At 48.0% G+C, this 113,164-nt stretch overlaps 2 protein-coding genes across 3 annotated transcripts; one reads left to right on the top strand and one right to left on the bottom strand.

Annotated features, from left to right (window-relative positions):
* The first annotated feature begins 6,563 nt into the window (after positions 1–6,563).
* LOC139235172 (basic phospholipase A2-like) lies at positions 6,564–7,121 on the top strand. The gene has a single exon (XM_070866392.1). The coding sequence runs from the start codon at positions 6,564–6,566 to the stop codon at positions 7,119–7,121; it is 558 nt and encodes a 185-aa protein (XP_070722493.1).
* A 14,858-nt stretch (positions 7,122–21,979) lies between these two features.
* On the bottom strand, positions 21,980–95,127 carry csgalnact2 (chondroitin sulfate N-acetylgalactosaminyltransferase 2). Of its 2 annotated transcripts, none has more exons than XM_070865600.1 (9): positions 95,062–95,127; positions 73,673–73,781; positions 61,863–63,367; positions 41,712–41,928; positions 39,716–39,817; positions 38,121–38,299; positions 35,502–35,596; positions 33,197–33,278; positions 21,980–27,803 (listed from the first exon to the last, which is right to left on the bottom strand). In XM_070865600.1, exons 3-9 carry the CDS (start codon positions 62,527–62,529, stop codon positions 27,511–27,513), a joined length of 1,635 nt encoding a protein of 544 aa, XP_070721701.1. In that variant the 5' UTR covers positions 62,530–63,367; positions 73,673–73,781; positions 95,062–95,127; the 3' UTR covers positions 21,980–27,510. The 2 variants fall into 2 exon arrangements, with proteins under 2 accessions (XP_070721701.1, XP_070721700.1); XM_070865599.1 differs by lacking the exon at positions 95,062–95,127 and adding an exon at positions 82,643–83,679.
* Positions 95,128–113,164: the final 18,037 nt, after the last annotated feature.

The raw sequence follows: 113,164 nt of genomic DNA, 5'->3' as shown, positions 1-113,164 counted from the left end.
AAGGTGGTGGTGAGCCGCCTTCTTGAACCGCTGCAGTCCGTGTGGTGAAGGTGCTCCCACAGCGCTGACTTTGTCGCAGCGGTCTCGTACAACCGAGTGCCTCGCTGAGCCACCTCAGAGGGCAGTTAAGAGTCAACCACATTGCTGTGGGTCTGGAGTCACATATAGGCCCAGAGTGGGTAAGGACGGCAGATTTCCTGGGTTTTTACGACAATCCAGTAGTTTCACAGTCACTATTACTGACACAGATTTATTTATCAACAGAATTTAAATTCCCCAGCTGCCATGGTGGGATTTGAACTCGGGCCTCTGGATTATTAGTCCAGGCTATTCCAGTATTAAAATCACCAGCCCACACCTACAGCTAGTTGCTGTAATCCCATTCCCCTGCACATCTGCTAAAACCTAGTGCCAGGACACTGACCAGAATTTTCTGCTTTCAGTAAAAGTCCCCCCTCCCCAAATATAGCAATAACGACCCCCTCCCCCCCCCGCCTCCCACCCTACTGAAAACATCCTGAGGGAGACATTTGCACTGTGCAGTATATGAATGGAGTTGTTTATAAAGAACGGGTTTATGATTTAGTTGCACATATGACACCAGGAAATCTCCCCCCCCTCCCCGCTCACCCCTCCCAGGAAACGTTCCCTCCTCTTACCCCCTCCCCCCCCCCCCACCGCTAGGAAACTTCACCCCCTCTATTCCCCCCCAGGAAACTTCACCCCCTCTATTCCCACCCCCAGGAAACTACACCCCCTCTCTCCCCCTCCCCAGGAAACGTTCCCTCCTCTTTCCCCCCCCCCCCCAGGAAACTACACCCCCTCTCTCCCCCTCCCCAGGAAACGTTCCCTCCTCTTACCGCCCCCCCCCCCCACCGCCAGGAAACTTCACCCCCTCTATTCCCCCCCCCCAGGAAACTTCACCCCCTCTATTCCCTCCCCCAGGAAACTTCACCCCCTCTAACCCTCCCAGGAAACTACACCCCCTCTCTCCCCCTCCCCTGGAAATGTTCCCCCTCTTACCCACCCCCCCCACCGCCAGTAAACTTCACCCCATCTATTCCCCCCCCAGGAAACTACACCCCCCTCTCTCCCCCGCCAGGTAACTTCGCCCCCTCTCCCCCTCCCCTGGAAACTTTCTCCCCTCTTACCTCTTACCCCCCCACTCCTTATAAGATCTAAGACCATTTTGCCATTGTCCATGACATTATAAGCCATCCGGTGACTCCTGTTTTTAGTTGGATCAGCACTACCAGTGCACACCTCAGTATGGCAGCCTCAGGAACTCCAAATATTGGCCTGGAAAATATATATTTTTGCATTTTTTTTTTTTGCAAGGCCGCTGCTGTTTGCCTGGATTTATTGCCTCACGGCGCCCAGTGAGATCACTTCCGGCAGAGGAGGACAAGAAATATTTCCACAATCATCAAGTCATTTTCAAAAAAACTCCTCCTGGCCGAGTTCCTTTTGTAACACGAGCCACTGAAGTACATCGCCAGCTGAAGGCGTGGTGCAAACGAGCAGCCTTCCTGTGGGGGAATTGACTGTCGTTGGGCGCGTATGGGTGACACAAATCGTGATCGGGGGGGGGGAGACCGATCCAGCAACTCATCGGCCTGGCCCTTGGGGAGAATGGCCCTCTCGCCTCTGCTCTGTGATCTCACGCAACACGAAAAGGGAGGCGGTCGAGATATTTGGCCCTCCCCTTAAAAAAAAAATAAAACCCCACCTCGTTTGGTTTTCTTACACGGAGGCATTTCTCGCTTCCAGCTTCCCCCCTCCACCCCCACCAGCTAAAGGCTTAGCAGCACTCCTAATAACCGAGGGCGAGAAATTGTCTCAGTCGCTTCTGCTAAATGGCCGGTACCGGATTGGCCGCCCGTTATCTTCACTGCCGGATATCCAATTCCGCTGACTGAATCTCGGGCGCTTCATATAGCGCCGGCCCATCCGATATCGCCCGTTTTATCCCACTGCCCGAGACTCATTTCCAGGCTTAAATCTTTTATTTTGGTTTTCTCTGAAGGGTTTACTGGTTTAGAGGCACTGAATGCATCGTATGCCACACTCTCAATGTTTTAAATGTTTTTTTTATAAAGATACAACTGCAGAAAATAAATTATGTGAAAATAGTACTTGTGTTTCTGCTCTTTTTTTTTTTAATTTTATTTTTCTTCCGAACACTCTATCCCAATTGCTCGATTTAGGTTTGTTCCAAATGTAAACTTGCCTGGATGAGTGCAACTCCAACAACACTCAAGAAGCTCGACACCATCCAGGACAAAGCAGCCCTCTTGATCGGCATCTCATCCATCACCTTCAACACTCACTCCCTCCACCACCGGCGCACCGTGGCTGCAGTGTGTACCATCTACAAGATGCACTGCAGCAACTCGCCAAGGCTTAGAAACATAGAAACATAGAAAATAGGTGCAGGAGCAGGCCAGTCGGCCCTTCGAGCCTGCACCGCCATTCAATACGATCATGGCTGATCATTCCCTCAGTACCCCTTTCTTCGGCAGCACCTCCCGAACCGGCGACCTCTACCGCCTAGAAGGACGAGGGCAGCAGGCGCATGGGAACACCACCACCTCCACGTTCCCCTCCCAGTCACACACCGTCCTGACTGGGAAATATCTCGGCCGTTCCTTCATCGTCGCTGGGTCACAATCCTGGAACTCCCTCCCTAACAGCACTGTGGGAGCACTCTTCACCGCACGGGACTGCAGCGGTTCAAGAAGGCGGCTCACCACCACCACCGTCTCGAGGGCAATTAGGGATGGGCACTAAATGACTTGTCGGTGACGCCCACATCCCAGGAACGAATAAAAAATAAATGAAAAGGCCTGGACTCTGGCAGTCGGAGGTGTTTCCGTCTTGAGAAGGGAAGGATGGACCTGGAAACTTGACAGTGTGAAGAGCCTTCCCCTGGTAAAGGATGTGATTAAAAAATTAATTTCCATCCATGAGCACAGACATGGTGTGAAAAGGCAAATCACACTGAGCGGCACGAATAAAATTAACACCTACATTGTAGAGATGACATTTTACAATGATTATCAGAAAGAATAACACGTGCCCTGTGGTGTCAACTTACATCTATATAAGTAAGTGGGTCATGAAACAAAACTTGACACTGAGCCACAAGAGGAGATATTAGGACAGGAGACCAAGGTAGGTTTTAAGGAGCGTCTTAAAAGAGGAAAGCAAGGCGGAGAGGTTTAGGGAGGGCATTTCCGAGATTGGGGCCTCGGTAGCTGAAGGCACGGCCGCTAATGGTGGAGCGATTACAATCGGAGATGCTCAAGAGGGCAGAAATGGAGGAGCGCAGATATCTCAACAACAACAACTTGTATTTATATAGCGCCTTTGACGTAGTGACACGTCCCAAGGCGCTTCACGGGAGTCCATGATCAGATCAGCCATGACCTTATTGAATGGCGGAGCAGGCTCGAGGGGCCGTGTGGCCGACTCCTGCTCCTATTTCTTATGTTCTGAGTCAAAAACCCCTTGGTTGTGGGGCTGGAGGAGGTTCCAGAGATAGGGAGGGGCGAGGGCCATGGAGAGATTTGACAACAAGGATGAGAATTTTGAAACTGGGATCCAGTGTGGGTCAGCGAGCACAGGGGGCACAGCCTCAAAATACGGGGGAGCCAATTTAAAACCGAGTTGAGAAGGAATTTCTTCTCCCAGAGGGTTGTGAATCTGTGGAATTCTCTGCCCAAAGAAGCAGTTGAGGCTAGCTCATTGAATGTATTCAAGTCACAGATAGATAGATTTTTAACCAATAAGGGAATTAAGGGTTACGGGGAGCGGGCGGGTAAGTGGAGCTGAGTCCACGGCCAGATCAGCCATGATCTTGTTGAATGGCGGAGCAGGCTCGAGGGGCTAGATGGCCTACTCCTGTTCCTAATTTTTATGTTCTTATGACGGGTGTTGGAGGATACGCAGCTTTATAACGGCAGGAGTGTGTGGCACTGTAACTTGCAATGTATTATTGTGTAATTTGGCTACTCGAAGTTTGTGGGCCTGGTAGTGTTAACAGGGCAGCAGGATTAACTCAAAGGCTGTCACAAGGACATCAGACAATCAGGGGCGAGAATAGGCCATTCAGCCCCTTCCAGCCTGACGATTTTTCTGACAGAGTTTCTGCAACTGCCCATCCTCCAAAAGAATCTCAACATGGAATCAACCTTTGACTCTTTATTCTCTCTCTATTCGCTCAGTCGTTCTTCTCCTGATTGTCTGACACACACACTGTTCCCGGAACTTTCTCTTTCTTTCACTTTTGCTCGCTCGACTTTTCTCTGTTCCTTTCTCGGTCTCCCACGCTCACTTTGTCACCTGTTGTCTTTCCGTCTCCCTCCTTCTCCCGAATTATCCGCAGACAGTTCTCTCACTCTCTCTCTCTCTCCTCCAACAACTCTTTCTGTCTCTCATTGTCTACTCTGACAATTCTTGCTCTCGATATTCTCAGACCATTCTTTTTCTATATCTCTCGCATGCGCTCAGCTTTCTTTCTCTCTGTCTCCTCTAGTTCTCTCTGTTTCTCTCCCTCATACTCTCTCTGACTGTGCCCTCTAATTCTCTGTCTCTCTCCCTCATACTCTGTCCCCTCTAACAGTTCTTTCTATCTGTCTCTCTCTCCCTGCCCTCTATAACACTTCCCGTTCTGTCTGTCTCTCTCTCCCTGCCCTCTATAACACTTCCCGTTCTGTCTGTCTCTCTCTCCCTGCCCTCTATAACACTTCCCGTTCAGTCTGTCTCTCTCCCTGCCCTCTATAACACTTCCCGTTCTATCTGTCTCTCTCTCCCTGCCCTCTATAACACTTCCCATTCTGTCTGTCTCTCTCTTCCTGCCCTCTATAACACTTCCCATTCTGTCTGTCTCTCTCTCTGCCCTCTATAACACTTCCAGTTCTGTCTGTCTCTCCCTGCCCTCTATAACACTTCCCGTTCTGTCTGTCTCTCTCCCTGCCCTCCATAACACTTCCCATTCTGTCTGTCTCTCTCCCTGCCCTCTATAACACTTCCAGTTCTGTCTGTCTCTCCCTGCCCTCTATAACACTTCCAGTTCTGTCTGTCTCTCTCCCTGCCCTCCATAACACTTCCCATTCTGTCTGTCTCTCTCCCTGCCCTCTATAACACTTCCCGTTCTGTCTGTCTCTCTCCCTGCCCTCTATAATACTTCCCGTTCTATCTGTCTCTCTCTCCCTGCCCTCTATAACACTTCCCGTTCTGTCTGTCTCTCTCCCTGCCCTCTATAACACTTCCCGTTCTATCTGTCTCTCTCTCCCTGCCCTCTATAACACTTCCCGTTCTGTCTGTCTCTCTCTCCCTGCCCTCTATAACACTTCCCGTTCAGTCTGTCTCTCTCCCTGCCCTCTATAACACTTCCCGTTCTATCTGTCTCTCTCTCCCTGCCCTCTATAACACTTCCCATTCTGTCTGTCTCTCTCTTCCTGCCCTCTATAACACTTCCCATTCTGTCTGTCTCTCTCTCTGCCCTCTATAACACTTCCAGTTCTGTCTGTCTCTCCCTGCCCTCTATAACACTTCCCGTTCTGTCTGTCTCTCTCCCTGCCCTCCATAACACTTCCCATTCTGTCTGTCTCTCTCCCTGCCCTCTATAACACTTCCAGTTCTGTCTGTCTCTCCCTGCCCTCTATAACACTTCCAGTTCTGTCTGTCTCTCTCCCTGCCCTCCATAACACTTCCCATTCTGTCTGTCTCTCTCCCTGCCCTCTATAACACTTCCCGTTCTGTCTGTCTCTCTCCCTGCCCTCTATAACACTTCCCGTTCTATCTGTCTCTCTCTCCCTGCCCTCTATAACACTTCCCGTTCTGTCTGTCTCTCTCCCTGCCCTCTATAACACTTCCCGTTCTATCTGTCTCTCTCTCCCTGCCCTCTATAACACTTCCCATTCTGTCTCTCTCTCTCCCTGCCCTCTATAACACTTCCCGTTCTGTCTGTCTCTCTCCCTGCCCTCTATAACACTTCCCGTTCTATCTGTCTCTCTCTCCCTGCCCTCTATAACACTTCCCTTTCTGTCTGTCTCTCTCTCCCTGCCCTCTATAACACTTCCCGTTCTATCTGTCTCTCTCTCCCTGCCCTCTATAACACTTCCCTTTCTGTCTGTCTCTCTCTCCCTGCCCTCTATAACACTTCCCATTCTGACTGTCTCTCTCCCTGCCCTCTATAACATTTCCCTCTCTGCCTGTCTGTCTGTCTGTGGTCTCTCACCGCCCTCTCTGACAATTATCTCCCTCTCTCCATTCTGTTCTAGAATCCCTTCTATTTTGTACGTACACCGGCTCAACTGCCCCTTCGTCCTTCCTCGTTCTGAAAGACCACCGAGAAAGAGGAAGGTGAGGGGAATGTTCCGCTGTGCACTGAGGTTTGGTGTTCCATTATAAATGGACCAGACAGCCCCGGCAGAATGTTTCTGAGCTGCGGGATTCCCCTGGGCAGTAGGGAGAATTAGACGGTGGGTGAAAGAGGCCAGAGCGAGAGAGAGAGAGAGAGAGAGCGGGCCCATTGGAAGAACGTTAGCGGGCGGTAAATGGATCGTGGGCGGCAGCCACTGCTCTTCCACCTCTTCTTGCTTTACCAACTGGTGCCCCCTCTGCCCGCCGGCCAGCCCGTGACGGCAGAGCGCGGCAGCCCCCAGCCCCGCCACGTGTACCGCAGGAGCGTGCTGGACATCGCCTTTGTGCTGTGGTGCTACCGTGGCCGCTACCAGTTCTCCATCTACAACGTGAACGGCTACGGCTGCTACTGCGGCAAGGGCGGGGACGGTGTGCCGCTCGATGACTTCGACGGCTGCTGCTTCAGCCACGACTGCTGCTACGAGGGCGCGCTGCAGGCTTCCTGCGCCAAGGGCACCAACGTCTACATCAGGCCCAACTACTCGCTGTGCAAGCTGGGCCGGGCTGAGTGCCCCGAGGGCTCGGATCCCTGCTCCAGCGATCTCTGCCTCTGCGACAAGCAGTTCGGCGAGTGTCTGGCCATCGCCACGTACCGCGAGCAGTACGCCAGCTTCCAGCAGAAGTTCTGCACCGAGCCCAAGCGCAAGTGCCCCCACGAGGAGAAGATCGACATGGAGGTGGACACCAGATAGCCAGAGCGGGGAGCCTCGAGGGGCAGCACAGACTTATAATCCGTTTTTAAAAAAATTACATTTCTGTTAAACGTGCAAACTTTATCAATAGGGGTCTTTGCCTCAAATTTACTGCAGTATTAATGGAATGGACTTTTCTATGGGGGGGGGCGTCTGCGAAGTGAGAACATAAGAGCGTAAGAAATAGGAGCAGGAGTAGGCCACTCGGCCCCTCGAGCCTGCTCCGCCATTCAATAAGATCATGGCCGATCTTCTACCTCAACTCCACTTCCCCGCCCGATCCCCATATTCCTTGATTTCCCCCAATCTAGCGATCTCTGTCTTGAATATACTCAAAGAGAAGCGTGAGAATGAACCCCTATTCTGCCAGGGGTGACCGCCCTTCAGCGCAGGCTAGGCTGTTCGCTGGGATGTCCTCGTGTCTGGGTAGCGACCAATGCTCCTGCGGCTCACGGTTTTGTTGGGCGCAAGGCCCATTCTGCGCAAACGTTATGTTGGAAAAAGCGGCTGTCCCCAGGGGGCTGCACGGGATTGCCAGAGGGGTGCGGCAACGTTGCATCTTTAGTCAGGGGTCAACGCCTTTAGGATGAGACGTCGTCTGCCCTCGCTGGGAGCAGAGTTCCAGATTCCCACTGCCCTTTGTATGAAGAAGTGCTTCCTGATGTTAGCCCCCACCCACCCCGAACGGTCCAAGTTGTAAAGGAAGATGCTGGAGTCTGGGAAATTAATCGGTTGGGGAGGGGCGGAATATCAGGAATGATCAAGCTGTCACAAGCCTCATTTGTGCACGCACACTGCTTGCTGGCATTTATTCCTATTCACCGGGCCTGTCTCACATCGGGGCAAGATGAGGCCTATTCGCCTAAAGCAGTGCCCGTGGGTTCCACCAACTGGCCACGTTTTGTTGCTGTTGCTATGAGGAGCCCTAGCAACACATAGCAACACAGCAACGCAGTCACGGAGAGCCGCATAGCAACGGCAAGAGGAGCGAGGCAGCATAGCAACCGAGAGAGAGGAGCACGGCAACACCAGCCAAGACCCGGAGACAGTCCTGTGGCCTAGAATGCAAGCGCAGAGCCCAAGGGGTGCAGGCGGGGAGATGAAGTAAACCCGGCTCACTGCTGGCAGAAGCCAACTCGGTAAATCCGCGGGCAAAATGGAGGCCGGGCTTTAACCCATTCACTGCTCCCACGGAGAGAGGGCACTAGGGTACAGGACTGGGCACGATGCACGTGGCCGTCTGATATAATTGGCGTTCCTCAGCTTTGACGATGTTATCATCTTACAATCATTTCATATCAGTTTCCTTAGTATAGCAGGTCCTTTTCCCCTTGGAGGGGAGCGGGGTGACGGGAGAGGGTGCGGGTAACGGTTTATAATATTTGATGTTATTTGAGTTACCAGTGTTCAGCACCTCCCAAACCCGCGACCTCTACCACCTAGAAGGACAAGGGCAGCAGGCGCATGGGAACACCACCACCTCCACGTTCCCCTCCCAGTCACACACCACCCTGACTTGGAAATATATCGGCCGTTTCTTCATCGTCGCTGGGTCACAATCCTGGAACTCCCTCCCTAACAGCACTGTGGGGACACCTTCCCCACACGGACCGCAGCGGTTCAAGAAGGTGGCTCACCACCACCTTCTTGAGGGCAATTAGGGATGGGCAATAAATGCCAACCTTGCCAGCGATGCCCACATCCTGTGAATGAATAGGAAAAAAAAGTCTCTCCTCACAATCCCGCCCCCACAAATAGCGAAGGTTTGGCTCTGTCTTCAATTGGTTGCAAGTTCCGCAGGCAGTCACAAAGACGTTCGCACGTTGATTAGATTCTTCCTCGGCTGTGAAGCGCTTTGGGACGTCCGTAGGCGCTATATAAATGCAAGTCTTTTTAAAAAATCCTCGGCCCACCGGTGTGACGGGGCCTCTCGCCTTTTATCAAACTCCGCTCCGCACAAACATATCAAGGTGTTCACTGCCGACAGCCCACAGTACCTTCCAACCCAGCAGCTGTGACAGTCTGTCAGTCAGATATAGCGTGTGTACACAAGCTCAGGTTCCCACAGTGAGCTTCCGAATCAAAATTAAAATATGTAAATACAGCTCACTGATTTCACTGCACAAATCATTCACAGTCGGCGGGGGGGGGGGAGCGGGGGGAGGCGTCAGTCTGTTGGGTAGCGGGGGGAGAGGGTACGGAGGGAGGATCAAATGGTGGGGGAGGGGTCAGATGGTGGGGGAGGGGGTTTAAATGGTGGGGAGGGGGTTTGGATGGTGGGGGAGGGGGTTTGGATGGTGGGGGAGGGGGTCTGATGGTGGGGGAGGGGGTCGGATGGTGGGGGAGGGGGTTTGGATGGTGGGGGAGGGGGTCTGATGGTGGGGGAGGGGTCTGGATGGTGGGGGAGGGGGTTTGGATGGTGGGGGAGGGGGTCTGATGGTGGGGAGGGGGTCGGATGGTGGGGGAGGGGTCTGGATGGTGGGGGAGGGGGTTTGGATGGTAGAGGAGGATGTTCCGATGGTGGGGAGGGGGTTTGGATGGTGGGGAGTTCGAATGGTGGGGAGGGGGTTTGGATGGTGGGAGGGGTCTGGATGGTGGGGGAGGGGGTCTGGATGGTGAGGGAGGGGGTTTGGATGGTGGGGGAGGGGGTCAGATGGTGATAGGCAGGTGATTTGGATAGTCTTTATTCACCAGTAAACCAAGGAGTGACCTAACGTATAATGTGATCAGAATTCTGCTGCCTGATCATGGGGGGTTACGGTAATGTCGTGATTATGTTGCTGGACTAATAATCCAGAGAACACAAATTCAAATCCCAACGTGGCTGGCTGAGAATTTAATTCAGTTTTATAAATCTAGGCTGACACTCCCAGTGCAGTGCTGAGGGAGTGCTGCATTGTCGGAGGGGCCGTCTTTCAGTTGAGACGTTAAACCGAGGCCCCGTCTGCTCTCTCAGGTGGACGTAAAAGATCCCACGAAACTATTTCGAAAAAAGCAGGGGAGTTATCCCCGGTGTCCTGGACAATATTTATCCATCAATCCACATAACAAAAAAAACGATTATCTGGTCATTATCACATTGCTGTGTGCGGGAGCTTTCTGTGCGCAAATTGGCTGCCGCGTTTCCCACATTACAACAGTGACTACACTCCAAAAGTACTTCATTGGCTGTAAAGCGCTTTGAGACGTCCGGTGGTCATGAAAGGCGCTATACAAATACAAGTCTTTCTAAAAATTCTGGAATTAGAAAGCTGGTACTAGTAAAAGCTCTCGGATTGTGGCTAAAACACACAACTGGTTTATTGATGTCGTCAAGCGAAGGAACCCTACCACCCTTACCCGATCTGGCCTATATGTGAGTCCAATCCTACTGCCCTCTGGAGAGGCCTTGCAAGGTACTCAGTTGCATTAAATCAGGACATCTACAGATGGGCAACAATTGCCGGTCTTGTCAGCAACGCCCACAACCCGAGAATGAATGAAATAAATGTTCCACTATTATACACAGCCAGATTTATAATAATTACCAATTTCATTGCATGCATAATGATCGACAGCCCACCAACTGTGCAACAGTGAATGACTGTAAAATTCAATTATTTTTACATTATTTTTAAATTGTTCCTCCTAAGCTGCTCCATCCTCCACATTATTTCTCCTCCCCGTAACTTCACTGTGCTGAAATCAAGGTTCATCCTGCAACAAAGGTGCGATATTAGTGTAAGCTGTTGTTATTGCTGTTTGTGGGAGCTTGCCATGTTTCCCACATTACAACAGTGACTACACTCCAAAGCACTTCATGGATTGTAAAGCGCCTTGGGCTGTCCTGAGGTCATGAAAGGCGCTCTATAAGGAAACAACGACTTGCATTTATATAGCGCCTTTCACAACCACCTGACGTCCAAAAGCACTTTACAGCCAATGAAGTGATTTCTGAAGTGCAGTCACTGTTGTAATGTGGGAAACGCAGCAACCAATTTGCACACAGCAAGCTCCCACAAACAGCAATGTGATAATGACCCAGATAATCGTTTTTTGTTGTGTTGGTTGAAGGATAAATATTGGCCCCAGGACACCGGGGAAAACTCCCCTGCTCTTCTTCAAAATAGTGCCAGCCAGGAGATGGTATCCATCCACCTGACAGAGCAGACGGGGCCTCGGTTTAACATCTCATCCAAAAGTTGGTACCTCCGACAGTGCGGCGCTCCCTCAGCACTGCACTGGGAATGTCAGCCTAGATTTATGTGCTCAAGTTCCGAGAATGAGACTTAAACCCATGACCTTCTGACTCAGAGGCGAGTGTGCTGCCCACTGAGCCACAGCTGACACCGTGTGCAATGTTGTTCTATCTTGAAGTTGAACCATTGTATGCAGAGGGCGGTGAACATGTGGGACGGACCCTCCTGTCCAGCGCTCGCTCCGACTCTGGGTGTGTCTGGAATGGTAATGGTCCTGTGAAACGGAGTGACTGCTGCCAACGAACCGGAAGCTGCGCATAAATGTTAATTCCGATAACTTTCATAATTCCACAGGGGCACCAAATCAACTTTTAGTTTTAATTTCCTTCTCCTCAGTTCGACGGCAGCAGCAATCTCATTCCCCACCCCCTCCCCTCCCCTCCCCTCGCCCCTCTCTCTCATCGGTCTGTGGGATGTCCACCAAGAACAATTCACAAATAAACCCACCGGACCTGCGCATGTGGGACTGCACTCTATCTCTGTTATGTCTGTAACACTCTTATGAATGACTCCGCGAGGTCTAGTATTGTACTTGAGCTGTTGTGACCTTAGTCCCATTTATTGTAACTCCAGAGTGAGGCACAAGCATAGTGGGCAGCCTTTTATACTGGGCCCTGCACACCAATGCAGGTGACCCTCAGGTCTCCCACCGCAGTGCCCTCTGGTGGCACACCTTATGTGACTATACAGTGAGTATACATGGTCTACATACAGGACGATCTCGTTGGTAGCAGCCACGTCCTTTATTAAAAGTTGTCTTTGAGATTTGCAACAATTGTACTAATTGCAAATATAAACAACTGCGTGCAGTTCTGGTCTCCATATTACAAAAATGATTCAGAGGCACTGGAGAGGGGGCAGAGAAGGTTTACAAGGGTGATACCAGAAATGCGAAGGTAGACATATCAGGAAAGGATGAACAGGTTGGGTCTCTTTTCTCTTGAAAAAAGAAGGCTGAGGGGGTGACTTAATAGAGGTCTTTAAAATTATGAAAGGTTTTGATAGAGTGGATACAGAGAGAATGGGGCCGACTTTGGTCAAGGTCTCCGGCCGGCCAAGTGCCGCCAAGGTACCGGACGGTACTTTGGGCGAGATATTCATCGGTGAGGTCCCTCGAAGATCGGCAGGCGGCAAATGAGAGACTTACGTCGCCAACCTGGGCGGCAGCCGGCCGGAGCTCTCATTCCCGGCGGCAGAGGCCTTGACGCCCAAGCGTCACCGGGGATGGAGTCAGGCCCACGGAGGGTCGAAGACCTGCAAAGAAAAATCATGCGCAAAAAATTTTTAAAACAGGCGGAAGAGCTTCAGTAGACCCCATGCAGGTAAGTCGCTGTGGGAAAAAAACAAATTAAAAAAAAGTTCACTAACTTTTTTTTTCTCCAGGATCTTCCGACTTCCTGTCGGGGACAGACCAGCCTCCAGCCACCGGTCCACACCCCCCCCCCCCCCCCCCCCCGTTCTGCCGCCGCGTCCCGCCCGTGTCGATATCGCAGCTCGGCGGGAGTCTACTTACGCGCATCGGCCGTCCGCTGATGTCAGCGGGCGCTCCCCGGCGGCTCTCCCCTCCCGCCTGCTCCAGGCCACCCCGAAAATGGCACTGGGCGGCGGCGGATGTTGCAAAGGAATGTCGGCGGCAGTGGCCGGCAAGTTCATCAGTTTCAGGCCCAGTGTTTCCACTTGTGGGGAAGAGCATAACTAGAGGCCATCAATATAAGGTAGTCACCAAGAAATCTAATAGAGAGCTGAGAAGAAACTTCTTTACCCAGAGAGCGGTGAGAATGTGGAACTCGCTGCCACAGGGAGTGGTTGAGGCGAATAGTATCGATACATTTAAGGGGAGGCTGGATACGTACATGAGGAAGAAAAGAAAAGGATATGCTGATTGGGCGAGATGATGGGTGGGAGGAAGCTTGTGCAGAGCATCGACAGGGCAGGTCAAGGTCATGGCCTTGGCACACAGGGGACCTTCCAGCAGTGTAGTGCCCAGCAGATCAACGCGTGTCACTCGTGGCTCAGTGGGCAGCACCCTCGCCTCGGAGTCAGAAGGTTGTGGGTTCAAGTCCCACTCCAGGGACATGAACCCAAAAATCTAGGCTGACCCTCCCAGTGCAGTGCGGAGGTGCCGTTTATTGGATGAGACGTTAAACCGAGGCCCCGTCTGCTCTCTCGGGTGGATGTAAAAGATCCCGTGGCACTATTTCGAAGAAGAGCAGGGGAGTTATTCCTGGGGCCAATATTTATCCCTCAATCAACATAACAAAAACAGATTATCTGGTCATTTATCACATTGCTGTTTGTGGGAGCTTGCTGTGCACAAATTGGCGTTTCCCACATTACAAGAGACTTTTTTTAGGAAAAGTACTTCATTGACTGTAAAGCACTTTGGGATGTTCTGAGCTCGAGAAAGGCGCTATATAAATGCAAGTCTTTCTTCTAGAAGTCCTCAGAATGAGTTCCAGAGCTCTTAACCCACCCGAATTAGTGGTAGGAAAACGTGATTATTTTCTCCAAACTGCAGTCTCTATGTTTGATTGAATGCGGTAATGGCAGCAGCCTATGTTCATTCTCAAACACTGAGAATGTCAACTTATACTTTTGCTAAAGGATGACTCTTGAGGCTTCAGAACTTAATTGAGTTTATGTGAAGGAACTGAGAGCGGGCCAGCTCATCAAACAGCTCAATGGCTGAGCGTCAGTCCCAGGAGCGAGAAGGCAATGAGCGCACGCCTGGCGAAAGATGAAAAGGCATTAAATCCCGCGAGCAGCAGCCTGATCTGAAGCTGCTCGCGGAGAAATTACTGAAGGAAATCTCAGGAGCTGGGGGCCCTACATCAGGGCTAGAGCCAAAGACAATCACATCAACACTCCAACAGATCGGCACCTGGAGTGTGTGTGTGTGTGTGTCAGAGGGAGTGGGAGAGAGTGAGTGTCAGAGAGAGAGTGAGTGTGGGTGTGTGTGTCAGAGTGAGAAAGTGAGAGAGTGAGTGTCAGAGGGAGTGGGAGAGAGTGAGTGTCAGAGAGAGTGGGAGAGAGTGAGTGTGAGAGAGACTGTGAGATGTGAGAGTGAGTATCAGAGTGAGAGAGAGAGAGTGAATGTCAAAAAGAGTGGGAGAGTGTGAGTGAGTGTGAGTGAGTGTCAGAGAGTGTGAGAGAGCGAGTGTGAGAGAGTTGGAGAGAGTAAGTGAGTGTGAGCGAGTGTCAAGAGATTGGAGAATGAGAAAGTGAGTGTGTGAGCGAGTGAGTGTCAGAGAGAGTGGGAGAGAATGTGAGACAGTGAGTGAGTGTGAGAGAGAGTGGGAGAGTGTAAGTGAGTGTGAGAGAGAGAGTGAGTGTCAGGGAGTGGGAGAGAGTGTGAGCGAGTGAGTGTCAGAGCGTGAGTGCGGGCAATTGAGAGTGGGAGAGAGTAGGTGTGTGCGTGCAAGCGAGTGAGTGAGTGAGAGAGAGTGAGTGAATGAGTGTGAGAGAGTGTAGGAGAGAGAGTGAGTGTGAGTGTGTGAGAGAGTGAATGTGAGTGTGAGAGTGAGAGAGAGTAAGTGAGTGTGAGAGAGAGTGAGTGTGAGAGAGTAAGTGTCAGAGGGAGTGAGAGAGTGTGAGCGAGTGTCAAAGAGTGTGAGTGCGAGCAATTGTGAGAGAGTGGGTGTGTGCGTGCAAGTGAGTGGGTGTGAGAGTGTGAGAGTGAGTGAATGAGTGTGAGAGAGTGAGAGTGTGTGAGAGAGTGAATGTGAGAGTGTGAGTGAGTGTGAGAGTGAATGTGAGAGTGCGAGCAAGTTAGTGAGCGTATGGACGAGTGTGAGAGAGCGAGTGTGAGAGAGCGAGTGAATGAGAGTGTGAATGTGAGTGCGAGCGAGTGTCCGAGTGAGTGTGAGTGTGGGAGAAAGTTGGAGAGAGGAAGTGAGTGCGAGTGAGTGTCCGAGTGAGTGAGAGTGCGTAAGTGTGTGAGAGAGAGTGTGAGAGAGTAAGTGAGTGTTTGATTGATTACACATATTACATAGTATGTACGGCACAGAAACAGGCCATTCGGCCCAACTGGTCCGTGCCGGTCCCCAATGGATTTATTATTGACTATTTTATTTTTATGGATCCCCCACAAGTGGGAACTTCTCTATGTCTACCCTATCAAACCCCTTTAGCATGTTAAAGACCTCGATCAGATCACCGCTGGCTTCTCTTTTCTAAGACAGGCCCTGAACGCCCTGCTGCTTCAGAGCAATGCCATGTTGTGTCAGCCTGTCAAAATATTTTATTAAGTCAGATTGTCGTACTGCGGTGTGGATTTGATGGCAAGAGTTTAGTCCTGCAGCCTGTCCTGATACCCAGGCCCTTCAACGTATCCACAGCACTGGGAGGATAGGTTTTCCAGTGAGATAGTCTGGCTGCAAGTGTGTAGAGATAAGGAAGGTCATACTGATGGGGAACTTTAACTGATCTGATAGTAATTTCTCTCAAGCGATTTAGAAGCTGTAATTTTGGACCCAGTGTGCTATGGATGTCAGCGGGACAGTGGGGTGCCTGACAATGGGGAGAAACCCAGATATCATACTGGGAAATTATGATCTGAAGATCATGAAGGGTTTAGATTGAGTTGATAACCAGAGGGCACAGATTGAAGCCGATTGACAAAAGAACCAGAGGGAACACGAGAAAAATCCTTTTCACGCAGCGAGCGGTTAGGATTTGGAAAGCACTGCCTGATAGGTCGGTGGATACAGATTCAATAGCAGTCTTCAAAAGGGGAATTCGATAAATACCTGAAGGAGAAAGAATTGCAGGGATTATGGGGAAAGAGCGTGGGGAGTGGGACTAACTGGATCGCTCTTCGAAAGAGCCAGCGCTGACTCGATGGGCCGAATGGCCTCCTTCCGTGCTGTACAGTTCTATGAAGCTGTGACACCCCTGGGTAACAGGAACCTTAACCCTCCAATCTGACATGATCTGGGACAGACCAAGATTCGGGTAAACCACTTTAAAAAGGCACTAAGGGGAAGAGGTTGAATAGATTAACGATGGGAGGGATGTGCTGACAATAACCGCAGTCCAGGACAAGCACAATACCTTTAAGGACCACCGAGTATGCAAGATAAATACCAAGGAAGAGCAAACACACATCTGCAATTCACAGCATAAGTAAGACCACCTATTTCCACCTCCGTAACATCACCCGTCTCCGCCCCTGCCTCAGCTCATCCACTGCTGAAGCCCTCATCCATGCCATTGTTACCTCTAGACTTGACTATTGCAACGCACTCCTGGCTGGCCTCCCACGGTTCTCCACTACGTAAACGAGAGGTGATCCAAAACTCGACTGCCCGCCTCCTAACTCACCCCAAGTCCTGCTCACCCATCACCCCTGTGCTCGCTGACCTACATTGGCTTCCGGTTAAGCAACGCTTCGATGTCAAAATTCTCATCCTTGTTTTCAAATCCCTCCATGGCCTCGCCCCTCCCTATCTCTGTAATCTCTTCCAGCCCCACAACTCCCCCCCCCCCCCAGATGTCTGCGCTCCTCTAATTCTGCCCTCTTGAGCATCCCTGATTCTAATCGCTCAGTCATCGGTGGCCGTGCCTTTTGCTGCCGAGGCCCCAAGCTCTGGAATTCCCTCCCAAACCTCGCTGCCTCTCTACTGCTCCTTCCTTCTTTAAGATGTTCCTTAAAACCTACTTCTTTGACCAAGCTTTTGGTCGCCTGCGCTAATTTCTACTTATACGGCTCAATGTCAAATTTTTATCTCATAATATTCCTGTGAAGCACCTTGGAACGTTCCACTATGTTAAAGGCGCTATATAAATACAAGTTGTTGTTGTCTTGCAGTTCCCGATTTCCCCACCCACACGTGCTGCCTCACCCACTCAGTCTTTGCAGTATTTTCGCTGTGACACTTTAGCAAAGCACACCAGTCCCCTCTCCTGGCAACATACTCATACTGCAGCTGTCCAAATTGGACATCGAGCCAGCTGCATGCAAAGATGTTCTCTGTGGCTGGTTAATAGTTTCATTGAACTCTGGCAGCTGATATTTCATACCTACAAATGTCCATTGACGATTCCACTGATAAAATTAAAACCTCTTTTTTTAAACATGTATAGACAAGATATATTTTCCTTATCGGTAGTATTTTTTTTCCATGTATCATAACCCTGGAAATTTGAAAGTGAAGACTTGCATTTATATAGCACCTTTCATGACCACTGAACATCTCAATTCGCTTTACAGCCAATGAAGTACTTTTGGAGTGTAATGTGGGAAACGCGGCAATCAATTTGCGCACAGCAAGCTCCCACAAACAGCAATGTGATAATGACCAGATAATCTGTTTTTTTGTTCTGTAGATTGAGGGATAAATATTGGCCAGGACACCGGGAATAGCTCCCCTGCTCTTCTTCGAAATAGTGCTGTGGGATCTTTTACGTCTACTTGAGAAAACAGATGGGACCTCGGTTTAATGTCTCATCTGAAAGACGGCACCTCCAACAATGCAGTGCACTGGAGTGACAGCCTAGATATTTTTATGCTCAAGTCCTTGGAGTGGAACTTGAACTCACAACCTTCGTGACTGAAAGGTGAGAGCGCTGCCCACTGAGCCACAGCGGACATGGTGATATCATTATGAATGCTTAACAGGGTCACGTGTAATTTGTATGTCTGGATTATGTCGGGGGTCAATTTCGAACGGCTCCTCTTTCATTGGGCATTGATGGGCGCAGTCAGACCATCACCTGTCCCGTGATCTTCGCTAGAGGTCTCAGCCATTTTCGGGGTTGGGATGGGGGGGGGGGGGGGGGAGAGGGAATTCCTCCGCTGAGCCCAGCCGGCAAAATAGTGTTTAAGAGTCAGCAATAACCAGAGGGGGCGCAGCGGCAGGAAGATTTTACAAAAAATTATGCAGAGGTTTACCTGGAGCAGTTTCAGAGCGGCCTCCAGCAGCCCCTCCAAAGGCCGCTGGTTTGGCTGCTTTTACATTCAGTCCCAATGGCTTCTCTCCGGCAACCCCTCTCTCCATTTTACCGTTAACACCGTGGGCCCCATTCTTCTGTGGAAATGTATTTTTATCTAAGCTGATACCACACGGTATTTTTGTGCCCTTTGCAATATATAACAAAATGGAGTCCTGGTCCTTCCAGAAATTTCTGCATAAAGCAGTCGGTTTGCATAAACAGCTAAACCTGGCTTGAAATGGCTGATAGCCACCAGACAGCTAGGAGACAAGTCTTGCTGAAGACAAGTACCACCCATGGTGCTCTCCTATTGTCTATACGACACCAGTTCCACTCCACCCCACCCTTTTCAAAGTACTCAAACCACCAGCCATTATCTCTTGTAGAGACCTCATCCATTTGATGCAAAAAGATAACTGACCAGGAAACTGGACCATCCTGACACAATGCAAAGCAGGTAATAGTTCATTACCACACTCTCAATCGAGTAATGGCCGGCTGGCCAACTAATAACCCTGACAAAAGGAAAAACGATGTCAGGACAAGGATGTAGTAATTAACTCTTTATCTGTATTCACTGACTGCGAGACAGAGCCAATACACAGGGAGAGGTCATAACTTGGGTTTTACTGTATAAATATCTCGTGAAACTGTACCATTGCGGAGGTGTTCACTTAGCCATTGACTGAGTATGACCTTTCCCTTGCTAGCAAGTAAATTAAACAAACTTCTGCCGGAGCTGGAGGTGTCGGAGTCGTTTATCGGGGGTCGAGATTTCGACACTTCACAACTGGTCTTTTAAGCTGGACTTCATCTGGAACGGTAACGTAGTGGCTATGCTACTGGACTCCTGGGAATCCTTGGTCCAAGACCGCCCTAAGTGGAGGAAGAGCATCCAAGGAGGGCGCTGAGCACCTCGAGTCTCATGGCCGAGAGCATGCAGAAACCGAGCGCAGGCAGCGGAAGGAGCGTGCGGCAAACCAGACTCCCTCACCCACTCTTTCCCCCAACCACTGTCTGTCCCACCTGTGACAGAGCCAGCAATTCCTGTATCAGGCTGTACAGTCACCCGAGAACTCATTTTTAGAGTAGAAGCAAGTCTTCCTTGATTTTGAGGGACTGCCTATGATGATGATGATGATGATAGACTAGTCATCGAGAGGCCTGGACTAATGATCCGGAGACATGAGTTCAAATCGCACCACGGCAGCTGGGGAATTTAAATTCAGTTCATTAAATAAATCTGGAATAAAAAGCTCGTGTCAGTAATGGTGACCGTGAAACCTACCGGATTGTCATAAAAACCAAACTGGTTCACTAATGTCCTTGAGGGAAGGAAATTTGCTGCCCTTACCCGGTCTGGCCTATATGTGACTCCAGACCCACAGCAATGTGGTTGACTCTTAAATGGCCCAGCGAGACACTCAGTTGCAAAAAGAACAGCGGTTCAAGGCGGCGGCTCACCACCACCTTCTCAAGGGCAGTTAGGGATGGGCAATAAATGCCGGCCTTGCCAGCGACGCCCACATCCCATGAACTAATAAATTTTTTAAAACTTTGGCCGGGAAATTCCTCACCGGATACCTGTGCGTAAAAGAGCTTCCGCCAAAGTAAAACAGCCAGCACGGGAGCGGCTCCAAGGACTTTCCTTTCCTTTATCAAACTCTTTTTGAAAGTCCAAATCCGCAACACCCACTGCATTTCCTTTGCCGGAACCATGACCATTTCCACAAAGAATTTAATTAGGCAAAATAAAAAAAAATTGCATTTCTATAGCGCCTTTCAGGACGTCCCAAAGCACTTTACAGCCAATGAAACACTTTTTGAAATGTAGTCACTGTTGTAATGTAGGAAACACGACAGCCAATTTGTGCACAGCAAGCTCCCACAAACAGCAATGTGATAATGACCAAGATAATGTTTTTTTTAAAAAGTGATGTTGGTTGAGGGATAAATATTGGCCCCCAGGACATCGAAGATAACTCCCCTGCTCTTCTTCGAAAATAGTGCCGTGGGATCTTATACGTCCACCCGAGGGCAGGCGGGGTCTTGGCTTAACGTCTTAGCCGAAAGAGACAGTGAGCAGGGAGAGAATGGGGACCAACACGAGAGGAAGAGACAGGCACTGGGTGGAAACCCCATTCACTGCACTTGGTGGCATCTGTCCCACAATAACGAAATGTGCACCTTCAATGGTTACTTCTTCAACTTGCATTGTGTGTTCAGCCCAAGTTCAGGAATTTAATTGTGGGACATGTGTGGACACCTCACTCAGTCACATTACTTTTCTATAACGGAGTTACCCTTGAATCGTTCCATTCTGTACTTCTTTTCCATTAGCTGATATTTTTAACGGTTCGCGCTCTCCGAGTACTGTCCCCCTCTCCCTCAAATCTACTGTCATCACCCCTCTCCTCTGAAAAAACCCTCGCCCCTTCTGTCCTTGCAAACTACCGCCCCTTCTCCAACCTCCCTTTCCTCTCCAAAATCCTTGAACTTGTTGTCACCTCCCAAATCCGTGCCCATCTTTCCTGCAATTCCACGTTTGAGTCACTCCAATCTGGTTTCTGCGCCTGCCACAGTACCGAAACAGCTCTCCTCAAAGTCACAAATGACATCCTTTGTGACTGTGACAAAGGCACACTACCCCTCCTTGATTTGTCTGCAGCCTTTGACATGGTTGACCAATCTATCCTTCAACGTCTCTCCCCCACCATCCAGCTGGGTGGGACTGCACTCGCTTGTTTCCATTCCGGTCTAGCTAATCGCAGGCAAAGAATCACCTGAAACAGCTTCTCTTCCCGCCCCCGCATCGAAACCTCTGGTGTCCCCCCAAGGATCTATCCTTGGCCCCCTCCTATTTCTCATCTACATGTTGCCCCTTGGCGACATCATCCAGAAACAGTGTCAGTTTCCATATGTACGGTCAATGGCACCCAGCTCTACCTCACTACCACTTCTGGTTGAGGCTGAACCAGACTGTTCGCAGCCTAGGTGTCATATTTGACCCTGAAATGAGCTTTCGACCACATATCCGCAGCACAACTAGGACCGCCTACTTCCACCTCCATAACACCGCCCATCTTGTCCTTGCCTCAGCTCATCCGCTGCTGAAGCTCTCATCCATGCCTTTGTTACCTCTAGACTTCACTATTCTAATGCACTCCTGGCTGGCCTCCCACATTCTACCTTACGTAAACTAAAGGTGATCAAAACACGGCTGCCCATGTTCTAACCTGCACCAAGTCCCATTTACCCATCACCCCTGGCTCCCGGTTAAGCATCATCTCGATTTCAAAATTCTCATCCTGGTTCTCAAATTCCTCCATAACCTCACCCCTCCCTATCTCTAATCTCCTCCAGCCCCATAACCCCCCCTCCCCACAAGATATCTGCACTCCTCCAATTCTGCCCTCTTGAGCATCCCCGATTATAATCGCTCAACTATTGGTGGCCGTGCCTTCTGTCATCTTGGCCCTAAGCTCTGGAATTCCCTGCCGAAACCTCTCTTTCCTGCTAAGGACACTCCTTAAAATCTACCTCTGACAAGCTTTTGGTCACCTGCGCCTTTGCGGCTCGGTGTCAATTTTTAAAATCTACTAATACTCCTGTGAAGCGCCTTGAGCCGTTAAAGGCGCTATATAAATACAATTTGTTGTCCTGTAAGATCAAGTAAAGACGACAGTGAACAGTGCTTCAGCTTTTATTGAGACAGCAGCCTTACCCACTCCCAAACGTAAACATTAAGCTGCCCTATTTAACATAGGCGTGACCGAAAGGGACACATGGAAGAATTCAACACAATCCTTAGGAGCATAACTGGTCTGAGGAGACAGTGCACACAAACAGGACACTGTTGCTGGGTAAAGCTTTGAAGAGGGCCCCAAGGTATTAAGGAAAAGCACCAGGGCAGGGGTGTTTAATTTGACATCATTCTCTCTCTCGAACTAGTAGTGCAGAGAGCCACTGGTGATTTTAACTTTACCTTTCTAGAGATCATACGCGTCAACTAACTTTCCTGCCCTTTCTCCGAGCCTTGGCATCAGCTTCCTGCGACTGGAGTCTCTGAAACATACTAACCTCCGTATCTAGTGGGAAATATTTAATACTACTGGTTGGGGGAAGGATTAAATCGGGTTGCTCCTGACATAACACTGCTACCCATCCTCCTCCCTAATTGATAGGAAAATTATGCCTTGTGCAGAGAATCCAACTATTCATTCTCCCAACTGTCCAGTTCACACCGTCTTTGACTCTTCCAGAATGTGAGAGGTCTTCGTTTCAGTCAGAAGTAGTTTGGTCCAAGAATGATGCGGCCACAGTAGCGCATAGCTGGCTGAAGAAGTTTCAGTAACACTTTGATACCAAAGTGCAACTAAGACAGACTAGGGGTGAATTTCGATGATCAACAAGGTCACCAGACAGGGTAGGGGCTGACTGAACACCTCCATATTTTTTAATATACTGTTAAAATATGCAAGGCATGATTTAACAGCTGGTGGGGTTCCACGTGCAATACCAAACGAAGAGGTCAAACTAATTCAGCAGTTCAGGCGAACCTCCATTCAACTGGACCCAGCACGCTGGTTTTTATTAATGGTGTACTGTAAACATATTTGAATTATTGAACTATTTAAATACAAATTAAAATTAGCAACCAAGTTTCTGTGGATGTATTAGTACTGTAAAGGAAGGTCATAAGCCTCAGTGAGGCAGCTGACTGGCATTTGTGACTTGTAGGAACTATAATTGGGCTGTACCTCTGCTTCACATGAAGAGGATAATTGCTGTACATACTCACATGTAAGACTTGGGATTTGGGCCACTGTTGGAGGCTGGGAATTGGCCATCACCTGATATCTGAGAAGTATGAGGTAGAAACATAGAAACATAGAAAATAGATGCAGGAGCAGGCCATTTGGCCCTTCGAGCCTGCACCACCATTCAATGAGTTCATGGCTGAACATGCAACTTCAGTACCCCATTCCTGCTTTCTCGCCATACCCCTTGATCCCCCTAGTAGTAAGGAATACATCTCGCTCCTTTTTGAATATATTTAGTGAATTGGCCTCAACAACTTTCTGTAGTAGAGAATTCCAGAGGTTCACCACTCTCTGGGTGAAGAAGTTTCTCCTCATCTCAGTCCTAAATGGCTTACCCCTTATCCTTCAACTGTGACTCCTGGTTCTGGACTTCCCCAACATTGGGAACATTCTTCCTGCATCTAACCTGTCTGAATCCATCAGAATTTTAAACGTTTCTATGAGGTCCCCTCTCATTCTTCTGAACTCCAGTGAATAGAAGCCCAGTTGATCCAGTCTTTCTTGGTAGGTCAGTCCCGCCATCCCAGGAATCAGTCTGGTGAACCTTCGCTGCACTCCCTCAATAGCAAGAATGTCCTTCCTCAAGTTAGGAGACCAAAACTGTACACAATACTCCAGGTGTGACCTCACCAAGGCCCTGTACAACTGCAGCAACACCTCCCTATCCCTGTACTCAAATCCCCTCGCTATGAAGGCCAACATGCCATTTGCTTTCTTAACTGCCTGCTGTACCTGCATGCCAACCTTCAATGACTGATGTACCATGACACCCAGGTCCCGTTGTACCTCCCCTTTTCTTAATCTGTCACCATTCAGATAATAGTCTGTCTCTCTGTTTTTAACACCAAAGTGGATAACCTCACATTTATCCACATTATACTTCACCTGCCATGCATTTGCCCACTCACCTAACCTATCCAAGTCACTCTGCAGCCTCATAGCATCCTCCTCGCAGCTCACACTGCCACCCAACTTAGTGTCATCCGCAAATTTGGAGATACTACATTTAATCCCCTCGTCTAAATCATTAATGTACAATGTAAACAGCTGGGGCCCCAGCACAGAACCTTGCAGTACCCCACTAGTCACTGCATGCCATTCTGAAAAGTACCCATTTACTCCTACTCTTTGCTTCCTGTCTGCCAACCAGTTCTCAATCCACGTCAGCACACTACCCCCAATCCCATGTGCTTTAACTTTGCACATTAATATCTTGTGTGGGACCTTGTCGAAAGCCTTCTGAAAGTCCAAATACACCACACATCAACTGGTTCTCCCTTGTCCACTCTATTGGAAACATCCTCAAAAAATTCTGTTATACAATTGGGGAGGGCCAACAGAGGAAAGGGAATACAAAATAAATGATAGGTTACTGAGAAGTGTAGAGGAACAAAGGGACCTTGGAGTGCAGGTCCACAGATCCCTGAAGGTAGTAGGACAGGTAGATGAGGTGGTTAAGGAAGGCATGCAGAATGCTTGCCTTTATTAGCCAAGGTTTACAATACAAGAGCAGGGAGGTTATGCTTGAACAGTATTAATACACTAGTTAGGCCACAGCTATAGTACTGCGTGCAGTTCTGGTCACCACGTTACAGGAACTATGTGATTGCACGAGGGAGGGTACAGAGGAGATTTACGAGGATGTTGCCTGGACTGAAAAATTTTAGCTATGAGGAAAGATTGGTTAGGCTAGGGTTGTTTTCTTTGGAACAGAGGAGGCTGAGGGGAGACTTTATTGAGGTGTATAAAATTAAGAGGGGCCTAAAGTGGATAGAAAGGACCTATTTCCCTTAGCAGAGGGGTCAACAACCAGGGGGCAGAGATTTAAAGTAATTGGGGGGCGGTTTAGAGGGGAAATATTTTTACCTCGAGGGTAGTGGGGGTCTGGAACTCACTGGTGGTAGAGGCAGGAATCCTCATCACATTTAAAAAGTACTTGGATGTGCACCTGAAGTGCCGTAACCTACAGGGCTACAGACCAAGAGCTGGAAAGTGGGATTAGGCTGGATAGCTCTCTTTCGGACACGTTGGGCCAAATGACCTCCTGCTGTGTTGTAAATCTCTATGATTCCGTTATAATTTAGTATTCAGTGATTCAGCCATGCTGAAGTCCAGTGATACATTGAGCTTCCTGTACAACTGTGACTAACTCCGATATTAATTATTTATTATTCACATGGCTAGGAAACTGCATCTATAACTATCTATTATGATCTTATAGTCAAATGTCTCCTTTGACTTTTGATGGATAGAAGGCTTGCGATGTGAACCCTTGTCCTGGACGGGTGCCGTGGATGTTATTGGTTATTTATGGTGGATTTATTTTTTGAAGGGGTAGCTTACATGCGAGCATTTACAGTCCCATCAGGTTGGTAGCTTTCCTGACAGTTGGAAATGGAAGATCTATCAAAATAAAATAAAAAAATGATACACAATGGTGTCAGATCTGCTCAGTTGCTCAGTTGCGCTGACCCAGATGCCTCAAATGAAATGGATAGCGGCTGAAAATGTCATTAATACTCCAATACCAGACAGCTCCTGTTCTCCTGCTCAGCTATTCCACAAGACAAACACTAGATTTTGACTTCAGTAATGAATTCACACTGTATGATTGCAGCATTAGCTTGCCACAGCTACACTGGATCAAGACTTCTTGGGGTGTACAAGCCCAGATCTCCAATGGGGTCCAGTGCGGAGGGGGGGGGGGAGGAATGTGCAGGGGAAAGAAACAGGCATATTTATCACAATAGGCCAGCGCCTTATCCTGTCTCAGCAACATCTCAAAGTGCTTTACATACAACAAACTACTTTGAAAATGTCCATACACAAGACTAACATTTTCGTTCTTATTCACATTTTACTTCAATTATTGAAGTTAAAAAATTATATCGGGGCGGATTTTCGGCTCTTCTCCCTTCCTTTTTTCACCCCGGAGCGGCGACGGTGAGGTGTTCTGGGTGGGCGGTCAGCCTTCAGCGCCCCGCGGCGATCCTCGGGTCCGGTTTAGCGGCGCTGCCGCAGAGCAGCACCAGCCGGTGTACAAAGCCCCTGGTTGCGACTATTGCCCAACCCGACCGCCCCGAAGCGCGCTCCACACTGACCACCTGGGAAATCAGGCAGTCCAACGATGCCAACAGCGGAGAGGTAGGTAACAGACTCCTAAGGTAAGTGTGATTGATTTGTCTTTTAATTTGTTTTGCAATGTGAGTTGTGGGGGCGTGGGCGATGGTTTGGGAATGTTTTTGTGGGCTTTTTTTAAGTTTCCCCCCCACCCCTCTGGTGTCTCTCGGAGCGTTCCTGGCCCGGCTCTTTAGCTCGGGAGTTTCCCAGGCTAGTGCTCCGAGAGGTGTACAACGCCTCCCTTAGCGCTGCGCCCCCCTGACTCAGGGCCCAGCTGCCCATTTACTTACTGAGGCAAACTGTTCCCAGCCACTAACTTTAATTGCCCCACCGTCATTATCGCCCCAAAAACATCAAAGCCGAAAATCCATAATGACCCTTGCTAAGATTGTAGCACTTTCTCCTTGCATTACTTCTATTTACAAATGTGGCAGCTATTCTGTGCCAGAAAGGATGAGATGTATTCATCTGTTTTGGTTGAAGGAGGGACATTGGACAGGACACTGGGAGAACACCTCCGCTCGCATTTGCGTAGTACTCAGGAGATCTTTAACGTCCACCCGAACAGGCAGATGGAGCCTCGGCTGAACATCTCACCCAAAGGATGATGCAGCACTTCCTCAGTGTCGGCCTGCACGACTTCGTTGGGCTTCAATGTGGAGCCTTCTGGCCCAGAATCAACTGAATTCTGAACTGAGCCAAGTTGGTCTTGAACTTGCACTCAGCAGGGGCTCCCAGGTGCTGGCTGGCCTTTAGCCTCTGCGTGCCTTTACATATTCTCCCACAGATGGCCGGAAACATAAAGGCAGCTTGGAAAAGTGTGTGGAAATTGTGGCAGTGGCAGTCCGAATATTAATACTGCTCCGTAGCGAGCCGTTATTCTGTTAACTCACACCGAGACCCTGTAATCTCCTGGACCGTGTGCCGCCCATTTTCTCGAACTACAGTGCCAGCGTGCTGTGAGGGGACAGACCAGGGCAAGCTGGGGTGGGGGGGGGGGGTGGGGGGCAGTGTGAAAGCCATCCGTGTGGAGGGGGAATACTTGAAGAGGCACTATTCATTGCGAGGGCTAATGACACGCACACACGGCTGAGCCCCATCTAAATGAATAAACTCATCAGCGCATCTGGTGCCGTTAAACAACCATTGCAACACAGTACGATGCAATACATTATTTAGACATCCGTGGTCCCACTATAAAACACCATCGGCCCTGGTCCAAAGACCCGCAGATTGCAAGCCTTAAAAGGCCGAGCGTGTCCCGAGTTTTCCGGCTCAGTCAGAAATGTCACCGTCAGTCCTGTAGGCCTGCTTGCGGAGGTGGGCCTCAATCTCCTCGCGGAACACCAGCATGCCCAGGTGAGCCTGGGACGCCTCGTTCATGGCCTTGGACTGAATGCACATCCGGTACTGCTCCGGAGTCAGCTCATCGGCACAATGCTTCTCGTGCCACAGGTGGAAGAGGCTGGAGACCGGTGTACGCACCACGATCAGGTCACTGTGTAGGTACTTCCTGTACAGGTGGACGTCCTCCCCACCCCAGCCTTTCACATCCAGGTCAAAGCCGCCTGCAAAGAAACAAAGCATTTTTGCATTCATCGTCAATGTTCCCGCTAACTCTTTTTTGGGGGGGGGGGGGGGGGGGAGAAACCTTTAACGGGCTGTGGCCCGTTCAATTTCTCTCACACACGCAGTTATTTGAATTGTAAAGCCGCTGCTTAACGGGAACTTTGCCAATCACATTCTAGAAATGTCCCGCGCACTGTTACTTTAAAGTGCAGACACTTATGTGGCAGCCATTTTGTGCACAAGAGCCCATAAACAGCATCGGCTGAGGGGAGAGGTTGTTAGCCAAAGCACCATCACCATAAAATGGTGGAGCCAATACATTGGATCTCACTGCTTTTAACAAAGCAAAAGGCATGTTGGCCTTTATTACAAAAGGATTTGAGTGCAAGAGTAAAGACGTCTTACTGCAATTATATAGGGCCCTGGTGAGACCACATCTGGAGTATTGTGTACAGTTTTGGTCTCCTTACCCAAGGAAGGATATACTTGCCATAGAGGGAGCGCAATGAAGGTTCACGAAACTGATTCCTAGGATGGGGGGATTGCCCTATGAGGAGAGATTGAGCAGACTAGGCCTATATTCTCTGGAGTTTAGAAGAATGAGAGGTGATCTCATTGAAACATACAACATTCTTACAAGGTTTGACAGGGTAGATTCAGGGAGGATGTTTCCCCCTGGCTGGGGAGTCTAGAACCAGGGGTCACAGTCTCAGGGGTCGGCCATTTAGGACTGAGATGGGGAGAACATCTTCACTCAGAGGGTGATTAATCTTTGGAATTCTCCATCCCAGAGGGCTGTGGAGGCTCAGTCTTTGAGTGTATGTAAGACCGAGATCAATACATTTTTGAATATTAAGGGAATCAAGGGATTATGGGGACAGTGCAGGAAAGTGGAGTTGAGGTAGAAGATCAGCCATGATCTTATTGAATGGTGGAGTAGGCTCGAGGGGCCGAATGGCCGACTCCCGCTCCTATTTCTTATGTTCTTATGCTCTTCTTGGAGTCGTACAGCGGGACATCGAACAGACATCATTGGGCTGCCAGACTATGTGTTGGAGTTCTGGAGTGAGGTTTAAACTACAACTTTCCTACAAGGCCAGATGATGCAAGCTAACTATTTGGTTAAAAAGTGAAAAGGTCATTGAGAATATCGAATGAGAGTTTTAGTGCTGAATCCTGTCTATAATCCAAGGTGGTAACATCTGAAAGTGTGGTTGAAGCAGATTCAATAACTCTCAACGGGCAACTGGATAAATACTTGAAGAGTAAAGATTTCCAGGGCTGTGGGGAAAGAGCAGGGGGGGGCGACACTAACTTTCAAAGAGCCGGCACAGGCATGATGGTCCCAATGACCACCTCCTGTGCTGCATCGATCTATGATTCTGTGACACGGATCCTAGCGATGGCTATCCAGCCAAATTCCCAAACTCATCGGTATGCGAGCTGAGCAGAGGGCGGGCCAGAGGGAGGAGTCTCCAGGCGTAACCAGAGTGCGAGATGGTGGGTGGGAGTCGATGGCTCCTTGCTCCATGACATGGTGCATTGGTGCTTCAGTGTTGGCACCATTTTACAGTGATGGTGGAGGCAGCCTCTGTGCTCCAATTCCTTGTGGGTTTGGTCTTAGTGGAGAGGTTTCCAGTGAGCTTCCAGGCTCAATGCAGTTCCAAGGTGACACCTGGTTGAGCAGGCTTGAAGAATGCAACAGAGGATGTGTTGGTTGCTTACAATTGCGCAAAGAGCAACAAGGAGACACAATACGGAGTGTATAGGGCAATAAAGAGAAAACAATGACTTGCATTTATATAGCAGCCAATAAAGTATTTTTGAAGTGTTGTAATGTAGGATAATGCAGCAGTCAATTTTCTGCCAGAAACAGCAATGACTAGATCATCTGTTTTTTTTGGAAAAGTGATATTGATTGAGGGATAAATATTGGCAAAGACACCGGGGATAACTCCCTTGCTCTTCTTCTAGTGGCCGTGGGATCTTTTATGCCCACCTGAGAGGGCAGATGGGGCCTCAGTTTAACTTCTCATCTGAAAGACGGCACCTCCGACAGTGCGGCACTCCCGCAGCACTGCACTAGAGTGTCAGCCTAGTTTTTGTGCTCAAGTCTCTGGACTTGAACCCACAACCTTCTGACTCAGAGGCGAGGGTGCTGCCCACTGAGCCACAGCTGACACCCTGTACATGGGCAACGGTGCTCTGGCCAAACACCAACTCAACAGGACCTTGGTTAACATGAACTCATTGAGCCACCAGACACAAGGCCCGGAGGGTGAAGTGAGTGCAGTAGATTGAGCTATACAACACTTTCTTGCCTAAAACAGTTCACTCACAGGCACATGAAGTGATGTTTATTCTGCAGAAGTAATTGTCACCCCTACCAGACTGATTCCAGGGATGGCTGGACTGTCATATGAGGAGAGACTGGATCAACTGCGCTTTTATTCACTGGCGTTTAGAAGGATGTGAGGGGATCTCATAGAAACATACAGGATTCTGACGGGACTGGACAGGTTAGATGCGGAAAGAATGTTCTTGATGTTGGGGAAGTCCAGAACCAGGGGACATAGTCTTAGGATAAGGGGTAGGCCATTTAGGACTGAGATGAGGAGAAACTTCTTCACTCAGAGTTGTTGATCTGTGGAATTCTCTGCCGCAGAGAGTTGTTGATGCCAGTTCATTGGATATATTCAAGAGGGAGTGAGATATGGCCCTTACGGTTAAGGGGATCAAGGGTTATGGAGAGAAAACAGGAAAGGGGTACTGAAGGAATGATCAGCCATGATCTTATTGAATGGCGGTGCAGGCTCGAAGGGCCGAATGGCCTACTCCTGCACCTATTTTCTATGTTTCTATGTTTCTACCTAGCAGTCGCTATGAGAAATGACAGATGGCAGAAACTCTGAACAAATATTTTGTATCAGTCTTTACGGTAGAGGACACTAACAATATTCCAACAGTGGATAGTCAAGGGGCTATAAGGAGGGAGGAACTTAATACAATCTCAAAGGAGGTAGTACTCAGTAAGATAATAGGACTAAAGGCAAATAAATCCCCTGGACCTGATGGCTTGCAGCCTGGGGTCTTGAGAAGTAGCGGCAGGGATTGTGGATGCATTGGTTGTAATTTACCAAAATTCCCTGGATTCTGGGCAGGTCCCAGCAGATTGGAAAACTGCAAATGTAACGCCCCTATTTAAAAAAGGAGGCAGACAAAAAGCAGGAAACTATAGACCAGTTAGCCTAACATCTGTGGTTGGGAAAATGTTGGAGTCCATTATTAAAGAAGAGGTAGCAGGACATTCGGAAAAGCAAAATTCAGTCAGGCAGAGTCAGCATGGATTTATGAAGGGGAAGTCATGTTTGACAAATTTGCTGGAGTTCTTTGAGGATGTAACAAACAGGGTGGATAAAGGGGAACCAGTGGATGTGGTGTATTTGGACTTCCAGAAGGCATTTGACAAGGTGCCACGTTAAAGGTTACTGCATAGGATAAAAGTTCACGGTGTTGGGGGTAATATATTAGCATGAATAGAGGATTGGCTAACTAACAGAAAAGAGAGTCGGGATAAATGGTTCATTCTCTGGTTGGCAACCAGTAACTAGTGGGGTGCCGCAGGGATCAGTGCTGGGACCCCAACTATTTACAATCTATATTAACGATTTGGAAGAAGGGACCGAGTGTAACGTAGCCAAGTTTACTGACGATACAAAAATGGGAGGAAAAGCAATGTGTGAGGAGGACACAAAAAATCTGCAAAAGGACATAGACAGGCTAAATGAGTCAGCAACAATTTGGCAGATGGAGTATAATGTTAGAAAGTGCGAGGTCATGCACTTAAATGGAGAAAGATTGCAAAGTGCTGCAGTACAGCAGGACCTGGGGTACCTGTGCATGAAACACAAAAGGATAGTATGCAGGTACAGCAAGTGATTAGGAAGGCCAATGGAATCTTGGCCTTTATTGCAAAGGGGATGGAGTATAAAAGCAGGCAAGTTTTGCTACAGCTATACAGGGTATTGGTGAAGCCACACCTGGAATACTGCGTGCAGTTTTGGTTTCCATATTTACAAAGGATATACTTGCTTTGGAGGCAGTTCACTAGGTTGATTCCAGGGATGAGGGGGTTGACTTATGAGGTTGGGCCTCTACTCATTGGAATTCAGAAGAATGAGAGGTGATCTTATCGAAACGTATAAGATTATGAGGGGGCTTGACAAGGTGGATGCAGAGAGGATGTTTTCACTGATGGGGGAGACTAGAACTAGAGGGCATGATCTTAGAATAAGAGGCCACCCATTTAAAACTGAGATGAGGAGAAATTTCTTCTCTCAGAGGGTTGTAAATCTGTAGAATTCGCTGCCTCAGAGAGCTGTGGAAGCTGGGACATTAAATAAATTTAAGACAGAAAGAGACAGTTTCTTAACTGATAAGGGGTAAGGGGTAAGGGGTTATGGGGAGCAGGCAGGGAGGTGGAGCTGAGTCCATGATCAGATCAGCCATGATCTTATTGAATGGCGGAGCAGGCTCGAGGGGCTGTATGGCCTATTCCTGTTCTCATGTTCTCATGTGCACTTAAAGGCTACAGACCAAGAGCTGCAAAGTGGGATTAGGCTGGTAGCTCTTTGTCGGTCGGTGTGGACAAGAAATGGCCTCCTTCCGTGCTGTAAATTTCTATGATTCTATGAAGAACTGTCACAAGATGCACTGCAGCAACTCCCAAGGCTTCTTTAGCTGCACCTCCCAAACCCGTGACCTCTACCACCTAGAAGGACAAGGGCAGCAGGAGCATGGGAACACCACCACCTCCAAGTTCCCCTCCACGTCACACATCATCCTGACTGGGAAATATATCGCCGTTCCTTCATCATCGCTGGGTCGAAATCCTGGAATAATACGTAGTGTATAGGGCAGTAAGAAGAAAATGAAGACTTGCATTTATATAGCAGTCGATGTTATACTTTTGAAGTGTTGCAATGCGGGAAATGCAGCAGCCAATTTGCCAACAGCAAGCTCCCAGAAACAGCAATGACCAGTTCATCAGTTTTTTTTTAAAGTGATGTTCATCGGGGGATAAATGTCAGCAAGGACACCGGTGAGAACTCCTCTGCTCTTCTTCGAATAGTGGCCGTGAGATCTTTTACGTCCACCCGAGAGAGCAGACAGGGCCCAACATGCCTAACAGCGCTGTGGGAGCACCTTCATCACACGGACTGCAGCGGTCCAAGGCGGCAGCTCACCACCACCTTCTCGAGGGCAATTAGGGACGGGCAATAAATGCCGGCCTTGCCAGCGACACCCACATCTTGTGAATGGCTAAATAATTTTTTAAAAACAAGCATTACACAACTGGATATGATCTGCGCTTTATTTTATTCTGACTTACCAATAGTGAGGAAATCGGAGCGATATTGACACGTCATTCCAAATCCAAAATCTCGCCAGAACCCGGAATCTTTCTTATGCACCTGTGTGAAGGTTAAAAACAAATGACCCAAGCGTCCAGGGAAAAAAAGCACGTTCAGCTTAACAGAGATTGCGAGAAATATTTCACTGCTCCACACCGTTTCATTTAGTAGTCTGACTAACCATACGTATAAAAACATAAGAATTAGGAGCAGGAGTCGGCCACTTGGCCCCTCGAGCCTGCTCCACCATTTAATAAGATCATGGCTGTTCTTCAACCTCAAATCCACTTCTTCCGCAACATCCTCATATCCCTCGATTCCCTTAGGAGTCCAAAAATCTATTGATCTCAGCCTTGAATATACTCAAAGACTGAGCCTCCACAGCCCTCTGAGGTAGAGAATTCCAAAGATTCACCACGCTCCAAGAAATTCCTCCTCATCTCAGTCTTAGATGGCCAACTCTTTATCCTGAGACTGTGACCCCCTGGTTCTAGACTCTCCAGCCAGGGGGAACAACCTCTCAGCATCTACCCTGTCAATCCCCCTCAGAATCTTGTATGTTTCAATGAGATCACCTGTCATTCTTCTAAACTCGAGAGTATCTGCTGGAACAGACAGGAGATAAGAGTCTGGCAGGAACAAAGCATATAGCCAGAAATAGGAAGGCGTCCCTCAATCCCATGTATTTCCCAACTCTCATTAAATCATTGGATAGAGGGAAATGGCCTTGCAGTACATCCCGTCGGTTCCCTGAAGGCTTCAAGATCAATTTCAATCCAATTGTTATGATAATGAGGCCCAGGGACCGATTCAAAACTTTCAATTCACACTTTTACAGATTGAAGTGCGACTTTTGGATGAGATTTAAACCGAGGCGCCATCTGCCCTCTCAGGTGGCATAAAAGATCCCACTATTCCGAAGAAGAGCAGTTAGAGTTATTCCCGGTGTCCTGGGGCCAATATTTAACTCTCAACCAACATTATCTGGGTCATTATCACATTGCTGTGCGTGGGAGCTTACTGTGTGCAAATTGGCTGCTGCGTTTCCTACATTGCAACAGTGACTACATTTTTTCTTTTTAAAAAGTACTTAATTAGCTGCAAAGTGCTTTGCAACACCAGGTGATTGTGAAAGGCGCTATATACTGCAAGTCTCTCTTTAATTTCTTTCTTATTCTCCTCCCCCAACAAAAGAAGGACCTCTCAGTCGGTCCATTTAGAAAATAAGAAAAAAAAATCACACCAACAAAAAGAAATGGTGTTTTCAGAGGTTCGAAGGCCCATTGACGTTGGAGCTGACATTTACAGCAGAGCATGGCTCTCTCCGGGATTGTTAGGAGCGCACATTGGAGGGAGGGAGGAAGTACAGGGCAGTGTCCATTTGTATTACACTTATCCCACGTCCACGAGAAATATCTCAAAGCACTTCAATGACAATAAATTGATTTCAAATGCAGCTGTTATGTTCGCAAACGCATCAGCCAGATTCTACAAACAACAATGAGATAAACGGCCAATGATGGCTCACCCATCAGCCCCTGTGCTCACTGACCTACATTGGCTTCCAGATAAGCAACACCTCGATTTCAAAATTCTCATCCTTATTTTCAAATCCCTCCATGGCCTCACCCATCCCTATCTCTGTAATCTTCTTCAACTCCACAAACCGTTTCCCCCCCCCCGCCAAATGTATGTGCTCCTCTAATTCTGCCCTCCTGAGCATCCCTGATTATAATCGCTCAACCATTGGCGGCCGTGCCTTCTATTGCCGAGGCCCCAAGCTCTGGAACTCCCTGCCTAAACCTCTCCGCCTCTCTTTCCTCCTTCAACGCGCTCCTTAAAAACTCTCTTTGACCAAGCTTTTGGTCACCTGCGCTAATTTCTACTTATGCGGCTCGGCGTCAAATTTTCATCTCGTACTACGTTAAGGGCGCTATTATAAATGCAAGTTGTTGTTGTTCCTGTTTTTCTGCAGGTGTTGGTTGAGGGAGGAATGTTGACCAGGACACTGCTCTTTTGCAACTGGTACCACGGGATCTTTAACATCCACCTGAGCCACTGGAACAAGTTAACAAGGCCTCGGTTTAAAGTCTTGTTTAAACGATGATACCTCCAGCAGGACACCACGCCCCTTTAGTACCGAACTGATTATGCACGCAAGTCCTGGATTGGCACTTGAACTGATGTACGACTGTGAGAATGCAAAATGTAGTTTTGTAATCAAATCTATACAATTAAAAAAAAAAATTAACAAAAGTGCATCATTTAAAATAAGCCACTCACCAGCTGTTGCTCAATGGATGGGGCTCCATCTAGGTTGGCAAAGACAATAGCAGGATTGTATAAGCTGAACACAACAGGGTAGAAAACTTTTTTACCTGTGGAAAAAGCAAAAGTTTATTAAATGGTGCAAATGAGAGACCACACAAATTAGGGTTGTATTCCCTAGAATTTAAAGGGTCATCCGATCGAAGTTTTCAGGATATTAAGCGGAACAGACAGTGCAGATAGAGAGAAGCTATTCCCGCTGGTTGGGGATTTTAGGACTAAGGGCTTAGTCGAAAAATGGGAGCCAGGCCGTTCAGGAGTGAAGTTAGGAAACACTTCTACACACAAAGGGCAGCAGAGTTTGGAACTCTCTTCCGCAAACGGCAATTGATGCTGGATGAATTATTAATTTTAGATCTGAAATTGACAAGATTTTTGTGAACCAAAGGAATTAAGGGATATGGGGCAAAGGCGGGGATATGGAGTTAGGTCACAGATCAGCCATGATCTCATTGAATGGCGGAACAGGCTCGAGGGGCTGAATGGCCTCCTCCTGTTCCTATGTTCCTAAAGGAGAGATTTATACCAGGAGCTTCTGTACAAAACCCAACTAATAATTACTAAGTTACTTCCAAGTAATCAGCTATGGCTCAGTGGGTAGCACCCTCGCCTCTGGGTCAGAAGGTTGTGGGTTCAAGTCCCACTCCAGGAACTTGAGCACATTAAGAGTTAGTGCAGTGCTGAGGGAGTGCTGCACTGTTGGATGAGACGTTAAACCCAGGACCTGTCTGCTCTCAGGTGGATGTGAAAGATCCCACGAAGAGGAGCAGGGGAGTTATCTCTGGTGTCCTGGGCCACTACTTATCCCTCAATCAACAGAACAAAAAACAGATGATCTGGTCATCATCACATTGCTGTGTGTGGGAGCTTGCTGTGCGCAAATTGACTGCCGCGTTTCCCACATTACAACAGTGACTACACTCCAAAAGTACTTCATTGGCTGTAAAGCGCTTTGAGATGTCCGATGATTGTGAAAGGCGCTATCTAAATGCAAGTCTTTCTTTTAATTCAGAGAAAAATGGCAGGTTATGAGCCAAGTGTCCAGTGATCCTTGGGGCCTTTCTTGGGAGAGTCCAGTCTCCTGTATCTCCAAAGCTGCACTAACAAACGATTGAAGAGGTTTAAGAGGAAGTTGGGGTGAAACGATGCAAACCTACCTGACACAGATCTGGGGTGTTCAAACTACAGCTTACAGACTGCAGACAGAGTCCCGACAACTCAGATTCTGTCCGCATTGATATTTTGCAATCAGTGGTTTTCGCCTGTTTGAATTAATCAGGAGATTTGGGAAGGACTAGTTTGCACTGCTCCCTCATTGTCGGAGAGCTCCTCAATCTGGGCACCGAGCTCTGCTGGCCATTGGCAGCTGGAGGGATATTCAAGTTTCATATAAATCCAAGTTATTGTCATTTTGTGCTCCAGTGAGTTCCATGGGCTGCACATAAAGGTCCAAAAAAACAAACGGCTTGAGCTCTCCAGTATTAGATGTGAATAAAAGACTTGCATTTATATAGCACCTTTCACAACCACCGGACGGCCCAAAACACTTTACAGCCAATGAAATACTTTAAAAAAAAAAAAAAAGTCGAGTCACTTTTGCAACGTTCTCTCTCAGTATCTCCCCCTGTCAAACCCTCTTGGAATCTTACACGTTTCAATGAGATCACCTCTCATTCTTCCGCATGTTTTTGGGAGTGCTGGATTGAGGAGAGGCATGTAAGCCAGGACACAAGGCGAACAAACCAGGCTTGACTTCAAATAGTGCCATAGGATTGTAACATCAGCCAGCACCAGCAGGGCCTGGGTTAACACTCAATCCGAAGGACAGCAATTGCAGAATACTCGGGGGCTGGATTTTCCGATCCTTTGCGGCGTGAGACGGGACGCTGCATCCGGCCGCGATCCTTGGTTTTGCGGTACCGCCGGGAAGAGCTGCGCCGGGTGTGCAACGCCTCTGGTTGCGACACCGTCCGCTGGAGTCGAGCCTGGCAATGATCGCCTGGGAAATCAGTGCGCTCCAGCCATGCCAGCGGGCGGTGAGCACGGTGGAGTGATGCAACGGTAAGTTCGAGTGTTTGTTCTTTAAATTTTTGCAACGATGTGTGTTGTGGTGGCGTGGGCAATGTGTTGGGAATGTTTTTGTGGGGGTTTTTTAAGGTTCCCCCCCCCCTCAACGCCTAGTCCCTCTCGGATCGCACACGGCCCGGCACTTTAGTTTGCGAGTTTCCCAGTTTTGCGCCTCGAAAAGAGTACAACATCGCCCTTCGCGCTGCGCTCCCTGATGCAGGGCCCAGATGGCGGAACTTCCTTACCAAACTATTCCCGGCCGCTAACTTTCTCGCCCCGCCTCCGGTTTAGCCCAAAAATCCAGCCCCAGGTGTTGGCCTAGTTTACGTGAATTTCTGGAATGGTGTCCAAACCCACAACTATCTGACTGGGATATCAACAAGCTGACAATTCCACTGTTTCCTCAGCACTAAATGATCCCAATATGTATTTGGGCATTCTCTAACCTAACCACTTACACCAAAAAATGCAATGGTCCTTATTAAATTCTAACAAAGGTTGACTCACCAGGCTCTGTGTTTATCCGGCAGCTATTAAGAAACTCAGGAGAGATATAAATATCCACGTCACAAAAAAACATCAGCGCCTCGCCCTTCTCCCAGGTCCGGGCTCCCATGTCTAGGCCACGGCCCCGAGAAAACTCATCAACCAATGGAACCAGAGTGTAGTTATGAAAATTAGTTTCACTGCACAGAAAAACAACCTTTTACTCCGGTGATTTAACACTTCCAGTTTTAAACCTCTAAAGGCTGCATTAACAACTTGCATTTATATAGCGCCTTTAACATAGTAAAACTTCCCGAGAGTTATCAAACAAAATTTGACACCGGGTCACATAAGCAGATACAAGGACAAATCTTGGTCAAAGAAGTAGGTTTTAAGAGGTGTCTTAAAAGGAGATGCAGCGAGGTTTAGGGGAGGGAATTCTCGAGCTTGGGGCCCAGACAGCTAAAGGCACAGGTGGAACGATTAAAATCAGGGCTGTACAAGAGGCCAGAATTGGAGGAGCGCAGAGATCTCGGAGGGTTGTGGGGCTGGAGGAGGTTACAGAGATAGGGAGGGGCAAGGCCACAGTGGGGTTTGAAAACAGGGCGGAGGATTTTATCACCAGACCAATGTTCCCTTCAAGCTGCGCAGTCGCCAGCGATTCTGTGCGGCCGGTTTGCCAGCATTTCAATGCAAAACCCGCGCATGCGCAGTATTTTGAAGGGGTTGCGCAGTGCTCCCAAAATTAGAGGGAACACTGAACCTGACATTACTCAACCTGAGGGGTTGCAAGTATAAATCTACATGTGTGGCGCTGTGCATTGCTACCCAACCCTAGCAATGAAAAAATAATTCATTTACAGGATATGGGTATCGCTGGAATGGCCAACAATTATTGCCCAGGCTTAATTGCCATTTCAGAGGGCAGTTAAGAGTCAACCACATTGCTGTGGGTCTGGAGTCACATATAGGCCAGACCGGGTAAGGACAGCAGATTTCCTTCCCTAAAGGACATCAATGAACCAGATGGGTTTTTCCGACAATCCGGTAGTTTCGTGGTCACCATTACTGACACTGGCTTTTTTATTCCAGGTTTTATTTAATTAACTGAATTTAAATTCCCCGGCTGCCGTGATGGGGTTTGAACCCATGTCTCCGGATCATTAGTCCAGTAACATAACTCCCTCCCTAACAGCACTGTGGGAGTACATTCACCACACGGACTGCAGCGGCTCACCACCACCTTCTCGAGGGCAGTTAGGGACTGGTAATAAATGCCGGCCTTGCCAGTGATGCCCACACTCCGGAAAAAAAAAAACAATGCAACCGTACCCCTTACTGTGTTGCTGTACCCCAATGTGCACATTATTGAGAATAAGATGTGTCCTAATTTATTCAAGGGGAGAAGGGCATTGACCGAGATTTTCTCTGGTCACTGTGCATTAGTGAGAGGGTGACCAATTCAGTTGGTTAAAAAATAAAATGACCAGAGGAAACCTGTGTTTTATAATGTCACACAAACGTCAGGTCCACCATTGTGGAGCCAATACTTGACACCATGCCACCTTGTGGCCAGTTCCTGAAGCGTGTAATGAAAACCCCTCTACGTGGCTCACCTGGCAGTCAGCTCCAGGATCCTCCTCACATCGCCTAACCCTTCCCGGCCAAAGTAGACGACGGTGAGATAGACATGCCCGTCCAAGTGAATGCACACGTCCCTGCGTAAAACAACAATTGGAAATGTCGGCGTTCAGACGTGGGTAGAATGGTCAAGCTGAAATCTGTCGACAGAGGTTGTGTTACATAGAAAATAGGTGGAGTCGGCCATTCGGCCCTTCGAGCCTGCACCACCATTCAATATGATCATGGCTGATCATGCAACTTCAGTACCCCATTCATACTTTCTCTCAATACCCCTTGATCCCTTTAGCCGTAAGGGCCACATCTAACTCCCTTTTGAATGCATCTAACGAACTGGCCTCAACAACTTTCTGTGGTAGAGAATTCCACAGGTTCACAATTCTCTGGGTGAAGCAGTTTCTCCTCATCTCAGTCCTAAATGGCTTACCCCTTATCCTTAGACTGTGACCCCTGGTTCTGGACTTCCCCAACATCGGGAACATTCTTCCTGCATCTAACCTCTCCAATCCAGTCAGAAATTTATATGTTTCTATGAGATCCCCTCTCATTCTTCTAAATTCCAGTGAATATAAAGCCTAGCCGATCTAGTCTTTCTTCATAGGTCAGTCCTGTCATCCCGGGAATCAGACTGGTGAACCTTCGCTGCATTCCCTCAATAGCAAGAATGTCTTTCCTCAGATTAGGAGACTAAAACTGCACACAATATTCAAGGTGTGGCCTCACCAAGGCCCTGTACAACTGTTATAGGAAATGCGGATGCACTAACTATACAGGCAGGTGGGCCTTGAGGTTTTGCTGCCGGAATATGATTGTTTGTTTGTCTGAAATTCCTTTGCTATTTTAGCGGAAGAATTAACTCATTTGCTACAAACGAGTTAACGCCCCCTTCGAAAGAGCAGACAAAGGAATGGCAACTGTGCCAATAAACACACAGGGGCCAAAACTGTCCCTTTCTTTAAGGCCTGTTACTATTGGAAATCGGCGGACATGCTGCGGAGTGCAATGGCCGCCGATTTCTCGTGTAATGGCCGCCATTGTCAAAGGTCCGCTCCTGCGGTATCTCGGCGGTGACTCGCTCCCCCCAATACTGCCAAGCCGCCCTAAGCGAGTCATCAGAGTTCACACCGCCAATGTTACCCCCCCCCCCCCTCCCACCCCGGCAAGATTTCGCCGCAAAAATCTTCCTCCCGTCGGGTGGTGCCAAAAGCTGCTTTTCTAAGGCGGCCCCGTGAGGCTGAGGCCTTCTAAAATAGCGTTCGGCTCCCATTAAAGGGGCGGGCACACTGCCGCTATGTCGTCTTGCCCCGGCCAACTGGTATGTCGGGCCGTCAATCATGCCCCCAGGTTCGGCCCGGCCGCCAACAGGCAGCCTGGCGCCCCTTTTCTTGGGTGCCAGGTCGCTGGCCCGGCCGAAACCCCCCCTGATGGTCCAGTGCACCGAACGTTAAAAATTGCGAAAGCTTTACGCGGAGGGGAGAACCGCGGTGAGGCGGCGCTGTGATGGCGCCATCAGCGCTGCGCTGACGACTGACCGCGGCGGACACTACACCCCACCCCTCGTGTGCGCACCGCCACACCACCGTCTCCATTATGAGCAACTTCCAGACATTTGGGGGGAAAAAAAAAAAAAGAGCCAAAGAGCGGAATTTCGCTCAGGAGTCCACCTCATCCTCTGCCACGGTAAAAACAACAGAAACGGGGTTCGTGCGCCCCATTTCCAGCAGTGGGCACTTCTTTTCAGAAAATATCTGTGCATCATTAATTTAACAAGCAGTGTGCTAACTTCATTAGCAATGTGCTAACTTCATTAGCATTACTCCAGCATCATGAAGTTAAACTGGTCACGCAAACGTTCTCTTGATATCTTGGTGTCAATTTCAGGTGTCCAAAACAGATTTTGAAGAGGAGCAACATAAAAGGATCAGGTCCCGATGGTGAGGCTTTGCTCGCTCCCTTACACCGTGTTCTTACCTGAAATTCTGCATGAACTGGGCGAAGGCCTCAGTGCGGCCAGACAAGGGCACGATAATGTTGATGATCTGGTGCGAGACATCGATTGTCTCACTTTTGACTTTCATGAGGGGTCCGAATGGCCGGAACAATGTGACGTGTTGAAATTCATCAAGAAATTCCTTTTTGTAGAACAGTTCATACAAGGTCCCTTTGTCTCTCTCTGTACGATAGTAGCCTGAAATAAGTAAACATGTGGGGAAAATAGAAATTTAACCAAAAAAAAATAGTCGTATCCTTCATACTGAAATACTGCAGTCCAGCACCTGTGAGATGCTGCTGACGGGAGTGTTTGGTGCCAGATTATAGAAAGGAAATTGGAGCCATGGAAATCACAGACTCACTAAGATGTGAAAGCAGAAATGAGAGTTTAAAAAGACCTGCATTTCAATAGCATCTTTCACGACCACTGGATGTCTCAAAGTGCTTTACAGCCAATTAAATACTTTGTGAAGTGTAGTCACTGTTGTAATGTAGGAAACACAGCAGCCAATTTGCGCACAGCAACTCCCACAAACAGCAATGTGATGATGACTAGATAATCTGTTTTAGTGATGTTAATTGAGAGATAAATATTGGCCAGGACACCGGGGATAATTCCCCTGCTCTTCCTCGACATAGTGCCGTGGGATCTTTTACGTCCACCTGAAAGCGCAGACGGGACCTCGGTTTAATGTCTCATCCGAAAGACAGCACCTCCGACAGTGCAGCACTCCCTCAGCACTGGATTGGCGTGTCAGTCTAGATTTATGTGATCAAATCCCTGGAGTGGGACTTGAACCTACAACCTTCTGACTCAGAGGCAAAAGTTTAGCTGTGAAGAGATTCAAGAAAAATGTTCCAGCTTTTGATTTGACGTTTAAAAAAAAGGCTATATCCATTGGAACAGAGAAGGTTATGGAGATTTAATACAAGTGTCAAAATTATGAAAGGGTTTAAGATGGTAAACAGCAAAAGTATTTTCCACCGGGTAATGAATTGTTAATAATTGACAGACTCGAGATTAGTGGATTAGTGGATGTTTTACTCGATCTGCGGCTGCAACCGAGACTCCAGGATGGTATGTTGCCTCCCTGGTGCAAGGGTCAAGGATGTCTCGGAGCGGGTGCAGGACATTCTAAAAAGGGAGGGAGAACAGCCAGTTGTCGTGGTGCACATTGGTACCAACGACATAGGTAAAAAAAGGGATGAGGTCCTACGAAACGAATTTAAGGAGCTAGGAGCTAAATTAAAAAGTAGGACCTCAAAAGTAGTAATCTCGGGATTGCTACCAGTGCCACGTGATAGTCAGAGTAGGAATCGCAGGATAGCGCAGATGAATACGTGGCTTGAGCAGTGGTGCAGCAGGGAGGGATTCAAATTCCTGGGGCATTGGAACCGGTTCTGGGGGAGGTGGGACCAGTACAAACCGGACAGTCTGCACCTGGGCAGGACCGGAACCAATGTCCTAGGGGGAGTGTTTGCTAGTGCTGTTGGGGAGGATTTAAACTAATATGGCAGGGGGATGGGAACCAATGCAGGGAGACAGAGGGAAACAAAAAGGAGGCAAAAGCAAAAGACAGAAAGGAGATGAGGAAAAGTGGAGGGCAGAGAAACCCAAGGCAAAGAACAAAAAGGGCCACTGTACAGCAAAATTCTAAAAGTACAAAGGGTGTTAAAAAAACAAGCCTGAAGGCTTTGTGTCTTAATGCAAGGAGTATCCGCAATAAGGTGGATGAATTAACTGTGCAAATAGATGTTAACAAATATGATGTGATTGGGATTACGGAGACGTGGCTCCAGGATGATCAGGGCTGGGAACTCAACATCCAAGGGTAGTCAACATTCAGGAAAGATAGAATAAAAGGAAAAGGAGGTGGGGTAGCATTGCTGGTTAAGGAGCAAATTAAGGCAATAGTTCGGAAGGACATTAGCTTGGATGATGTGGAATCTATATGGGTAGAGCTGCAGAATACCAAAGGGCAAAAAACGTTAGTGGGAGTTGTGTACAGACCTCCAAACAGTAGTAGTGATGTTGGGGAGGGCATCAAACATGAAATTAGGGGTGCGTGCAATAAAGGTGCAGCAGTTATAATCGGTGACTTTAATATGCACATAGATTGGGTTAACCAAACTGGAAGCAATACGGTGGAGGAGGATTTCCTGGAGTGCATAAGGGATGGTTTTTAGACCAATATGTCGAGGAACGAACTAGGGGGGAGGCCATCTTAGACTGGGTGTTGTGTAATGAGAGAGGATTAATTAGCAATCTCGTTGTGCGAGGCCCCTTGGGGAAGAGTGATCATAATATGGTGGAATTCTGCATTAGGATGGAGAATGAAACAGTTAATTCAGAGACCATGGTCCAGAACTTAAAGAAGGGTAACTTTGAAGGTATGAGGCGTGAATTGGCTAGGATAGATTGGCGAATGATACTGAAGGGGTTGACTGTGGATGGGCAATGGCAGACATTTAGAGACCGCATGGATGAACTACAACAATTGTACATTCCTGTCTGGCGTAAAAATAAAAAAGGGAAGGTGGCTCAACCGTGGCTATCAAAGGAAATCAGGGATAGTATTAAAGCCAAGGAAGTGGCATACAAATTGGCCAGAAATAGCAGCGAACCCAGGGACTGGGAGAAATTTAGAACTCAGCAGAGGAGGACAAAGGGTTTGATTAGGGCAGGGAAAATGGAGTACGAGAAGAAGCTTGCAGGGAACATTAAGACGGATTGCAAAAGTTTCTATAGATATGTAAAGAGAAAAAGGTTGGTAAAGACAAACGTAGGTCCCCTGCAGTCAGAATCAGGGGCAGTCATAACGGGGAACAAAGAAATGGCGGACCAATTGAACAAGTACTTTGGTTCGGTATTCACTGAGGAGGACACAAACAACCTTTCGGATATAAAAGGGGTCGGAGGTTCTAGTAAGGAGGAGGAACTAAGGGAAATCCTTATTAGTCGGGAAACTGTGTTGGGGAAATTGATGGGATTGAAGGCCGATAAATCCCCAGGGCCTGATGGACTGCATCCCAGAGTACTTAAGGAGGTGGCCTTGGAAATAGCGGATGCGTTGACAGTCATTTTCCAACATTCCATAGACTCTGGATCAGTTCCTATCGAGTGGAGGGTAGCCAATGTAACCCCACTTTTTAAAAAAGGAGGGAGAGAGAAAACAGGGAATTATAGACCGGTCAGCCTGACATCGGTAGTGGGTAAAATGATGGAATCAATTATTAAGGATGTCATAGCAGTGCATTTGGAAAGAGGTGACATGATAGGTCCAAGTCAGCATGGATTTGTGAAAGGGAAATCATGCTCGACAAATCTTCTGGAATTTTTTGAGGATGTTTCCAGTAGAGTGGACAAGGGAGAACCAGTTGATGTGGTATATTTGGACTTTCAGAAGGCTTTCGACAAGGTCCCACACAAGAGATTAATGTGCAAAGTTAAAGCACATGGGATTGGGGGTAGTGTGCTGACGTGGATTGAGAACTGGTTGTCAGACAGGAAGCAAAGAGTAGGAGTAAATGGGGACTTTTCAGAATGGCAGGCAGTGACTAGTGGGGTACCGCAAGGTTCTGTGCTGGGGCCCCAGCTGTTTACACTGTACATTAATGATTTAGACGAGGGGATTAAATGTAGTATCTCCAAATTTGCGGATGACACTAAGTTGGGTGGCAGTGTGAGCTGCGAGGAGGATGCTATGAGGCTGCAGAGTGACTTGGATAGGTTAGGTGAGTGGGCAAATGCATGGCAGATGAAGTATAATGTGGATAAATGTGAGGTTATCCACTTTGGTAGTAAAAACAGAGAGACAGACTATTATCTGAATGGTGACAGATTAGGAAAAGGGGAGGTGCAAAGAGACCTGGGTGTCATGGTACATCAGTCACTGAAGGTTGGCATGCAGGTACAGCAGGCGGTTAAGAAAGCAAATGGCATGTTGGCCTTCATAGCGAGGGGATTTGAGTACAGGGGCAGGGAGGTGTTGCTACAATTGTACAGGGCCTTGGTGAGGCCACACCTGGAGTATTGTGTACAGTTTTGGTCTCCTAACCTGAGGAAGGACATTCTTGCTATTGAGGGAGTGCAGCGAAGGTTCACCAGACTGATTCCCGGGATGGCGGGACTGACCTATCAAGAAAGACTGGATCAACTGGGCTTGTATTCACTGGAGTTCAGAAGAATGAGAGGGGACCTCATAGAAACGTTTAAAATTCTGACGGGGTTAGACAGGTTAGATGCAGGAAGAATGTTCCAAATGTTGGGGAAGTCCAGAACCAGGGGACACAGTCTAAGGAGAAGGGGGAAGCCATTTAGGACCGAGATGAGGAGGAATGTCTTCACCCAGAGAGTGGTGAACCTGTGGAATTCTCTACCACAGAAAGTTGTTGAGGCCAATTCACTAAATATATTTAAAAAGGAGTTAGATGAAGTCCTTACTACTAGGGGAATCAAGGGGTATGGTGAGAAAGCAGGAATGGGGTACTGAAGTTGCATGTTCAGCCATGAACTCATTGAATGGCGGTGCAGGCTAGAAGGGCCGAATGGCCTACTCCTGCACCTATTTTCTATGTTTCTATGTTTCTATGATGTGGACGAAGAGTGAGGCGGAGATGATGAGAGGAATTGTTTTCAGGCAAAATGCTTATTAAGATATGGAATGCATGACCACAAATGGTTACTGAAGGCCAGTCAGCCACAATATTGAAGAATGAATTGGATAATGCAATGAATAATATTAAGAGTATATGAAAAAGCAGGGAAATGGCATTGGAGCCCAGAAGCCTGATTGGGGAGATAGCACCAGCACGATGGGCCAAATGGCCTCCTGTGACAGCTGTGGCTCAGTGGGCAGCACTCTCGCCTCGGAGTCAGAAGGTTGTGGGTTCTAGGGATTTGAGCACAAAAAGAAAATCCAGGCTGACACTCCCAGTGCAGTGCTGAGGGAATGCTGCACTGTCAGAAATGCCGTCTTTCGGATGAGACGTTAAATCGAGGCCCCGTCTCCTCTCTCAAGTGGACATAAAGAAACCTCCATGGTACGATTTCAAAGAAGAGCAGGGGAGTTATCTCCGATGTCCTGGGGCCAATATTTATCCCTCAATCAACATCACAAAAACAGATTGTGTGTTCATTATTGCATTGCTGTTTGTGGGAGCTTGTTGTGTGCAAATTGACTGCCTTATTTCCCACATTACAACAGTGGCTACACTCCAAAAGTACTTCATTGGCTGTAAAGCGCTTTGAGACATCCAGCGTTCGTGAAAGGCGCTATATAAATGCAAGACTTTCTTTCTCCTTTCAAAAGCAAAATATTTACAATTTATCGGGAGGATGCTCAGCATAAACAAACAGGATGTTATGAAGCAAAAGGGCTCCTTTTAATAACACCATGCTCGTCACACGGAACATGTTGACCTTTTTAATTAAAAGCGCGCAAACCTTTTTAGACCTGATTTTATCAAGCAGTTAGTGAGTTTGTGCTCTAAAACAATGAACATCGCATGCTGAGAGCTGCAGGCGCAGTGCGTAGGCTATGGGAGTGCCAGGGTGGGTTTGTGGCTGTGATCTTACACTGCCTGGGTTGCTGCGGGGAGATAGAAATTTACAGCGCGGCAGGAGGCCATTTCGGCCCAATGCTTCCGCGCCGGCCGACAAAGAGCCATCCAGCCTAATCCCACTTTCCAGCTCTCGGTCCATAGCCCTATAGGTTACAGCACTTCAGGTGCACATCCAAGTACTTTCTAAAAAGCGGTGAGGGTTTCTGCCTCTACCACCCTTTCAGGCAGTGAGTTCCAGACCCCCACCACCCTCTGGGTGAAGAAATTTCCCCTCAAATCCCCTCTAAACCTCCTACCAATTACTTTAAATCCATGCCCCTCTGCTAAGGGAAATAGGAAAATAAATGAACCCCGCAGGGGAAGGATGGTCCCCTGGGTTTCTCACGCTCATCTTCAAAAGCATCACTGCCGGAGGTTTATATGCAGGTCAGTCTGCCGCTATCGCAGCCAGAGGACAGTGCAAGGGGACCCGACCCGGGAGAGAACGAGCATAATGTAGGGAAAGCCTTAACCCTCGCGGATCAGCCCATCCAGAGAGAACATGCTGCAGCCCCCAGTCACATCATTCCAATAACCGAGGGGACCGTTGCATGTGCTGGTCAGAGAGCAAGATCTAACCGTAGAATCTGGGAATGGAAGGTGGTGCATGAAGAAGTGGGCATGCACATGTGGTACGTTTGTTTGAGGAGCTTATGGAGAGAAAGCAGTTACTGAAGTTGCAAAATTGATCAGCCATGATCATATTGAACGGTGGTGCAGGCTCGAAGGGCTGAATAGCCTGCTCCTGCATCTATTTTCAATGTTAACTTACAGGGACGCCGCACTGCTTCTTATCGACGCTTGTGGGAGCAGTGTCAGATTCTGTTGCAGTATTTATACGGAGGTAAATGGACAGCCACAGTGCTGCGATACTTTTGGAAGAAGACCCTTTGCCCCACTTGATCTCATCCATCCAAAATACCATTCCCCCATTAAAGCCGAACGTCCAACAGAAACAGGCAGAAGGGACGCTGATTAACGCCTCATCCAAAAAGGACGAAAAACAAACAGCGCATCGCATGCTTGATACTTTAAAAATCCATGGAAATTCTCAGCAGCCTCCTTTCATTGTTCGAGGTTAATGGGCTGAAGATTCCGGCCTGCCTGGGTGCGTACGAACTGCGCATGAACCCGGCGAGGCCTCGCAAAAGCCGGTTTTCAGGGCGCGATGATGCGCATGCGCCAAAAACCAGCTTTTCCGATCTGTCAAGATTTCTCTAGACAGCTCGAACGTATCCCTGCAGGAAGGACAGCCGCGCGGGAGAGATTGGGCCATTTGCCCAACTCTTGCCCAGCGAATGTTCTTCAAGCTCTTACACCCGCTAAAAGCAGGTGCACAGCTTACTTTCACCAGGAACACTTTTAAAACATAGAAAAATTAAATGTAATCATTAATTTTTATGATTAAAAACCCTGTCCATGAAGCCAAGTTAATTTTTAGCCCTATTAAAACATATTAAAAAAAAAAGTCAAAACTTTTTTTTTTCTAAAACATTTAATTTCAATTAATTTTAAATATGTGAGGTGTTTTTATTTATTTATTTATTGTGCTGTGTTTAGGTGTTTTAGCAGGTTCTTCTCATCGATAGTAATGGGAACTCGGACAAACGGAGTTCCAATTATCATCAATGAGAACATAGTGATTGGTGGGCCAGGCCCACGTGACTCCAGCTTGTATGCAAGTACGCGAAAGACAGCGAATGAAGGCCTCCGACCAGAATCTTACGTTTTTGCATAAGAAGTTGCGTAGATTTTTTTCGGGTCGGATGCGTTCATACGAAGGACGCCTCCGACCGCAATTTCCCCCGCCCCCCCCAATGTTTGGAAAGCTGCTCCTCCGTTCGTAGTTCCCCAACTGGCCTCCAGAGGGCAGTGCAAAGCACCAGTTTAAAACCAAGAGCTCCAACCTTCCCAGAGACTGCTCTGGAGAACTGAGACAGCGCTGAATGACCAGCAGAGCAGACGGGTTTAGGTTTCCACAGAAAAACAGACAGAATGTAATCAAAATGGAATTTAACTTATCCAGCCACTTTAAGACAGCGGTCCTGGTTTTAAAGGGGCGCCAAACACTGCACTTTACTGTAAAACACTTTACCACATTGCCTCCTCAGCAAGAAACTCGGCAGTGATTTGATTACACAATTGCCATCCGTGCGGTCAGATTTAACAGTTTCAGTTCTGTCCAACTGGACTGCACGGAAACCGGAAACGGAAATTGCCAAAAATATGATCACTTCCCCCACAGTATCAGCTGTGGCTCAGTGGGTAGCCCCCTCGCCTCCGAGTCAGAAGGTTGTGGGTTCAAGTCCCACTCCAGAGACTTGAGCCACATAAATCTAGGCCGACAGTCCCAGTGCAGTGCTGAGGGAGTGCTGCACTGACGGAGGTGCCGTCTTTCGGATGAGACGTTAAACCGAGGCCCCGTCTGCTCTTTCAGGTGGACGTAAAAGATCCCACGGCACTATTTCGCAGAAGAGTAGGGGAGTTATCCCTGATTGTCTGGCCAATATTTATCCCTCAATCATCACAAAAACAGATTATCTGGGTCATTATTGCATTGCTGTTTGTGGGAGCTTGCTGTGCGCAAATTGACTGCTGCGTTTTCTACATTACAACAGTGATTACACTCCAAAATGACTTCAATGGCTTTAAAGCTGAGGCCATGAAAGGCGCTATATAAAGGCAAGTCTTTTTCTTCCCACACAGTAGGTGCTTTGAAGCTGCCCCTCCTCTTATGACCTCTGACCCAATGAGTGCTTTACATAAGCAAGAGTTATCAGGGCATACCGGAGCTAAGCTACCCACTGCCAGGTGTGCCATGTTTACAGTGCACAGGTAAGGTCCTTGTACAGGGCCCGGTACCACAGGCACACACGAGCCGCAACTGTAACCAAAGTTACCAAATATCCCCTACATCCCTGGCATGACCGTTGACTCCTCCTCTTTGCCCAAGACTTACAGATGGTGTGGAACTCCTATCCAAAATGGAAGTAGCCAGTAGAGATAACCTCAAAACGGTTATTTGATGCACATCTTTAAAATGTGATTAGCCCTGATTCATCCAGATAGGAATTTACCCCACATTCCCCCTCTCCTTCCCCGCCCCGCCCCACCCCTAGACATTTCATAGAATCAGAGAAGTTTACAGCACAGAAGGCCATTTCGGCCCATCGTGTCCACGCCGGCCAACAAGAGGCTATCCAGCCTAATCCCACTTTCCAGCTCTAGGTCCGTAGCCCTGCAGGTAACGGCACTTCAGGTGCACATCCAGTACTTTTTAAATGTGCTAAAGATTTCTGCCTCTACCATCCTTTCAGACAGTGAGTTCCAGACCCCCACAACCCTCTGGGTGAAGACATTTCCCCTCAAATCCCCTCTTAAACCTCCTACCAATTACTTTAAATTTATGCCCCCTGGTTGTTGATCCCTCTGCTAAGGGAAATAGGCCCTTTCTATTCACTATATCTAGGCACCTCATAATTTTATACACTTCAATGAGGTCTCCCCTCAGCCTCCTCTGTTCCAATGAAAACAAATCCAGCCTATCCAATCTTTCCTCATTGCTTAGATTCTCCCTGCAACATCCCCATAAATCTCCTCTGCACCCTCTCCAGTGCAATCACATCCTTCCTGTAATGCGGTGACCAGAACTGCATGCAGTACTCTAGCTGTGGCTTAACCAGTGTTTTATACAGTTCTAGCTTAACCCACTTGCTCTTGTATTCTATGCCTCGGCTAATAAAGGCAAGCATTCCATATGCCTTCTTAATCACCTTATCTACCTGGCCTGCTACTTTCAGGGATTTGTGGACCTGCACTCCAAGGTCCCTTTGTTCCTCTATACTTCTCGGTATCCTACCATTTAATGTGTATTCCCTTTCCTCGTTAGCCCTCCCCAAATGCATTACCTCACACTTCTCTGGATATCTTCCTGCAGTCTGCAGCTTGCTTTCTTCATTATCAACCACACAGCCGATTTTAGTATCATCTACAAACATCTTAATCATAGTCCTTTATATTCAAGTCTAGATCATTGATGTTTACCACAAAAAGCAAGGGACCCAGTACTGAGCCCTGCAGAACCCCACTGGAAACATCCTTCCAGTCACAAAAACACCCATCAACCATTACCCTTTGCTTCCTGCCTCTGAGCCAATTTTGGATGCATGGTTGATGGGTGTTTTTGCCACTCTGCCCTGGATCCCATGGGCTTTTACTTTTGTGACCAGTCGGTCTTGTGGGGCCTTATCAAAAGCTTTGCTAAAATCCATATACACCACATCATACGCACTGCCCTCATCGACCCTCCTGGTTACCTCCTCGAAAAATTCAATCAAGTTAGTCAGACACAACCTTCCCTCAACAAATCCGTGCTGACTGTCCTTGATTAATCCGTGTCTTTCTAAGTGAAGATTTACCCTGTACTTCAGGATTTTTTCCAATCATTTTCTCACCACTAAGGTTAGGCTGACTGGCCTGTAATTACTCGGTCTATCCCTTTCTCCCTTCTTAACAAAGGTACCACATTAGCAGTCCTCCAGTCCTTTGGCACCACACCTGAAGCCGGAGAGGATTGGAAAATGATCATCAAAGCCTCTGCTATTTCCTCTTTTGCTTCACAACAGCCTGGGATACATTTCATTCAGGCCTGGGGACTTATCCACTTTCAAAGCTGCTAAACCCCTCAATACCTCCTCTCTCACTATGTTTACTTCCTCTAATATTTCATACTTCTCCTCGATAGTAGTATGTGCATCGCCCCTCTCTTTTGTGAAAACAGACGCAAAGTATTCATTAAGAACCCTACGCACATCTTTCGCCTCCACACATTTAAACATTCTCTCCACAAAACCCATCCATCTCTGTACTTAAGAACTCAATGGGAGCAGCCGTAATCCGTTTCCTCCAACCCACCTTAATGGTTAGCGTTGCATTCCTACAACAAACCCTCAGGGTATGAAGGCAAAGAAAGTGCCGAGTGTTCACTGTCTAGCCCTAGTGAGCCAAGCTCAGTGGATTCTAACTGCACTGTGGTCAAATTCGGCCCCTCCAGCCTGCTCCGCCATTCAATAAGATCGTGGCTGAACTTATAACTGAACGCCACCTTCCTGCACGATTCCTATATCCCTTGATCCCCTTAATATCCAAAAATCCATCGATCTCAGTCTTGAATATACTCAACAACTGAGCCTCCACAGCCCTCTGGAGTAGAGAATTCCAAAGATTCACCCCCCTCTCGAGTGAAGAAATTCCTCCTCATCTCAGTCCTAAATTGCCGACCCCTTATTCTGAGACTGTGATCCCTGGTTCTTGACCCTCCAGCCAGGAGAAACAACCTCTCATCATCTACCCGACATGCAGTCTGTAATATAGATTACCAATACTCCGTAAAACAGGTTAATATCACAACTTATTTTGATAATTTTTTTTCAATTATGAACACGATAGATGCGTCTGTGTGTATGGTCCCGATGGAACTCAATCACGGCTACAGAATTACAATCCACCTTAAATGGAGACTGGTTCCCCACTGTAACCGGTTCCCCCCACCAACCCCCAACCCCGCAGAGATTTAACAAATGGCTAGCGTTGCATTCCTACAGTACACCCTCAGGCTCTAAAGTTAGAGAAAGGGCCGAGTGTTCACTGTCTAGTCCTGGTGAGCTGAACTCAGTGGATTTTAACTGCACAGTGCTCAAATCGAACCACATGCAGAGTTTACCGTAGAAGATGGACAGGAGCCAACCAGGCAGAAAGGACGGTGGACTCTGGACAAAATGCAATACATCTACAATCCAGTCTCAGGAGACAGACAACGGCGACAACACGTCTGCAGGTTAAATGCGTACTTTGCTTTGATTAAAGACAGCCACTCCACAAAAAATCTTTTTTTTTTAAAAAAAGAAGAAATGATGGAAAATCATCAACGAATGACAGTCACTGTCAACGTTCCCCCTTATTTATTTTTGGGTGCGTGGCCCCTTTAAGGGGGCTGAGCGGCCCAGTCAAACTAGCGCGCATGTGTAGTTTTTCCCCCATTGAGAAACTGGCAAGCAGCCTGCGTGGGTGCTGCAGACAGCTGCGCGGTAAACGGGAGCATTGGTCACCGTGGCAACAAATGGCACACCCACACCCATGTAACTGTGCCAACAAATGTAACACTGGCACCGTGTACAAGAGCAAATGAGGGAAATGCTAATCTCTCTTTGTCAGGGTCAGCCGTGGGCTCAGTGGGCAACGCTCTCGCCTCGGAGTCTAGAGACTCGAGCACATAAATCCAGGCTGGCACTCCCCGTGCAGTACTGAGGGAGTGCTGCACTGTCGGAGGTGCCGTCTTTCGGATGAGACGTTAAACTGAGGTGCTCTCTCAGGTGGACGTAAAAGATCCCGTGGCACTATTTCGAAAAAGAGCAGGGGAGTTATCCCCGGTGTCCTGGGGCCAATATTTATGCCTCAATCAACATAACAAAAACAGATTATCTGGGTCATCATCACATTGTTGTTTGTGGGAGCTTGCTGCCGCGTTTCCCACATTACAACAGTGACTACGCTCCAAAAGTACTTCATTGGCTGTAAAGTGCTTTGAGACGTCCAGTGGCCGTGAAAGGCGCTATAGAAATGCAAGTCTGTCTTTCTTTTTTGCGGTGTTGGTTGAGACAGATATTGGCCAGGACACCAGGAGTATTCTCTATTCTTTGTAAAGTGCCCAGGGATCTTTAACATTCACCTGAACTATTGAAATGGGCACAGCGTGTCATTTAGCATCTCACGCAATGCGGCACTTGCTCAGCATTGGGCCGGTGAGTCAAGATCAGACACTTATCCTGGCCGCAAGACTACAAAGTCCTGTACGTACACAAAGGAGACAATTTGGCCCAACCTTTTAAAAACACTATATATTTGTTCTCAGGATGTGGGCGATACTAGAACGGCGGTATTAATTGCCTTTCCTTAGATGCCCTGCGAAAGTTATTGTGGGCCTTCCCCTCGAATTGACGCAGTCGTTGAGGTGATGGCGTTCCCACAATGGTATCAGCGCCGATTAAGAAGCAAGGATGGTGCGAGACTTGGAGGGGCACATGGATGTGATTGTGTTCCCAACAAAATGCTGACAGATACCTGGGTCATTGTCAATAGGCTGCCTGATTTATTTCCCCTTATCGATCAGTGACGTTTGTTTTACAGCTAGGTGGCTTACGAGGGCACTTCAGAGAGCACAGCGTCAACAATATAGTGTGAACTGGAGTCTCGTGTAAGCAGGACCCGATAGTGCTTTATGTGGTCGAGCCAGATCTGGCGGTGAATGGTTAAACCAGTTGTCTGCCATATCCGTTCAAGTCTACATCCCTTGCAGTTAAGGGAGCAAAGATCAGTGCTGTACCAGGGGGGAGGGCCAGGGTGAGGGAGATCAATTGTCCTTTAATGATTTACATCCAATTTAAAATCCGCAAAATTGAGAATGCTGCGGTTTAAGGTGATCACTGATGGCTTGAGTCGAGCCTGGTTAGGAGGAGATATCTCACGTATACAGTAATCCTGTTAAGCTGTCTTTAAGTGGTCCTATTAGCAGCGTACACAAAGGAAGATTATGGGACAAGACATGCAAAGCTCTTAATGCCCATTTAATTTGATCTCAAGTTCTCTCCTGTGTTGTTTGCTGTGGCTAATACTTGCATCTTAAAATTATCCGCTTCCCCCTCCATGCAGAGTTTGTGATTGCAACACAGAGCATTCGGATGAATATACAAATCCCTGCAGGATAAACGGGCTGGGGGAGTGAAGGGTCACATGACAGTGTAGTGTATCGGAACACTGATGCATTGGACCATGGGAGAATGGGGGTGGGGAGGGGCGGGGAGGGGTGTGAAATGTCCACAGAACTCGGGCTTTGGGATGTCAGTAAAGAAGTGAAGAAAGGAGATAACATGCTCACAGTCACTGTGCAAAAAACACTCGGGAAAGTCCAGGCATATCTCAACATGGACGGATATGTAGGTTTTAAGGCAGATGACCAAAAGCTTGGTCAAAGAGGTAGGTTTTAAGGAGCGAAGATCAGGGCTGTACCAGGGGGAACGACCAGGGTGAGCGCGCGTAATTGTTTTAACATGATTGCCCTTTAATGATTTACATTTTTTGTGCACTGTATTTAACACACCTACAAATTCAGTGCCAAGCCAATGTAAGTTGGCGAGCACAGGGGGTGATGGGTGAACAGGTTTTGATGCAAATTAGGACACGGGCAGCAGAGTTTTGGATGTGCTCAAGTTCATGGAGGGTGGTAGATGGGAGGCCGGCCGGGGGAGCGTTGGATCAGCCGAGTCTAGACTACACTGCTAAAAGTAATTAATCAGTCGAGAAGTGCTTCAAATGAACGGAGATCATGGAAGCTGCAGTGTTAAGATAAGTCCTTTCCTCTTTCTTTGAATGGAGTGAAAACTTAGAGAGAGGGGTGAGCAGGACAGAACTCCTTTCCTTTATTTGAAAAGTGCCCTGACAGAACCACAGAATTTCACAGCACGGAAGGAGGCCATTCAGCCCATCGAGTCTGTGCCAGCTCTAATCCCAATGTCCTGATCTCGCCCCATCTGCTTCAACTATTTGTCCAATTTTCCCTCGAGATGCATTCACCCATTCCCTGTGGCAAAACATTCCTGACTCCAACAACTTTGAGTAAAGAGATGAACATCTGCCTGATCTGGCAGACAGTCAGTTTAACATCTTATCCAAAAGATGGCGTCTCTGACAATGCAGCACTGCCTCAACACTGCACTAGAAGGTTAGCCTACGTTAAGAACATAAGAATTAGGAGCAGCAGTAGGCCATTCGGCCCCTCGAGCCTGCTCCACCATTCAATAAGATCACGGCTGATCTTCGACCTCAACTCCACTTTCCTGCACTGTCCCCATATCCCTTGATTCCCTTAATATCCAAAAATCTATCGATCTCTGTCTTGAATATACTCATTGACTGAGCCTCCACAGTCCTCTGGGGCAGAGAATTCCAAAGATTCACCACCCTCTGAGTGAAGAAGTTTCTCATCTCAGTCCTAAATAGCCGACCCCTTATCCCGAGACTGTGACCCCTGGTTCTAGACTCCCCAGCCAGGGGGGAAAACATCCTCCCTGCATCTACCCTGTCAAACCCTGTAAGAATTTTGTATGTTTCAATGAGATCACCTCTCATTCTTCTAAACACTAGAGAATATAGGCCTAGTCTGCTCAATCTCTCCTCATAGGGCAATCCCCCCATCACAGGGATCAGTCTAGCGAACCTTCGTTGTATTCCCTCTATGGCAAGTATATCTTTCCTTGGGTAAAGAGACCAAAACTGTACACAATGCTCCAGGTGCGGTCTCACTAGGGCCCTCTATAGTTTTATTTTACTCTTATACTCAAATCTTTACTCTCATAATCAAATCCTCTTGTAATAAACGACAACATACCATTTGCTTTCTTAATTGCTTGCGGTACCTGCACATTATCTTTCAGGACTCGGAGACGAGAGTACTACCAACTAAGTCAAGCTGACACCGAAAGGCTCAGAACAATTCCAAACAGCCAGTTTTAGCGGCTGCTCCCGGATATAAACATGTAGTTATAAATCAGCAGCACTAATAGCTACTGTAAATGAGTTCTTTGTTCTATTACAAAGTAATGGTAATGAAGTGGAGCCTGAGCAAATGGGGCCTTTACTTGCACATTCCAAAAACTGGGTTGCCCAATAACTAGCGTGTACTACATTAGAAACAAATTTCAGTTAATGGAACCAGTGAGCAGTGGCTGAACACTCAGTTTTCAGTCAGGGATGACGCGCGCGCGCGCGCACGCACGCACGCACGCGCGCACACACACACACACACACACACACACACGCATTATTTCGAAGAGCTGGGGAATTTTCTCCGGTGTCCTGGCAAGTATTTATCCCTCCACCATCACGAAAACCGATCACCTGGTCAGTATCACATCACTGTTTATGGGAGCTTGCTGTGCGCACAGAGGCTGCTGCGTTTGCTATATTGCAACACTTCCATAAAATTAAACCAGTTGTGCTTCAAGACGAATGCTGTATTACGAGTGTGTGCTCAGGAAAAAAATGCCATTTACAAAAAAAACATTTCATTTGTTCACTCACGGAACATGGGCATCGCTGGCAAGGCCAGCATTTATTGCCCATCCCTAACTGCCCTTGAGAAGGTGGTGGTTAGCCGCCTTCTTGAACCGCTGCAGTCCGTGTGGTGACTTTTTTGTAGTAGTTTGATAAAACTGGGTGTCTCGCTGGGCCATTTCAGAGGGCAGTTAAGAGTCAACCACATTTCTGTGGGTCTGGAGTCACAAATAGGCCAGACCGGGTAAGGACGGCAGATTTCCTTCCCCAAAAGGACATTAGTGAACCAGATGGGATTTTACGACAACTTTATGGTCACCATTACTGAGATTGATTTAAATCACCTGAATTCAAATTCGCGAATGCAAGAACGTATGAACAGAAGGACGAGAAACAGGAGTAGGCCATATGGCCCATTCCACACAATCTCTCATCATAAGACAGCCCTCTCATTCCAAGGATGAATCTCGTAAACCTTCGTTGTACCACCTCTAAGACAAGTATGTCCTTCTTCAGATAAGGAGACTGAAACTATGCATAGTACTCCAGGGGTGGTCTCAACAAAGCCCTGTACAATTGTAGCAAGACTTCCTTACTCTTGTAATCCAACCCCCTTGCAATAAACCCAACATGCCATTTGCCTTCCTAAATGCTTGCTGTACCTGCTTGCTAACTCTGTATTTTCTGCATGAGGACACCAAAATTTCTCTGAACAACAAGAAGTTAATAGAAACATAGACAATGGGTGCAGAAGTAGCCCATTCGGCCCTTCGAGCCTGTACCACCATTCAATAAGATCATGGCTAATCATTCACCTTAGTACCCCATTCCTGCTTTCTCTCCATACTCCTTGATCCTTTTAGCCGCAAGGGCCATATCTAACTCCCTCTTGAATAAATCCAATGAACTGGCATCAACAACTCTCTGCGACAGGGAATTCCACAGGTTAACAACTCTGAGTGAAGAAGTTTCTCCTCATCTCAGTCCTAAATGGCTTACCCCTTATCCTTAAGACTGTGTCCCCTGGTTCTGGACTTCCCCAACATCGGGAACATTCTTCCTGCATCTAATCTGTCCAATCCTGTCAGAATTTTTGTATTGTTTCTCACCATGGTGGGGTTTGAAATGTCTCCAAATTATAAACGCAGGCCTCTGGATTACTAGTCCAGTAACACAACCACTATGCTACTGTACCATTACACTAAGCTTCTCTGCCTCAGTTTGAATAAGAACATGAGAAATAGGAGGAGTAGGCCATACGGCCCCTCGAGCTTATTCCGCCATTTAATACGATCATGGCTGATCCGATCATGGTCTCGGGTCCACTTCCCTGCCCACTCCCCATAACCCCTTATTCACTTATTGTTTAAGAAACTGTCTATTTCTGTCTTAAATTTATTCAATAGCCCAGCTTTCATAGCTCTTTGAGGCAGCGAATTCCACAGATCCACAACCCTCAGGAGAAGAAGTTTCTCCTCATCTCAGTTTTAAATGGGCGGCCCCTTATTCTAAGATCATGCCCTCTAGTTCGAGTCTCCACCATCAGTGGAAACATTCTCTCTGCATCCACCTTGTCAAGCCCCCTCATAATCTTATACGTTTCAATAAGATCACCTCTCATTCTTCTGAATTCCAATGAGTACAGGTCCAACCTACTCAACCTTTCTTTATAAGTCAACCACCTCATCCCTGGAATCAACCTTGCGAACCTTCTCTGAACTGCCTCCAAAGCAAGTGTATCATCCTTTCGTAAATATGGAAACCAAAACTGTACTCAGTATTTCACGTGTGGCCTCACCAATACCCTGTACAACTGTAACAAGACTCCAACCCCTTTGCAATAAAGGCCAAGATTCCATTGGCATTCCTGATCACTTGCTGTACCTGCATACTATCTTTTTGTGTTTCATGCACAAGCACCCCCAGGTCCCGCTGTACTGCAGCACTTTGCAATCTTTCTCCATTTAAACAATAACTTGCTCTTTGATTTTTTTTCTGCCGAAGTGCATGACCTCACACTTTCCAACATTATACTCCTTCTGCCAAATTCTTGCCCACTCACTTCAGGGTGATCTGAGATTATAGAACCCCACAAGAGGTGGGTATGGAGCAGTTAATAGAGGTTCGGCAGCCCATGTTCTAACTCGCACCAAGTCCCGCTCACCCATCACCCTGTGCTTGCCAACCGACATTGGCTCCCAGTTAAGCAACGCCTCGATTTCAAAATTCTAATCCTGGTTTTCAAATACCTCCATGGCCTCGCCCCTCCCTATCTCTGTAATCTCCTCCAGCCCCACAACTAACCGCCCCCCCCCCCCCCCCAAGATGGCTGCGCTCCTCTAACTCTGCCTTCTTGAGCATCCCTGATTATAACTGCTCAACCACTGATAGCCATGCGTTCAGTTGCCTCGGCCTTAAGCTCTGGAACTCCCTCCCTAAACCTCTCCGCCTCTCTACCTCTTTCCTCTTTTAAGACGCTCCTTAAAACCTACCTCTTTGACCAAGCTTTTGGTCACCTGCGCTAATTTCTTCTTATGTAGCTCGGTGTCAATTTATTTGTATTGTCTTAAAATGCTCCTGTGAAGCGCCTTAGGACGTTTTACTACGTTAAAGGTGCTATATAACTAAGTTATTTTTGTTATTCCTCAAAAAATATCGGTATTGGAGCACGATTAAATAGAGCCATTAATAAAAACAATCAGAATCTTTGTACCTAGAGTTAGAGAATGCAAAAGAAGTAGGTAACGTTAAATGTGTACAAGGTCTTGGTTGGCAACAGTTCGGGAGGATTACGATATATTGTGCAAGGCTCTGCCAGTGGCCACGCGCCACATTTAGTGACCCGTAGTTTCGGGAGGGGGCTGGGGGTGGGGGGGGCGGCACAAGGCCCTGCTATCGACGCGCATGAGCCTCACTCACTTAATATAAATGCAGAAGTCTGGCCTCAGCCAAATCTCACGGCTTTGGGTGAAACTCTGCCCACAATGTGCGCCGTGGACAATACAAACCGAGGCACAGCAGGAGTCCAGGGACCTGGCCTGCTTAATGGGGCGCTATAGTCTGAGGTTGGGCGCTCCCCGAGCAAGTCTGAGATGAGTTGAGGAGAAAGCAGTAACGTCAAAGATGTGTTATCTACACAGTAATTAGTGTGGATACAGTACATTAGTGCTCTAATAAATCATATTTCTTTAAAGCAGCATTTTTAATTCATTTATTTATTTGTGCGCAGCTTCAGGGTAGGATTTTTTAAGATAAAACTGGTATTTTGCACAGACCAAAATCCCACAAACAGCAACGCAGATGATTGACCAGTTAATCAGTTTGTGGTGGCGTTGATAGGAGTATTTGCCCAGACAGAGAACACCCTGTTCTTGATGAGTGTCACACATTCCTCAACATTCAGCAGTGGGAGACTAGGACTTCGGCTCAATCATCTATAGGACTGCACCTCTGACAATACAACACTTCCTCGGTAATGCACTGGAGCAGTTCTACAAGGGGAACAACTCCGTTAAAATGATGTCAAGTTTATGCGTAATGCAGTTGCATGCTTATGGCCTGTATTAACTGAAAGTAGCTGGGCCCTTGCAATGCTGTACGTTAAAACATGTCCCCAACAAGACTACACAGCTCTGTAACTATCCAACTATACAGAAGGTTGTGGGTTCAAGTCCCACTCCAGAGACTTGCGCACATCAATCTAGGCTGACACTCCCGGTGCAGTGCTGAGGGAGTGCTGCACTGTCGGAGGTGCCGTCTTTCAGATGAGACGTTAACCGAGGCCCCATCTGCTCTTTCGGGTGGACATAAAAGATCCCATGGCACTATTCTGAAGAGGAGCAGGGGAGTTATTCCCAGTGTCCTGGGCCAATATTTACCCCTCAACTATCACTAAAAACAGATTATCTGGTCATCATGTTGCTGTTTGAGGGAGCTTGCTGTGTGCAAATTAGCTGCTGCGTTTCCTGTATTACAACAGTGACTACACTTCGCAAAGTACTTCAATGGCTGTAAAGCGCTTTGGAACGTGTAATGTTTGCATCTGTGAACATGCTCACAGATTTGTAGAGCTGTTGCATTGGGAGTGGCTTAGCCAGTCACGTGATGTTCACAAGACTCAATAAAACCCCAGCCAGTTGGGTCTAGGTTATCCACAATGAGGTATGCAGTTGTGAGCCAATGGATGAACTGGTAATGTGTAGTGTGATTGTTAAACCTTTGCTAATAAACCAACTAGTTCTTAATAGCAATGTGTTGCTATGAATTCTTAAGCAAAGAACCCATGAAGCAAATACATTACAAGACATCCTGAGGTCGTGAAAGACGCTATATAAATGCAAGTCTTTCTTCTTTTGTAATGCTCAATTCCATTATTATGGACCCATCACTTAATTGTAAATATTCTATAAGGTACTGCACCTTCAACAAAGTCATTCTCAGTGTAGGTGTGTTTCTGAATGCGGTCATCATCATCTTCATCATCCTCCTCCTGTTCCTCCTCCTCCTCAGGGTTATTCAGCACCTCCAGGCCAGCCTCAATGGCTTCAGCAAAGTCGTCCCTTCGATCTTTCCTCACCGCTTTCTCCTCGGGGTGCCGGGTCAGGCCCATCTCCAGCTGGTACACTTTGGTCAGAGTGAAGCTCTCGAAAGGCACCACTGCATACTCGCTGGGGACCCTGGCGCCCATGCTCACCTCGGCCTTGTCGATCTGCGAGTGCAAGAACTCCAGCAGGTCGTTGGGAAAATTCTCCTTGCTGTTCTGGGCCCCTCCCCCATGGGGAGCCGGCCCCTTCTTCTCCTGCACGGATTTCAGTTTCTCACTCATCATCTGGAGTTCCTGCTTTAGCTGAGCGATCTGCCGCTTGAGGCTCGCTGCGCGACTCAGGTAGTGCTCCTCCTGTTCCTGCAGGAGGGCCTGATAGTATTCTTTGCCGTACGGCTTCCCTGGAATACCAAGGAGAGCGTCGTTATCCGGCCGGGGGCTGCACTCCAGCAAGTACAGCAGGGAGATGAGACAGAAAAACAGAGCCAGGCCCAGCAGCAGGCGCCGTGTCCAAGCCTGCATTAGTAGGCCTCGGCGAGGCATCTCAGAGAGGATTACGGCACACGTTCTCTCGCAGGAAGAACCCGTCACCTCATTGATGTAGCGCTTGCTGCAGTGAAGCCAGCTTCAGGATAGCCGTGGGTTAAAGCCAGGTTTCTCCACGGGGGCAGTCCAATTTTGGTTAACGCTCTTGTCGTTTCATCAGAGTTGGCAAAATGAAACGAATTCGGATGGGGGGGGGGGGGGCCGGGCAGAACTTGGCTCGTCCTAGCCGGTTGTGCCACGGAGATGGAGAGGAACTTTGAGCCGGTTGGAATTCAGAATATCCTGCAGTGCTTCAGTACGGACAAGCTTATTACAGCAGACTCTAGTTGCGTTTTATGTCTGTCCCACAGTGGAACTCTAGTCCATTCCAGGTGAGGCCCCTTTTAGAAACAACTGGATGTCCATGGGGCGACGATGCCAGCTCCGATTTATTGGCGTTAATCTGGATCCTATTTGCTTAGAGCAGAAGGCAGCGACTCCCAGCAAGCCTGGGTGCCTGTCAAGTTTTATACGGGCAAGGACGAACCTCAAAGGGCCAACCGCTGATCAACAACAGGCCACTGAACAGTTTCCTGCAGCTAATTATACAGCTCAGAGCAGACCAGGCCTTTGTACTGCAGCTAAACCAGAGTGAAAAATATTTAATAGGTTCAGTTCACGAGATGCTGTTGTGTCAAAAAAAAACTTTTTTTTTCAGTGTTCTGTCAAACCGACTTGGTTTCTCTGGCAATTATTCGGGATGTCGCAGCAGAGTGGCGCTGGCAGTCTTCATGGATTTAGCAGCTAGCTGGACGTGTACTGATCAGTGAATGGGAAGGACACGGGAACCTGCCTCCTGAAAAGGACAGAGAGAGAAAGAAAAAAATCAGGTTAAAACATAAATAAATCAGGAAAAAAAAGTAGTAAAGGAGATCAGCCGTGACTCAGTGGGTAACATTCTCATCTGAGTCAGAGGGTTGTGGGTTCAAGTCCCACTCTGAAGACTCGAGCGCATAAATCCAGGCTGAGACTCCCAGCACAGTGCTGAGGGAGCGTTGGCACTGTCGGAGGTGTTGTCTTTCGCCTGAGAAGTTAAACCGCGACCCCGTCTGCTCTCTTGGGTGGATGTAAAAGATCCCATGACACTATCTCGAAGAAGAGCAGGGGAGTTATTCCCGGTGTCCTGGGCCAGTATTTATCCCTCAATCAACATAACAAAAACAGATTATCTGGTCATTATCACATTGCTGTTTGTGGGAGCTTGCTGTGTGCAAATTGACTACCGCGGTTCCTATATTACAACAGTGACTGCACTTCAAAAGTACTTCATTGGCTGTAAAATGCTTTGGGGCGCCCTGAGGTCGTGAAAGGCGCTATAGAAATGCAAATCTTTATATTGTATTGTATCCTGAATGCACCCTGCAAACTAAAACTTGTTTTGCAAATCCAATAACGAATGAGCAACTCTATTTGCAAACTAATGGAGAGTTAGGACAGCGTTGTAACACATGTCACAGGATATTGTTGGGGGGTTGGGGGGGGGGGGGGCCCTAACAGCAACAACATGCATTTATATAGCGTCTTTAACATAGTAAAACTCCCAATGTGCTTCACAGGAGCATAATGAAATAACATTTTACACCGAGCCACTTAGAGATATTAGGACAGGCTTGGACAAAGAGGTAGGTTTTTAAGAGGAAGACAGAGAGGAGGAAAGCTTTGGGGAGGGAAGTCCAGAGTTTAGGGCCGAGGCAGCTGAAGGCATGACCGCCAATGTTGGAGCAATTAGAATCGAGATTGGACAAGACGCAGAGATTTCGGAGAGTTGCAGGGATGGAGGAGGTTACAGAGATAGGGAGGGGAAAGGCCATGGAGGGATTTGAACACAAGGATGCAAATAATAACTTATGGACACTTATTCTAACTTCTAAAAGACACCATCAGTTACCCAGAGAAAAACACAACTGTCTTTGCTGTAAACCATTTTTATCAATATATAGCGACAGAAATGTGTTATTAAATCAACAAAATACCGAAAAATTACACTCTGGCCTTTATGTTAAATTCTGCTATAGATTGCTTATCTAATCTGTCTTGCGAACTTTATGAATATTGAAGTCTCAAGACATTTGTGCTATACGACTTGCATTATGCCCAAAACCTAGACAGACGGAAATCTAACGAATTCGCAGATGCCAGTGTCCTCTCGTGCACTCGTTTCAAAACCTAGGACATCAATACACATTGGAGTTTAGAAGAATGAGGGGGGATCTTATTCTGATTCTGAGTGGGCTTGACAGGGTAGATGCAGAGAGGATGTTTCCCCTTGTGGGAGAATCTAGAACTCGGGTGCATAGTTTCAGAATAAGGGGTCGCCCATTTAAAATGGAAATGAGGAGGAATTTCTTCTCTCAGGGGGTCGTGAATCTTTGGAATTCTCTGCCCCAGAGACTGTGGAGTCTGGGTCATTGAATATATTTGTGGAGATAGACAGATTTTTGAAAGATAAGGGAGTCAAGGGTTATGGGGAGCAGGCAGGGAAGTGGAGTTGAGGCCAGAATCAGATCAGCCATGATCTTATTGAATGGCGGAGCAGGCTCGAGGGGCCAAGTGGCCGACTCCTGCTCCTATCTCTTATGTTCTAAGGTTTTGGATGTCATAAACCAAAACAGCAAGAATGCTCTCATAGTAAGTTAGTACTTTTAATGTCATCCTATTTACAGGAATAAAAAAAGTTCATTTTTTTGTACTTGCCACAATTTGTGTTTGGTGAGGCAAGAGCTATTTTCTCCTCTTCCCTTCAGCTCGAGTTACAGGAACTGAGCAAACAACCTGCTCCCAACCTGTAAACATCCGAGAACAGGCTCAAACAGCGCGTCCTGGACAGTGTTCCTCTCTGATTCCCGGGGCGAGAGTCTCTGGGTTCCCGCAATGGAGATAAGGAAGTCACGGCACCACAGTATGATCGTCCAGTCTTGCTTCGAGCTCTGCGAGTGCGCCAATGCGCTGCTTTTCTGACAAGAAACTTCCAATCACTTTTTCCCCTCTCGTGGATGTTGCAAATTTCCAGTGTTGTACAAGTTTTCCGAGCCAAGGCAGTTGGAGCAGAGCATTTTCACGTTGATACGGCGGGAGCAATTGCAAGACAGCCTCGTTAGGAAAAGAGAGGGGCCATTTAGCCCCTCGAACATGTTCCGCTGTTTAATTAAATCATGGCTGATCTGTATCTTAATTCCATCTACTCGACTTGGTTTTGTAACTCTTACCTTAAAAAATATTCAACCTGCCTGTAACTGTCGGTAAACATAGAGCTTATATATACTACACCACATTCCCAGGAGTAATGTTTCATGGTTGACAATTTCCGTTTATACCAAGACTTGACACAATCAAGGTTGACACCCGGGTGCAGTACTGCATGGATGCTGCATTGTTGGTGGTGCCATCATTCAAGTTAACCCACGGCTATCCTGAAGCTGGCTTCGCTGCAGCAAACGCTACGTCAACGAGGTGACGAGTTCTTCCTGCGAGAGAGCGTGTGCAGTAATGCTCGCAGCGATGCCTCGCTGAGGCCTACTAATGCAGGCTTGGACATGGCACCTGCTGTTGGGCCTGGCTCTGTTTTTCTGTCTCATCTCCCTGTTGTACTTGCTGGAGTGCACTTTAAAAAAAAAAAGGAAACCAGGGTATTCTCAGTGTCCTGGCCAACATTCCTCCCTCAAAAAAACATCAGTGTAACTGGTCATTTATCTGGATCTTCCTGCAAAAAGGGCTGCCATATTTACCTACCTAACCAGGGCACTTAAACATAGAAAATAGGTGCAGGAGTAGGCCATTCAAGCCTGCACCAGCATTCAATAAGATCATGGCTGCAACTCATCGCATCTCTGAAAATGCTTCAGTTACGATAAAGCGCTATACAAATATAAATTCTCTTCAAAGTATTTTTTGGATGAAGAGTTGCAGAAGAAGATGCCCTTCCCAAGGTCTATGGAGTATTAAGCCATACTGATCTGGGTGCCTTCAAGTCACCTGCAACAACATCTGCAAGTTCCCTCTGACTTAGAAATATATCGGCCATTCCTGCATCGTCGCTGGGTCAAAATCCTGGAACTCACTCCCTAACAGCACTGTGGGAGCACCTTCACCATACGGACTGCAGCGGTTCAAGAAGGCGGCTCACCACCACCTTCTCAAGGGGCAACTGGGGATGGGCAATAAATGCCGGCCTTGCCAGTGACGCCCACATCCCATGGACGAATAAAAAAAAAATGTCATTGCATTCTAAAGAGATGCTGATGTATCTGCAAAGCTCCAGTTACCCTCAGCCTGGTACTGACCATGATAGGTTGAGTAGGTTGGGCCTCTACTCATTGGAATTCAGAAGAATGAGAGGTGATCTTATCGAAACGTGCAAGATTATGAGGGGGCTTGACAAGGTGGATGCAGAAAGGATGTTTACACTGATAGAGGAGGCTAGAACTAGAGGGCACGATCTTAGAATAAAGGGCCGCCCATTTAAAACTGAGATGAGGAGAAATTTCTTCTCTGAGGGTTGTGATGTGGAATTTGCTGCCTCAGAGAGCTGTGAAAGCTGGGACATTGAATAAATGCAAGACAGAAATAGACAGTTTCTTAAATGACAAAGGAACAAAGGGTTATGGGACCTGAGTTCATGATCAGATCAGCCATGATCGTATTAAATGGTGGAGCAGGCTCGAGGGGCCGTATGGCCTACTCCTGATGTTCTTATAGCCTTGAGCTCTCTGAAAACAACTTGCATTTATATAGCACCTTTAACGTTGTGAAACGTCCCAAGTCACTTCACAGGAACATTATCCAACAAAATTGGACGCCGAGCCACATAAGGAGATTTTAAGACAGGTGACCAAAAGCTGGGTCAGAGAGGTAGGTTTTACAGAACGTTTCAGAGGAGGCGAGAGCGAGGTAGAGATGTTTAGGGAGGGAGTTCCAAAGTTTAGAGTGGCAATTGCGAGCACGGCCGCCAAAGGTGGAGTGATTCATTTGGGTGGATGCACAAGAGGTCAGAATTGGAGGAGTGCAGAGGCTGCACGGTGCAGAGAGCCTCGTTGGTGCCAAGGCTGGTTTGCTAATCTTGCTCACTTCGAGGAGCTCTGGAAAATGCCACATTGCACAATGACCAGCGTTTCACTTTCGGATGGTTCCCCTGCAGAGGAGGTGGGGCAGGTGAACCGGCTTCTGGAAGTTTTAATTAGGAAACCTGGCAATCATCATTTCTCATTTGCAAGCAACACAAGGCAGTTTTTATTGCATTTTCAAAACGTAATTATACTACGTTTGCTAATTAGAAACTGTAACATCCCGTGGGAGCAAAGGATGGGAATTATCTGCTGACTTGCAATGAAAAAGAAAAGTAAATGAGAACATAAGGAAATGATGAAAACCTGAACGATAAATGGGCACATCTGGAAATAAACAGCAGGATGATCAGATATGCTGAAACATTAACTCTGCCATTTCTTTTTTCAGATCCTGATGGACCTGCTGCACCTTCCCAGCATTTTCTATTCTGATTTCACACCAGGCAAATGAGCAATCGGTTCCTCATCTTGGCCATGAAACTTGGCCGGGATGGCGTGATACTGAGGCAAGTGGCTGTGTCGTAGAGAGGAGGGGAGCCATGGGGCACTATCCACAGGTGTCAGCCGTGACTCGTTGGGGAGCACTCTCGCCTCAGAGTCGGGTAGTCATTGGTTCAAGTCCACGCGAGAGGACAACAGAGTGACAGGGCCTGGCTTTAACGTCTCATCCGAAAGACGGCACCTTCGACAGTGCAGCACTCCCTCAGTGCTGCACTGGGAGTGTCAGCCTAGATTTTTGTGCTCAAGTCTCTGGAGTTTGGACCTTGTGGGGGAAAGGCAAGAAAAGAAAAAAAAAAAGACAGACTTGCATTTATATAGCGCCTTTCACGACCTCCGGACATCCCAAAGCGCTTTACAGCCAATGAAATACTTTTGAAGTGTAGTCACTGTTGTAATGTAGGAAACGTGGCAGCCAATTTGCACACAGCAAGCTCCCACAAACAGCAATGTGATAATGACCAGATAATCTGTTTTTTTATGTTATGTTGATTGAGGGATAAATATTGGCCAGGACACCGGGGATAGCTCCCCCTGCTCTTCTTTGAATAGTGCCATGGGATGTTTTTACATCCAGCTGAGAGAGCAGACGGGGCCTCGGTTTAACGTCTCATTCGAAAGATGGCACCTCCGACACTGCACTGGGAGTGTCAGCCTAGATTTTTGTGGTCAAGTCTCTGGAGTGGGGCTTGAACCCACAACCTTCGGTCACGCAGAGTCAGCATGGATTTATGAAGAGGAAGTCACGTTTGACAAATTTGCTGGAATTCTTTGAGGATGTAACGAACAGGGTCGCTAAAGGGGAACCAATGGATGTGGTGTATTTGAACTTCCAGAAGACATTTGACCAGGTGCCACATAAAAGGTTATTGCACATGATAAAAGTTCACGGGGTTGAGGGTAATATATTATAGCATAGATAGAGGATTGGCTAACTAACAGAAAACAGAGAGTCGGGATAAATGGCTCATTCTCTGGTTGGCAACCAGTAACTAGTGGGGTGCCGCAGGGATCAGTGCTGGGACCCCAACTATTTACAATCTATACTAACGACTTGGAAGAAGGGATTGAGTGTAACGTAGCCAAGTTTGCTGACGATACAAAGATGGGAGGAAAAGCAATGTGTGAGGAAGACACAAAAAATCTGCAAAAGGACATAGACAGGCTAAGTGAGTGAGCAAATGTTTGGCAGATGGAGTATAGTGCAGAAAGTGTGAGGTCATGCACATTGGCAGAAAAAAATCAAAGAGCAAGTTGTTGTTTAAATGCAGAAAGATTGCAAAGTGCCGCAGTACAGCGGGACCTGGGGGTACTTGTGCATGAAACACAAAAGGATAGTATGTAGGTACAGCAATTGATCAGGAAGGTATCTTGGCCTTTATCGCAAAGGGGATGGAGTATAAAAGCAGGGAAGTCTTGCGACAGCTATATAAGGTATTGGTGAGGCCACACCTGGAACACTGCGTGCAGTTTTGGTTTCCATATTTATGAAAGGATATAATTGCTTTGGAGGCAGTTCAGAGAAGGTTCACTAGGTTGATTCCGGGGATGAGGGGGTTGACTTATGAGGAAAGGTTGAGCAGGTTGGGCCTCTTACTCATTGGAGTTCAGAAGAATGAGAGGTGATCTTATTGAAACGTATCAGATTATGAGGGGGCTTGACAAGGTGGATGCAGAGAGGATGTTTCCTCTGATGGAGGAGACTAGAACTAGAGGGCATGATCTTAGAATAAGGGGCCACAAATTTTTTAAACAGGGACGAGAAGAAATTTCTTCTGAGGGTTGTAAATCTGTGGAATTTGCTGCCTCAGAGAGCTTTGGAAGCAGGGACATTAAATAAATTTAAGACAGAATGAGACAGTTTCTTAACTGATAAGGGGTAAGGGGTTATGGGGAGCGGGCAGGGAGGTGGAGCTAAGTCCATGATCAGATCAGCCATGATCTTATTGAACGGCGGAGCAGGCTCGAGGGGCTGTATGGCCTATTCCCGCCTGTTCCTATTTCTTATGTTATGTTCTGACACAAAGGCGAGGGTGCTGCCCACTTAGCATTTAGCCACGGTTGCCACTATAATATGATACGGTGGCCAGCACCAGTGAAGCAAGCACGGGGCAAAGCTGTGACTTTGTTGTCCACAGTACTCAGTGGAACGAGACTGGCCCTCGAGGTGCAGTGATTGCTTTCGAGAAGCTGGATCCTTGGACCCAACGCTGAGGCACAGAAATAAACCCGGCTCCAGCAAGTTATTCTTGTCTGTGGGGAAGCAGGAGCCCAACCGCCAGCATAAGGAACAATGGAATTTAAATTTGTTTCCCCCCCCCCCCCCAAGAGTTCTGGCAGCCACTACTTTCATGTCTGTTTTCGGCACTTCAGCATTCCACAAGAGCTACTAACAGTAAAGATGCTGCACGACCACTGAAAATGAGTCCCCCTGCAAGTTCCATAGCCAATTTTACACAGCTGCTCGATCCTGGGAGACCAGCATATGGAAGCCAGCATTTATACATTTAAACCTGGCTCTTCTACACCAGCAACAGACTCACTAGCTCGGGCATTTTGTTTCTTGGAATCGGAACTAAAATGGTACCAACATAATCGCCCTTTTTGCGTGAAGAGTTGCAAAAGTTGAAACCCCTTTCCAAACATATACAGAAATGGTGAGTGGGTCCTGAATATGGTCGTCTATATTCCCTCCCTTCCACGGCCCCCCCCTCCCCCACCCAAAGTTTCCCCAAATATATCTTCCTGAAGACAATGCTAACTTCAGAAGCAGCCCTGCTGCTCAGCTACTCCAATTGGTGAGATTGCTTTTCATAAAATGATGCAGAATCAACGTAACAAAAACAAGATTATCTGGGTCATTTTCACATTGCTGTTTGTGGGAGCTTGCTGTGCGCAAGTTGGCTGCCGCGTTTCCCACGTTACAACAGTGACTACACGTCAAAAGTGCTTCATTGGCTGTAAAGCGCTTTGGGACGTCTGGTCATGAAAGGCGCTATATGAATGCAAGCCTTTCTTTATTTCATTTACAGCACAGGAGGAGGCCATTCGACCATGAGATTAGTGCCAGGACTGAGCAGTTGATGAGATCTAGTATGCTGGGGACAAGGTCGATTAACCCCTTCGCCAGTACAAGCAACTTTTAAGAAAAGAGTAGACAGATATTTGAAGCAGAGGAACGTACAGGGCTATGGGGAGGGCAGGGTAGTGGGATTAGTATTGCATTGCTTCAGAGACCGAACGACCACTTTCTGAGCTGCGAGCATCCATGGTTATAAGTTGGCATTCATGGGATCAGCAGACAGAAGTCCACACTATTTAAAAAAATAATAGGGCCTTCATTTTACAACTAAGATGGAGAATACAAAAACGAATTACATAAAATGAAAGGTGGGGAAATTTAATAAAGTATGATAGCCTGTAAAATGCAGCGTAATAATATTTTTTTAAATAAAAAAAAACAAGCAAGTTATTTGGTGGCTGACAGTCATTTCCTTTGGATACAGTCCAAGTAATTACAATCTTAAACAGGAGTTAGTGCCGGACTGGAATTGAAGTTTTTTGAGCACCATCAGACTGCGAACACGGTTTTACACAACAGAAACCACAAACTAAACCAACTTGCATTTATATAGCACCTTTTAACATAGTGAAATGTCACAAGGCGCTTCAAACAAAATTTGACATCGAGCCACATGAGACAACAGGGCAGACGACCAAAAGCTTGGTCAAAGAGGTAGGTGTTGGGGAGCATCTTAAAGGAGAGAGAGGTGGTGAGGCACAGGGGTTTAGGGAGGAAATTCCAGAGCTAAGGCCTTGGGCAGCTGAAGGCACGGTCGCTAATGGTGGAGCGATTAAAATCGGGGATACTCAAGAGGCCAGAATTAGAGGAGCACAGAGATCTCGGAGGGTTGTGGGGCTGAAGGAGGTTATAACCTACAGGGCAGGGGGATTGTGGACTTGACACACAAGCAAAGAGATGGAAATGGCCCGAAATCAATTCACAAACTCAATGCAGACTCCATCCAACCTTCACTATCACACCTACTCTCATTAGCAGATGGGGGCAATGAGAGGTAGTCTCTTACATCAGGTTAGAAATACAAATAAATCCCAGAATAAAGTTGAGGTATTAGCAGACTTCGGACTGAGGTCAGTTAATGGATACAAAAACAAAGATTAATACTCGAGATTACCTTTAATATTAAGGCAGTATTTATTTCACCATGCAACGAGCCCATTCGCACCAGTGAGCCCATCCCCTCCCATGCATCGTGTACAATTTTCACTCGTGTGGCCGCTTAAGTTATTTACATTCCTGAGGGAGGCAGGCAAGACTTTGAAGAAGCCATAACGATGAACTTCCTCCAGACAATGTCATCTCCTGAGTAACATGCCTCTTGGTACCCCACGAGGAATAGCACAATGAACGTGACAAATTTGAATCGACAGCATGTGCGAGCATCACACTCGTGAGGAAAGAAAAAAGACTTGCATTTATATAGCGCCTTTCACAACCACCAGACGTTCTAAAGCGTTTTACAGCCAATGATGTACTTTTGGAATGTAGCTACTGTGGTAATGTAGGAAACATGGCAACCAATAAAAGTACAGCAAATCCCACAAACAGCAATGTAATAATGACCAGATAATCTGCTTTTTTTTTTAAAAAAGTGTTGTTGACTGAGGAATAAATATTGGCCAGGACACCAGGAAAAACTCCCCTGCTCCTCTTCAAAATAGTGCCACGGGATCTTTTACGTCCACCTGAGAGCAAGCAGACGGGGCCTCGGTTTAACGTCTCATCCGAAAGGCGACACCTCCGACAGTGCAGCACTCCCTCAGTATTGCACCGGGAGTGTCTGTCTAGATTTTTGTGCTCAAGTCTCTGGAGTGGGACTTGAACACACAAACTTCTGACTCAGAGGCTACCCACTGAGCCACGGCTGAGGTGCAATACAAGTTATAAAGCGTAAGCCGTGGATGTCAGAATATTACAAGACGGCAGAATATTCAGGAAGAGAAAGCTGGCTAGTGTCCTATCTCTGCACACACCACACGCACACATTTCTTTTGAAACAATGTACCTTTGGGTGGTGATAGACAAGGACTCCTTGTATTCTTGTAAAAAAGTTGACAATTATGGATAGATCCGAATATGTGTTCATTTAGTTTGACTCCAAAACTTAATTCCCTATAATTCGAATACAAATTTTTTAGTAATACTGAACAATTCTATACCAGTGAGTAACTGGGATGTGGCATGCCGAGCATATGTGACTCTCCCAAGCTAATCATTCAATTTTTTGATTCCACTCGGCCTTTTAAATGCCTTGCTCCTTTAATCTTTACATCTGGTATCCACCATTTCTACACCCCTGCCCCCAGGTCATAATTAGGCTTACAAGAAAGGTTGCTGCCATCTTCATTCCGGGGCAGACAAGAGTATTTTATGGTTGCAAAGGCACTCTCGTCGTTTTGGCAGAGACAGACAGCACAAACGTAGCTTTGCCAGTAAAAACTTCAAATAAGAACCTTACCCACGCAGTTGTGCCCGCTCGCATGCTCCAAGTCCGCTTGAGTGAGCGGCGCCTCGTCTAGAGCAGACCCTTCGCTCTCCAAACTTGAGGTACAGTCGCACCGAGCCGCCTGGAAGCGGAGAAAGAAAGCCACATCAGTGTCACGGCAAATGTCTCGATCAAAGCAAAGCAACCCATGTGTTTGTTATTATCCTAACCCAGTGCAGCGCAGACCGTTACTGCTTTGCCTGTTGTAAATGTTGTCTTGGGGGTGGGAGATCCTGTAGTAATGCCTGTAAATCCACGGAGGGTTTTTTGGGGGGCTGGGGCGGGGGAAGGGGGGGGTTTGAGGAGGAGGGGCATAAAGGAAAACGAGGATGACTGCTTTCTTGGCAACCCGACTCCTGACAAAACAGAACTCGGCTTAAGAGAGCCTGACATTCCTCTTATCTCAGGCCTCCAAATCCCTCCAGTTTTTTTTTAACCAATTTCTTCCTGAATTATGCCAGCCTTTTTTAGCAAGAGAAAAGAATTAAAAAAAACAGGTTTGCTCTTGGTCTTTTACAAGTCATTAGCTACTTTAAACATCCTGCTCCAACTTGTCTGCTCAGCATGGATCCACATGTGGTAGCTGAAGTAGGCAGCAGTGTTTAAACAACAACTAACATTGATATAGCGCTTTTAACCAAGTAAAATGGCCCAAGGCGCATCACAGGAGCGATTATCAAACAAAATTTGACACAGAGCCACCAAGATATCCTCATTGTCTTTGGGTGTGCGCCCCATTTAACGGACTGCGCGACCCATTCAAATTCCTGTGCGCCCGTGGTTTTTCCATTTAAAAGCCAATGAGCCAGCTGCCCGGGACCTCCAGAGCCCTGCCCGGCCACACAGATTACCGAGAACATTACAAGCCACATATTAGGACAGGTGACAAAGAGGTAGGTTTTAAGGAGGAGAGAAAGGTAGAGAGGAGTGAGAAAGAGATCCTACACGGATGTCACAATTAGTTCCATTATCATAAGAACATAAAAACTAGGAGCAGGAGGAGGCCTTTCGGTCCTTCGAGCCTGCTCCGCCATGCAATAGGATCATGGCTGATGATCTACCTCAACTCCACTTTCTTGCACGATCCCTTGGTTCCCTTAATATGCAAAAAATCTCGGTCTTGAAGATACTCAAAGACTGAGCATCCGCAGCCTCTGGGGCAGAGAATTCCAAAGATTCACTACCCTCTGAGTCAAGAGATTTCTCTTTATCTCAATCCGAAATGGCCAACCCCTTATTCTGAGACTGTGACCCCTGGTTCTAGACTCCCCAGCCAGGGGGAAATATCCACCCTGTAAGAATATCCTTTCACCGTATCGTAGTATTAGGCTTTGGTCTCGGTCAGTGTTTATGCTCCACACGAGCCTCCTCCTACCCTCCTCCTCCTCACCCCTTCAACATATCCTTCTCTTCCTTTCTCCCTCATGTGCATATCTAGCTTCCTCTTAAATGCCATCTATGCTATTCGTCTCAACCACTCCCTGTGAAAGCAAATTCTGCATTCTCACCACTCTCTGGGTAGGGTAAAGAATGATTGGATTTATTAGTGACATCAATTTCCCTTTATGCCATTAATGGTCCTGATCGAAAGTAGTATGAAGCACGAATGATTTAGAAACAAACTGCACCGGTGTACGATATTATGACGAGGTTGCCCGGCAGCAAGAGCTGAGGGTAATTTTATTCCACAATTCTAAGGGTTGAGAAGCTGAACAAGCTCCATTTTTGTGATGGCAGAGCACCTTCAGTTGGAATCTCTCAAGTGAACGCCAGCCTTAAAATGCGCTGCTGGCTCTAATCCTGCAGAAAGCCATTGTGCACTTGCCTTTGAGTCAGAAGGTTGTAGGTTGCAGCCCCCACCCCCTCCAGGACTCGAGCACGTAAACTAGGCTGGGGGTTGTGAGGTTGAAGGAGATTACAGAGATAGGGAGGGGCGAGGCCATGGAGGGATTTGTAAACAAGGATGAGAATTTTGAAATCGAGGCGTTGCTTAACCGGGAGCCAATGTAGGTCAGCGAGTGATGGGTGAGCGGGACTTGGTGCGAGTTAGGGCACGGGCTGCCGGGTTTTGGATCACCTCAAGTTTACATAGGGTAGAATGTGGGAGGCCAGCCAGGAGTGTGTTGGAATAGTCAAGTCTAGAGGCAACAAAGGCATGGATGAGGGTTTCAGCAGCATCATCAAAAGAAAATCAAAGATTTAGCTTGAAAAAAAAAAGTGCATATTTATAGGACTTTATCAGAAACGTCCCAAAGTGCTTCACATGCACTGAATTACATTTAAGTGCAGTGACTGCTGCGCTGAGAAATATACAACAGCTTGCGTTTATACAGCGCCTTTAACGTCATAAAACGCTCCCAAGGCACTCCACAGGAGCGATTATCAAACAAAATTAGACACCGAGTCACAGAATTAGGACAGGTGACCAAAGAGGTAGGTTTTAAGGAGCATCTCAACAGGAACACAGCAGGCACTGTCCGCACAGCAAGATCCCACAAATAGTATGGAGATAATCAAGCAGATAATCTGCATTGGTTGAAGACAGAATTTTCACCAGAGGAGAAGAACTCCACACACTTCTTTAATGTTTGCCTGAACCATCGAAATGCTTTTATAAAAAACAAGTACAAGCATCTATAAAGATTTGGGATCAGCCAAATATCCCTTTCCCTCTTTTTCTGTACACTGAATGTTCTTGTCTAGACTTCGAGTGCTGGCAACAGAATTGGGCAAATTGGCTTGGACACGCTTCGGAGCCACATAGTGCCAGGGTGATGAATGAATTCATTGATGCCCGGTTTCGTGTTCCAAACGGACATCAGCTTCACGCTTTCATTCTGCTGAGGGCTGATGCCCGTCTGTAACATGAAACTTTGCAAACACGGGGACTCTCAACGGACCAAGAACCCACCTCCGGCCTTGGTCCGACTCCCAAACCGATTCAGAGTTCCGGCCTGTGGCCAGACGTGCAGGCTCTGCTCCAACAAAAAAAGCTGTCTGTCACTGCTGCGGCCACCATGGGCACATAGTGCTTTGTTCCAGTTCATCTCATCTGCTGTGTGGAGGCCAGCTGGACAGAATATGGGATCACGAGTTTCAAAAAGAAAATATTGCACGCGATCCAGGTCGATGAGAAGCCACAACCCGATCCCTTGTGCCAGGGGACTGAATTATGAAAAGAGGCTTGAAAAGCTTGGTCATTTCAGCTTTGGAAGTTGGCAAATGAAGAGGAGACCTTTTATATAGAGGTATACATGATGAATCCAGGTTTTTGCAAGTCAAACTATGATTGCAGGGCAAGGGGGCATATGTACAAAAGGCATGTTGAGGATTGATGTTACACAAAGAGCGATCTGTACCGAGAATGCTCATCAGATAGGGTAGTGGAGGCAAAAACTCCAGTGATTCGAGTGGCAGTTCAATGCAATGGTGAGGTTGGGAGTGGGGGAGGTGAAGGAGCGGGGGGGGGTGGGGGGGTGTGCAGGGAGTCATAGACATCTGTGGAACGATGAGATAAATGGCCGCCCTCACCTGTCATTAAGTACCACACATCGCAGGAGAACCCGGACAGTCTATAATCTGAATGAATAATGATCTACAACAGCCGAGGCAAAAACAAAGGATGCCGCACCTAGACCAATTCCTTTCATTATAAAGAAAGCCTTGCATTTATACAGCGCCGTTCACGACCACCGGACGTCCTAAAGCACTTTACAGATAATTAAGTACCTTTTTTTTTTTGAAGTGTTGTCATTGTTGTAATGTAGGAAACGCGGCTTCTAATTTGCACACAGCAAGCTCCCACAAACAGCAATGTGACAATGACCAGATAATGTTTTTTTGTTATGTTGATTGAGGGATAAATATTGGCCCCAGGACACCGGGGATAACTCCCCTGCTCATTTTCGAAATAGTGCCACGGGATCTTTTACGTCCCCACCTGAGAGAGCAGACGGGGCCTCGGTTTAATGTCTCATCCGAAAGACGGCACCTCCGACAGTGCAGCGCTCCCTCAGCACTGCACTGGGAGTGTCAGCCTAGATTTTTGTGCTCAAGTCTCTGGAGTGGGACTTGAACCCAAAACTTTCTGACTCAGAGGAGAGGGTGCTGCCCACTGAGCCACAGCTGACACTATTCACGATGTCCACTCTTCTGTTCCTTTAATTAATGAGACAGCCTCACTCAGTATTGTGCTTCGCTATTCAGAGAACCTGCTGCTTGTTTACATAGGTGGCCAGTATCCCTATGGCATCCTTCCTGCTATAAAGTTTGGTCAAATCAAGCAACTGATGACTTCTACAATAGCAATGTCCATTCTGCAAATGAGAATGAGGTCATGAGGTGAGGGTGTTTCGGGAACTTTATTTTCATAGGGCGGGGCGCCACAAGTAAGCAATGGAATTTCCCACCATTTGCACGCAGTGCACAATAACTTTCCTCTATATCATCCCAACAATGCACCACAGTCAAACCACTGAAGAGCACTGACTACTGCAGCAGTACAACTCCTTCACTGGCGCTCTTTTTGGACGGAATACGGACGGGCTTATTTGCAGAGAATTCTTTTTGCACTGGGGTTCCTATTCAGGCCCCCAAGTTGCTCCAGCAATGTAGGTGACGAGGCGCCCACATTCATCCTGGAGGGTCTCCCATGAAGCTCCCACGCGAGGGATCTTCCAACCTTGCACTTCCAGAGAGGCTGTTACTGGTCTAGGAATCAAAGAGGCCTGTGCTAATGATCCAGAGACATGAGTTCAAATCCCACATGGCAGCTGGGGAATTTAAACCTGGAATAAAAAGCTAGTTTATCAATAATGATGACCATGAAACTACTGGATTGTCATAAAAACGCATCTGGTTCGCGAATATCCTTTAGGGAAGGATTTCTGTCGTCCTTATCGGTCTGGCCTACCTGTGACTCCAGACCCACAGCAACAGGATTCTGAACTGGTTAGCAGACAGGAAGCAAAGAGTGGGAATAACAGGTCCTTTTCAGGATGGCAGGCAGTGACTAGTGGGGTGCCGCAGGGTTCAGTGCTGGGACCCCAGCTATTTACAATATATATTAATGATTTAGACGAAGGAATTGAAGGTAATATCTCCAAGTTTGCAGATGATACTAAGCTGGGTGGCAGTGCGAGCTGCGAGGAGGATGCTCAGAGGCTGCAGGGGGACTTGGACAGGTTAGGTGAGTGGGCAAATGCATGGCAGATGCAGTATAATGTGGATAAATGTGAGGTTATCCACTTTGGTGGCAAAAACAGGAAGGCAGATTATCTGAATGGTGACAGATTAGTAAAAGGGGAGGTGCAAAAAGACCTGGGTGTCATGGTACATCAGCCATTGAAGGTAGGCATGCAAGTACAGCAGGCAGTAAAGAAAGCAAATGACAAGCTGGCCTTCATAGCGAGGGGATTTGAGTATAGGAACAGGGAGGTCTTACTGCAGTTGTACAGGGCCTTGGTGAGACCACACCTAGAGTATTGTGTGCAGTTTTGGTCTCCTAATCTGAAGAAGGACTTGCTATTGAGGGAGTGCAGCGGTGGTTCACCAGACTGTTTCCTGGGATGGCAGGACTGACATATGAGGAAAGACTGGATCAGCTAGGCTTATACTCACTGGAATTTAGATGAATGAGAGGGGCTCTCATAGAAATTTATAAAATTCTGACAGGACTGGACAGATTAGATGCAGGAAGAATGTTCCCAATGTTGGGGAAGTCCAGAAGCAGGGGTCACAGTCTAAGGATAAGGATTTAGGACCGAGATGAGGAGAAACTTTTTCACCCAGAGAGTTGTGAACCTGTGGAATTCTCTACCACAGAAAGTTGTTGAGTCCAGTTCGTTGGACACATTCAAAAGGGAGTTAGATGTGGCCTTTACAGCTAAAGGGATCAGGGGGTATGGAGAGAAGGCAGGGGTGGGGTATAGAGGTCGCATTATCAGACATGATCATATTGAATGGTGGTGCAGCTCGAAGGGCCGCATGGCCTGCTCCTGCACCTATTTTCTATGTTTCTATGCGTTGTATTCAAGGCGGCGACTCACCACCAACTTCTCAAGAGCAATTAGGGTTGGGCAATAAATGCTGACCTTGCTGGCGACACCCACAACCAGAGAATGAACAAAAACATAAAGACAAAGGAAAAGAAGCCAAGCACTCAATTTTCGGCTCGGGGTACACAATGTGTTCTCAATTGGCCAATGTTTCAAAACCAAGTGGACCTCGGCAGCCCACAGAGGCTGGTGTGCCTGGCGCCGTAGTGACTAGGATAGGGTGACGTGCTGCAAAACGACCGTAAGGTGGACCATTTGGAGAGTGCACTGGTTGATGTGAATCAAAACAGCAGCTTTCCCCCGCACCCCCCCGCCCCGCCCAGTGCACTTAAAAAGAACATCCCAAAGTGCTGTGCGACCAATGGAGCACTTTTTGAAGTGTGGTCACTGTTGTAATGTAGGAAACGATCGTACAAACAACAACAACTTGTATTTATATAGCGTCTTTAATAAATAAAACGTCCCAAGGCGCTATACAGGAGTGTTGGAAGACAAAAAAAAAAATTTGACACCAAGCCACATAAGAAATTATGGCAGATGACCAAAAACTTGGTCAAAGAGGTAGGTTTTAAGGAGGGTCTTAAAGGAGGAAAGAGAGGTAAGCGAGGCAGAGAGGTTTTGGCAGGAAATTCAATGGTTGAGCAATTATAAATCAGGCAGAATTTGAGGAGCGCAGCTATCTTGGGGGAGGCTGTGAGGTTGAAGGAGATGAGAGAAGGCGAGGGCCATGGAGGAATTTGTAAACAAGAATGAGAATTTTGAAATCGAGGTGTTGCTTAACCGGGAGCCAATGTCGGTCAGGGAGCACAGGGAATGATGGGTGAGCGGGACTTGGTGAGAGTTAGGACACAGGCAGCTGAGTTTTGGATCACCTCTAGTTTACGTCGGATAGAATGTGGAAGGCCAGTCAGGAGTGCATTGGATTGTCAAGTCTAGAGGTAACAGAGGCCTCGATGAGAGTCAGCACAATTTGGGTGGATTACAAAAGGTGTGGGGCAGCGTTTCCGCTAAGCTGCACGACCGCGCGGTAGTCTGGAGGTCGCTCACCGGCTTTTACACGAGAAAGCGCACAGGCGAAAAAATTTGAATGGGCTGCACAGTCAGTTAAAGGTACCACGCACGAAAAAAATAAAATTAGAGGGAACATTGATGTGGGGTAGCTTGGCTCCTGAACCTGCACAGATTAACTTAATGTTTTACCGCCATCCAGCCTCCAAAGCCATGCACAAGCAGCTCCTGCCAATTCAGTAACCACGCACTAAAAAAAATGAAGTGAAGCCTGAACGACTTGTGCCCTTGTCCATCTACACATCACTGGGCTCAGAGACTATAAACAACTTGTACGTTAAGGAAAGCTTCCGAACCGAGACAAGCCAAGAGATCCTCAAGGTCAAAGGTCTGTCTGGGGATCCCATGTGTCCCAAGCAGCGTGTCTCAGGAATTTTGTCTTCTTTTTATGTTGTATTTGCTGACTCACGTTAACCTTTCGGTTTTCTCTTCAGCAATAGCAGCACTTTGCCTTAGGCAAGTCACATGTTTTCAGAGTTTCCAGGAGAACATCCCAGGGGTTCCACACGGTCAGATGGCCGAGGAAATTAGCACCACTCGTGCTCAAGAGCAGGTCAGTGTGGTGAGGTCTGAAAACCACTGGTGCAGGGACCCAAATACAAGGCGAGAAACAGAGGCAGTGACTGAGCGATGCTCTCTGCCCTGCCTCACCTCCTAAACAACATTTTCCAGCAAGTGCTCGGGAGTGTGTGTTGGAGAAATCCAGCCGACAACCCAAACCGGGGCCATGTGTTATTCCACAGGTTGCAATTTTCACTTCACGCCTGGGCGAGATAACACACGGAGCAAAGCTATTTCTCAACAAGCCACACACGGCTTTTTAAAAACTGCCCAATTTGGTGCGCGGGATCAAGACAAAAAAAGAACTATATTTATATAGCGCCTTTCATGACCTCAGGACGCCCCATGGCACTTTACAACCAATGAAGTACTTTTGAAGTGTGGTCACTGTTGTAATGTGGGAAACGCAGCAGCCAATTTGCGCACAGCAAGCTCCCACAAACAGCAATGTGATAATGACCAGATAATCTGTTTTTGTTATGTTGATTGAGGGATAAATATTGGCCAGGACACCGGGGAGAACTCCCCTGCTCTTCTTCGAAATAGTGCCACGGGATCTTTTACATCCACATGAGAGAGAGCAGACAGGTTTAACGTCACAACCGATAAACAGTGCAGCACTCTCTCAGCACTGCACTGCGAGTGTCAGCCTAGATTTTTGTGCTCAAGTGCGTGGAGTGGGACTTGAACCCACAACCTTCTGACTCAGAGGCAAGTGTGCTGCCCACTGAGCCACAGCTGACAATACAACCTGACAAACAGTGCAGTCATAGTGCAAGTAATTCTGCCATACACAGCCTTGCAATTCAAACTGGGGTGGTTGGACCAATGTTCCCTTTAAACTGTGCGGCCGCGCAGCGCTCCATGAAACCCAAGCAGCCGGCTTTTCAATGTACAATCCACAGATGCGCGATATTTTGAATGGTCCACACGGCCCCAAAAATAATTACGGGGAACATTGGTATGAACCCGAGGAAGGGTGGAGCAGCTGGGAATCCCTGGGTCATCAGATATTTTGTCATTTCTGACTTACTCATTTCAGTTGCCACACACTAATATTTTTCGCAACGATAGAAACATTTTTACTTTGTATATCTTTCAGAAGTTTGGAGTCGGGATCCCCAAAAGTATATTAAGATTTGAATGGGATCTCCAACATCGACAAGTGTAAAAACTATTGCATTACAAATCAAAACTACAGCATTCCTAAAGATACTTTTAAGCATAGGTCAGCATCTGTATAAAGACACACTCTCACCTCAGGTGCTTTTATCGGCGTCACTGCAGTTATGAAGAGCCGCACGTCCCGCCGGTTGTTAAAATTGTCTCTGCAAATTTAAAAGTAATTCGCTCAGTGGCTCAAGCCCAAGCAAAGCCTCCGAAGCAGCCAGGCTCCTGTCCTCCACAGAGACAGACTCCTACATCACAATGATTACATCAGCACTGCAGAATCCTGGGACACCTCATCACTTCATCTCACTTTTCAATCATCCCAGCCTCGTCATCCGATATTTCCACAGAGCTCCGGCCAAAAACAATCTCAATAGAAAATGTGCTTTTTGACATCATTCACCTTAGCAAAGCTGCACAGTACAAGAACAGGATCCTGTCTGGGATAAAGGGGGGAAAAAATGCTGTTTGCAAAGACAATAGTTCTACACAGAGAATGGAATATTTAACTCATTCTTGACTTACTGTGCACGCTCAAGATCAGACAAGAAATTTAGCATATTGTTTGGGGATTAAAGAGGGGCGATACCTTGTACACGAATCATTATGGTGGGTGGTACTGTAGCCAACACTGGGGAGCATACGCTCCTATCCCTGGCCTATTCCCCCTCTCTTAATCTATTCTGCCTTTAACTCGCCTCTCCTCGGCTCTCAGTCATCTTGTTTCCTATTCCCTGTCCAAGCTTTGAACAGCCAGGGCGCAGTAAATCAAATTTCCTTGTTATCTGGAAATAATGTGTCTTATATTGGAACTGTTTTCTTTTCCCCGTTTAACCCTTATTAAATTGGTCAAATCACATAATACTGCTGTGAAGCGTCGTGGGACGTTTCACTACGTTAAAGGTACTATATAAATACAAGTTGTTGTTGTTGTTGTTGTTGGGGCGGCTCATCATTTAGAGAGTCAGAGAGTCTAATACTTTGCGCAACTTCTTTAGAATCATCGAAGTTTACAGCACGGAAGGAGGCCATTTCGGCCAATCGTGTCCGCGCCGACCAACAAGAGGCAATCCAGCCTAATCCCACTTTCCAGCTCTCGGTCCATAACCCTGTAGGTTACGGCACTTCAGGTGCACATCCAAGTACTTTTTAAATGTGGTGAGGATTTCTGCCTCTACCACCCTTTCAGGCAGTGAGTTCCAGACCCCCACCACCCTCTACGTGAAGAAATTTCCCCACAAATCCCTTCTAAACCTTCCACCAATTACTTTAAATTTATGCTCCCTGGTTGTTGACGCCTCTGCTAAGGGAAATAGGTCCTTTCTATTCATTATATCTAGGCCCCTCATAATTTTATACACCTCAATGAGGTCTCCCCTCAGCCTCCTCTGTTCCAAGGAAAACAAACCCAGCCTATCCAATCTATCCTCATAGCTAAGATTCTCCACTCCCAGAACATCCTCGTAAATCTCCTCTGTACCTTCCTTCGTCCTTCCTGTAATGCGGTGACCAGAACGGCACATAGGACTCCAGCTGTGGCCTAACTAGTGTTTTATACAGTTCTAGCTTAACACACTGCTCTTGTATTCTATGCCTCGGCTAAGCATTCCGTATGCCTTCTTAATCACCTTATCCACTTGGCCTACTACCTTCAGGGATCCATGGACATACACTCCCAGGATCCCTTTGTTCCTCTACACTCAATGTCCTAACATTTAATGTGTATTCGCTCATCGCCGAGCGCAGGCAGCAGAAAGAGTGTGCGGCAAATCTGTTCCACCCTCCCTTACCCTCAACAACTATCTGTCCCACCTGTGACAGGGACTGTGGTTCTCGTATTGGACTGTTCAGCCACCTAAGGACTCATTTTAAGAGTGGAAGCAAGTCTTCCTCGATTCTGAGAGACTGTCTATGATGATGATGATTCCCTTTCCTTGTTAGCCTTCCCCAAATGCATTCCCTCACACTTCTCTGGGTTAAATTCCATTTACCACTGTTCTGCTCACCTGACCAGTTGATAGATATCTTCCTGCAGTCCACAGCTTTCTTCTTCATTATCAACCACACAGCCGATTTTTGTATCATCTGCAAACTTCTTAATCATAGCCCCTATATTCAAGTCTAGATCATTGATGTATACCACAAAAAGCAAGGGACCTAGCACTGAGCCCTGCGGAACCCCACTGGAAACATCCTTCCAGTCACAAAAACACCCATCAGCCATTACCCTTTGCTTCCTGCCTCAGACAATTTTTGATACAACTTGCTACTTTGCCCTGGATCCCATGGGCTTTTACTTTTGTGACCAGTCTGTCATGTGGGACCTTATCAAAAGCTTTGCTAAAATCCATATACACTACATCATACGCACTGCCCTCATTGACCCTCATGGTTACCTCCTCGAAAAATGCAATCAGGTTAGTCAGACACAACCTCCCTCAACAAATCCGTGCTGACTGTCCCTGATTAACCTGTGTCTTTCTAAATGTAGATTTATCCTGTCCTTCAGGACTTTTTTTCAATAATTTTCCCACTGAGGTTAGACTGACTGGCCTGTAATTACTCGGTCTATCCCTTTCTCCCCTCTTAAACAAAGGTACCACATTAGCAGTCCTCCAGTCCTCTGACACCACACCTGAAGCCAGAGAGGATTGGAAAATGACAGTCAAAGCCTCTGCTATTTCCTCTTTTGCTTCACTTTAACAGCCTGGGATACATTTCATCCGGGCCTGGGGACTTATCCACTTTAAAGCTGCTAAACCCCTAAATACCTCCTCTCTCAGCATGTTTATTTAATTTAATATTTCACACTCCTTATCCTCGATAGCAGTGTCTGCATCGCCCCTCTCTTTTGTGAAAACAGACTTAAAGTATTTATTCAAAACCATACCCACATACAGATTACCCTCATGTTCTCCAATACGCCCTCCCCTTTCTTTAGTTATCCTCTTGCTCTTAATATATTTATAAAACATCTTTGGGTTTTCCTTGCCAAGAATTTTTCATGCTCTCTCTTTGCTTTCCTAATATCCCTTTTAATCTCACCCCTGGACTTTCTATATTCAAGAGACTCTGCAGTATTTACCCCTCGGTATCTGTCATAAGCTTCCCTTTTTTTCTTTATCCTACCCTGTATGTCCCTTGACATCCAGGGGGCTCTAGATTTGTTAGTCCCACCCTTTTTCTTTAAGGGTCTCCTCCTTGAATGCCTCCCACTGCTCTGACACTGATTTACCTTCAAGTAGCTGTTTCCAGTCCACTGTGGCTAAATCACCTCTCAGCTGAGTAAAGTTGGCTTTTCCTCAATTTAGAACTTTTATTCCTGGTCTAACCTTACCCGTTTCTGTAACTACCTTAAATCTAACTGAATTATGGTCATTAGCACCTAAATGCTCTCCCACTGATACCCCTTCCACCTACCCAGCTTTATCCCCGAAAACTAAATCCAGGACCGCCCCCTCCCATGTTGGGCTTGCTACATGCTGGCTAAAAAAATTCTCTTGAATGCATTTTAGAAATTCTGCACCCTCCATACCCTTCACACTAATGTTGTCCCAGTTAATATTAGGATAGTTCAAATTCCCTATTACTGCCTTATAGTTTTTACACTTCTCAGAAGTGTACCTACATATTTGCTCTTCTATTTCCCTCTCACTGTTTAGGGGTCTGTAGTACACACCCAGCAGTGTGATCACCCCTTTTTTGTTTTTCAGTTCGACCCATAATGGCCTCATTTGGTGATCCCTCTAAGATATCATCCCTCCTCACAGCTGTAATAGTTTCTATAATCAATACCACAACACCCACCTCTCTCTTTTTACCCCCTCTCTATCCCGTCTGAAAATCCTGTAATCAGGAACGTTAAGCTGCCATATCTCTGTAAAAACTATAATATCATACTCCCAAGTGTCTACCTTAGCTCTCAGCTCATCTGCCTTATTCACTATACTCCTTGCATTAAAGTATATTCCATTTAGTACAGTCAGACCTCCTTGGTGCCTACTTTCTAGCCCTTGCTTCCTCTGTCTTTCAAATTCACTTTCTACATTTTTGCATTCCAATTGCAGCTTTACTCCCCTCCCTACTAAATCTATTCTCAGCTTCCCATCCCCCTGCCAAGCTAGTTTAAACCCTCCCAACAGCACTAGCAACCCCCCCACACACACACAAGGATATTGGTTCTGTTGAGGTGCAACCTGTCCAGCTTGTACAAGTCCCACCTCCCCCAGAAGCGGTCCCAATGCCTCAGGAATCTAAAGCCCTCCCTCCTGCACCATCTCTCCAGCCACGCGTTCATCTGCTCTATCCTTCTATTTCTGTACTCACTAGCTCGTGGCACCGGGAGTAATCCAGAGATTACTACCTTTGAGGTCCTGATTTTTAATCTCTCTCTTGGCTCCCTAAACTCTGCCTGCAGGACCTCATGCCTCTTTCTATCGATGTCACTGGTCCCGATATGGACCACAACCTCTGGCTGTTCACCCTCTCCCCCCAGAATGCTCTGCAGCCACTCAGTGACATTCGTGACCCTGGCACCAGGGAGTCACGTCTGCAGCTGCAGAAATGCCCGCCTGCTCCCGACTATTGAATCCCCTACCACTAAAGCTCTTCCATTCTTCTTCCTTCCCCGCCCCTCCTGCGCAGCTAAGCTACCCGTGGTGCCGTAGACTTGCCTCTGGCTGCACTCCCCAGAAGCACCATCACCCCCACCAGTACTCAGAAGAGAGTTCCGTTTGGAGAGCAAGGGGACTCCTGCACTACCTGCCTAGTCCTCCTCTTCTGTCTGCTGGTCACCCACTCCCTCTCTGCCTACACACTCTTAAGCTGCGGGGTGACCACCTCAAGAAACGTGCTATCCAGGTAGCTCTCAGTCTCGGAGAATGGTAAGTAGTGGTTGAGGCGAATAGCAGAGATGCATTTAAGGGGAAGCTAGATAAGTATGTGAGGGAGACGGGAATAGAAGTATACGCTGATGGCGAGAGATGAAGAGGGGTGGGAGGAGGCTGATGTGGTGCATAAACACCAGCACGGACCCGTTGGGGCGAATGGCCTGTTTCTGTGCTGTAGGCTCGATGTGACCTAGCTTCAGCCAACTGAAGTCCTTATGGCATGGCAGATACTTGTGCTCTTCATCTCCTTGTCCCAGTCGTATACACAAGTCCTTTTTCATTTTCTCCTTCTGCTCTTCCTCCACGGACTTGAGCACATAAATCCAGGCGCAACACTCCCAGTGCAGTGCTGAGGGAGTGCTGCACTGTCGGAGGTGCCGTCTTTCGGATGAGACATTAAACCGAGGCCCCATCTGCTCTCTCAGGTGAGCCTAAAAGATCCTACTTCCAAGAAGAGCAGGGGAGTTTTCCCTGGTGTCCTGGCCAATATTTATCCCTCAATCAACATAACAAAAACAGATTATCTGGTCATTATCACATTGCTGTTTGTGGGAACTTGCTGTGCGCAAATTGGCTGCTGTGTTTCCTATATTACAACAGCGACTACACTTCAAAAACACTTCATTTGCTGTAAAGCGCTTTGGGTTGTCACCCTGTTCCCGTCATATATACAAGTTCCTTTTTATTTTCTCCTTCAGCTCTTACTGTCATATTCCCTTGGACTAAGAGTCAAGGCAGCTGACATTTTCTATAGCATTTCAGGTGCTCCTCAGGTGCCACTAGAAAGCAAGGAGGGCCTCCCCTTGCATCTCATCCTGTGACTTTCCCACACCTATAACTCGGGGTGTACCACTTGGTAACGCCCCCCCCCCCCCTGTGGCACAACTGAGATGGGCAGCTTAGAGAATGGTGGAGTCCAATACAAAACTGTAATATCAACTTAACTCAATAGTGTTGAAGCTGGTTACAATTGATGTTGGAATGGTATAGGTCTGGGGGCAGCACTCCAACACCCTTCTCTCAGCACCTCAAGTACCGTGTCCAGTCCTGGCCACCGAGACACAAGGCATTCCAGCCTCACATGAGGCTGATCTCAGTCTTAAAGGAATTTTGTTTTTATTATTTGTTCCTGGGATGTTGGTGTCGCTGACAAGGCCAGCATTTATTGCTCAACCCAAATTGCCCTTGAGGCAGTCACGGTAAGCCGCCTTCTAGAACTACTCCAGGCCTTGTGGTGAAGGTGGTTTCAGGAGAGTTTCAGGATTCCGGCATAGCAACGATGAAGTAACCCTGACCCCGTAATGTCTTCAAGTCAGGACGGTGTGTGACTTGGAGGGGAACTTGGAGGTGATGGTGTTCCCATGCTCCTGCTGCCCTTGTCCTTCTAGGCATGAGTTGAGGACAGACTGGAGAGATTTGGCAATATCATTCTGAAAATGTGAAAGATGGAAACATCAAATCAGCAAAACGATTTAACAGAGGTCGTCCATGCAGGGTTTGGAGGACACGAGTAAAGTTTGAGCAATTTTCATTGCACAATTTTAAAGTTTGCTGTGGGCTGGTTAGATATAATTTGCTTTTCATGCAAAATTGCTGCTCTTGCCCTTAAAAGGATTGGCTCCGCTGCATAGTCACTTCTCCTCCAAACTGTTCATCAAATCTGCATTTCCTGTCTTGTTTCCTGTGACTGCTTGGAAAGGCAAACTCGGTGCGTTAGATAGTAGACTGAACCTGCTAACTTGATAAACATCCCCGCTGCATGTTTTCACACTCTAGGCTCCAGGTTTGTTTTCATTATCTTCAGTCTTTGGCTTTGAAACAGCGAGAGGCTGGTCGTGAGCTTAGTCTAGGACCCACACTCTGGAATTCCCTCAGTGAACGGCACCACCTCACAAACCCCTCTCTAAAACACACCATCGTTGGCCATGTTGCCAGGACTGGAGAATTTTAGCGATGAGGAAAGATTGCTGAGGTTGTTTGGAACAGAGGAGTCTGAGGGAAGATTTGATTGAGGTATATACAATTATGAGGGGACTAGATAGAGTGGATAGGAAGGACCTATTTCCCTCAGCAGAGGGGTCAACAACCAGGGGGCATAGATTTAAAATAATTGGTAGAAGGATTAGAGGGGATTAGAGGAGAACTTTTGTCACCCAGAGGGTGGTGGGGGTCTGGAACTCACTGCCTGGGGGGTGGTAGAGGCAGAAACCCTCACCACATTTAAAAAGTATTTGGATGTGCACTTGAAATGCCGTAGCCTGCAGGGCTGCGGACCAAGAGCTGGAAAGTGGGATTAGGCTGGATAGCTTTTTGTCGGTCAGCGCGGGCACAATGGGCCGAGTGGCCTCCTACTGTGCCGTAATCTTTTATGATTCTATGAATTACTGAAACATTACTTTAGAAGGGCTTTCATTCTTAATAAGTGATCATCTCTACTTTAAGCCAACTCAGCTCCCTGCGTTGGCAACATCTGGAATTTATCTCGAAGAAAGATCTCTCTTTAAACACAGAAGGAGGCAGGCTCTCACAGCTAGTTTTGAGAATATGGTTTCCACCCAGGTATGAGTAATCAGCCTCTGCCAGCCTGAGGTCAATTCTAGTCTCAAACTGGTAGCTACAGTGGAAACACACACCCCCTGACCTGGTTTAAAAAAAAGACTTGCATTCATATAGCGCTTTTCATGACCATCGGACATCCCAAAGCGCTTTACAGCCAATTAAGTACTTCTAAGTGTAGTCACTGTTGTAATGTAGGAAACTCGGCAGCCCATTTGCGCACAGCAAGCTCCCACAAACAGCAATGTGATAATGACCAGATAATCTATTTTTTGTTATGCTGATTCGGTATCATTCGATGAAAAGCAATCCCACCAATTAGAGTGACCAGATAAATTGTTTTTAGATGTTGGTCGAGGGATAAATATTGGCCAGGACAGCAGGGATAACCTCCCCTGCTCTTCTTCGATCCACCTGTGACGGCAGACGGGTCCTCGGTTAAATGTCTTACCCGAAAGGCGGCACCCTCCGACAGTGCAGCACTCCCTCAGCACTGCACTGGAGAGTCAGCCCAAGAATTCTGTGTGTTCAGGTCTCTGGAGTGGGACTTAAACCCACATCCTTGTGACTCAGAGGAGAGAGTGCTGCCCACTGAGCCATGGCTCCACAGCACAGATTTTACATGCCCGTCTTGGTGAAGCGAAGGGTGTTGAACACACAAATCCTGTTGTGCTAACGTCACCATCTGGTGCACCCCAGGCGTCTTAACAGAGACAAAAGCAAAATACTGCGGATGCTGGAATCTGAAATAAAAACAGAAAGTGCTGGAAATCTCAGATTCTTGAAGTGCTGGGGGCCCTGAAAATGGGAAGGGTGGGGTGGAAAGAACAAAAGGGAAGGCCTGTGATAGGGCGGAAGGCAGAAGAGATTTGAGACACAAAGGGGATGATGGGCCCCAGCACTTTAGGAATCTGTTACATTTCGAACTATTGCCAGTTCTGACGACGGGCCATCGACCTGAAACGTTGACTCTGTTTCTCTCTCCACAGATGCTGCCTGACCCGCTGAGATTTCCAGCATTTTGTTTTGATCGTCACAGAGAGATTCACCACAACTCCCCTGTTGTTTACCTACATATCGCAGCAACCCTTTAACACACAATGATACAATGGAAGTGAAGATTTAAGGGGTGCTTTGGCGTACAGAGGTGAAGCACCTGTGGGTGTACAAGCACAAGAACAGGAGGAGGCCACACAGCCCCTCGAGCCTGTTCCGACATTCAATTGCTGATCTGGATCACAACCCCGTTTACCTGCCTTAGTTCCGTAACTCTTAATATGCCTTTACCCAATATAAACCGACCAACCTCAGTTTTGACATTTTCAATTGACCCCGAACCTCAACCAGTTTCTTTGTGTAAAAAGGTATTTTTTTAAGCTTATATCCTGTGGGGACCCAACACATTTGATGTCGATTTCCCGTTTAGGTTTCCGAGGTGTTCACAGATGGAACCTCAGCTGACTTCTAATCCAATGGCTACACAGGAGACAAGCTTGACATCAAAACTCGCCTTCCTGCTCCCGCTAATATCCTTTAATTGAGGCGATAATGACGAGGAGATGCTCTTAACTATCGCAAGATAATCATGGATGAGAAATGCCAGATTCATCTCAGCATTTCACAAAGTCCCAATAGTTTTCCCTCTCCAGCATCCAAATGATTCTATGATGTGATTCTATTACTCTATCCGGGAGACTAGAAGCCAACAGATTTCAGGCGAAGGTTCCATCTGTCACCTAAACAGGCAATCAACAATATCCAGCTAACGTGCAGGGCACAAAGTTGCATTGTGGCCAGAATCACACAAGGCGTTGACCAGGTACACATCTCGCTTTAGCCCCCATAGACTGTCCTGATGAAGGGAGTGTAAACGTGTCCCTTGCCTTCTCAGAAGATGCTGACAGACCTGCTGTGTATTTCCAAGATGTTCTGTTTTCACCACTGCAGCCATTGCCAGTATCATTTGGCCCAAGCAGTTGCAAGGAAACACATCTCAATGGTGATACTAGCGGCAGCAACTCCCCAGGGATCATAGATGTGAGGGGATGCACCTGGGGGGGGGGGGTGGAGACAGACTGGACTCTGGGGGTGGGGGGGGAGACAGACTGGACTCTGGGGGTGGGAGGGGGAGACAGACTGGACTCTGGGGGTGGGGGGGGAGACAGACTGGACTCTGGGGGTGGGGGGGGGAGACAGACTGGACTCTGGGGGTGGGGGGGAGACAGACTGGACTCTGGGGGTGGGGGGGGAGACAGACTGGACTCTGGGGGTGGGGGGGAGACAGACTGGACTCTGGGGGTGGGGGGGGAGACAGACTGGACTCTGGGGGTGGGGGGGGAGACAGACTGGACTCTGGGGGTGGGGGGGGAGACAGACTGGACTCTGGGGGTGGGGGGGGAGACAGACTGGACTCTGGGGGTGGGGGGGGAGACAGACTGGACTCTGGGGGTGGGGGGGGAGACAGACTGGACTCTGGGGGTGGGGGGGGAGACAGACTGGACTCTGGGGGTGGGGGGGGAGACAGACTGGACTCTGGGGGTGGGGGGGGAGACAGACTGGACTCTGGGGGTGGGGGGGGAGACAGACTGGACTCTGGGGGTGGGGGGGGAGACAGACTGGACTCTGGGGGTGGGGGGGGAGACAGACTGGACTCTGGGGGTGGGGGGGGAGACAGACTGGACTCTGGGGGTGGGGGGGGAGACAGACTGGACTCTGGGGGTGGGGGGGGAGACAGACTGGACTCTGGGGGTGGGGGGGGAGACAGACTGGACTCTGGGGGTGGGGGGGGAGACAGACTGGACTCTGGGGGTGGGGGGGGAGACAGACTGGACTCTGGGGGTGGGGGGGGAGACAGACTGGACTCTGGGGGTGGGGGGGGAGACAGACTGGACTCTGGGGGTGGGGGGGGAGACAGACTGGACTCTGGGGGTGGGGGGGAGACAGACTGGACTCTGGGGGTGGGGGGGGAGACAGACTGGACTCTGGGGGTGGGGGGGGAGACAGACTGGACTCTGGGGGTGGGGGGGGGGAAGACAGACTGGACTCTGGGGGTGGGGGGGGGAGACAGACTAGACTCTGGGGGTGCGGGGGGGAGACAGACTGGACTCTGGGGGTGGGGGGGAGACAGACTGGACTCTGGGGGTGGGGGGGGGAGACAGACTGGACTCTGGGGGTGGGGGGGGGGACAGACTGGACTCTGATGGGTGGGGGGGGGGACAGACTGGACTCTGGGGGTGGGGGGGGAGACAGACTGGACTCTGATGGGTGGGGAGGGAGACAGACTGGACTCTGGGGGTGGGGGGGGGAGACAGACTGGACTCTGGGGGTGGGGGGGGGGACAGACTGGACTCTGATGGGTGGGTGGGGGGAGACAGACTGGACTCTGGGGGTGGGGGGGGAGACAGACTGGACTCTGATGGGTGGGTGGGGGGAGACAGACTGGACTCTGGGGGTGGGGGGGGAGACAGACTGGACTCTGGGGGTGGGGGGGGAGACAGACTGGACTCTGGGGGTGGGGGGGGAGACAGACTGGACTCTGGGGGTGGGGGGGGAGACAGACTGGACTCTGGGGGTGGGGGGGGAGACAGACTGGACTCTGGGGGTGGGGGGGGAGACAGACTGGACTCTGGGGGTGGGGGGGGAGACAGACTGGACTCTGGGGGTGGGGGGGGAGACAGACTGGACTCTGGGGGTGGGGGGGGGAGACAGACTGGACTCTGGGGGTGGGGGGGGAGACAGACTGGACTCTGGGGGTGGGGGGGGGAGACAGACTAGACTCTGGGGGTGCGGGGGGGAGACAGACTGGACTCTGGGGGTGGGGGGGAGACAGACTGGACTCTGGGGGTGGGGGGGGGAGACAGACTGGACTCTGGGGGTGGGGGGGGGGACAGACTGGACTCTGATGGGTGGGGGGGGGAGACAGACTGGACTCTGGGGGTGGGGGGGGAGACAGACTGGACTCTGATGGGTGGGGAGGGAGACAGACTGGACTCTGGGGGTGGGGGGGGGAGACAGACTGGACTCTGGGGGTGGGGGGGGGGACAGACTGGACTCTGATGGGTGGGTGGGGGGAGACAGACTGGACTCTGGGGGTGGGGGGGGAGACAGACTGGACTCTGATGGGTGGGTGGGGGGAGACAGACTGGACTCTGGGGGTGGGGGGGGAGACAGACTGGACTCTGGGGGTGGGGGGGGAGACAGACTGGACTCTGGGGGTGGGGGGGGAGACAGACTGGACTCTGGGGGTGGGGGGGGAGACAGACTGGACTCTGGGGGTGGGGGGGGAGACAGACTGGACTCTGGGGGTGGGGGGGGAGACAGACTGGACTCTGGGGGTGGGGGGGGAGACAGACTGGACTCTGGGGGTGGGGGGGGAGACAGACTGGACTCTGGGGGTGGGGGGGGAGACAGACTGGACTCTGGGGGTGGGGGGGGAGACAGACTGGACTCTGGGGGTGGGGGGGGAGACAGACTGGACTCTGGGGGTGGGGGGGGAGACAGACTGGACTCTGGGGGTGGGGGGGGAGACAGACTGGACTCTGGGGGTGGGGGGGGGAGACAGACTGGACTCTGGGGGTGGGGGGGGGAAGACAGACTGGACTCTGGGGGTGGGGGGGGGAAGACAGACTGGACTCTGGGGGTGGGGGGGGGGGGAGACAGACTGGACTCTGGGGGTGGGGGGGGGGGGGAGACAGACTGGACTCTGGGGGTGGGGGGGGAGACAGACTGGACTCTGGGGGTGGGGGGGGGAGACAGACTGGACTCTGGGGGTGGGGGGGGAGACAGACTGGACTCTGGGGGTGGGGGGGGGGGGAGACAGACTGGACTCTGGGGGTGGGGGGGGGAGACAGACTGGACTCTGGGGGTGGGGGGGGAGACAGACTGGACTCTGGGGGTGGGGGGGGGAGACAGACTGGACTCTGGGGGTGGGGGGGGAGACAGACTGGACTCTGGGGGTGGGGGGGGGAGACAGACTGGACTCTGGGGGTGCACTTTCTCTCTCACTTTCCCCCCGTTACCCTGACAACCAGCGCCAACATTCCCTGGCCCTCCGCTTACTCACCGGCCGCGTTGTGTCGCCCGGGGGGGCGGGGAGGGATGGTGCTGATGGCGATGGCGGCGGCGGCGGCGGCGGCGGCGGCGGTGGGACAAGGCCGCCCCCGGGAGCGGCCGCAGCGCAACACAAGCCGAGCCCGCGGGACTGCGGGGGCGGCGGGATGAGAGAGATGGAGAGGCGGCGGAACCATTCGGCTGGCGGACCGGATGTCCGAGGCGTTGGCAGAGCCGGCAGTGGGCTGGGGGGGAAGGCTAATCGAGCGACTCACGCTGGCGCGTCGCTTAGCAACCGCGTCATTGATGGACCACGCCGCCGAGTGAACAACCTGTAAGTGTGTCGAATCACCTCAGTGAGGCAATTTGTGTCGCGCCTCGGGACCTCCCCGAGCGCTTTGCCGCCAATGAAGTACTTTTTGGAGAGTGGTCACTGTTGTAATGTGGGAAACGCGGCAGCCAATTTGCGCACAGCAAGATCCCACACACAGCAACATAAGAAATAGGAGCAAGGGGCCGGCCATTTGGCCCCTCGAGCCTGCCCCGCCGTTCAATAAGATCATGGCTGACCCGATCATGGACTCAGCTCCACTTCCCCGCCCGCTCCCCATGACCCTTGACTCCCTTATCGCTCAAAAATCCGCCTTAAATATATTCAATGACCCAGCCTCCACAGAGAATTCCATAGATCCACAATCCTCTTGAGAGAAGAAATTTCTCCTTATCGCGGTTTTAAATGGGCGTACCCTTATTCTGAGACTATGTCCCCGAGTTTTAGTTTCCCCAAATGTGTGAAAATATTCTCTCTGCATCCACCTTGTCGAGCCCCCTCATTATCTTATACAGTTCGATAAGATCACCTCTCATTCTTCTGAACTCCCAATATGTACAGGCCCAACCCTGCTCAACCTATCTTCATAAGTCAATTCCCTCATCTACGGAATCAACCCAGTGAACCTTCTCTGAACAGCCTCCAATGCAAGTATATCCTTCCTTAAATACAGAGACCAAATCTGCACACAGTACTCTAGGTGTGGTCTCACCAATACCAATGTGATAATGACCAGATAATCTGTTCCTTTGAAGTTGATTGAGGGATAAATATTGGCCAAGACACCAGGGAGAACTCCCCTTCTCTTCTTTGAAATAGTGCCATGGGATCTTTTACGTCACCTGAGGGAGCAGACGGGGCCTCGATTTAACGTCTCATCTGAATGATGGTACTTTCCACAGTGCAGCGCTCCCTCAGCACTGCACTGGAGTTCTGTAGCACCTCAGGACATCCCAAAGCGCTTTGCAGCCAATGCAGTACTTTTTTTTTGGGTGTAGTTGCTGTTGTAACATAAAATAAAATCCAACAACCATTTTTGCCCACAGCAAGCTCCCACAAACAAGGGAAACAGGGACATGGCACATAATTAGTTCAAACCGAGCTCACCATGTGCATGAAGCCTCTGGAGCCATGTGTATCAGGACTGCGACCCACAACAATGACAACTTGCATTTATACGGCGCCTTTAACCTAGTCAAACATCCCAAGGGGCTTCACAGGAGCGATTATCAAACAAAATGTGACACCGAGCCACACAAGGAGATATTAGGGCAGAAGACCAAAGGCTTGGTCAAAGACATAAGTTTTTAGGAGCGTCTCAAAGGAGGAGAGAAAAGTAAAGAGATTTAGGGAGGGAATTCCAGAGCTTAGGGCCTTGGCAGCTGAAGGCAACAGTGAAGCGATTAAAATGAGGGATGCTCAAGAAAACAATCACATCGTACAGAAAAACAGCCATCGAATTCCAGCAGCTGGATGCAACACCTCGAGTGGGGTTTAGAGGAGGGCCACAGTCTGTTGCCATCTTGGAAAGACTGGCCAGAGGAGACCTCAATGTCAGAACCTCCCAAACATTCGAACTTAAAGGCGAGAGTGCTACCCACTGAGCCACAGCTGATACCTAGTGCCTTATTGAAAAATCATTATCACATTGTTGTTTGTGGGAGCTTGCCGCGCTTCCCACATTACAACAGTGACTACGCTCCAAAAGTAAATAATTGACTGTAAAGTGCTTTGAGATGTCCGGTGGTCATGAAAGGGGCTGTATAAATGAAAGTCTCTTTCTTTCTTTCTGTCTCTCTTTCTTTCTTTCTGAACTCTTGCAAGGTTGGAGTGAAGGCTCAGTAGAAGCAATGTACAATAATACCTTTGGTGAGCCTCAACTATGAGAATCCTTAATGTTTATTCTTATAAATGGCCTGAAATCCCAAGGCATTGGAATTACACTGTGTGTAATAATGAGTGTACAAATACTTCTCGCAGGTTGGGGCCTCCACGCTGCTCCCTGGGCCGAACACCGCTCCTTTTATGGCCCCGACCTGCCGCTGATGGTTTCTTGCAGGAAACCGGCAGGTCGGGGCCATAAAAGGAGCGGCGTCCGGCCCAGGTAGCAGTGTGGTGGCCCCGACATCAAAGGCAGGTCGGGGCCATAAAAGGAGCGGTGCGTGGCCCCTGGACAGCGTGGAGACATGCCACTACAAGGTACAACGCAAGCTGGTGCAGGAGGGCAACGGCAGCGAAGAGTGACGTCAGCACTGTCCAGGTTGGTGATTGGATGCAGCAGGAACGGCAAGAGAGGCGAAGGAGCTGTGAGAGACTGTGGAGGGATGTGATCGGGGCCCAGGGGATGCGTGAGTTCGGGACCAGGGGCCCAGGGGCAGCACGGGCCAGCTCACACTGCGATATGTGTGTGCACTAGGTCCGTGCAGCAGAGCTGGTCTCCAGTTGTCTTGGGTAATCCTTGCCACTGGACCAAGACCTAGCTCTGTCAAGCCCATGTGGTGGCTGGTGAGCAACGGCCACCACACGTTGAAAAAATCCACGCACAGGCATCTTCCACCCTTTACGATGTAATTCGAGTTCTTTTTTCGAAACAGCTGTGAACTGATCTTTTTTTAGGGCGTGGAAGCAAGTTATCCTCGTTTCGAGAGACTGCCTATGATGATGATGACAAATACTTAATGCATCAGGACAACATATTCGAACAGAGGCACGAGCTGGTTTATTTTATACATATTAGAAGATACCCCTGTCAAAATTGCAGACCACTTTTGAATGTACAAACAATATGCTAATATCACAAATGCTAACTTGAAGGTCTTGGTGTTTTGACAGATCCCAGACCCAGTGGACAATACAATTACTTTCCATTCCTGGAGCTAACATTTAACTAGCCACACAGTCCCTGTTGCCAGTGGCAACTGGAATATTGTATTCACAATGCAATCTGTTCAGACCTTGTTTTTAAGCACTTTTTTTATCAGTATCGACGTGTTTGGACTTTGGTTCTAGTGTTCCAGTACAAGGATGACGGGGACACTTGGATAAAATCTGATTGGGTGTGTGTGTGTGTGTGGAGACCTGTTCAGCACAGAGCTGGGGGTGGAAAACCTCAGCCCTTGAGCACATATCAGCTTTAAAACGATGCAGTTTGTTTCCGTTATTTTGTGTCCTGGCCAATATTTATCCCTCAACCAACATCGCTAAAACAGACTATCAGGTCACTATCACATTGCTATGTGTGGGAGCTTGCTGTGCGCAAATTGGCTGCCGCGTTTCCTACATTACAACAGTGACTGGACTCCAAAAGTACTTTATTAGCCGTAAGCGCTTTGGGACATCCAGTGGTCGTGGAAGGCGCTATATAAATGCAAGTCTTTTTATTTGGCACAAATGATTTCTAGTGGATTTCTGCAGATTCATTTTACAAAGTAGAATTTGAGCAATCCACAGGAGTATTGGATAACGGAATCCACAAGGTGCATTGATTCTGATTTTGTTTCTGAAATGCTGCTCCAGTTTTCAAGAAGATCGTTAGCATTCATTAACAAACTTTGCAACCAAGCCTATCATCGACCAACTAAACGAACATTTCTCGATTACTACAGCCTTGTTCTGCAGAACTCTCTTCCAAGATCATTTCATCTTTCTTGCACTCTCCTTCAAAAGCCTCTAAATGCTAGAAATTACGGTTGGTGATATTAGAGAACCAAATGTTTAATGCGCTTGTATCAACATTTCTCTGTCCACGGTTTTAACACGGACCAGAGGATGCTTTCCCTCATGGGGGAATCGAGAACTAGGCGGCATCATTTCAGAATAAGGGGTCACCCATTTAAAACGGAAATGAGGAGGAATTTTTTTTCTGAGGATCGTGAATCTTTGGAATTCTCTACCCCAGAGCTGGAGGCTGGGTCACTGAATATATTTAAGTTTGAGATAGACAGATTTTTGAACGATAAGGGAGTCAAGGGTGATGGGGAACAGGCAGGAAAGTGGAGTTGAGGCCAAGATCAGATCAGCCATGATCTTATTGAATAGTGGAGCAGGCTCAAGGGGCCAAATGGCCGACTCCTGCTCCTATTTCTTTGGACTATTTTAAATGGCTTTATTGCATCTGCTAAAATTATGACCGGAGAAATGTCACACCAACATAAGTGTCCATTAGAAAGAAATAAAGAAAGACTTGCATTTATATCGCAGCTTTCACGACCACCGGACATCTCAAAGCGCTTTACAGCCAATGAAGTACATTTTGGAGTGTAGTCACTGCTGTAATGTGGGAAATGTGGCAGCCAACTTGCGCACAGCAAGCTTCCACAATCAGCAATGTAATAATGACCAGATTACCTATTTTAGTGATGTTGATTGAGGGATAAATATTGGCCAGGACACCCAGGGATAACTGCCCTGCTCTTCTACGAAATAGTGCCATGGGATCTTTTACGTCCAGCTGAGAGGGCAGACGGGGCTTCGATTTAACGTCTCGTCCGAAAGACGGCACCTCCGACAGTGCAGCACTCCCTCAGCACTGCACTGTCAGCCTAGACTTTGTGCTCAAGTGGGACTTGAACCCACAACCTTGTGACTCAGAGGCGAGGGTGCTGGCCACTGAGCCACGGCTGACACTATCTGGCAAACAATCTTCGCCTGAGGCAGCCTTCACCATCACATACTCAGCACACAAGGTCTCGCTTCAGGATACAGGTGGTGTGGGCTTGCCTTTGAGCAACGCACCCTCAGTAATGTTGCGTACCCTCCAGGATTACCCTGGAGTCTCCAGGAATTAAAGATTAATCTCCCAAGACGCTGCTGCAAGCAAACTCGGGAGACAAATCATCGGGGAATTCAAAAATAATTGTATGCTGTCGTCATTCTTTTTGAGCATTAGTTACAAAGATATTGGAGATGGGTAAAGTGGGCTGTTTGACTGACGGTCAAGAATCATCCAATTGGGTAACAAAGAGTGTGTCCGCTTTGAATGAGAAAGCGGGGCATTGCGCGGATGGACTTGGTCGGCGACCAATGGCGGGAGTGTGGGAGGCGGGGCAGTTCGAGGCAAGAGACCATGTGATGGAACCTCCAGGCGACCCAACTCAATCCTCCCGTAGAATCAAACATCAACTGTGCAACTCCCCCTCCCGCCCTCTTCACTCCACCACCAGTGGAAAAGCTTTCAGACATCGCACCCCTGTTCTCTGTAATTCCCTTCCTAAATCCCTACCCCTTACCACACCTCTCCCTTCCTCCAAAAGCCAACTTAAATCCTACCTCTTTGTGCCTTCAGGTCATCTCCGCTGACTCTACTCTGGAGCAACTCGCCAAGGATTCTTCAGCAGCACTTCCTAAACCTATGACCTCCACCCCCCCCCCCGCCCTTAGAAGAACAAGGGAGCAATTCTGGGCACCACACCTTAGGCAGGATACATTGGTCGTGGAGGGGCTGCAGCATAGGTTTACATAGGATACCCGGACTCCAGGGGTTAAATTACGAGGAGGGACTACAGAAACTAGGTTTGTATTTCCTGCAATTTAGAAGGTTATGGGGTGATTTGATCAAAGTTTTCAAGATATTAAGGGGAACAGATAGGGTAGACAGAGAGAGACTATTTCCGCTGGTTGGGGAGTCTAGGACTCGGGGGCATTGTCTAAAAATTAGAGCCTAGAACCAGGGGTCACAGTCTCAGAATAAGGGGTCAGCCATTTAGGACTGAGATGACGAGAAACATCTTCACTCAGAGGGTGGTGAATCTTTGGAATTCTCTACCCCAGAGGGCTGTGGAGGCTCAGTCTTTGAGTATATTCAAGACAGAGATCAATAGATTTTTGGATATTAAGGGAATCAAGGGATATAGGGATAATGTAAGAAAGTGGAGTTGAGGTAGAAGATCAGCCATGATCCTATTGAATGGGAGAGCAGGCTCAAGGGGCTGATTGGCCTACTCCTGCTCCTAATTCTTATGTTCTTATAGGGGGCAAAGGCGAGTTAGGTCACAGATGTCATGATCTGACTGAATGGCTCGTGGGGTTAAATGGCCTCCTGTTCCTATGTTCCAATGATCCTAAAAAAAACTCCCTACCTAACAGAACCTTCACCACATGGACTGCAGCAGTTCAAGAAGAAGACCCAGCAACTCTTTGTGAAGGGCAACTAGGGATGGGCAATAAATGCCGGCCTTGCCCGCGACAACCAAAAGTAGATCCTGCTCAGTGTCCATTCTCCTTCGTAAAACCCATTGCGACAGCTCGCTGTGTAAAAGATACTGTACAAATGCAGGCAGCTCTATCTGCTTCTGTGTGACAGAGCGCAAATGCTTATCAGTGCCCCCTTGTGTATTTGGGTCTGTTTGGTATGAAACTTGAGTAAACACTGGAATAAGCAGGAGCTCTTGGGGAGATGAGGAAAAAATAGAATCAAACTTATGATGTTGCGTGAGAATGGTTTTCCTAATCTGCTTTTTGGCAGATTTAGAAATTGATCTTCATGGGAAATGGTTTCCCCAGGGTAGAGTTACCAAGTATTGCCAAGTCTAAAACGGGACAGAGGGTGGGGCTGGTGGTGGATGGATGGGATTGGGTTGAGTGACTAAGGAAATCGCTTGGGGAAATATCTTTTTAAAAAATCTATTGAAGCAACTTTCACATAGAAACATAGAAAATAGGTGCAGGAGTAGGCCATTCGATGAGTTCATGGCTGAACATGCAACTTCAGTACCCCATTCCTGCTTTCTCGCCATACCCCTTGATCCCCCTAGAAGTAAGGACTTCATCTAACTCCTTTTTGAATATATTTAGTGAATTGGCCTCATCAACTTTCTGTGGTAGAGAATTCCATAGGTTCACCACTCTCTGGGTGAAGAAGTTTCTCCTCATCTCGGTCTTAAATGGCTTACCCCTTATCCTTCAACTGTGACTCCTGGTTCTGGACTTCCCCAACATTGGGAACATTCTTCCTGCATCTAACCTGTCTGAATCCATCAGAATTTTAAACGTTTCTATGAGGTCCCCTCTCATTCTTCTGAACTCCAGTGAATACAAGCCCAGTTGATCCAGTCTTTCTTGATAGGTCAGTCCCGCCATCCCAGGAATCAGTCTGGTGAACCTTCGCTGCACTCCCTCAATAGCAAGAATGTCCTTCCTCAAGTTAGGAGACCAAAACTGTACACAATACTCCAGGTGTGGCCTCACCAAGGCCCTGTACAACTGTAATAACACCTCCCTGCCCCTGTACTCAAATCCCCTCGCTATGAAGGCCAACATGCCATTTGCTTTCTTAACCACCTGCTGTACCTGCATGCCAGCCTTCAATGATTGATGTACCATGACACCCAGGTCTCGTTGCACCTTCCCTTTTCCTAATCTGTCACCATTCAGATAATAGACTGTCTCTCTGTTTTTACCACCAAAGTGGATAACCTCATATTTATCCACATTATACTTCATCTGCCATGCATTTGCCCACTCACCTAACCTATCCAAATCACTCTGCAGCCTCATAGCATCCTCCTCGCAGCTCACACTGCCACCCAACTTAGTGGCTTCCACTTTCAGTTGGTATGGGGGTACCTTTCCTTCGCTGTAGTCTCTGTTGTTGCTGCTACCTGTCTGTCAGCTGTTTTAGATGTTGCAGATGCAGAGGTCGTTCCTCCTCGGACCATTGCTCTGGCACTTTACTCGATTTTGAGGAAACGGCGGTTTCACAGGAAGAGTTCTGTAATGTATTTGCTTCATGGGTTCTTTGTTTAAGAATTCATAGCAACACATTGCTATTAAGAACTATTTGGTTTACTAGCAAAGGTTTAACAATCACACTACACATTACCAGTTCATTCACCAGACTCACAACCACCTGCCTCATCGTGGATCCCCCGAAACCAACTGGCTGGGGTTTTATTGAGTCTTGTGAACATCACGTGACTGGCTAAGCCACTTCCACTCAACAGCTCTACAACTATTTTAAAGCAGGACATTAAATCAAGTGCCCCCTTCTGGCAAGGGCATGAATTTCCTAAAATTTCCAAATATACTTTTACGGGAACTTAAATCAAATTAAAATTTGGTTGCCGGGGGTGATGATGCACTCCAGTCCCTCCAGTGCCCACCTCTCGCGGAAGGCCACGAGCGTACCGGTGGACACTGCGTGCTCCGTCTCCAGGGACACCCTGACGTGAATGTAACCGCGGAAGAGAGGTAGGCAGTCGGGCAGAATGACCCCCTCGACCGCCCTCTGCCTGGACCTGCTAATGGCCACCTAGGCCAGGCCCAGGAGCAGTCCTATGAGGAGGCCCTCCGACCTGCCTGCTCCCCTCCGCTCCGCATCAAACCTGTGAGCATACTCACAGGTGCTTACATTACAAGTTCAAACCCACCCTGCTTTGTTTTTTTTATTGTAAACCCTGCAATTCCGAACATAAAAAGAAAGATCCACTCAGAAAGCCACAGAAGATTCCTCTTGAAGCTGTGCTTTGTACTAATGGTTGGTTTTCCAAATACATCTGGTAGGAGCATCATCCACCTATGAGTTCATCTTCCAGCTGAGAGCATGAAATCGCCACTTTATAACTTAAAATGGTATTAGGCAAGTATTTGAAAAGGAACATGATATGAGAAAAGGGGAATGAGAGGAGACAGCTTTGGCTGGGGAGCTCACACTAACACAGGTGTGATGGGCTGAATAGTCTCCTCCTGTGCGAGACTCTACCATCCAATGTTATTGTGTAAACAGATAAATAGGCACAAAGATCATTAAAACATCATGAACAGGTGCAGAAAATAATCAAATAGTCGAATCGAATGCTGGCCTTTATATCTAGAGGACTCGAATACAAGTGGGCAGAAGTTATGCTGCAGCCGTACAAAGCCCTGGTTAGACCACACCTGGAACACTGTGAGCAGGTTTGGACACCACACCTTAGAAAGGATATATTGGTCTTCGAGTGAGTGCAGCGTAAGTTTACCAAAATGATGCCCGAGCTTCAAGGGTTAAGTTACGAGGAGAGATTACACAAATTAGGGTTGTATTCCCTGGAATTTAGATGGTTAAGGGGTGATCTGATCAAAGTTTTCAGGATATCAAGGCGAACAGATGGTGTAGAGAGAAACTATTTCTGCTGGTTGGGGATTCTACGACTAGGGGACATAGTTTAAAAATGAGAGCCAGACCTTTCAGGAGTGATGTTATGAAACACTTCTACACACAAAGGGCGGTAGAAGTTTGGAACTCTCTTCCGCAGACGACAATTGATGCTAGATAATCGTTAATTTTAAATCGGAGATTGATTGCTTTTTGTTAACCAAATGTATTAAGGGATATGGGCCGAAGGTGGGTATATGGAGTTAGGTCGCAGATCAGCCATGACCTCATTGAATGGCGGAGCAGGCTCGAGGGGCTGAATGTCGTCCTCCTGATCCTACATTTGTTTATGTGATACCGCACGTGTAGCAGGCATCTGAGCACTTTATGAGAGATGAGGATGACAAGCAGAAGATGGGGAAAGCATTTACGGGGGAAACTAAACACATTGGGATAGATCTCGTCTCTGCCCGAGGGAGTAAATCAGGAGACAGTGAATTGCCCATTTTATGTATCTCCCGATTTGAAGTCAATGGGAATAAAAATTGGAAGAGATGTGAGGTGGGCTGACGACTATCACCTATTTTACACTGCCGCACAAAGTCAAGTTCTACCCCAATGCCAGAGATAGGTTTGTAGTTACCGTTAATGATATTAGTGAATAGTGTCAATCGTGGCTCAGTGGGCAGCACATTCTCCTCTCCAGGCTGTGGGTTCAAGTCCCACTCCAGAGACTTGAGCACATAAAGCTGGAAGTAAAAGATCCCACTGCACAATTCCGAAGAAGAGCAGGGGAGTTCTCCCTGGTGTCCTGGCCAATATTTATCCCTCAAACATCGTCACTTAAAAAAAAATGCAATTATCTGGTCATCATTGCTGTTGGTGGGAGCTTGCTGTGCACATATTGGTTGCCACGTTTCCTGCATTACAACAGTGACTACACTCCAAAAGTACTTCATTGGCTGTAAAGCGCTTTGGGACATCGTGAAAGTCTTTGGGGCTGAAATTGCCCCTCTCTGGGGGGCGCTAAAGGGTTTTCGCCTGGGCACGGCCACCAGAGCGCTTAACCCTGGAATTGCCCCCGGGACTTGGAGCGCGAAAAGTGCACCGTGATTAATGTACCGGCGCACTGACCCCTTATCGTCCTGGGCCAGCCCCTTTGCGCCCTGCTGGGGAAATTGCCCCCCGGGACACGAGGTTGACGCAGGGCGAGAAGCTGTCGGTGGCTTGGCGCCCTGGCCCCGGCCCGATAATGGCGGCTGTAAGTGAGGCCGAACTGCCAACATGCGGCCCAGCACCCCCTCTTGGGTGCCTGGCCGCTGGCCCGGCCGACACCCTCCCTGGTGGCCCAGTGGGCGCTACTAAAGTGGCTGCAGGGTTTGCAGAGGTCCTCCCCTTGAGCGGCACTGATGTGCTGAACATCATGCCCCATGAACGCCCCATTACCGCCATATAACAGGTTTTGGCTCTAAGATCCCAATTTTGGGACATTTTGCACGGCGCTAAATATTCTTTTAATTCAAACAGTGTGCCCCAAAACTGGGCGCCGGGCAGTTTCCCCCTTTTCTTCCTTACTCCATGACATTTATCCCTTAATCCAAAGATCACGAAATTTAGTGCAGCCAGAAAGCTGACAGTCAGCTCCCGAGGTATGGAAAATGATCCACGTTGTCCAAGGCCTCACCGTGGATTTTGATAACTGGAGTGGGCGTGGGGGGCAGTGCTGTGTGGCAGGGTCAGGTTGGTGAAGGACCTGATTTATGGATGTTTAGTGTAAGGCCCATGCTTTCATACACCTCGGCGAAGGTGTTGACGAGGGCTTGAAGTTTGGCCTCCGAGTGTGTGCAGATGCAAGTGTCGTCTGCGTACTGTAATTCGATGACAGAGGATGGGACGCTTGGATCTAGCCTGGAGGCAGAGGAGGTGGAACAGATTCACATTTGTTACCGGGCGGAATGCTGAGCTGGGGCAACGTTTTCAGTCTGAACCCCTGGATTGATTTTTCCGTTTTCTCTTTGTGAATCTCGGGATCTCTATTTCTCTCTAGTTTTTCCCCCCTTTTCTCTATTCCTATTTCTCTCCCAATCAAATGTTCTCTCTCTGTTTCTCATCCCCTTTCCTCACTTCCATCTCTTTTTCCTTTCTCTTTTGCCCCCTTCTCTCTCTCCCTCTCACACTCTGTCTCCCCACCCTCTCTCTTTCCCTCTCCCTCGCTCTCGCACCCTCATACTCTCTCTCCCCACCTTCTCTCTTTCACTCTCCCTCTCCTTTCCACTCTCTCTCTCTTCCTCACTCTCTCCCTCCTCACCCTCTCTCCCTCCCCACCACGCTCACACTCTCTTTCCCATACCCTCTCTCCTCTTTCTCCCCACCCTCTTTCTCCCTCACTCTCTCTCTCTCCCCACCCTCTTTTCCTCTCCCTCTATCTCTCACTCTCTCCCCTTGAGTGCGGATTCTGTGCTGAACTCCTCGGGTCCACTGAAGAGGCTCCTGGACTTGTTACTGAGCAATAGGGAACAGGCTCCGGAATCTCCCTAGATGATCTCTTATTGGACTTCTTTGTAAGACAGACTCAGCTGCTGTGGTGGAGCTAAACCAGCTCCGAGATCTCTGCCACTCTGCATTGGCCCTAGAAACTGGCGGGGGCACCGTCAGCTAAAGGGCCGGCTTCTGAACGCTAAAAATGGGTGGGAGTGGTGCGCACTTTGAGCGTGTCATTAACGCCGCACTTTTAGCGTCTCACTACCGCCGCAAGCCCCCACACTGCCAGGGGAATCGGCAGCGACCTCACACCACTGCAAGACCTCCCGCCCGAATTTACGTCGGGGCGGCGGTGCGATTTTGACGAATGGCCGCCGCAAACGGGCAATAACGCAGCTTTCCCGGGACCGTGAATTTCGGGGCCGTGTCAACTCAGCACTGTGCACCTCTCTCACATTCTCTATTAATTGCTCACATATTCTTATTAACTAACACTAAAACAGTCACACGAAATGGTCGAAATAGCCTTTTTTTTCCTCAAGCTTTAGCCTGGGCTCATGGCTTGCTGTGAAATGCACTTCACAGTAGACTCCCTGGATACCCATTGCGGTGAGCGAGCACTAAGTGAGTGAGGGTTACCGCCAAGACTGAGTGTTAGGATCACGGACACACACACACACACAAAGCAGCTGCCCAGGGGCTACAACCAGACACAGACACACTGCAGGAACAAAGAGATGCACACTTACCCGGAGTGGAGCGAGCAGAGCAGGCAGGCGGAAAGCAGCAGTATTTCAGACTTCTTTTCAAATAAAACAAGTGGGGAAACTATTGTGGGAGTGAATCGCTGTCAAACACTTCCTCTGTGTTGCAATGGAACAGGCCATTAAAGCTACATTGCACCACATACCAATAAACATTGTAAAACATAAATTAATTTGTAGAACGACATGCCCCGCCTTAGAAACATAGAAAATAGGTGCAGGAGCAGGCCATTCGGCCCTTCTAGCCTGCACCGCCATTCAATGAGTTCATGGCTGAACATGCAACTTTAGTACCCCCTTCCTGCTTTCTCACTATACCCCTTGATTCCCCTAGTAGTAAGGACTTCATCTAACTCCTTTTTGAATATATTTAGTGAATTGGCCTCAACAACTTTCTGTGGTAGAGAATTCCACAGGTTCACCACTCTCTGGGTGAAGAAATTCCTCCTCATCTCGGTCCGAAATGGCTTCCCCCTTATCCTTAGACTGTGTCCCCTGGTTCTGGACTTCCTTGGCACATTATATTGCACAACAGTAAAAATAGAAACATAGAAAGCACATTGCATGATATGTGCAACGGAAATTATGACTAAATTAATACTGCGGTGACATAATTAACATTGAGCCTTCCCATCTCAAAGGAATGTCTCCAAAGTGCCTGCACGTGCCCATTACTTGTTGGAGTGCAGTGACTTGATTGTGTGGGCAAATATGGCAGTTCGTCTACCGCAGGAAAATTTCATACACACTCGTTTAATCTTGCATCATTTAATCTTTCTCATTGTGTGAGGGTTGGAATGGAGAACCAGCCACTGGGAGAATACATGTCAGGTTGATTCCGGCGATGAGGGGGTTGACTTTTGAGGAAAGGTTGAGTAGGTTGGGCCCCGACTCATTGGAATTCAGAAGAATGAGAGGTGATCATATCGAAACATATAAGATTATGAGGGGGCTCGACAAGGTGAATGGGGGCAGGATAATCTTCGAATGAGGGGCCGCCCATTTAAAACTGAGATGAGGAGGAATTTCTTCTCTCAGAGGGTTGTAAATCTGTGGAATTTGCTGCCGCAGAGAGCTGTGGAAGCTGGGTGATTGAATAAATTTAAGACAGAGATAGACAGTTTCTTAACCGATAAGGGAATAAGGGGTTATGGGGAGCGGGCAGGGAAGTAGACCTGAAGGCTCTGTGCTTCAATGTGAGGAGTATTCGGAATAAGGTGGACGAATTAACTGTGCAGATAGCAGTTAACGGATACGATGTGGTTGGCATCATGGAGACATGGCTCCAGGGTGACCAAGGCTGGGAACTCAACATCCAAGGGTAGTCAACATTTAGGAAGGATAGACAGAAAGGAAAAGGAGGTGGGGTGGCGTTGCTGGTTAAAGAGGAAATTAATGCAATTGTAAGGAAAGACATTAGCTTGGATGAAGTGGAATCGGTATGGGTGGAGCTATGGAATACCAAGGGGCATAAAACACTAGTGGGAGTTGTGTACAGACCTCCAAACAGTAGTAATGTTGTGGAGGGCATCAACAGGAAATTAGGGGTGCATGCAATAAAGGTGCAGCAGTTATCATGGGTGACTTTAATATGAATATAGATTGGGCTAACCAAACTGGAAATAATACGGTGGATGAGGATTTCCTCGAGTGCATAAGGTATGGTTTTCTAGACCAATATGTCGAGGAACCAACTAGGGGGGAGGCCATCTTAGACTGAGTGTTGTGTAATGAGAGAGGATTAATTAGCAATCTCATTGTGCGAGGCCCCTTGGGGAAAAGTGACCATAATATGGTGGAATTCTACATTAGGATGGAGAATGAAACAGTTAATTCAGAGACCATGGTCCAGAACTTAAAGAAGGGTAACTTTGAAGGTATGAGGCGTGAATTGGCTAGGATAGATTGGCGAATGATACTTAAGGGGTTGACAGTGGATGGGCAATGGCAGACATTTAGAGACCGCATGGATGAACTACAACAATTGTACATCCCTGTCTGGCGTAAAAATAAAAAAGGGAAGGTGGCTCAACCGTGGTTATCAAAGGAAATCAGGGATAGTATTAAAGCCAAGGAAGTGGCATACAAATTGGCCAGAAATAGCAGCGAACCCGGGGACTGGGAGAAATTTAGAACTCAGCAGAGGAGGACAAAGGGTTTGATTCGGGCAGGGAAAATAGAGTACGAGAGGAATCTTGCAGGGAACATTAAAATGGACTGCAAAAGCTTCTATAGATATGTAAAGAGAAAAAGGTTAGTAAAGACAAACGTAGGTCACCTGCAGTCAGAATCAGGGGAAGTCATAACTGGGAACAAAGAAATGGCAGACCAATTGATCAAGTACTTTGGTTCGGTATTCACTAAGGAGGACACAAACAACCTTCCGGATATAAAAGGGGTCAGAGGGTCTAGTAAGAAGGAGGAACTGAGGGAAATCCTTATTATTGGGGAAATTGATGGGATTGAAGGCCGATAAATCCCCAGGGCCTGATGGTCTGCATCCCAGAGTACTTAAGGAGGTGGCCTTGGAAATAGCGGATGCATTGACAGTCATTTTCCAACATTCCATAGACTCTAGATCAGTTCCTATGGAGTGGAGGGTAGCCAATGTAACCCCACTTTTTAAAAAAGGGAGAGAGAAAACAGAATTATAGACCGGTCAGCCTGACATCAGTAGTGGGTAAAATGATGGAATCAATTATTAAGGATGTCATAGCAGCGCATTTGGAAAGAGGTGACATGATAGGTCCAAGTCAGCATGGATTTGTGAAAGGGAAATCATGCTTGACAAATCTTCTGGAATTTTTTGAGGATGTTTCCAGTAGAGTGGACAGGGGGGAACCAGTTGATGTGGTATTTGGAAGGCTTTCGACAAGGCCCCACACAAGAGATTAATGTGCAAAGTTAAAGCACATGGGATTGGGGGTAGTGTGCTGATGTGGATTGAGAACTGGTTGTCAGACAGGAAGCAAAGAGTAGGAGTAAATGGGTACTTTTCAGAATGGCAGGCAGTGACTAGTGGGGTACCGCAAGGTTATGTGCTGGGGCCCCAGCTGTTTACATTGTACATTAATGATTTAGACGAGGGGATTAAATGTAGTATCTCCAAATTTGCGGATGACACTAAGTTGGGTGGCAGTGTGAGCTGCGAGGAGGATGCTATGAGGCTGCAGAGTGACTTGGATAGGTTAGGTGAGTGGGCAAATGCATGGCAGATGAAGTATAATGTGGATAAATGTGAGGTTATCCACTTTGGTGGTAAAAACAGAGAGACAGACTATTATCTGAATGGTGACAGATTAGGAAAAGGGGAGGTGCAACGAGACCTGGGTGTCATGGTACATCAGTCATTGAAGGTTGGCATGCAGGTACAGCAGGTGGTTAAGAAAGCAAATGGCATGTTGGCCTTCATAGAGAGGGGATTTGAGTACAGGGGCAGGGAGGTGTTGCTACAGTTGTACAGGGTCTTGGTGAGGCCACACCTGGAGTATTGTGTACAGTTTTGGTCTCCTAACTTGAGGAAGGACATTCTTGCTATTGAGGGAGTGCAGCGAAGGTTCACCAGACTGATTCCCGGGATGGCGGGACTGACATATCAAGAAAGACTGGATCAACTGTGCTTGTAGTCACTGGAGTTCAGAAGAATGAGCGGGGATCTCATAGAAATGTTTAAAATTCTGACGGGTTTAGACAGGTTAGATGCAGGAAGAATGTTCCCAATGTTGGGGAAGTCCAGACCAGGGGTTACAGTCTAAGGATAAGGGATAAACCATATAGGACCGAGATGAGGAGAAACTTTTTCACCCAGAGAGTGGTGAACCTCTGGAATTTTCTACCACAGAAAGTTGTTGAGGCCAATTCACTAAATATATTCAAAAAGGAGTTGGATGTAGTCCTTACTACTAGGGGGATCAAGAGGTATGGCGAGAAAGCAGGAATGGGGTACTGAAGTTGCATGTTCAGCCATGAACTCATTGAATGGCGGTGCAGGCTAGAAGGGCCGAATGGCCTACTCCTGCACCTATTTTCTATGTTTCTATGTTTCTGTCAGATCAGCCATGATCGTATTAAATGGCGGAGCAGGCTCAGGGGGCCATATGGTCTACTCCTGTTCCTATTTCTTATGTTATGTAAGATGTAGCACCCGTGATCTAATCGAATGGCAGAACAGGCTGGAGGGGCTGAATGGCCTCCTTCTGCTCCTATGTCACTAGACGTACATCCATTCTTCGAATAATGAAGTGCCGCCCAGAATATCCACCTGAACAGTTTAGTATCTCACCTGAAGGACGGCGCCTCTTACAGTGCAGCTCTCCCTCAGGACTCCACTGGAGTGTCAGTCCAGCTTATGCACTCAACTTCTGGAGTGGGACTTGCACCCACAACCGTCTGACCGAGGGACCAGGCCGTGGGAGTTTGCTGTGCGCAAATTGGTTGCCACGTTTCCTACATTGCAGCAGTACTTCAAAAGTACTTCACTGGCTGTAAAGCGCTTCAAGACATCTGGTTGTCGTGAAAGGCGCTATATAAATGAAAGTTTTTCTTTGCAGCATATTTTACTGCCCTCTTGCCCTTTCGAAACACTCACTTTAATTGGCCTTGCGGACTTTTGCATGACTCTAAGTGCTATCAGTTTTTGATTATTTTTATTACAGTAATTATTCTTGATCTTTTAAAATCGCATTATTCGGTGGTGGAGGTCTGTCTCCTTTCTCCCTCAGTCAGGTAATCGGGATCTTGCCCTCTCAGTCCTAGGCGCTGCAGTCTGGCCCTGGCTGTCTGGGTCCTGTAGTCTGGCCCTTCAGTCTAGGCTCTGCAGTCTAGGCTCTGCAGTCTGGACATGTAGTCTGATCCTTCAATCTGGACACAGTCTAAGGATAAGGGGGAAGCCATTTAGGACCGAGATGAGGAGGAATTTCTTCACCCAGAGAGTGGTGAACCTGTGGAATTCTCTACCACAGAAAGTTGTTGAGGCCAATTCACTAAATATATTCAAAAAGGAGTTAGATGAAGTCCTTACTACTAGGGGAATCAAAGGGTATGGTGAGAAAGCAGGAATGGGGTACTGAAGTTGCATGTTCAGCCATGAACTCATTGAATGGCGGTGCAGGCTAGAAGGGCCGAATGGCCTACTCCTGCACCTATTTTCTATGTTTCTATGTTGTCTGGGCCCTTGTGCCTGGGCCCTTGCTGCCTGGGCCCTTGTTATCTGACCCTTGCAATCTGGGCCCTGCTGTCTGGGCCCTTGTGCCTGGGCCCTTGCTGCCTGGGCCCTTGTTATCTGACCCTTGCAATCTGGGCCCTGCTGTCTGGGCCCTTGCTGCCTGGGCCCTTGTTATCTGACCCTTGCAATCTGGGCTCTGCTGTCTGGGCCCTTCCTGTCTGGGCCCTTGCTGTCTGACCTTTGTTGCCTGGGCCCTTGCTGCCTGGGCCCTTGCTGCCTGGATCTTTGTGCTGCATGGACCTTTGC

Source organism: Pristiophorus japonicus, chromosome 22 (assembly GCF_044704955.1).
Source record: "Pristiophorus japonicus isolate sPriJap1 chromosome 22, sPriJap1.hap1, whole genome shotgun sequence".
Lineage (NCBI taxonomy): Eukaryota > Metazoa > Chordata > Chondrichthyes > Pristiophoridae > Pristiophorus > Pristiophorus japonicus.
This window is presented reverse-complemented; position numbering and strand designations above follow the sequence as displayed.

Coding starts and splice junctions, on each gene's coding strand:
- LOC139235172 (XM_070866392.1), top strand. CDS start 6,564: ATGGATCGTGGGCGGCAGCCACTGCTCTTCCACCTCTTCTTGCTTTAC.
- csgalnact2 (XM_070865600.1), bottom strand. CDS start 62,529: ATGCCTCGCCGAGGCCTACTAATGCAGGCTTGGACACGGCGCCTGCTG. Junction 35,597..38,120: donor CCGGATAAACACAGAGCCTG/GTGAGTCAACCT, acceptor CTTTTTCCACAG/GTAAAAAAGTTTTCTACCCT. Junction 33,279..35,501: donor CATCCATTGAGCAACAGCTG/GTGAGTGGCTTA, acceptor ACCTTCACACAG/GTGCATAAGAAAGATTCCGG.